This window comes from Antechinus flavipes, chromosome 5 (assembly GCF_016432865.1).
Source record: "Antechinus flavipes isolate AdamAnt ecotype Samford, QLD, Australia chromosome 5, AdamAnt_v2, whole genome shotgun sequence".
Taxonomy (NCBI): domain Eukaryota; kingdom Metazoa; phylum Chordata; class Mammalia; order Dasyuromorphia; family Dasyuridae; genus Antechinus; species Antechinus flavipes.
The window spans coordinates 8,346,969-8,489,326 of NC_067402.1; the positions used below are offsets into that span (position 1 = coordinate 8,346,969).

Genomic DNA, 142,358 nt, shown 5'->3' on the forward strand with positions numbered 1-142,358 from the left:
TTCAGTAACTACAGACAAAGCAGCTGAGTGCTCAAAGGGAGGTGCTCTCCCGGGAAGGGGACAAGATCGAGGAGGACCAGAAGGGAGCCAAGGCAGGGCTGGGAACTGATGATGGCAAAACCCCATCTCCCCACAGAAACTGGCGGCTGGTGCATCCTGGGGCACAGTGAGCTGGGGGCCTTCCAAACAAGGTTCTTGAGAGATTCCCTCTTTTTTTGTCCCCAAAGAGTGAGGTGGAAAATAAAAGGGAACAACCTTAGACTTGGGGGAAAGTTTCCTGACATCCCCAAGTGACGCCAGTGTCCCCAGAAGGTGAAGAGCAGGGGTTCAGCCTGGAGCTGGGTGAGGGCCCTCAAGCGCAGCGTTGGGGACCCGGAGCTCCTGCCCAGAGTAGGAGTGACCGGGCCCACAGAGACCTCCCTCAGGACAGGCCGGTGGCGTGTCCCGGCTTCCTCAGTGAGCCTTCCTGGTCTCAGGGCCTTATTTTTAGCTCCACGGGAGTGTAGAAGGAGGGCTTTTTGGTTGTTTTCTATAAGCCGGAGGAATTCCCTTTTCTCCCACGGGGAGAACACCAGGTTACTGCAGGAGTCCAGTTCACCGCGCCTTATTCTACCGCTTGGGCGAGGCTCACACCGGGCCCTGGGCGCCCGGAAGAAACAGCCGGGACAATTCCAGCTTTCACGTCGCCCCGGAGACGCTCCATCACCCTGACCCCAGCTCCGTCTTCTGAAGGCAGAGCCTCTGCTGTCCAAATGCCGGCCTTCCTTAAGAAAGTGTGGAAAGAGTGGAAGGCTTTTTGGGAAAGGCCTGGATACTTCCGACTTTCTTTCCATGCAAAGCATGAAGAGAAGTAGACTAAGCTTATGGCCTATTGATCTTGAGAATGGCCAAATGTTGGGTTTTATTCCGAAACAGTTTTCTCACCGGGCCTCGGGCTGTGCCCCATTTTCACGTTGGAAGGCTCCCGTGGCAGAATTATATGGCTGGCGTCGTTCCAATTTGCACATCTCAAAAATGGCCAAGTTTGCTCGAGGAGACAAGTGGATCAGAAGGAGTTGGGATTTCCTTAGGGCCAGAGACTCCCGGTGTGGAGAATCCATCCCATAGCACAAAAGGCGATGTGATTGTGATTTGGATTCCAGCCTTGTGTCAGGAGCTTGAGAGCGGGCTGACCCTGGGCCGGCCCACTGCTCTCTCCGACCTCTGATCCCCTTAAAGGAGCCGGTCTGAATGGCCTCTAAGGTCTTGCTAATTCGAGATCTAGGACTCAATGGTTCTGTAATGTGAGGGATGAGTAAAAGGATTGGACTAGAAGTTAGGGAGAGCCAGGTTCAAGGGCAGCCTTAGATGCTTCCAACTCTGGGCCCCTGGCAAAGTCAGTGACCCTCTCTGAGTTACCATTTCCCAGAGTCCTTGTAAGATTGAAATCACGTGATCTGTTCCCTTGTTCCCTCAGGGGCTTGGCCCGGGATCGCGGAGGGTCCCCCAGCGTGTGAACGTTCATATTGTGAATGGAGTGCCCGGGCCTGACACGCTGTCAGGTCACCGCTGCCAGGTTTTCCGGGCCCAGGAGGAGGATTTTGCTCCGAATCTCCCTGGCTGAGTTTGTCTTTTAGCGCTGGCGCTTCTGGTCTGTTATCTGCTTCTGACTGATGTCACCAGAGGCTCTGAACGTGTGAGCTGATCAATTATCAGGCAGAATCGGGGTCTGGGCCCGGGGGGTGGGGCTGGGGGGCTGCTGGACTCCTCCCGGCCCGGCCCAGCGAGCTTGCTCGCTCAAGGGGTCTTTGCCCATCCCCAGCCAGGTTTCCCATGAGCCCCTTGTAAAGCCTGGCCTTTGCTGCTGAAGGGGGAGGGGGCAGGGCTAAATATAGAGACCGCGGCGTACGTGCCCATTACTAAATCCCGGGTGACGGCGCCGGCTCCTCTCAGCTGCTCAGTCCGGGGGGCTCGGGGCTCGGGGCTCGTGGGCGACGTTCACCTCCACGCCAGCACGTTGGCCATGCTCCCGCCTCCTCTTGCCCCTGCCCTCCATCCCCCGGGGACCCGGAAACCTTTCAAGTCAGGATAATCACCCTCCTTCAGACCAGACAGGTGGGGAGCGGGGAGGAGCAGGCTGGGCGCTGGACTTCAAAAGGGACCGTCTGAGCAACAAGCGGGGGCGCAGTGCCGGGCACAGAGGCGCTCGGAGGCGGGGCTAGTGCCTGAGACACCTTGGGGTTGGGGGACTCACAGCTGGGCCAGCCCCTGGAGGCCATCTCACTCCTAGCTGGGAAAAAAAGCAGGGGGCGCAGGGGGCCCTTCCCCCCCACCCCTCTCACCCTGATCTGGAGCGGAAGCTGGTTCTCCGACTCCCAACTCGAGGCTGCCCTGTTTGGGGTCCGTCCCCGCAAATGGAGGTGATGAATCGGGCAGTTCAGGAAGCCCTCTTGAAATAATGGCTGCGAGAGCTGCCTTGCTCTGCGGGAAGTTCCCAAGCACCAGCCCTCACCTGAGGGACCCTTTCGTTTCCCGCCCACGGTCCGGGTGCAGAGGCTTCTCGGGCAGAGCCGGCTGAGGAGCCGGAACCCGAACCTTCGGGCCGCGGGGAGCAGGCGCCGGCCTGGGCAGCCCACGGGCATCCGTTTGGGAGCTGGGCCCTGTTGGCTCTGCAGCAGCTTCCCCCCCTCCCACTGCGCCCACAAGTGAAGTGTTTATGAGGGAACAGCCAGGGCTGCCAACAAAGAAAGCCCCGAACGGAGCCCAGGAGGCCCAACGTCCACCTCGCTCGCGGGCTCTGGAAATGGGGCTGCGTCATCCGGGCGCCGTGTGCCCGGTCGCGGTGCATCTGCCGGGGGCTCAGCGCCCTTTCTATTTCCAGTCTAATCTGGAATTAGGGAAGGATTAGCGTCCAGGCAGCGGCCATTAGTCAGCCCTCCGCTGACCTGACCTGCTGTTTATCAATTACATAAGGACAAGGAGCCATTGGCCGACATTCTCTGAGCTTTGCTTGTCCTTCTTGTGTTCTGGCTTAAAAGAGAGCTGCCCATTGGAGGCTGGAAAGAGCGAGCAGAAGGTCGTGCCAGGCGGAGGAACAGACTCGGTCAAAGTCCCGAGCGTGTGTGGGAAAACTGTTGCTAGGGGAGATGCGCTAAATATCATTGGGGAAAAAATCTCGTGAACATGAACTGAAAACCAATCTGGGGACGTTCTGCTGCGCGGGGCGGAGAGGGAGAAAGTACAGCAGGACCGTGACTGTGCTAGAGTTAACAACCCCCCAGCCAGCCAGTCTCTCCCCAAGCACCACGGGCCCTCTCTGGCCGGCCAGCCACTCCCCAAGCACCACGGGCCCTCTCTGGCCGGCCAGTCTCTCCCCAAGCACCACGGGCCCTCTCTGGCCGGCCAGTCTCTCCCCAAGCGTGAAAGAATGAGCTCCCACCTTGTCCCTAGAAAGCTCCCCACGTGCCAGGGCTGAGTGCTGAAGGCCTGATCCCCAGAAAGCCCCCCTCTGTGTGTCTGGGCTGAGTGCTGAAGGATGATTCTGGGGAAATGCATGACCCAGGGTCTGTCCCCTTCCTTCTCTTAAAAAAAAAAAATATATATATATATATATATATATATATATATATATATATATATATATATATATATGTGTGTGTGTGTGTGTGTGTGTGTGTGTGTGTGTGTGTGTGTGTGTGTGTATGTATGTATGTATGTATGTATGTATATAATTTTTATTTCTAGTTCCCCCCTCCACTCCCTCTCCCACCCACTGAGAGGGAAGAAATATGATCCCCGTTATGTATATGAAGTCATGCACAACGTTTGCACAATCTCTCGTGGGCCGGGCTGGAGCACGGTCCAGATTGCTCCAGTGACTGTCCTTTTGGAAGGGACGTAGAGAATGGCGGGGTTTCCGTAGCTCTGTGGGGGGCTGTGGATCCTACGGGAGAGCAATGGCTAGCTGACGTTTCCTGTGCTTGTGTGTGCCGTCCAAGTGTTTCTGCGTGTACGTGACCAGGCCCAAGCAGGTCCGCATGTACGCCTAGAACTGTCCCATTTGTGTCGCTCCATGTCCGGGTATACAAAATACAGTGTGTATAGTCTAACGTCTGTGTGTATTGTATCTAATATGGAACGTTTGTGTCCAGGGGGGCGACAACGTATCTTTTTAAATCCCTGAGAATCTGTGTGCCCCAAGAAGGGCTCAGAGTGGAGAGAGCTGACTTGAAGTTGGGGACCGCTGGGCTCTCGGATTGTGTCTGTGTAAGTCGCCCCATGGGTGGGCAAGTCGTGTCACCTCTCTGAGAACCTGTTCTGAGTTCACAGCGATCTTCATGCCTCTCTAAGTCCATTCATTAAGCGTTTATGACGTACCTACTGTGTAGAAAGCACTGTTGATTTGGAGTTCTTGACCTCGAGGAGGTTCGGTATTCTTTCCTCCTTTCCATCCTGCCTCAGCCTTCTAAGAAGTGGTCCCTCTTCTTCTTTTTGTGGTTTATTTTATTTACAAAAGAAAAAAAAAACGAAAAACAAAAGGAATAGGGAACAAAATGAAACAAAACGTCATCATGTGTCCAGCAGAACACCAGGGAGGAGTGAAAATATATAACAACAGAAGAACAAATCAAGAAAGAGTATATTTTAATAAAAGAAATTATATTTATGAGTGTCCATTTTATCTTTACTTCCTTGTAAATTATTTCTTTTTTTTCCTCTGCTGTGTACATTATTTACTTTATTCCTTTTCCTCCCTTTCATCTCCCCCATTTCCAAACAAGCTATAGTTAAAAGATACATTCATATATACTTTTGTAGATATATACATATACATATATACACATACATATGCCCACACACATGCATTTTCCTATCCCTGCTGACTTTGCTTTAATTCTGTTCCTAATTTGCCTTGCTATTACTTAACCTCTCCCCTCCATCCCATGGACCCCTCCCTTGTCTTCTTCCTTCATCCTTTGCTTCCTCATCCGTCCCTCCCTCCCTTACTTCTTTATAGATTTTGGAGGGTACTATACTTTTCATGGTATGTATGTAGTGTTGTCTATTGAACCCATTCCCCATATGAGTAGGTTTTTAGAACTATGACCCTCCTCCCCTCGAATGCCTCTGTGTCTATTCTTCCTCTGTACCTCATTTGGAAAACATAATTACTATTTTTACCTTAACTCTGCCCCAATCTTTCTTTTGAGCTGCCCTATTGTTGATATTAATCTTAAACATATGGTATTCATTTCCCATGTAAAATAAATAAATAAATAAACAACTTGTCCATGTTGAGTTCCTTGAGATTGATCTTTGATATTGGCTCTTATATGTTCATTTTCTTTTAAGTTCAGATTTGGTTGATAGATAATTCTGAAAATCTGTAAGTTTGTCAAATGTCCATTTTTTCTTGTTCAATATTATGGCTAATTTTGCCAGCTATGATATTTTTGGCTGCAGGCCTAATTCTTTTGATTGTTTGTAGATTTAGTTCCAAGACCTGCAGTCTTTTATTGTGATTGTTGAGAAGTCCCGTACAATTCTTATTTAAGCTCCAGCATACTTGAATTGTTTTTTCCTCGGCTCTTACAAAAGTTTCCCTTTAATCTGGGGGTTTCAAAATTTGGCAATAATATCCCTGTGTGTTTTCTACAAAGGATCTCAATGAGGTGGTGATTGGTATTTTTTTTTTCTATTTCTACTATTCCCTTGTGTTCTATCACTCCAGGACAATTGTCTTAAATTATTTCATACATTATTGTGTCAAGGTCCTTTTTTAGTGACAACTTTTAGGCAATCCAATTATTCTTATATTTTCTCTTCTTGAACTTTCTCCAGATCTGTCATTTTTAAAATAAGATGTTTCACAAATTCTGTTCCATTTTCTTACGCTTTATGATGTTTTGTTATTTCTTCATCTCTCATAGCTTCACTGGCTTCCCCTTGTCCAATTCTAAATTTCAAAGAGTTATTTTCATCTTTGAGACTCTATCTCCATTTTTTAGCTGGTTAACTTTCCCCTTTTCCCCATAATTGTCTTGCTTTTCTTGGGTGTTTTTTATTTTTATTTTTATTTATTTATTTATTTTTAGTTTTTCCTCAATGTCTTTCATTTGATTTTGAAATTCTTTTTTGAGTTCTTCTATAAATTCTCTCTGGGCAGGAGCCCTTTCACATTACTCTTTGGGGATAGAAGCTTTTTTTTTTTTCTTCAGTGTCCTTCTCTGAAGAAGCCCAGTCTCCCCTAAGTTTCTATGGTGGATTTCTTCTTTGCCAATTTTTTTTTTTTAATAAGAGGCATTAGTGTAAGCAGCTCTAATCCTGGGGTAGGGGTGCCTCTGGCTTCACCTCAGCTCTCCTCTCTGACCTAGAACCCTCAGCCAAGAGCTGCCCCCTCCAGCCAGTGTTCACAATCTGTAGTGTCCCTGTCCCCCTGCCTCTGCACTCCCAATGTGCTATTTCCTTCTTGCCCAGGGTCACACCTCTGCAGCCCAGCTGGGCTTGCTTCCTGATCAGCTGAGGTTCCCTCAATTTCCTGACTCAGACCCCAGTTCCACAAATCGTCTGGGAAGTGAAAGTTTCTGTGGTTCCTGCAGCCACACCCAGCTCACCCCAAGGCTTCCCACTTAGTGCTTCTCTGGAATACAATCAGGTTTATCCCAGCCCTGGGTCTTTCTTCAGATCCTGGGGTTGTTTCAGGAGGACCTCTATTTTGCCCCAAGTCTTCTTGATTTTTTCCCCACTTTATGTTTGTCCTGAGGGGAAAATTGGTGGGGAAAATCAGGAGACCTTGACATAAGAGACCTACACTCCCATCTTCCCAGAGTCCTCCCCCCAGGTAGTCCTTCTTAAGAGTCCTCCAGGATCTCAAATTCTGAATCCATTCTTCTTAAACCTTCCTTATGATCCCTAATCTCCCCTTACCCCTCATTCTTCCAGTCATTGCTATAACCTTGCTTCCCTGCCTTGAATCCAGCCTGAAGTAGCTCTACTAGTCATCATTTGCCCCTTTGAGTCCCTTGACTCCTCGCTTGGGGCTTTTGACCTTTGTCTTTGTATGGCTCATGGGCAGCCATTGCTCAGTTTTGGCCAATTTCTTTTTCTGTCTTTATTTTTGAGTGTTAAATGCTACTCTGGAAAGTCATCACAGTACTGACGGGGCATCTCAGGGAAAGAAGGGACCTCAGAGGCCATCTCATGCCTCCTGTACCTCAACAAATAGTCTGACTGCCACTAACCCTTGACCTCCTCTGGTTGTATCATCCGGCTGCCCACTCACCTCTTCTATTGGAGTGTCCCTTCTACCTTGGCTTCCTGACACCGCCCTCTCCTGCATCTCCTCCTACCTGTTCGGTGACTGCTTCTCAGTCTCCTTTGCTGGGTCATCACCATCATCATCATCATCATGGGTCATGATGGATCATCATCATCAACAACAAATGTAGCATTTATATAGTACCTTCTAGTTCCAAGTTAACAAATATTACATCATTTGTTTTTCAATAACAACCCTAAGAGGGAGATGTGATCATGATGCCCATTTTACAGTTGAAGAAACTGAGGCAGAGATAAAGGGAGTTATTCAAAGTCACAGTTAGTAAATATCTGAGGCTGGATTTGAACTCAGGGCCTGCCTGGCTCATAGCCTCACACTTTACCTATTGTGCCCCCTCACAGGAATGACCTCTCTGTACTCTCATTATCTATCCATCCACTGACATTTTTATGTACCTCCTGTGTACAAGACAAAAAGCAGACCGTCTTGTTCTCAAAGAGCTTAATTTTCAATGGTCTGCACTTGTCATTCATCTTGTGTGATTTTGAAATAAGGGGAAGTTTGGACAAAGCAGTTTTTGATAAAGCTTTGAGGATGGAAACTAGATTATAACCAAGTGAGGAGTGACTGTGGAAAGAGAAATCAGAATTCTTGGCTAGAGACTATTTTCTCTGAAAATGAACAGAAAGATGAAAAGGAACAGAAAGAAAGGATATTAATTGGATGGGGGAAAATAATGTTTAAATATTTTGTAAAACAAAAATTTTTAATATCCTTTTTAAAAATATTATTTACATAGTTCAATATGTTTCTCTTTTTATACCCTTCCAAAAACTCATATAATATATATGTGTATACACACACACACACACACACACACACACACACTATGAAAAATCCTAATGTTAAATGTATTCTAGCATACCCATGATCCTTCACGTCTGCAACAAACTGAGGGGTGGGAGTTGCTATCTGTTCATTTCTCTCCTTTGGGGTTGAGTTTAGTCATGTGCCTTCAGTATTTATTTTTCTGTTGTAGTTCTTGCTAGTTAAATAATTATAGCTCATGTGTATGTGCCTGTGTGTGTGTTTTCCTGCTCCTATTTACTCCACTTTGTATCAGTCATATAATTCTTTTTGCTTTTCTCTATTCGCCATGTTCCTCCTTTTTTACAATATGATAGGATGCCAGTACCCCAGACACCCCACTTTATTCAGCCATCCTCCGTTCACAGATCCCCACTTTTCTAGTTCTTTGCTGATACGCCAAGGATCAGGGGGTAGCTAGGGGTGCCAGAGTGCCAAGTCTGCAGTCAGGAAGATTCATTTTTCTGAATTAAATCTAGTCTCAGACACTCCCTGGCTGTGTAACCCTGGAAATGTCACTTCACCCAGTTTGACTTTGTTTCCCCACCTGTAAAATGGCAAAACATCTCATTATCTTTACCAAGAAAACCCCAAATGAGGTCAGAATCATAGTGAAATGACTTAGCAAGTTCCCTCTGAGACCTTGAACTTTGGAATCAAGTAAGAGATAAAGGTGGACTAGCCAAGACTGAGGGTTGATAGGGGATGTAGCAGAGATCCATCTCTCCATGGGGGCATCTGGCCACCTTTGTCTGAAGGCCTCCAGCCTCCTGAAAGCCGGCTGGTGTGCTGGAACTCTCAGGAAATTCTGAAATTTTCCAGGGACCACTTTCACATTAGGGATGGAGGGATGCTCCACATTTCTGCTGGAATCATGGTTTTGCTGATTCTCAGGACTTGAGAAATGTTGATAATGCAAATCAGTCTGAAACCTGTGCCCTGGACGTATTCCCCCTCCCAGCCACTTGTTAAACATCTACCAGCGGCTTCCTCTCCTGAGCCCTCTCACTCCCAGAACCTGATGGGCCTGAGCGGGCTCATCTGTAAAACCTTCCCCTCTCCTCACTTAGCTTCCCATCTATCAGATGGAGAGAGTGCTAGCCCCACCTCCCAGGGCTTTTGTGAGTCTCAAATGCACCCAAAGTGCTCTGCAAATGTTAGTGACCCGCAAAGTCTCTCTGATTATCATTATCCACAAGAGCTCTCTTGTAGGGGTGGGGGAGGGGGATTTCCGTGGCACCAGAAAGCCTGTTCTGACTTCCACAGGACCCTTTCAGCTCTGCCCCCCTCCCCCCCACCTGGCTGCTGCCTGGGCATTTTATCCTGTCAAGGTTGTGGCTCTTTCCCAAAGTGGGGCCTGGGAATTGAAGTGAGATTGTTGAATATCTCTCTCTCTCTCTCTCTCTCTCTCTCTCTCTCTCTCTCTCTCTCTCTCTCTCTCTCTTAGATGAAAAAGAGAAGTTTGAACCTACTGTTTTCAGGGATACACTGGTCCAGGGCCTCAATGACGCTGGCGATGACCTCGAGGCAGTAGCCAAGTTCCTGGACGCCACGGGCTCCAGGCTGGACTATCGCCGCTATGCAGACACCCTGTTTGACATCCTGGTGGCCGGCAGCATGCTAGGTGAGCCCCCCATTCTACAGCATCTTGGCCGTTCGCTGAGCACGGCGCTAAATGTTATGCTTCTTAGCAAGGGAGTGTAATGCTCCCTACTATCAGTAGTCCAAGGAACCAAGGCTGTGGGAGTGAGGAGACCTTGCTGTGAGTCGCCTTTCCAATCATCTCTTCAGGCCTTGATTTTTCCATTTTTTAAAATGAGTAGATTATCAGGACATTTCATGGGTTGTTGTGAGATTTTTGTAAACTGGAATTTAATTAGGAAAATATAATATATTATGCATAATATATATAAAACTGGAAATGGACATTTTTGGTGGTATAGAGATCAGAAAGCTTTGAGAGACATAATTTTGGAGTAATTTAATAATTTCATTAATAAAGCCAGCACATTTATTAGTAGAAGGATGGTCATTTGACCATCTCTCTTTGACCAAAGGGCAATCATGGTGGTGGGCTGAGAATTTACATATCCTTCAAAGAGGAGGCGTTCCCTCAGAGTGGAAATCAAGCCTGATTGGTTAACAATTCAGGAGACAAGAAATTTTACAGGGAGGGGCCTGTGGTCAAAATTTAGGACCATTCCCCAAGTTTGCACTGCTGGGGCAACAGGAGAAACAGATCCACTGATCCGAGTGCTTCAGATTAATAGAGTCAGAGAGAGAGAGAGCTGGATTACCATTGGAAAATCAAAGAGATTTTGTTGGGAAGGACGCCCGGCCTCCATTCTACCAGCATTGCTGCCTAATAGTGAGACGTGGAGCATATCCGCCTCTGTATCATTAATGAATCTCACCAAAAGGATCACAGCAAAGTGTTTTATGGGTATGTGTGACTACAACCTTAACCAGTGAGGAACAAGATCTGAGAACAAGTGTAAGAGGGGGTCTCAGAATGATACGCCTCTGTAGCATTAATGATATTACAGCCTTAACCAATGGGGAACAAGATCTGAGAACAGGAGTAAGAGGGGGTCTCAGAATGATACGCCTTTGTATCATTAATGGTATTACAACCTTAACCAATGAGGAACAAGATCTGAGAACAAGAGTAAGAGGGGGTCTCAGAATGATACGCCTCTGTAGCATTAATGATATTACAACCTTAACCAATGAGGAACAAGATCTGAGAACAAGAGTAAGAGGGGGTCTCAGAATGATACACCTCTGTAGCATTAATGATATTACAACCTTAACCAATGAGGAACAAGATCTGAGAACAGGAGTAAGAGGGGGTCTCAGAATGATACGCCTCTGTAGCATTAATGATATTACAACCTTAACCAATGGGGAACAAGATCTGAGAACAGGAGTAAGAGGGGGGCTCAGAATGATACGCCTCTGTAGCATTAATGATATTACAACCTTAACCAATGAGGAACAAGATCTGAGAACAAGAGTAAGAGGGGGTCTCAGAATGATACGCCTTTGTAGCATTAATGATATTACAACCTTAACCAATGAGGAACAAGATCTGAGAACAGGAGTAAGAGGGGGTCTCAGAATGATACGCCTCTGTAGCATTAATGATATTACAGCCTTAACCAATGAGGAACAAGATCTGAGAACAAGAGTAAGAGGGGGTCTCAGAATGATACGCCTCTGTAGCATTAATGATATTACAACCTTAACCAATGAGGAACAAGATCTGAGAAGAGGAGTAAGAGGGGGTCTCAGAATGATACGCCTTTGTAGCATTAATGATATTACAACCTTAACCAATGAGGAACAAGATCTGAGAACAGGAGTAAGAGGGGGTCTCAGAATGATACGCCTCTGTAGCATTAATGATATTACAGCCTTAACCAATGAGGAACAAGATCTGAGAACAAGAGTAAGAGGGGGTCTCAGAATGATACGCCTCTGTAGCATTAATGATATTACAACCTTAACCAATGAGGAACAAGATCTGAGAAGAGGAGTAAGAGGGGGTCTCAGAATGATACGCCTCTGTAGCATTAATGATATTACAACCTTAACCAATGAGGAACAAGATCTGAGAACAGGAGTAAGAGGGGGTCTCAGAATGATACGCCTCTGTAGCATTAATGATATTACAACCTTAACCAATGGGGAACAAGATCTGAGAACAGGAGTAAGAGGGGGTCTCAGAATGATACGCCTCTGTAGCATTAATGATATTACAACCTTAACCAATGAGGAACAAGATCTGAGAACAAGAGTAAGAGGGGGTCTCAGAATGATACACCTCTGTAGCATTAATGATATTACAACCTTAACCAATGAGGAACAAGATCTGAGAAGAGGAGTAAGAGGGGGTCTCAGAATGATACGCCTTTGTAGCATTAATGATATTACAACCTTAACCAATGAGGAACAAGATCTGAGAACAGGAGTAAGAGGGGGTCTCAGAATGATACGCCTCTGTAGCATTAATGATATTACAGCCTTAACCAATGAGGAACAAGATCTGAGAACAAGAGTAAGAGGGGGTCTCAGAATGATACGCCTCTGTATCATTAATGGTATTACAACCTTAACCAATGAGGAACAAGATCTGAGAACAGGAGTAAGAGGGGGTCTCAGAATGATACGCCTTTGTAGCATTAATGATATTACAACCTTAACCAATGAGGAACAAGATCTGAGAACAAGAGTAAGAGGGGGTCTCAGAATGATACGCCTTTGTAGCATTAATGATATTACAACCTTAACCAATGAGGAACGAGATCTGAGAACAGGAGTAAGAGGGGGTCTCAGAATGATACGCCTCTGTAGCATTAATGATATTACAACCTTAACCAATGAGGAACAAGATCTGAGAAGAGGAGTAAGAGGGGGTCTCAGAATGATACGCCTTTGTAGCATTAATGATATTACAACCTTAACCAATGAGGAACAAGATCTGAGAAGAGGAGTAAGAGGGGGTCTCAGAATGATACGCCTCTGTAGCATTAATGATATTACAACCTTAACCAATGAGGAACAAGATCTGAGAACAGGAGTAAGAGGGGGTCTCAGAATGATACGCCTCTGTAGCATTAATGATATTACAACCTTAACCAATGGGGAACAAGATCTGAGAACAGGAGTAAGAGGGGGTCTCAGAATGATACGCCTTTGTAGCATTAATGATATAACAACCTTAACCAATGGGGAACAAGATCTGAGAAGAGGAGTAAGAGGGGGTCTCAGAATGATACGCCTCTGTAGCATTAATGATATTACAACCTTAACCAATGAGGAACAAGATCTGAGAACAAGAGTAAGAGGGGGTCTCAGAATGATACGCCTTTGTAGCATTAATGATATTACAACCTTAACCAATGAGGAACAAGATCTGAGAACAAGAGTAAGAGGGGGTCTCAGAATGATACGCCTTTGTAGCATTAATGATATTACAACCTTAACCAATGAGGAACGAGATCTGAGAACAGGAGTAAGAGGGGGTCTCAGAATGATACGCCTCTGTAGCATTAATGATATTACAACCTTAACCAATGAGGAACAAGATCTGAGAAGAGGAGTAAGAGGGGGTCTCAGAATGATACGCCTTTGTAGCATTAATGATATTACAACCTTAACCAATGAGGAACAAGATCTGAGAAGAGGAGTAAGAGGGGGTCTCAGAATGATACGCCTCTGTAGCATTAATGATATTACAACCTTAACCAATGAGGAACAAGATCTGAGAACAGGAGTAAGAGGGGGTCTCAGAATGATACGCCTCTGTAGCATTAATGATATTACAACCTTAACCAATGGGGAACAAGATCTGAGAACAGGAGTAAGAGGGGGTCTCAGAATGATACGCCTTTGTAGCATTAATGATATAACAACCTTAACCAATGGGGAACAAGATCTGAGAAGAGGAGTAAGAGGGGGTCTCAGAATGATACGCCTCTGTAGCATTAATGATATTACAACCTTAACCAATGAGGAACAAGATCTGAGAACAAGAGTAAGAGGGGGTCTCAGAATGATACGCCTTTGTAGCATTAATGATATTACAACCTTAACCAATGAGGAACAAGATCTGAGAAGAGGAGTAAGAGGGGGTCTCAGAATGATACGCCTCTGTATCATTAATGATATTACAACCTTAACCAATGAGGAACAAGATCTGAGAAGAGGAGTAAGAGGGGGTCTCAGAATGATACGCCTCTGTAGCATTAATGATATTACAACCTTAACCAATGAGGAACAAGATCTGAGAAGAGGAGTAAGAGGGGGTCTCAGAATGATACGCCTTTGTAGCATTAATGATATTACAACCTTAACCAATGAGGAACAAGATCTGAGAAGAGGAGTAAGAGGGGGTCTCAGAATGATATGCCTCTGTAGCATTAATGATATTACAACCTTAACCAATGAGGAACAAGATCTGAGAACAGGAGTAAGAGGTATCATCAGAACCGAAGATGAGATGGAGAACGTCTGGGGAGAATGAGCGATGACAAGTGGTCAGCCCCAGAGTACCACTAGAATGTGTGCAGTGTCAGGGAAGAAGGAGGAAGACCTACAGCTCATTGGGACTTTGCTGTGTTGAGTTTATGGGAGGACTGGGACCAGATTCCCCCAAAAGAGGCAGGCCTAGATGGCCTGCAATCTGTATTATGTGTGTGTGTATGGGGAGGGGAGATCACAGGTGTGTGTGTGTGTGTACGAGCATGTGTACATGTGTGCACACACATTTGTGAATGAAGCTGCACGATGCAAAGAGCAGTAGTCATTTCTTGTTATAGCATTGTGGCGTAAGTCTCGGAGTTCAGAACATAATTTAAACTGCAGCCTTGCTGCTTACTGGACTTTCAGAGCATTAAAAAGTTTCCTCCTCAAGTCCTTCCTCCAGTGAGGATTTTCATGCTAATTTAGGAAGCCTAATTAAAGCTGCACATTCATTAGTGTCCCGACTAGCATCCATGGAAGAAAGGGTCCGCAGCGGGCCCGTGGGGCTGGCAGAGCTCACTCAGGTCACTCAGGGACCCCACTTGGTGCCCAAAAAGAGAAATGACTCTTTGTTCTTTGTTTGACAACGCCTGGCAAAATATGTATGTGCAGGAAGCCAGAAAGATGTCCGTCAAGTTGAAATTTGGCACTGAAAATAAGGCCAAAAAAGTTTTTAAAATAGAAACAAAAATCAAACCCAACTTCTCCATCTGTATGTGTGATCCAAAAAATGGAAACAAAAATCAAATCCAATTTCTCCGTCTCTATGATCATGGATCGACCTTCTACTTGTCTCAATGAATGAATAATGGCATTTATTAAGCATTTACTGTGTACCAAGCGTTGGGCCTGTAGTGATACAAAATCAGTCCCTGCCTTCGAGGGGCTTCTATCGTAATGGAAGTGACACGTCCATAATGATGACCTGGCCCCGGAGGATGGAGGGGAGGGAAGTGGGGGGGGGGGGGCAAGGCCTTTCCTGAAACAGTATTTGAGCTCATTGAATTAAGGTTCTCAGAGCAGGAGCTGGAAAGCTGGTGTGGTGGGACAGGGCAGAAAAGGAGTCAAAGAGACAGCAGGCTGGACAGATGGGTGGGCCCTTAGCTTGGGTGCACAGTGTGAGTTTGTCCCTCTTATTCACTGCTAAGGAGGCTTGGGCCCCAGTGGAACTGAGGCAGAGTGTGGACTCTGGGCTGGGTCTAAGGGTCTGAACTACAACTAGTGAGGAGGGTTTGATGTTCCCCCTACCCCAGGTCCAAAATGAAAGAGCTTATCCTCTGCCCTTCATTTCTGTGGATATCCATCTTGGATCAAAACTTCAGAACCAGCCCGTCACTGGGCCTTCGCCCAAGCTGTTCCCTGTGCCAGAAATGCTCTCCCTTCTTACCTCAACCTCTTGGAATCCCCCTATACACACACACACACACACACACACACACACACTCTCACACACAAACACACACACACACAAACACTCACACACACACACACACACTCTCACACACACACACACTCACACACACACACAAACACACACACACACACACTCACACACACACACACACAAACACTCACACACACACATTCTCTCACACACACAAACACACTCACACACTCTCTCTCACACACACAAACACTCACACACACACACACACTCACACACACACACACACACACACACATTCTCTCTCACACACACACACAAACACTCACATACACACACATACACAAACACACTCACACACACACAAACACACTCACACACACACACTCACACACACAGACACTCACACACACATACACACACACACACTCTCTCTCACACACACACACACACACACACTCACACACACACACTCACACACACACACACAAACACTCTCACACTCACTCACACACTCTCTCACACACACACAAACACACACCCCCCTCTCTTTATTTCTGTCTGTCCGTAGTGTTTCCTTGTCCGTGCCCATGTCCTCCCTTCCATCAGGCTCCAAGTCTCAGGGGCAGCAGCTGTTTCATTTTTGTCTCTGTGTTGCCTCTGACAGGCACAGGAGGTTCTTAATATAAAGTTTGCTCAGCTTACTTGAACTGAATCCATAAAAGCCCCAACTGGTACCTACTCCTGATTCCAGGACTAAAAATAGCAGAGCTGGGTGTGGGCCAGAAGGGGCCCGAGGGAGTCCGATCACATACTCTCAGGCCTGGAAATAGAATGGTGTCCGGGCATTTTATTAAAGGCCTATCACAGGATCGAGAAAGCAGGCCCAGAATGCGGTGGAAGGTCAAACCTGGAATGGGGTCCAAGAGCGGAGGCCCAGAAACCCTCTCTCCCTCCCTGCCCCCCTCCCTGCCCCTGGATCAGGTCAGAGAACAATAGGAGCATTCCTACAGCTGGGACATCCAAGGTGGGCACTTTGATTTCTGTCTCTGGTTAGTGGCTGATCTAGAGAGAAAGGCCCCAGAGCTTCCCCAAGGGAGCTCGGCCTCCACCTCCGCACCGTTAGGTCCCAGGCCCTAGAGATACAAACCCAAGGATGGATGGGGCTGCCCCAAGGAGCCTCCGTTCTGCAGGAAGAAAGCTCACCTTCACCGAAGAAGCGAATCGACCAAGTCTGCAGGGCAAGCACAGAGTAACTGGGGTTGGCAGCAGGCGCCAGCTCCCGGGGGCAGCGGGCAAAGCTTTGAGAAGGCGTTGGCAGCAAGGCCGAGACTTGCTCCAAGCCCAGGGCTCCAAATGGGAGGAAAGAGAAGGGAAGCACGTCTCAAGTGAGACCTGCACTGTCCCTGGAGCCAGGCAGGGTCCGGGAGCTGCTGCCTGAGTTCCCGTGCTCGCCTCAGAGGGTAGGACGAGAGGAGGAGGGGGGAGGCTGGGGAGGAGCCGGGGGACGGTCCCCTTTTCTCAGGACTGCTCAGCCCGGCCCCCATAGACCCCACAGTGGGACATGTGGACCAAGCTCGTGGAGCATTTGGGGCCCCCAACTCAATCCCAAGCCCCAGATGGGGAAGCAGGGCCCCCTGGGGGAAGGAGGGAGGTTGGTAGACTTCAAGCTTATAGTGTGGCAACCAAAAGCCTTCATGGCTGCCTGCACGAAGAAGGCTGGCAGCCCCGAAGCCCAGAGCGGGCAAGGTTTGGGACCAGAGAGCACCCCTGCTTTGCAGCGGCCCTGCGTGACTTGGGGAGGAGTCATGTCACCCCTCTGGACCTCAGTTTCCTCATCAGTAGAATGAGGCTATTGGATGATTCGTGCTCGAAGGGCTCTTCCAAGTCGCAATCCCACCTTCTGCAAGAGGCCTTTCTCGGTGCTTCCCTTCCAGTCAGGCCCGGTGGCTTCTCTGAGATCACTTCCATCAGCTCTGGCTAGGTCTTCGCTGTCCCTGGTGACTGGCCTGCTCTCTCACCCAGCAAAGGGAGCTCGATGAGGCCACGCGCCATATCGTTGCCTTTCGTGCATCCCCAGCACTTGGCACCGTGCCTGGCATACAGTAGGTGCTTAATAAATGAATCCTCACTGCCCGAGGCTACAGGATTCTAAGTCCTAAGCAGAGGACAGCCCACTCTCCTCTCCTCGTTCAGACCACTCCGGGGGTCGGCGTGATGTTTCATTCGAGCCTCTGCACTGATGGACGCTAATAAAATAGTGTTTAGTGGCGGGTGACCGGGTGAAGGGCCTTGGGCCCGGCCCAGAGGAGGATCAGCTCGGGAAGCTCTCGGATAAACGCCCTCGAGAAGCCTGCAAGGGGAATGTGATCTGACTGGCTTTGGCCGGCCTGGGCCCTGCCCTCCCAGGAGGTGAGCCCAGGCTGTTTGGCCCCTGAGGACAGAACCAGGAGCAGGCACAGGGCAAACCTCCCCAGGAGTCTCCTCCAGAGCCTTACGGGTTGCTTCAAGCACTCTCTGCTGCATCCGCCCTTGCTGTTCTGTCTTTGTGGGGGGCTCTGCCCCTAGCCTGAGATTCACCTGAACAGCTCAGCCACCTCAAAGCCTCCAAGGCCAAGGCATGACCAGGCCGCTTGATGGTACAGTGGGAGGAGCTTTGGACCTTCAAGCCTGCCTCAGATATTGGCTAGCGGCGTGAGCCTGAGCAAACCCTGGAATCAGCCTCAATTTCCTCATCTGTAAAATGGAGATAATAATAGCACCTACTTCCCAAGGTTACTGTGAGGATCAAATGAGATCATGCATGTAAAGAAACAATTGCAAACCTTCAAGTGCTATATAAATTCTAGCTACCATCATCATCATTACCATCACCATCATCATCATCATATCATTGATCACCATCATCACCATCATCATCACCATTGTCATTATCATCATCATCACTATCATCATCATCATCATCCTCATCATCACTATCACCATTAACAGATCATCATTATCATCATCATCACCATCACCATCATCACCATCATCATCATCATCATCATCCCCCCAATTAGTTAGCATCTCTCTTCCCAGCTCTTCCGTATGTTCTCATCATTGTTCATGTTGCTTCCCTTAGTAGAACAGAAGCCTCTTGAGAGCAAGAGTAGCTTTGGGTTTTACCTCACAGAGCTCCTTGTCCACAGTAAGTGCTTAATGTGTGCTCGTTGACTCTAATTGAATCCTGGCTGGGGATGTCACCTAGGGAATCCTTGTCCAGCTGCGCGTTGGACTGAACAATCTCTGCCCTCGCTCTGACTGAGCCAGGGATCCTGAATCGGGAGTGCTCCCTCCATCCCTGGCACCGCGTGGCTGCCCATGGCCCCAAATGCCCCGCTACTGCTCGGGGCACTCGCCTCCCAGGAGAGATGGAGCACTTAAGAGTCGTCTCCTTGGCGGGACTCCACCCAGCTCACACCCGCCTGCTGGCATTTGCTCCAGTTAGCTTCCATCTTTCCGGGTCACGGCTGATCTGTGAGCTGCATCTGAAGTCGTGTTTCTTTGGCCACGGCCATCACCCGCTGCTTCCTTAGGGGGTTCTTGTATCTGAACTCGGTCGGCGCTTATTTGTGTGCTCGTCCTTTCCCTTAGTGGGCCGGAAAGGCTTTGTGAGCAGGGATTGGCCATCCCCAATGCCCAGCCACATGGCAAGGGCCCCAAAGGATCGGGCTGGAAGTCAGCCACGTGGCTACCAATGGTCTCTCAGGATGGGTGACGTCTCAAGGGCTCCCTTTCACCCATTCTGGCAGGTTCAATTTGGGAGGATAAATTCTTGGACTCCCTCACCCCCCCTTCTCCAATTCCGGAAGGTACAGTCTGCCTGTGCTTTACGGTTCCCTGTGCACTGATGGGTCCTCTCTCTCTTTCTCTTCTCTTCTGTCTCTTTCTTTTCACTCTGTCTTTGTCTCCCTCTTCTCTCTTTTCTCTTCTCTCTTTTCTCTTCTCTCTTTTCTCTTCTATTTCTCTTCAGTCTTTTCTCTTTCTTCTCTCTTTTCTCTTCTCTCTTTTCTCTTCTCTTCTGTCTCTTTCTTTTCACTCTGTCTTTGTCTGTCTCCCTCTTCTCTCTTTTCTCTTCTCTTCTGTCTCTTTCTTTTCACTCTGTCTTTGTCTGTCTCCCTCTTCTCTCTTTCTCTGTTTCTCTCTCTTCTCATTCTATCTTCTCTCTGTTTCTCTTTCCCCCTTTCCCTCCATCTCGCTGTCTCTATATTTGGGTCTGTGTGTCTCAGTTCTTTCTGTCTCTGTCTGTCTCTCTTCTTCCCTCCATGTCTGTCTGTCTCTGTGTCTCTATTTCTGTCTTTATCTCTCAGTTCTGTCTCTGTCTCTCTCCCAACGTCCTTCCCTTCACCGCTCTGCCTGCCTATATTAACGTTTTTTCTCTGGACCTGAGATCCCCAACCCGCAGCCTCAGACTCGGGGAGGACGGCAGCCCCATCCTCCTGAGGCCTCCTCAGTGTCCGCAAGCGCTCTTCCACTGTTTCCTTGCATCAGTCGAATGAGGGAAAGGCGCCTGCCGCCCCCTCTCCAGCCCCATCACTGTCCCAGGGACATGGCCCTGGAGTAGTCAGTCTGCCTCGGACGGCTTTTCTTTTTGTGTGAGCACATCTCATCGGCCCTACCCTCTTGCCTCGATCCCATAAGTCCTCCGCTCCGGCTCCTAACGTACAGCTGTGTTTCTTTCAGCCCCTGGCGGGACCCGCATAGACGATGGGGACAAAACCAAGATGACCACCCACTGTGTGTTTTTTGCCGTCGAAGACCACGACGCCATCAGAAACTACGCTCAGGTCAGGCCCGGGGGAAAAACTGGGGATGGTCAATGTCTGGGGGGGGGAGGGGGGAGCCGAGACCCCTGGGAGGGCAGGGCAAAGAAAGCCTCCGCTGGCCGAGTCCCCGAGCGCTTCTCCGGGGGCCCTGCGTCCCCTTCCCCGGTGGGAGGCCAAGGAGTACTGGGCGGGGGTCCTGCTCGGTGAGTCAGTTTCTCCAGGGAGCCGCTGTGCCGTCCCCCGTTTCCTCACCTGCTCTATGAAGCAAGAGTGCGGCTGTTAGCCCGAGGCAGACGAGGCGGAAGGATTCCATAGCTGAGCATTTCGGGGCGGGGTTGGGTTCAAATTCTGCCTCCCTGCACTCTGGCTGTGTGACTAGGGAGGGGCGTTGGCAGGCCGTCATTCCATTTTAGATGGAGAAAGAGAGAGAGGGTGGGCTTTGTGTTTTTCTCAGTAACTGGGTGCCCAGCGAGGGCCTCACTTGCCAGGACTCGGTCCCCAGGGCTTTCCTCCATCCTTTCCTAGTGGCAGAAGGGGGTGGGCCACTGACCGTGGTCACTGCAGGAGATCCTCCTCCGTTTCTTTCTGGCATTGGGTGTGGAGGGTCTCAGGCCTCTCAGTGAACAGATGCCCGGCCTTCGGCCAGCCCAGCCGGCTCTCGGCTTCCCTTCCTCCTTTGTGGTCCGTCCTTTGTCATGATTCTTAGAACTTTCCCAACTAGGGACGCTGCTTCTGGTCAGTGTAGGGACAGTGAGAGCTTTCCTCTTTCCATTCCGCCTTGTCCGGGTCTTGGGGAAGTCAGTGGGATGAAGGTTCCACTTCCAAGTGGCAAAGCCTGGGCTCCGCGCTGCCGGCCTCGGCTGGGGCTTCACTTGGCATTCGATGCTCTCCTGCTTAGGGAAAAGGAGCCATTTCCCAGGCAAGGCTCTCATACGATATAATCTGTGAAGAACATAGTCATCTCCAGAAGAAGCCCGACTTCTCTGTGTGGCACAGTGGTTAGACCGCTGGGGCTGCAGTCAGAAATCCTGAGGTCCACTCTGACCTGAAACACTTTCTAGCTGAGAGTAAAATGGCTACAAAGGAGAAGGGCTGCTATATGATGAGGGCTGGGGCTTGTTCACTTGGGCTCCAGAAGGCAGGACTAAGGAGGGATGGGGGGGAAGATGCAGAAGCAGATGTCAAGTTGGGGAAACCAAGGCAAAGCAGTCATGGTCCTTGTCTCTGAGGAGGTTGCCCAGATGCTCTGAGACCTGAGACAGCTGCAGGTGGTGGGAGGGTCCAGGTGTGTGGAAAATTACTTCATCCCTGGACTTTGACCCCCCAGTGATGAGCCTCTCAAAGCCTCAGTTTCCCCATGGGGAAGGGGATGCTGCTGCTGTACTGTCCTAGACTGGTTATAGAGAAGGCTCTGACTTAAAGTGTGGGAGAAGCGACATGAAGGTCTTCTCCCTTCCGAGGCCTTTGAAATTCACGTGCTTCTGTCTAACATCATCGTTATCTTGCAGGTCTTCAACAAGCTCATTAGGCGATACAAATATTTGGAAAAGGCGTTTGAAGATGAAATTAAAAAGGTAATTTCTGATATAGAAATTGGTTCCCGTGAAAGCCCGGCCGCTGATCCAGGCTCCCGGGGTGTTTGTGCTTGAGTAGGGGGGTTTTCACTGCGACAGATCGCAGGGGTCCGAAGGCCCTTTCGTTTCCTCAGCCTGAGGAAGCCTGTCCGTCCACGCAGATCTGGGCCGTTTAGGAGTCAGTGGGTGCACGCGGTTTGGTCCTACAGCCGTAATCAGCAGAGCTGGGATCTGAGCCCCGCGCTCTAGTCGCTGCGCCGTCCTACCTCCACATCCAGCATGGATTCGGTCATTGCTATTGATCCCGCCCACAGAGTAGTTGGCTCTGAAGGGACGGCCGGGGAGCTCAGGCCTGGGCTTCAGAGAACTTCAGGTCTCAAGTCTTTTGGGTATCCAGATAATTACCAAGAAATATGGTTCCTTCCATGTCAAAGAAAGCCGGGGCCTGAGCAGGGTGTGGGTTAAGGGACGGGGCTTCCTCGGCCTAGCTGGACAGCGCGCCTCGTTTAGTTAGCGAGGGTGGTCCGAGTGGGAGGGGTCGTCTTGTTCTTGTTGTTAAGGGGAATTGGATGGAGGCGAGGCACAAGGGAACACGGGCGATGGAAGGAAGGAGCTCCATTTAGATCCCAGCTCTGCTGCTGAATTTCCTCTGTGGCGCAGGCACTTTGCACCTAATCTTCCTTTTCTGCAAAGTGAAGGGGTTCCCTCCAAACCCTGGAGGATTCCTCCAGCGAATCAGGCAGCCCAGAGGCTTTGATGCCATGGTGGTGTAACCCTCCAGGTGCAGAGCCCACTGAAAGCCTAAGCAGACACAGCCACTGAAAGCCTAAGGCAGACACACCCTCTGCTCCAAGGGGCACAGCCCCGGGGCTTGGCCCATGTGGCCATCGCCCCAGGCCTTCTCTCTGCTGACCCGTTGGTCTGATTGGAGGTTTCTCGGTTTGACCCACAGCTCCTCCTCTTCCTCAAAGCCTTCTCAGAAACGGAGCAGACCAAGCTGGCCATGCTCACGGGCATCCTGCTGGCCAATGGGACGCTGCCAGCCACCATCCTCACCAGCCTCTTCACTGACAGTATAGTCAAAGAAGGTAATTCCTCTCCTCATCGCCAGGAAGAAAAGGGAGTCACCAGGGACTCGGGCGCTGGGACAAATCTCGGCGTTTTGGCCCCGATCTGGGATTTCATTAATGTGTGAGAAATTCAAAAGCAAAAATTAAATGGTCCTTGGCTTCTGGGACCCTTCTCATTGAAGGAACATAAACAGGAAAAGGAGCCCCCTTGGGAACCAGTGCCGGCCCATAGCCTCATGCCCACAGCAGCTTCAGCTCTTCCCGAGACTCCTCCTTCCCCTCGGCCTTCTGGGCCCCAGGAGACCCAGCACTGACTGACACGGCTCAGCTCGGTTCCACAGAGATGCAGTCCCCGGAGCAGGGGACGACCCAGTCACTGCTTAGTGCCCAGGGCTCAGCAGAACCTGTGGGCACCTGGAGCGGGGGTCTCTGGGCCGGAGGCCGGCGGCACTTTCCCCAGGAATCGGCAGCGATCCCAGCCATGCTGTGCCAGACACACTGAGGACGTTAAAGCAAAGCTGGACAGAGAGGTCTGGCTCTCGTGGCTGGAAACGCTGGGCTCCAATGGACAGCAGGCCTTCGCTAAACTTCTGTCTGCCCCAGGTCCTCATTACTAAAGAGGTGGCTCAGTGGGCTTTGAGATTGTGCAGCTCCACACTGAGCGGGAGGACACAGACAAGAGGAAAGTGGTCCCTCCCCTGAAGGGGTGTGTGTGTGTGTGTGTGTGTGTGTGTGTGTGTGTGTGTGTGTGTGAAAGAGAGACAGAGAGGGCTGCCTTGTTCCTGTAGGTCCCAGTCACTGAGACCTTTGCTTTTGAGCTTCTGAAAGTCTCCTCTCATTTATACCTGGGGGTAATTTCAGGTGGCTGGGTTATGTCAGATTTGGTCTAAACTGTCCCCTTATTAAGGTCTTATGGAAAGCAGGTGGCAGAGTGACTGGGCCAAGCCACGCCGGTGCTCCCGGGCTCCATCCCTCTCCCCCCTTCTCCAAGGAGTGCCTCCGGTTCCTGCGCCCAGCCCCTCTCCCAGACTCAGGGCCCTCCCTCAGGAGGCCTTTTTTGGTCCTTCTCTCCCCACGCCCTCGGGGCTTTCCCCAAGTTCCCCTGAATATGTTCCCTCTGTATATGTCATACAGCCCCTTCCCAGTAACCTCCCTGCGGTCCGGCACTGGTTCACTTCTGTCCTTTTGTTCCTGCGTCCGGCATCTTCTCGGGACACGGTTCTTGGTACCCAGTTCTCGATACTCAGGTAGTGCTTGATAAACCAGTGGATTCTGGACACTCGGAGGAAGGCCTCTGCTTTCTCAGAGACTTTCCCTGCTGAAGCCAGACTGTGAGGCTTTGCCGGGTAGGGAGCAGGCCACCAGCCTGACCCGGGACGGCCCCCCTCTTTCTCACGGGTTTCCCTTTACGCTTTCTCAGGGATCGCGGCCTCCTTTGCGGTGAAGCTCTTTAAAGCCTGGATGGCCGAGAAAGATGCGAATTCTGTTACCTCTTCTTTGAGAAAAGCCAACTTGGACAAGAGGTTACTTGTAAGTACGGCGGGACTGTCCGCCTGGTGGAACCGTGGGAGGTGGGGGTCATGGGCTCACTCACCATGCTCAGCCCGGGAGATCCCAAAGGGCTTTCAGGAAGCCTCCCTATCGCTCATCCTTGACATATGTGGGGAAACTTGGGATTCATCATCCCACGCCATGAGCTTGGAGGAGTGGGCCAAGAGTGGAGCCCTACAGTGCTGTGTTCTTCAGCCGGGGGGACTAGCTTGTTTTAAGTCAAAGCCAGTGAAAATCGGAGGGAACCTGACGTAGAGAAAGGGTCTCCCTGGAGATGTGGACATGCTTGTTGAAATGTTGCCGGCATTTGGAGGAATCACAAACTCGTAGGAGTTTTCGGAAGAGCAATCTGGCCATAAGCATTAAAAGGCCTAAAAATCAGCTCTTGATTCTATTTCTGAGAATATAGCCTAAAAGTGTGATCAAAACCAATGAAAAACGAGAGCTATCGGTGTGCGATTTTCAAAACAGAATCATCCGTAATTGCCAAAAAATATATATTAAAAAACTAAAAACAACAGCAATTCCCAAGAGGAGATTGTCTGAATAAGTTGTGGCCCGCCACGTTAGTGCAATCTTAGCAGGAAATTAAACCCCCAAAGTCAGAGGAAAATAAAGAGCTATGGCACGAGTTCCCAGAGATATGGCAGAGCCGAACGGGCTCATGGAGGGGCACAGATGTCAATTCTAACAATAACTCTTTGAGAAAGAGAATCCTGAGAGAGACTTGGAGAGAACAATGGAAGAGGCAAAAAATTGGATGTACTGAATTTAATTGATTTGAGACAACATGCACACAATGAAGAAGAAGAAGAAGGAGAAGAAAGGAGTAAGAACTAATTTAATGAATTGTGCTGATAATACAGATTTCATGCATAAAATTTCCCAGTATCATTAAATATTATGATAATTAAATATAATAAATACCTCTGGAACCAGCAAGTACATAGAATTGTTCTGTGGCTCAATCCATCTTTATCCAAGTCACTCTCACGGATCATGAGGAGTCTCCCCAAGGATCTGCCCTCCCCTCTTCTCTCCTCTCTTCTCTGTCTGCAGTACATGATCGCCTCACCTCCCATAGGCTTAATAGCCGCTCTGTGCAGACGACTGTCCCATCTCTTTCTTTGACCCAAGCTGGATCTTGAATTCAGCCATCTTTTGGGCATCTTGACCCGGCTCTTCCATGGGCATCACTAACTCACAGGTCACAGACAGAGCTTCCTGCTCTCTCCCCTCCTCCACATTGGCCTTTTATTATCAGGATGAATAATGGGAGGCAGAGTGAAGGAAGCAGAATAAGCAGAATAAGGATTGAAAATAAAGCAGCGACTACAGGATGTGTACAATGGAGATTGTTGCCTCTATCCATGTTTGACTAAGTATGAGACATGGCAGGGAAGGATCCCAGCTCAGACGACAGCAATTCTGGCTGACGATCATACATGTATCTTTTATACCGGCTTTAGGAAACAAGTACAAGAGCTAGGAGTTCCCTAATAGGAGGGACTCCCATATGAAAAAATTCCTCCACCACAGCAGGTCGCTGCCTCATCTGTAATTTAGAGAATCACCAAGTGCCCTCAGCTTCCATGGGCTTAATGTGGTGAAGCAATGTATCCTCAGGCACAAAGAGCCACGATGTGTCCAAGGCTGGGCTGGAGGCCCAGGCTCTGAACTCTGGGCTAGTTATCTACCATACTACACTATCTCCTGTTGGGTGGTACAAATGAGAAATAATCAATGTTTATGAAATGAAGTCATTTGTAATCTTTTTGTTTTTCTTTTTGTTCTCTATATTAGAATACTTGCACTTGTCAAGGGAGATTTAGATAAAATTATACCTTTAAAAAATTCTGGAAGCATAGCCTAGAATTCTGGAATACTAGAAGAGCCAAAATCCAGCAGAGGGGAAGCCTGGCCTACAGAAAGCCCCTGGTGTGGGCCCCTCTGCTTTAGACCATCCTAACGGCATTCACAAGCAAAACTGGCTGAATGATGAGGGCTGTACGGTGGGCCAGGTTTGCCGGCATTTCGATGGCGAGCAATTCTCTTGGACCGCTTTTGTGTTTGGATTCGCGGCTCCCCTTGCTTATTCCTCCTGGTGACAGCCAACTTATTTTTTCTTCAGAAGAATGGAACAGAGATGGAACAAATAAAAGCTTTAAAAAATGAATTATTAACCTGTTATAAATCAACGTGCTTCTAATCACCTCTCCATGGAGGCATTTGACTTAAAGGACAGAGGGAATCTCACATCACCTTCTCAGTAACATTTCTTTTTGCAGTGCTGCTCTCTGATTTATCCCAGACAAGGTAGACCATTCTCATTTTCATTGTTAAGGTGTCTGCTTCCATACAATGAGAACCAACTACTCATTATAATGCTCCTTGGCTAACCTGGATGCAGTAAATCTTGTTGGACACAAAATACAAAGAACAAAGATTTGTTCTCAACCTGGTAAAAGATGGAAAGAGTTCCGGAGCTGGGGTCCGGGAAATGCAGCTTGAATCTTGGTTCTGGAATTTACTGCTTCCTCATTGGTAAATAAAGGAGGACGCCCAAGTGACCTCTAAGCAACTTGCCTTCCACCTCTAAGTTTCTGATCCTACAATGATGGAGTCCATTTGGACTTTTCTTTAGCTTTTCTTGTCTATTTACCTGTTGTGCTATGCCTCAGTTTCCCTGAATTATTATGCCCTGAATAGGGTTGTTTTAGCCCCACTCCTTTGTCCCTTGCCATTGAGACAAGTTGGAGAAGAGACTCTGAAATACCATTGAGTCATAAACTCCAGGTGCCTCATCACGATTCTTGCTGGGACAATTCCTCCTCTGTTTGAGTACTTCCCCTTGCCTCGCTGTCTATTGACCTCCATCCTGTCAGGACTAAGTTATGATCCTTCCCTGGAATTATGGCTTGTATCCTCGCCCCCTTACTCAGGCCATATATCCTGTGTAGCTAAAAAAAAAAAGTATTAAAGGCCTCTGCCTCAGTTGCTGAAGGCTAAATGCTTTGGACCACAGTCCCATTCACCCGGCTAGTCTTGGCTAGTCTTGGCTAGTCTCAATTCTCCACAATTAAACTGATTAAAACCAAGCCCTGTCTTGCCTCAGATTCTCCGGCATTAAATTGCTCCTTCCCTGCCAAGGGAAGGGCCAGTTTCATCCTTGTCTTTGTGTCTCTGCATCCAGCATATGCTAGATTGTTGTTTGTCCTTTGTTCTCGAAAAGGACCATGACATCGGGGAGGTGATGCTGTGACATGCAAGTACATGCAAGTAACTTGGGTTGAAGTGAGGGAGGGCCGTGCAAAGTCACCGGCCTCGCTTTCCCCTCCAGAGCCAGCTGGGTCCAGTGGCCAGAGAGAGATCGGGATGACTGGAGAGGGCCCCAGGTGCAAGCATGCTAGATGCTGTGGGCACTGTACCATCAATGAGCACTCATCGACTGGAGGAGGGACTCTACCCTGGGAAGGAGGCTTCCACTGGGGAGCAGATTCCTACACAGAAGCACCCATGGTACAGGGGATGCAACTTGAAGGCACAAGGGATCAGCTTTCAAGATATGTCAGGGGTAGGGAGGGTGCAAGGGCAAGTTCTGAAACTGTATTTTAAAAACCATAGAAAGTGTCATCAGAACAAGCCCAGGGAGAAGATACCAGCGACTCCCAAGCCCTAGATGTGCTTCCAATCTAGGCAAGCTCTTGGGGTCTCTGGATACCTTCCCGATATCCTGGATGACAACATGAACAGGATTTGGACTATGGCTTCCTACAGCTGTATGCCGGTAACAGAAAGATGCTAAAAATATCAGATCCAGCCCTATCAGCCCTATCAGCATTCGGAACCAAGTTGTTGAGGCAGGACAGGAGTCTGGCTTTTGCTGATTCCTAGGATTACGCTCCGTCCACCACAAGGTGCCATCTCTGTGTCCACAACTAGTCTGCAGCTGATCATCTCTAAGACAAGTCAAAGGGAGTGGGAGGAGACAGGGATTTTATCTTCTTTCCTCTGTCTTCCTCCCGGCAATCAGCTCCCAGGAGCTTCACTTTTCTGTCACGGGGCCGGCCCATTACAGGAATATCTGAGTAGGAACTGGCAGGCAGTTTTATCCAAGCCCATCCAGGAAGGACTGGGGACAAGCACTTCTTACATGACCTCTCGTTTGCATTCAGTTCACTCTGATTCATACCATCAACTGACTGACTGACTCAGTGAATGTGCTGAGAAATTGTTCTTAACTTGGTTTGTTCCTCATAAAACGTTGCCTCCTGATAAAGACATCAGGTGGAGAGCTTCTTATTAATTAAATTAACCGGGGCTATGGGGTAGCCCTCTAATCTCATCTGAGCGCAGCCTTCCCAAATTCTGTGGTTTGGGGGAGTTTCGTAGTTTTTAGAGCTCCTGGGCCCAAAGCAGCCTCTCTTCTCCCTCTTTTCCAGGAACTCTTTCCAGTTAACCGCCAGAACGTGGATCACTTTGCTAAATATTTCACCGAGGCAGGTCTGAAAGAGCTCTCTGATTTTCTCCGGGTCCAGCAATCCCTGGGTACTCGTAAGGAGCTCCAAAAAGAGCTTCAGGAGCGCCTCTCTCAGGAGTGCCCCATCAAAGAGGTGAGTGGCCAGGCTGGGGGCCCATGTGCCCGATGGGCTGAATCCGCCCTCGTGCTGCACATGGGGACTCCTGATCCGAGGGTGACAGACATGAACGGTGACATCCTACCTTCGCTTTAGAAAGAGCCAGATCAGGATGATCACTAAGAGACCCTCCTTTCGGAAGGACCTTCATTAATTAACCATCTTCTTCCAAGATCTTTCCTCTCTCAAGCTGTTTGTCCAATAGAACACCAGGGGGCATCACAGTGCAAGAGCCCAAGATGGGTCCCTTCAATTTGTCCAAGTTCAGTCGTACTTTAGGGTTGTTTCTGTATAAATGAGAGTAGCTATGTGTCTTATTCTCCGGGCTCTGCTCGCTTCATTCACTTGGTGTCTCATCAGTTCCCACGACTATTTTTCCCTGTATTTTCCTCAATCTCAAGGTCTTCATTTCTTTTAGCACAATAATATTCCTTTATATTTCTATATCACCATTTCTTTAGCTGGCCCCTCGCTTTACTATCAGGTCTTGTTTGTTTGTTTGTTTGTTTGTTTGTTTGTTTGTTTGTTTTTTTTTTTTTTTTTTTTTTTTTTTTTTACTTTTGCAAAAAGCCATATTGAGAATATCTTGGCATATTTGAGATCCTTGCCCTCACTGGGGTCAATGGCAGGACTGCTTTGTCCCAGGATACAGTGGGCCACAATTCCAAATTCTCCTCCAGAATGGTTAGTCCAATTCGCAGTTCAGTCACAGTATATTTATATTTTGACTTCTTCCAACACGTCCAGAGTGGATGAGCTGAACAAGCTCTGCTTGGGGGAGATGCCCATCTGGCGCAGAGCTGATGAGCTGGGACAAAGCCCCAGATGCCCCACCCTAGTTCCATTTCTCTCGGTGCACATAGCACGATTTCTCGTTGAGCAGTCCTTCTCAGGGAGCGCCGTAATTATCCCCACTCTGCTTCTGGGAAGTCTTTCTCCCAGCAGCTGCACGCGGGGCTGCCGGCCAGGACCCAGCACATTTATTTTGGGGCCCGATGGAGGCTTGCTCCCAGAACAGAACAATAGGGTTCCTTGCCTTCCGAGGCAGCGAGGGTGGAGAAGGACGATATGGAACGGTCTGGCCCCCCAAAGCCCCTGAGAGGCGAGGGACGTCTGGCAGGTGAGACGCGCCATCCCCGCCTTGCTCTGGCTCTGCTTCTCTCCCGTGGCAGATCGTGCTCTACGTCAAAGAGGAGATGAAGAGAAACGCTCTGGCGGAAACGGCCGTCGTCGGGCTCCTGTGGACGTGCGTCATGAACGCGGTCGAGTGGAATAAGAAAGAGGAGCTCGTGGCCGAGCAAGCCCTCAAGCACCTCAAGGTGAGGGGCGGCGAGGAGGGGGCCCTGGCTCCCTTCCCTATCCCGCCCCCAAGCCCTGTAGTCCGGGACTCCCCCGAAGGACCGTTGCTGCCCGCGGCCTCGGCTGCCTGGCTGACCCTCTGGTGCTCAGGCTTGTCTGCGCGCAGCGCGGCCTGGGTCCCCAAGCACGCTGGGAGGGCGGTGCCCCCGTTTCACAGATGAGAGAGCCGGGGCTTGCCAGGGCCCGCACCCAGGAGTGCCGGGGGATCCCGGGGCCGCGGAGCCGCCTGACGGTCTCTGTCCTTTCCAGCACTACGCGCCCCTCCTGGCCGCGTTCAGCTCCCAGGGCCAGTCGGAGCTGGTCCTGCTGCAGAAGGTGCAGGAGTACTGCTACGACAACATCCACTTCATGAAGGCCTTCCCCAAGATCGTGGTCCTCTTCTACAAAGGTGGGTGCTCCCGGGCCGGCGGCAGGAGAACCTCCCGGAGCAGGCGCCCGGGAGGGGGAGGGGAGGGTGTCGCGGCCCCGGGCTGCCACGTCCCGTGTCCCGTGACCCTTCCCAGACCACGAGGTTCGGGGTCCGAGGCTGGCCAGGCTTCCGCAGAAATGGCTCCTTCCGGGCGTTCCCACAGGCCAGTGCCCCGCGTGTCCGTCAGGCCGTGGTCACTGCCAAATGTCCTCGGGTGTCCAGCAGTTTGGGGGGGAGCAGCGCCCCAACTTTCCGTGTATGGGCTGGAAGGGGCTTCTCGCTGCTTTGTGGGGGAAGCAGAGGGACCGTGTCCTAGGAGCCCGAGGAGAAGGGCTAAGTGCTCTTCTGGGGCCATCGCGGGAAGAACCATTCTCAGATAAAGGGAGGGGCCACGGCAGGGGGCGCGGGGAGGGCCTTCTGGCCCTTTGTATCAGGTCATTGCCCAGCGGACGTTCCCCGCCCAGGACCCCAGGTCCCCAGCCCTGCGCTTCCCCTCCCGGGAGACGCCTCGGTCGGTCTGGGGGGATCGCACCTAGGACGCTGGGCCTGAACCCCGAAGGGGTCCTCATGTGGCAGGGAAACTGAGGTCCAGGAGACACTGCCCCGCCCCCCTTTTGGGAGAGCTCCCGCCCGTGGGACCCAGTAAGAACCCGAGCTCGCTTTACCTTGTGGCTGCAGCTTTGCTAAGGCTTCACCCAAAGCATCTCGTTTGGACGTCAGAGCAGCCCCAGGAGGGAGGCCCTGTTAGTGCCCTCCTTGTGCAGAGGAGGAAACTGAGGCAGACAGCGATGGTGTGGCTTGTGTCGCTGAGGGGCCGAGGCCTCCTGCAGCCTTCCCGCCCTTCCCCCCCACCTCTCACCACTCAGAGCTGCCTGGAGTCATCAAAGAGATCGATAAAAGTCAATGAAAAGGCAGCAGCGAGAGTGATAATAAAAGTAGCTAGAAATCAGGGGCGCTCTTCCTCGTGCATGTGCTGGCTCTTGGGATCCTCACAGCACCCTGGGGAGCAAGGTGCATTTATTCTTATTTTACAGGTGAGGAAACTGAGTCAGTCAGAAGTTAGGATGTTTCCAGAGTGAACATTTCTAAGTGTCTGAGGAGGGATTTGAACTCAAATCTTCCTGATTCCAAGTCCAACATTCTATTTATTGGGCCCCCAAGCTGCCGCCAGTGAAAGAATGAAAGAAGGGAGGGAGGGAGGGAGGAGAGAAGGAAAGGAATAGAGGGGAGGAGGAGGAAGGAAGAATGGAAGGAAAGAAAGAAGGAAGAGAGAGAGGGAGGGAGGAAGGAAAGAAGGGAGGGAGGGAGGAGGGATGAAGGGAGGGAGGGAGAGAGGAAGGAAGGAAAGAAGGGAGGAAGGAAGGAAAGAAGGGAGGGAGGGAGGAAGAAGGGATGAAGGGAGGGAGGGAAGGAAGGAGGGATGGAGGGAAGGAAAGAAGGAGGGAGGGAGAAAAGAAGAGGGAAGAAAGAAGGAGCACTACATGGAGAGTGGGTGGAGGGTTAATAGAGAGGATTGTCTGCATGCTTCCCTGTTCTGCTACCAGGTCGAGAACACTAAATAAAGGCCCGAGTTCAGTCCTTTGATCCTCTCTGGGGGATTTATAGCTTTCCATGGCAGAGGATGAAGGGCATGGAGGAACTGTCAGCTTCTACTCATACCTACAAGGACAAGAGGACAGAACCTGACAAATAGTCAAGTTTCCTGATTGGAGACAGGATCTGAACAGTCAGCCTCTGCTTCTTTGCCTCTCTCTGTCTCTGTCTCTCCATGCCTCCGTCTCTGTCTCTCTATCTCTGTCTGTTTCTCTCCGTCTCCATCTCTGTCTCTCTCTCTTTGTCTCTGTCTCTGTTTCTCTGTTTGTTTCCATCTCTGTCTCTCTCTTTGTCTCCATCTGTTTATCTTTGTCTCTGTCTGTCTCTGTCTCTCTCTGTGTGTCTTCATCTCTGTTTCTCTTTGTCTCTGTCTCTCCCTTCCTCCTTTCACCCTCTCCCTTTCTTTTTCTCTCAGGATATGATGAGAGGTGGGCTGCTAGAGTCTTTAGACCTTCTACGTGGTCTCTTCTGCTACTCTCTGTAAACCCCTTGCAGACAAAAGGATTATTTATCTTTGGTTTTATGTCTCCGGTGTCTAGCACACAATAGGCACTTAATAAATGCTTGTTGCTTGATGGATTGGTTACGGATGAACTCTAACTGTATACCCCATCACTACCACACGGGAGCTAAGCCTAAAGACAAGTTGGCAGTATAAGCCCCCCACAAATGTGTCTCTGGCCCTGCTGACACAGATCCGAGCCTGTGGCTTCTGCAAGCCCGCAGCTCTCCTGACTTTTCCCTGCCCACTGAGAATCCCTGCCATTTCCCAGGCCATCTTACAAACGAGAGATCTATTTTGCCACCCACATCTATAACGGTCGGACGTGGGCAGAGGGATAATGGCTCTGTTCCAGTCGTCTTGAAAGAACGTGGCTTCCTCTTCCAGACTTTGGTCTATACTCCTATTAAGAAAATCACCTCCCCCCTTCCTGTGGGTGTTCTGGGCATGGAGGTGATGCAGTGGAGTCTGGGCCTGGAGCCCAGAGGGAGCTTCCTGAGCTCAAATCGAGGCTCAGCCATTCCCTCACTATGTAACCCTGGGCAAGTCATGTCACCCTGTTTGCCTCAGTTTCCTCATCTGTATAAAATCCTGAACAAGGAAATGGCAAGCCACTGCAGCCTCTTTGTCAACCTTAAATTGGGTCACTGCTGGGAAAAGAGCATTCTGCATTTTGTTTTCTCTCATTTTTTTTTTCCCTTTTGGATCTGATTTTTCTTGGGCAGCAAGACAATTGTGGAAATATGTACAGAGGAATTGCACATGGTTAATATATATTAGATTACTTGCCCTCTTCCCCCAGGGATCTAGGTGTTTTCCTGAGCCAGGCTGATTCTCTTTGTTCGGGATGCATTTTGGTGATTCTGGTGCATCTCAGGAGACCCTGAAGATGTGCTCTGGGCAGCCCAGCACCGCCCTGCTGGACAGCTCCTCAGGCTCCTCTAGAGCCCAGGGATCCAAAACCAGTTGGGATCACCGAGGTCCATGGAGTTCAACCTCTTCGCAGCCCACCTGGGCTTCCTGAGCCCAGGGAGGCCCAATGAGCAACCCAGGACCACCCAGGCAGCATTTGAGTCCATTTCCTCTGATTGCCAAGTCCAACCAACAAGAAGTTGGATGCTTTTTGGTAAAAATATAAATATATATATATATATATTGCACATAATATGCGCATATATATATATAAAATCTCAAGAGTTAACAAGGAATATTAAGTGTTTTCAAGAGCTGTTTAGTTGGCTCTGATTTTTACATCCCCTTTTGCCATGGGATGATGCGAATAAAGCAGAGCCATAAGTATGAGGAGCTAGAACTAGATTGTTGGGAACCGCACTGGCTGGGGTGGGTGGGGAGGAAAGGAGTTAAAGGGAAAGTCTGTAGTAGAAAACCAAAAAATGATATTAACATTTAGTATAAATAAATAGACACTGAGGAAACACTGAGTCCTGGAAAGTTGGGGCAAAGTTGAGCCCCCCGGAAATTCCAGACCATACATTCTAGAGGAAGTGTGGAGTGTTTCAACTTTTGAGTTTCTCTTGTCTTGGGTTATCAGGATGTGAATTGTGTCTGGAAGTTCTTCCATCTGGCTTGGGGACTTTTTAATAAATGACCATCCCCTACAGAAACTATCTTATTCATGTGATTTTAATTACCTGTAATTTAAAAGAAAATCCCACAAACAACAAATCCTTTTCTATGTTCCAAGTAACTCAGCTCAAGCCCAAGTTGTGATTAGTTATCCCACTTTGTCAGATTGGATTACTGAACTGAGAACTTTGTGAGTGGCAGATGATAAAAATCTTTTCGTGAAATAATAGAGCTGTATGAAGGAATGAATTCTAATAATACTTCTTAGAGCTGAAAGAAAAGATGGCAATTGTTCCTTTGAGAAAGAAGCCGAGCTTTCTGTGCAACCTGTCCCTTGATTTGGATTTATTTTATTTTGAAGAACTAAATTTAGAAATAGGGAGACATTGTATTCTGCCCATTCTCTCACACACAAAGTTCTGTTTTTTATTACCTTCCCAGGTGTAGATTCATATATTTTCTCTCAAGTTGATAAATGGATCAGTTCAAGCTTATTAGTTTAAACTACTTTTTCTTTTAAATTATAGCTTTTTATTTTCAAAATGCATACATGGATACTTTTTGACATTCACTCCTACAAAATGCTGTGTTCTATTTTTTTCCCTCCCTTTAACCCCATATTCCAGTCGGCAGGTAATTTAATATATGTTAAACACGTTCAATTCCTCTATATATATTTCTACAATTATCATGCTGCACAAGAAAAAATCAGACCCAAAAGGGAAAAAATGAGAAAGAAAACAAAATGCAAGCAAAAAATACCCCAACAACAAGAGTGAAAATGCTATGTTGTGATCCACCCTCAGTTCCCACAGTCCTCTCTCTGCATGCAGATGGCTCTCCTCATCACACAATCATTGGAATTGGCCTGAATCACTTTGCTATTGAAAAGAACCACATCCATCAGAATTGATCATCATATAATCTTGCTGTTGCCATATATAACTATCTCCTGGTTCTGCTCATTTCACTTTAGGCTACTTTTTCAAACACTGTTATTCCCATGCTTCTGGGAAATGAAAAAAAAAAAAAACAAAAAACAAATCTTACCTTTGTAAATTCTAAACACCTATATAGAGGCTTCTAAAAGAGGTTTTGCACAAGCAATCAATTGGCAAGCATTGATCAAGTTCCTATCGTGTGCCGGGTGCCAAGCTAAATGCTTTCAAAGAAAGACCAAAATAAATTTCCCTCACAAACAACTTTAAAAAAAAAAAAGCCATTATTGTTGATTTATGTTGGTGTTTTGTGGGTCCAGCCAATGTGCCCGGATTTTATTAGTGGTACTTTTCAGCAAAATGTAGTTTCCCTGTTTTTACTTGTTTGCTTTTCAGTCTTTTGGTCATTTCTGACTCTTCATGACTGCACTTGGAGCTTTCTTCACAAAGATACTGGAGTGCTTTCCCATTTCCTTCTCCAGCTAATTTTTTAGATGAGGAAACTGAGGAAAATAGGGTGAAATGACTTATCCAGAGTCACACAGTTAAATGCCTAAGGTCATATTTGAATTCATGAATATGAATTTTCCTGACTCCAGGCCTGGCCCTCTCTCCACTGCACCATCTAACTGCCATGTTTATCTCTTCTAATTAAGGCTGTTTTTTACCATCTTTCTCTGAGATCGATGGCCTCTTGTATCTTTTTTTAAAAGATTCAAATGAAGCACAATAGATATGGTCACAGTACCTTGTTTTAACTCTGTGTGTGTCTCTCTGTTTCAACTGTGTTCTTTTTAAGCAGTATATTGTTGGGTTCTGCTTCCTAATCTATACCATTGTTGACTTCCATTTTCTAAGCAAGTCAAACCCATTCCTATTCTTAATCATGATTGTATATTTTGTTTTCCCCTCCCTCCTGTCTTCTTATGCTCTTTATTTCTTTCTCTTCCTCTCTTTCCTCCTTCCTTTCCTCCTTCCTTCCTTCCTTCCTTCTTTCCTTCTTTCTTTCCTTCCTTTTTTTTGTTTCCCACCCCCTCCTCTTAAAGGAGAAGATGGGGGTATAAGATGAGTGACTTCCTCATTCATACTCTAGATTTGCTGTAATCTGTTTCTATCCCCCAATTTTTTCTCTTTCCCTTGCTGAAAGTCCGAGATAATATTATGATTCTTTCTTTCCTTTTTTTTAACCCCTCTTCAAAAGCCATTCTCTTTACTTAGAGGTTTAATTTATTTGTTTAAAGCTAATGCCTCCCTTAATCTACCTTCTTTTTTATTTCCTCTGGACCCTTCTCTCCTGTCCTTCCTGTTTCCATGTTCTCTTTTCAGCTCTCTGTTCATTCTTTTCTCCTTTGACCAGGTTAGATGGGAACGAGATTCAAGTATCAATAACTTCTGTATCTTCTTCCTTGTCTTCACATCTGGGCACCTCAATTATGTGCAATCATTTTTTCTCTCCTTTCTCTCTTCTCTCCCACCCCTGCACTTCTTTTGTTCTTAATTTAAATTCACCCAAACCTAACAGAACCATTCCCAGGCTCCCTGTCTAGTCAGACTCTCTCTGTGACCCCTGATGAGCTTTATGAAAGTTCTGAAAGAATCATCTTTCCATATTAGAATTTAAACAGTTTGCCCTTATTTAATCCCTTGTGATTGCTTGCTCATGTTTACCTTTTTATATTTCCCCTGACTCCTATGTTTATATTTCAGTTTCTGCTCAGCTCCTTTGATCAAGAATAGATTTCCTCCCTTTCATAGAATATCCATTTTCCTCCTCTAAAATCATATTCTGTTTTTCTGTGTAAGCTATTCTTTCTTGTAAGACTAGATCTTTTGCCTTCTGGAAAATTGTATTCTGTGCTTTCTGCTTTTTAAGGGGTGGCTGCTAAGTCTTATGTGGTTCATATTGTCCTACAAGAAGATTTGTGTCTCCTCAAGACTTGCATTATTTCTTGGGGCAGCTAGATGGTGCAGTGGATAGAGCACCAGCCCTGAAGTCAGGAGGAGCTGAGTTCAAATCTGACCTCAGACACTTAACACTTCCTAGCTATGTGATCCTGGGCAAGTCACTTAACCCCAATTGTCTTAGGGGGAAAAAAGAAAAGAAAAAGACTTACATTATATCTTTCTGGCTTCTTAAATTATTTTCTTTGTTTAGAATCTCTGGATTTGGGCATAATATTCCTCAGAGCATTCATTGGGGGGTTTCTTTTCGAAGGTGTCCAATGGAGTGTTTCTTTTTTCTTTTCTTTTTGCACTTTTTGTTCTAAGAGATCTGAACAATTTCCTCTCAAGAAATCTTGAGATAATATATATAGGATTTTTTTTCTTGGTCATATTTTTATATAATTCAATGATTCTTAAATTATTGCTCTTTGATGTTTTTTTTGGGGGGGTCAGTTTTTGATAAGGTACCTTACTTTTTTTTTTCCCAATTTTTTTAGTCTTGTCACCTTTAAAAATATTTCTTAATACCTCATGGCATCATCAGTTGCTAATTAGTCAATTCTCAGAGAGAGATTTTCTTAGATGATGTTTTATACTTATTATTCCAAGCTTTTAATTCTCTTTGCAAATCTTTTTTCCCCACCATTCTCATTTATTTTATAATTTTCCCCTCTACTGTTCTTATTTGGTTTTTAAAACAATTTTAGCTTTAACAAAAACCACCCTTTTTCTTCTTCTCTTCCTGGAATTATGGTTGTACATTTTCTCAACCTGTATTTTCCTTTGAGACTCTGCTTGTAAATGTTTTGAAGTCGTTTCTCATTGATGTCATTGTTTTGAATTTTTGTCCTTGAGAATCCCTGTGACGTTAACTGTTTGTGGTGGGATGTACTTTTGGTTTCCTCATTCTTCCCGACCATTTCTTGCCTCAGAAAGAATATCGGTGCTGGACTCTGCTCACTTCTTGCAGGAATATTTGGGGTGAACTTTTGTCCTCTGCATTTTTTTTTTTTACTGCTTTCTGAGAGTTGGGTTATTCTGGGATCTCAGGGTGAGCTCTGGCTGGGAACCTGGGAACTTTCAGTGGCCCGACCTAAGACAGTCTCATCGTTGCCTTCTTGGTCTTAGTTCTGCAAGTTGTTGATCTGGTTTTACGTCTAGGTGTGTTGACTTGCTCCTGGCTGGAAGGTCTCGTTCGCCTCTGTTGGTCCAATGGCAGAACTGGAGATTTCCCTTTGGTCTGGGATTCTTACCCTTGTTCATTGGATCGTTGCAGGTTCCAGATAGACTTGGAGGAAGAAGGAAGAAAGGATGAAAACAAGAGCTTCCTGAGCCTTGCTGTTTGCTAGGCACTGCGTGGAGTGTAGGACATATAAGAAAAAGAAAGTCCTTGCCCTCAAAGCGCTTATGTTCTAGACAAGAGACAAAAGGGAGCTGAAAAGTGGGAGGGGGATAAAGGGAGCCAGCACAGGGACATGGCTTTGATGACTTGAAGCCCAAACAAGGCTGGAGGGGATGAGCCAGGTCTGGAGGTTCAGGGAGAACTTCCCAAATAGGGGGAGGGGGGGTTCTTACAGAGGGATATCCCAGAGGGAAAGACCTCAGAGGTGGATGTAGATTCCAGGAGGAACTGCCAGGAGGCAGGGTGGGTAGTGAGCCAGGCCTGGAGTTTAAGTCTGCCCTCAAGCACTCTCTGTGTGACCCTGGATAAGTCATTGAACCCTGTTTGCCTCAGTTTCCTCACGAGGGGAAGGAAGTGGCCAATTATGCCAGTATCTTTGTTGAGAAAACACCAAACAAGTCATGCAGAGTCAGACGTGACTGAACGACAAAAGTGAAAAATCAGAAACTGAACCTGAGTGGGGTGCCAGCCTTAGACTAGTTCCCTCAAGTGTCTGTGCCTCAGTTTCCTTGTCTTTAAGTGAAGGTTTGGGCTCTGTGTGACATCATGGGAAGAGAGTCAGGAGTCGGGGGGCTTGTATTGGAATCCTACCTCTGACGCTGATTTGCTGGTGACCGTGGAGGGGAGGGGGTATAACTCTGATCCTCAGTTGTGTCACCTATAAAATGGGGTAGTAATCCCTGGAATACCCACCTTCCAGGGCTGTTTGGAGTTATCAATCAAAAAGTGGCAAATACTCTTATTATTTCTGGAATTTTAAAGACTGATTTTGGGGGGGAATCTTGTCCATGATTTAGGGGGTTTGTCACCTGTTAAAATGGAAGGTCCCCTGGTTATGGCTTATAAAAAGCCGAGACAGTGGTAAGGGGAGGGGGAGTTCGGTCTCCCCGCTGGGCCCTGACCCCTTCGGGCGCGCTCTCCTTCACAGCCGACGTCCTAAGTGAAGAAGCCATCTTGAAGTGGTACAAGGAAGCCCACGTGGCCAAAGGCAAGAGCGTCTTTCTGGACCAGATGAAGAAGTTTGTCGAGTGGCTGCAGAATGCGGAGGAAGGTAGGAGCAGCCCTTTGTGGTGCAGGGCCCGCAGGCAGGAGCTAGAGGGGGGGGAGGGTTTGGTGGGTGCCTTGGTCTTCCCAGCAGGTCAGCCTCCCACCAAGGCTGCCTCTGACACCAAAGGGCTTCCCGCCTTCTCTACCCGGGTGTGACCTTTGCCCAGGGAGAACGAGGGTACCTGTAGACAGTCCTAGTCAGCAAGGACTCGAGGCCAGGAAAAAACTGCTTGTATGTGTGTGTTTATATATAGATATATGTTAATGTATATATGTTCATTTATATAATATGTATATACGGTATTTATATGTAAGCACATACACAAAAATGTATACTTACATATATGCACGTGCACATATAGACATTTATTTATTTTATTTCTGTGGAGAGCCACATCTCTTTATGTCAACCCACCCCTATAAGCCCAGCTCCTGGACACGCGACAGGCCCGTTCCCACTACACATATGATGGAGTCTGTACATGCAACAGGCCCGTTCCCACTACATGTATGACAGAGTCTGTACATGCAACAGGCCCGTTCCCACTACATGTATGACAGAGTCTGTACACATGACAGACCCCTTCCCTCTACACATATGAAGGAGTCCATACACACGACAGGCCCGATCCCACTACACACTGACTCGCTCCCTGTCGGCAGCAGACTTCAGCTGCCCCAGGACTGTTGTTGAGGCCGGATGCCCAGGGATTGGGGCTGGGGCACGAGACAGAGGGTGTTCAGTAATAATAATATTATTATTAGAAATAATCAAATAAATAACAAATAAAATATGATTCATAAAATTTTAAGCCGAAGTAAAACCATTAAAGTTGTCCGTGGATAACTGCGGGAACCCCAAGGAACAGCCGTTCTGGGGATACAAGGCGTTAGAGCCGGACGAACGGCGGGCACAGCCTGGCTCCGACAAGCCCTCAGGAAGCACTGACTGTGCGCCGGGACCCGGGCTCAGCCTTTCTCCTCATGTCGGCGCCGTGGGCAGCCCCCAGCCCAGGAAATGTAGAACAGGCCCGAGCCAACTCAGTCTCTGGGAAAGGCCTGGAGGCTGCTTGTTTCTCTCCTTCCCTCGGTGACACAAGGAGCCACGTTCAGAGCCCGTTCTCTTGTCTCCTCCCTCAGAGTCTGAATCGGAAGGGGAGGACAATTAGCGGCCGCGCTCCGGCTCTCCAGGCCGCCACCAGGGCCTCTTGGGGAACGCTGTCTCCTTCAGGAAACGAGCCTGGCTCCCGCGCCTGTCCGGCTGCCCTGGTGTAGAGGGGGTCCCACCCCACTAGGGAGGCCCTGCCCGCCTCCCCCAGCCCCCCTCAGACGAAGCCATCCAGCGGCCCGGCTTCCTCGGCTGTAGCCGCCCTTTCAGGTACCCGGCCAGGGGCTATCGCGGGCTCGGGTCTCTACTTCTGTATTTGCTTGTGTATGTGATCAGACAAAACCACTTTTTTAAATAAAAAAATAATAATAATAAATGGCTTTTTTAAAAATCAGCGGACCAGAGCGTTTGTTCTTCAGGTGGACAAGAGGCCTCTCGTCTCCTCTTCCTAACTCGGTCGCTTCTCCCCCTGGCTCCCGTTTCTGTGGCGCTTTAAGGTTTACGTCAGCGCTGTTTTTATCCCTGATTGGAGGGGACAGTCTGACTGAGGCCGTGGCTTCCAAGGAGGGCTTCCGGGCTGGGAAGCGTCCCCAGCCGGATCAGAACTCAGACTCGGGCTCCCTCGTCCGGCCTCCGTCCCCTTCTCCATCCCTGGGTCAAGCTGAGAGCGCTGGTTATGTCAGCACTCTGGAGAGAGCCATGGTAGGAGAAGGGACTTCCACTGGTAACTGGAACCATCCAGAAGCTACTCAGGTGGGGGCCTGGTTAATATAAAAGTCCTTCTGGGGAGACCTGCCAGGGATGGGGATCCTAAGTCACTAAGGATTCTGGGAAGAAATCTGCCGTCTTCCTTAGTGACTGAGGCCCCTTGCCGGTCAGTGAGCTCAAGCCCTGCCAGGCCAAAGAGATGCTATATGAGTATGAGGAGGATCCCCCGACTGAACCCCAAAGGGGCCCTTTGGGAATGGCACCATCACCCCAAGTTGCATGTTTTTATTCTCCTCCCCTCCCTCTGCCATTTACATGAGGAAATAGAAAATACCCATTTTCCTGCTAGGTGATTCTTCTCAAGAGGCAACTGTTCCCCACCAGAGTATTCCTGAAGCTCCAGTGGTTTGGGGAATTTAGTAAAAGTCCATCTCGAGTTCTGAAAAAACCCCAAGAAACCAAACAAACAGATCCGTTGCCTGTCCCTGTTGGTGTTGGGTCACTGGCGTCCCTTTTTTAGAAGGCCCCGATATACTTGGGCTTGGCCAGAGGCGGGAGGAAATCAATCTTAGGCCTTTCTTGAGGTGAAAGGGCATTCTTGCTTCAATAGGTCACACCCCCTGTATCACCTCCCTAATTTGCACCATTACTTTTGCTGACACATGAGACCCCACAGCCATTTCCTGATTGGATCCAGGAGAGTTGAGGGCCCTTGTGATGAGAGGGAATGGCCGAGGGCTGCCCGTGCTCATCCCCAGAACTGGGATCTGAGGGGGGAGCTTTCGCCGAGCCTGGCGGGTCCCTAATCCTCTTATTGCCCCTTCTCCACTCTGCTCCGCGCCCCTTCTTGATCAGAGCGTGGAGTCCGTGAGCAAGGGCGATCTGGCTGGCAGGTGTCCACCTACTCCAGCTCTTGGGACACAATCCCGGTTACCACGGACTAGAGCATCACCAGGAATATGTGCTCTGCTCAGAACACCCCAGACTTGGGTCAGGATCCCGCCTCAGATCGTGGCCGGGTGGTCCCGAACAAGTCATTTAAGCCTCTGCATCTCGTTTGTCATCTGGAAAATGAGAATGTCGGCTTCCGGGTCCTGGCTGTGAGTCCCTTGGTCTGTCCACCTTTGAACGGACAGAGGGAGGGATTCCCTTCTAGACGTCTCCAAGCCCAAGTAGGCAGCCGGGTTGGTTTTAGGAGAACCCGTTGGAAGCCGGTGGGAATCAGCCAAGGTCCCTTCCTGTTATTCCTGGGATTCTGCTCTGGCTCCAGAATCCTCAACATGGAACCCCGAGAAATGAGCATAGGAGACACTGAAGGGCCCTCCTTCCCAGCCCCCTCACTCACAGTATTTATTAAACCCTTGGGGAGCCAGCCCAGCACCGATTGCCTTAGTACCTGCGGGCCAGCGACGGCCCCGGGCCCAGACATGCAGCAGCACTGGGGGTGGCTGGTACGATCACCCAGGAGACTGGCATCTTCCCGGCCCCTGCCATGAGCCCTGCGAAGGCAGGCTAGACGAGACTGGGACAGAATACCCACCGGCCGTCCCAGCAGCAGTCTGGCCCCTGGAGGCTTTCTGAGCACCTCTCAGGCTCTGCCTCCCCAAGCAGGGCCAGTCAGCAGCTTTTCTGACCCTAGAAATGGCCATTTCTAAGTGATTTAAGCAGCCTAGTGATTCGATTAAATTCAGTAAACATTTATTAAACACCTACTATGTGCTTCACACTGGGGATGAGAAGATAAAACAAAAGGCCCTCCTTCAGGGAGCTCCCGTTCTAGTGGGGGAGGGAAGGGGAGGATATACATGTACAAGGTAAGTAAAGACAAAATATCCACGGTTACACAGAATAATTTTGAGAAAGTACCGGATATGAAGAAGGAGAGCTGGATGGGGGGGAGGTTGTGCCCAGGCAGGGGGTGCAGGGTTGTGTGAATGGGCAGCAGCTGGCCTGTGGGCCATTTTGATTGGAGCAGGATGCATGTGAAAAACATTAAGTAAAACTGGAGGCAGCGAGGGGGCTCAGTGGGTAGAACCCTAGAGCCTGAAGGACCCTCACTTCAAATCTGGCCTCAGACATTTATTAACCGTGTGATAAGTAATTTAATCCGTTCCTCATCTGCAAAATAGGCTGGAGAAGGAAATGGCGACCACTCCAGTGTCTGCCCAGAAAACCCGCCATGGGGTCACAGGGATGAGCCCCAAAGTTTCTCCCTCATCCTCAAGATTTGAGGTGGAAATCCACTTTTCAGTAGCTTCAACACTAGCCATTTTCCCAAGTAAAGATGTCCGGGGCCTCTTTTTCTGTTTTCTTAAACTAAGGGGCAGTCTTCCTCCCCTCTCAAGGACGTCCACACCCATCCCCGCCCCCTCCCTGGTCACACGGGCTGCTACCCCACGGCCAGTCCAGCCTCTAGTTATTCCTTCTCTGCCTCCACTCTCTCCTACGCCATCCTCCAGAGGGCTGCCATATTGATATTCCTGGGATAAAAACACGGCCTCCTGAGCCTGGCATTGAGCCTCCCCAGGAGGGCACGGCCCCCTTGCTGCTATTTCCCTTCCCAGTGGTGTTGTTGTGGGAGGAACTGAGGTAACCCTAATCCCGCTTCCTCACTCAAACATCCACCAACCTTATGGGTGAATTGTTTTATTCCCGTCAGCAAAAGTAGCTCGAGGTGGGTTTAGGCAAAGGCGGGTTGGAGCGCTTGATACCTCGGGGTGCCCCCAAACTCCTTTGGGCTTAAATGGTAAAATAAAGCACGTTACCCATTATTAGCTCCCACCTCCCTCTCCCGCCTCCTTTTAGTGGGTTTTGGTCCAGCCGTGACAGGACGGTCCATGGGTTCACTTGGCAGAGACGCTAGTGTTCCGTATTCCGGGCCCAGCGTTCCATCCACCGCTGCCCCTTGGGTTCCGAGGCTTGCTGCCGAAATCCCTGCTAAGAGACAGGAGAACAAGGGCATCCCTTGTCCCCACCTGACACCTGGGGGCCCTCCCCTGGGCGGGTTGGCTCGGGAGGCTCTCATCCTGTGGTCCAAGCTCCCACATCAAGTAACCGGCAGGGGAAGGTCTCCCCGCGCCCCTGAAATGCCCCAGAGTCACCCCTCCCGCCTCTCCTCCCACTGACCCTGTACACGCCGGGCGTCTGGGTTTCCGCCGAGGGGCTGCCCCGCAGTCCAGGGACCCCGAGCGCTTACTTTTCTGTCACACGCGAATGCCGCAGTAGCTCGCACGGATAGGGTGCGTCCGGGTGGGCAAGCATTATCTCGTCTGATCCTGGCAGGGAGCTCTGAAGTGAGCGCCGGTGTCATCCGCGTTTTACAGAGGAGGAAACTGAGGCAGCCGGGGACTCGCCACGTGCTCGAGGTCGCACAGTCAGTGACTGTCTGAGGCTGGATGTGAACTCAGGCCTTCCTGACTCCAGCTCCAGGTTTCTACCCACCAGTCGCACCTCTGTTCTCCCGGTTAGAGTCCTCACCTCCTCCCTTAGAATGAGAAGCAAAGAAGAAGAGAGAGGGAAAATACAGTCCCCAAACTACCTGACCCGTGGTGTTCCCCGCCCGCGGCCCCCAGCTCCGCAAGGAAGCCGCAGGAAGGGGGGGTGTGTGCTTCTATTTGGTTTTCCTTGGCTTCTTGTTGTTCTGCTCAGTAACGTTGCCCGAATCAGCAGAGGGGGCGCCCCTGGCTCCCCCTTTATGCTTCTGGGGAGGAGGAGCGAGGGAGGGACGAGGTGACGGGCCCTCGGACTATGGAACGATAATCAATGACAATAACGACAAACACGGCAGCCCGCGTCTGTGGAGCACCCCCCGGCTTAGCTTTTTTTTTGTTGTTGTTGTTTAATATTTTATTTTATTTTATTTAATAATAACTTTATATTGACAGAACCCATGCCTGGGTAATTTTTTTACAACATTATCCCTTGCACTCCTTTCTGTTCCGATTTTTCCCCTCCCTCCCTCCACCCCCTCCCCTAGATGGCAGAGCTTACCTTCTTAGAGCCTCCCTAACAGCTCGGGGGGAGGCTATTGTGTCCTTCCACTGCCGTGCCCTCGGCTCACACTCCCCCCGGGATCCCCTGGGGGGCGCCCACGTCCATCATCCCATCCCCTTTGGCGGATGTCGGCTCCTCGAGGATCTCAGGCACTGGGGGCCCGAGGCTGGGCTGGGAGATTGTGCACAAATCGCTTCTCACCCTCAGCTTCCCGGTCTGGGAGCGGTGGAGATTATTGGCGGGCTCAGCAGCCTCGGGCACTTGGAGCCTCGGGCACTTGGGTTTCCGTTTCCTCTTCTCCAAAAGGGAGAAGGTGGAGGCCCCGGGGTGTGGAACCCTGCTGCCCCTCTCCCCTCCCCCACCCATCCTCTTTGGAACGGAGGGGATGCTCTGGAGTCACGAGAGAAGCTCACGGGGGAGGGCAAGAGGGTCAGTGGGGAAACAGCGGGATGTGAACAGGAGAACAGCTACAAAAGTTGGAAAGGCCGGCTGAGTGCCGGGTCCCGAGCTGGGACTCTGAGCAGTGACAGTGCTTTGCCCCACCCCCCTCCGGCCTACAGAGAGGCAGCCGGGAGGAGGAGTCCGAGGGTCCGTGAGGGCCCGGGACCGGCCCCGAGGGGGGCAAGAGCTTTCCGGCCTCCTGGCCCGAGAGAGGGACCGTGTAGGCGGCAGCCACGGAGTCGGGGCCCCAGATGTGGCCGCGGGCGCCGTTCGCGCCCAACGGGCTTCTGGGGAACCGAATCCACGCTTGCTCGGAGAAGAGGAAAGTGAGTGTCGGGCTGCACAGCCCGTGGGCCCGCCTGCCAAGGGCCAGATGGCAGAGCCGCATTTAGAACCAACTTCCTTTTAACAAAGGATTCTAAAATTCTGCTGCTTTGTTCGTTTTGGAGCAAAAATAACAGGCGGAATGTCTGCCTTGGCTCAGTCGCTGTCCCCGCCCAATCCCAGCTCCCACTGGCTCTGAGGTGGGGTTCATGCGTCCACATGTGTGCGTATGTGTCTCTATATACTCACGCATGTACATATATGTGTCTGTGTTATGTATGTAGAGCTAACATTGATATGACGCGGCTATATCCCGGGCACTACGTTAAGAACCTTACAACTCTTGTCTCGCTTGACCTTCCCAACAGCTGTGGAAGGCGGGTGCTATTAATTATGCCCATTTTACAGATGAGGAAGGGAAGGCAAGAAGGGTTAAGCTACTTGCAAAGAGTCACACAACGAATGAGCGCACGAGGTAAGGTTTGCATTCAGGGCTTCCAGACTCCGTAGTGCTCAGCCCACCGCACTAGACAGCCGCCTCCACTTCCCGATGATGCGTCTTTGGCTGAACTACTGCATGTGTCAGGGCTCAGTTTGTTCCTCTGCTAAATGGGAACGTTCATAGATTTAGAGGTGACCCGGTCCAATCCCGTCGTTTCAGAAATGAGGAAACCAGACCAAAAGGCATCAGAATTGTATGAGCCCTTCAGGGCCGTCAGACCAGCCTTCTCTAGGACACACCCGGCAAATGGTCATCAAGACTTTATTTAGACATCTCCGAGGAGGGGGAGGGAGTCATCCCTCTTCTCCCTTATTGTGGGAGCTCCGTTTAGGGAATGTTTCTTTAGTTCCTGCCTAAATCTGCCTTTCTGCAGCTTCTCTCCATCACTTCTCATCCCACCTTCAGGGAACAAGAAGAAAAAGTCTAGTCCTTTGTGTATGTTGGGAGCCAGGATATCCTTCTCCAGACTAACCACTGTCAGGATCTTTAGCTAATCTATACATAATCACGATGTGGTGTGATCGTAAGACCCTTCGGGAAGCTGGCAGACAGCTAGCCCAGCCCCGGGTTCCGTGCTCGGAGCTCTTGGAGCGTAGCAGACAGGCTGAGGGGCAAGGACGCTCTTTCCTGGGGCATCATGGTCTCCAGGCATGGATGCCCATCAGAGAAGAGCAGTTCTGGGGGGAAGAGACAAACCATGTGAAGGGTATAACAAGGAGCGAGTAGGTGCCTAATCAATGCATATCGCCCATTACCTCCATGGGCAGTTCTCTGGTGGAGGGACTTGCGTTACACAGAATCACTCATTTCCTGGGTGAGGAAACCTTACAAAAACCACTCCACGTGGGTCTGCTTTTCCCCACCTCTTCGGCTAATTCTCATCCCAGGGAAGCTCCCGATGCTTTGGGGGACACTAGTTCTAAAAGGCTGCCTCGGGTTTCCTTTAGCCTGCGAAACCTTTGTCCCGGCACAAGACTCGCTGACTTTTGAAGGCAGCAGCTGGTCTGGCTGGAGCTAGGCCGGGCTGGCTCTTTATCCTGGAAACAGAAAGCTGCACAATGGGAACGAACACCCGATACTTCAGTGGTGAAAGGAAGACAAAGAACAATTCAGAACTCAAGATAGCGAATTAAAACTCCTCTCGAGGCCGGGCTCCAAAAGGAGACAAAACAAGCGAGGACTCAGGGAAAGAGGGCCAAGCTCGAGAGCTCTCCTTCTGCTGCTGAGAAATACGCCGGCCAAACAAGAGGGAACTTGGTGAGCCGGGAACACGGGAGGATACCACCACATGCTGATTTCCAGCCTTTCCTCCATGCTGGGGAAAGCCAATTAGCCGTAAACCAGGTTCTAACCCCCAGGTGCTAATGTCAACATCTCAGTTCTTGGAGTCGCTGAGCTTTCCTCCTTCCTCCTCCACACCGGGAGCCCATTAGTGTGAAGGAAAATCTGACGCGGACAGCCTCCTTCCATCCTGCACCATTGCCCGTCATCCCCCGCACCCATAAGCACTTGCTGTCAGTGATCCAGCTCTTCTGCGAGATCTGGCACTCGGGAAACACTAACGTCCAATTTTAAAAGTCAACAAGGAATCTTCTAAGAACTCATTGTTGCACAGAGGTGACCTCTGGCTCTCAAAGGGATGCAAGCAGAGCATTCATACTGGCAGCTTCTATTACCTGGCTCGGGCATCATCCTGGCATTTAAAGGTAACCTCTTCGAGAGTGGCCACTATTGTATTCTTCATGCTGTGTCACCAGTGTTTATTATAGTTCCCGGTATATAGTAGGTACTTAATAAATGCCTGGTGATTGATTGGCAACAGATGGTGTCTGCTCTCCAAGAACTTGATTGTCTCTTGACTATAAGAGAAATTCTTTTTTTTAATTAAAGATTTTTATTTTCAAAACATATGCACAGATAATTTGACAACATTAACCCTTGCACAACCTTGTGTTTCAGATTTTCTCCTCCCCCCCCCCATGGCAAGCAATCCAATATATGTTCAACATGTTAAAATATATCTTAAATCCAATATGTACAATCATATTTATACAATTGTCTTGCTGCACAAAAAAAAAAATCAGATCAAAAAAGAATGAGTAAGAAAACAAAATGTAAATGAACCACAACAAAAGGAGTGAGAATGCTATGCTGTGTTCCAAATTCAGTTCCCACAGTCCTCTCTTGGGTGTAGGTGGCTCTCTTCATCACAAGATCATTGGAACTGGTCTGAATGATCTCATTGTTGGAAAGAGCCACGTTCATCAGAATTGATCATTGTATAGTCTTGTTGTTGCCATGTATATAATAATCTCCAGTTTCTGCTCATTTCACCTTGCATCAATTCCTGCAAGTCTCTCCAGGCCTCTCTGACATCATCCTGTTGACCGTTTCTTATAGAACAATAATATTCCATAACATCACTTATTCCGTTCTCCAACTGATGGGCATCCACTCAGTTTCCAGTTTCTTGCCACTACAAAAAGGGCTGCCACAAACATTTTTGCACATGTGGGTCCCCTTCCTTCCTTTAAGATCTCTTTAGGATACAAGCCCAGTAGAAACACTGCTGGATCAAAGGGTACAGTTTGATAACTTTCTGAACATAGTTCCAAAGTGCTATGAGAGGAATTCTTTGGCTCTCCTCATGAAACACATAGAAGTTATAGATGGATTGTAATCAGCATCAGGGGAGAGGAATACTCTCACTAATGAGTTCACGGATAATAATGATTCTAATAGCCGGCATTTATGTGATGCCATAAAGTTGACAAAATATATATCATTTGTATTAATGAAAAATTCTCATTAAAGTATAAGTAGTGGCTTTGATTTATCTTCCTTCTGTCTAAAAACATCAGCACAATTAGCTGAGTAAGGGCAAGATTGAAAAAAAAAGAAGAATTTTATCTACAATTGAGAAAAAAATCAGAGCCAAGAAGATAATAAAAGTATCCTTTTCTCCCTAGAAGCTTGCAATGTGCCAGGGAATCAGATATAGAAATGAAGAGGAAGCCAGGAGACAGAATGGGTGGAGAATACTTAGAAGTGTTACACTGGTAATGTGATGTAGAATAGTGTGTTATGGGTAAAAGCTAGACACAGATAAGGTGCTCTAGGGAAATTTGAGGAAGAAGAGAACACTTTCGATTGGAGCACACTGAAGCTGAATGGTCCCAGAGGAGGTAACTCCTGGGATGAGCTGAAAGAAAGAAAAGGATTCCAAAAGGCAGAAATAAGGAAGGGCTGTCTCTCCTTGAGCAGATAACTTGTACAAGTGCATAGTGATAAGAGATGAAATAACAAAAACAGAAAACAGGGAATAGATGGAGGTGTATGTGAAGAGAAGTAAAACCTTCAAACACTTATTATGCACCTTGGGCATGCCAGGCACTGAGGAGTTATACACAAAGAAAATAGTTCCTGACTTCAAGGAGTTGACATTTTTTTAGAGATAAGAAAGAGACACACAGATGAGTATACATAAAATATATAAAAAGTAAATATAAAGCCATTCTGTGGCAGTCAATGTCACAGTCAATTTGGGGAAGGGAGAGAATCAAAGGCAAAATAATATAAATGAGGAACGTCACATAAAGCTGGATTGGAGCTGTGTTGTTGAAGACCTTAAAGGCGAAGCTAAGAACTTTGAATTCTCTTTTATAATACACAAGAAGATCCTAAATATTTTTGAGGAGGAGACCGATATGGACAGATATTTGAAAGGTTATTTTAGCAAATGTAGGAGATGATCATTTCTTTCTTTACAAATTGGAATGATGGAAATAATTTTAATTTCTACCAATAAAGAATTATTTGATGTGATCTTAGGGAGTAAGTGACCCTTCTGTGTTAAAAGTCCTGATGGATTTTGGGGAAAAAAGATTTCAAAGGATTCAGAGAAAGGAAAGATAGAATCCAGCAGTCTAATATTCCAAGGACAAAGTCAGCTTTAGAGAGATGGGAAACTCATAAGAATTAAATTCTGAAAACCCAGCAGCTTGATGGGCCAGTGAATAGAACATGGGCCCTGAAGTCAGGAAGACTTCAAATCTAGCCTCAGACACTTACTGCTTAGTAGTTGTATGACCCTGGGCAAGTCATAACCCCAGTTGCCTTGCCCAAAAAAAAAAAAAAATTGAAAACACAAAGATTTGAAAACAATTCCAATGAGGGGGAAAAGGAAGAATTATCTAAAGAAATTGATGTGGCTGCCCAAGCAGCTGCTCATTTAAAAAAAAAATTTTCTTTGCAGGGAAAATTACTTTTATATTTTTCAGTGTAAAAGTTCTTTCCAGAACAACAAAAAAAAAAAAATTTAAAAGCTTATTAGGAGCCTAAGCAAGAGATAATTAGGGAGCTCATAAGAGCACTTAATTAAATTTCATGAATTCAAATCACCAGGATTAGACACACTATATCTCAGGTATCATAAAAACTAAAGGGGGTAATTGCTAAGTTGCTGTCAGCCCTGTAAGAAATCACAGAGAAACGGTTTTCAGAAAAGGAAGAAAGCCAGCGAACTTAACTTTGCTTCCTGGTAATATTCTAGAACATATTCAAAGAAAAAGGTTGTGAGCATTCACTGAGGAGATATTGAGTTTCCTCTGCCAGTATTTCTGTTTCAATATTGGGCAATTAAAAAATGTGTTATGTAATCAATACAATACATTACCAGCCGTTCTGATGAAGAGGAATCCCCTTCCTTTCCTCAGGTTTTAGCAAAGCTCTTTGGGGTCATCAGTTATAGAACTCATCACCAACATCACCCTCTGTTCCTCAGCTGTCACCAGCCCCACAGCATTAACGACAGTTCTGACTCCATGTACCTTCCATTATGTAAACTCAACTTGAGCATAAATAAGAAATGCTCCAGTTATGTTAACTGTGTAATACTGTGCTCTCTCTGTCTCTACTCCTGTCCCTCGGCCTAGAGCTCCTGAGTCTCCTCTCCCTCCCCCATGAAAAAAAAAATCCTCCTAGTGAAAGCAGAAGAATGGATGCTGGGAAAATTCACCTCTACCACAATAAGACACTAACACAATGCCACAGTGTCCCTGGGTCTGGCTACCATCAATTCAAGGGCCTCATGAGGCCCTGGGACTCTCCTGGTTCTGTCCCACTCACCACATTCTTCCTCTTGGTTTTGGCCATTCCCCAGTGGCTGGCTCAGGTGTTCCTCCTCCTGCTCCCTCTTCTCTGTCCCCTAACTTTACATATTCAGCCACTTCCCCCCACGAGCTCTTGGCCCCCTTCCTGCTTCCCTCTTTTCCCCAAGTCCACGGGCAAATTCAAATTAGGAAAGGGCTGCAGAATGGTCTGTTTATGTAAAGAGAGAACTGCCTGGATCATTGCAGGGAAAAGTCAATAAAGCAATAATCCAACCATTTTATAAAGACGCACTAACAATGTAACAATGAAATAATTGTTCTCGGTCCCCTTATAAAACTGGGGGAGACAGGAAATTTGTGAATGTCTTGTTTCCAACACACACATACATACACACACACCCGAAATAGTTTCAGATGTATAGCCATTTATATAATATATACTAATTAACTAATTAGTTATTAATTATAACTAATTAACTAAAAGTATATAGACAATTTTCTTTTTCCTGAATATTTTATTCCTCTCAATTACATGTCAAACAATTCTTAATGTGCATTTTAAAAAGTTTTAAGTTCCAATTTCTATTCATTTTTACCTCCTCTCAGCAATTAGATTATATATGTGTAATCATATAAAATATTTCCACATTAGTCTTTTGCGGGAGAAAATGAAGGGAAGAAAGGAAGAGAAATGAAGAAAAAAAAGAAAAAAAGGATGGAAAGAACGAAGAAGGAAGAAAAGAAGGAAGGAAAAAGGAGAGAAAAGGAAGGAGAGGTGAAAGAAGAAGGAAGGAAGGAAGGAAGGAAGGAAGGAAGGAAGGAAGGAAGGAAGGAAGGAAGGAAGGAAGGAAGGAAGGAAGGAAGGAAGGAAGGAAGGAAGGAAGGAAGGAAAGAAAGTATGTTTCAATTTGTATTCAGATGCTTTCAGTCTTGATTTGGAAGCTGATAGCACTTTTTCCTCATTATTCTTTTGGGATCATCTTGGATTATTGTAATGCTGAGAATGCCATTCAGTTGGTCATCATACAATACTGATGTTACTGTGTACATGGTTCTGGTTCTGCTCTCTTCATTCAGCACCACTTCCTGAAGTCTTTCCAGATTTTTCTGAAATCATCTTGCCATTTCTTATAGCACAAAAATATTCCATTACAATAAATCTAACAGCTTGCCCAGGCATTCCCCAATAGATAAGGGATCACCTCAATGTCTAATTCCCAGCCAACATAATAAGAGCTTCGGTAATTATATTTTTTTACAAATAGGTTCTTTTATCTTTTTAATATATATACATATATGTATATATATGTATATATGTATATCTTTAGGATAAAGATCTAGTAGTGGTATCAAAGGGGATGTACAGCTTTATGGTCTTTTGGGCAGTTTCAAATTGCTCTCCACCTACAGGGCATTAGTGTCCCAGTTTTCCCACACTCCCTCCAATCCTCCCACATTTACCATTTTCCTTTTCTGTCCTATTAACTAATCTGACAGCTGTGAGGTGGTACTTCAGAGTTATTTTAATATGCATTTCTCTAATCAGTAGTGATTTAAGGATTTTTCCCCCTGAGGCAATTGGGCTAAGTGAATTGCCCAAGGTCACACAGCTAGGACAGGTTAAGTGTCTGAGACCAGATCTTCCGGATCTGACTTCAGGGCTGTGCTCTATCCACTGCACCACCTAGCTGGATTTAAGGCATTTTATATGACTATAAATAGTTCCGATATCTTTGTTTGAAACTTGCTCAAAAAAACAATTTTCAAGGAAGAAATCCAAGCTATTAACAATAAAGAGGACTTCAAAGCTCTTATATTTAGATCAATGCAAATTAAATGTAAATTCTATTCTCACACTTATCCTATTGGTAATACTGGCCAAAAAAGGGAAACGACCAATGTAGAGGAGCTGAGAGAAAATAGCACATTAGGTCATTTTAGTGGAGATATGAGTTGACACAGTCATTAAGGAAGTTATGTGAAGTTATGGCTAGAAAGTCACTTAATTGGCACATGCTTTGACCCAGTAATGGCCCATCACTAGGTCTATACTTACCGTTCCACTCAGGGATAGGTTATAGGTACCTGGAAAGTGATTGTTAAATTGTCTAGTCAGTAAATACTACAAAAAGGGCTTGATTTATTGTTTTTATTGATTAAATTTAAGAAAGCAATAGGAAAATTGCAATAGTATTTTATTTTCCAAATACATGTAAAGGTTGTTTTTCATATTCATTTTTGTTAGACTTTATGTTTCAATTTTTTTCTCCCTCCTCAAGACAGCCAGCAATCTGACATAGGTTAAACATGTGATATCCTCTTAAACATATTTCCATATGTATCATGTTGTACGAGAAAAATCAGACCAAAAGAGAAAAAAAAAACAGGAAAAAGAAAAAGCAAATAAACAAGTAAAAATATTATTCTTTGATCCACATTCATTCTCCATAGTTCCCTCTTTGGATGCAAACAGAATTTTCCATCCCAAGTCTACTGGAATTAAGACATACTTTTATTATTATTATTATTTTTGCTGAGGCAATTGGCGTCAAATGACTTACCTAGGGTCACACAGGATGTGTTAAGTATCTGAGGTCAGATTTGAACTCATCTTCTCTAGACTTCAGAACTGGTACTTTGACATACATTAAAAAAAATACATAAGAACAGGAATTTGTTTTATTGACTTTGTGTGTTTATTATTAGGACTTTGTTACTTCTGTTTCTTTTTTTTTTTCTTCTTTCTCTCTTTCTCAGTGGGGGTAGGCAGAGTTGTATGATAGGGGAAATATAGGTTTTTTAATTGAAAAAATAAATTAAAAAAACAAACCTCTTGCCTAAGTTCTGAGGTCACTTGCAATTTGCTAGAACTATAAAGTTTGGGAAAGACTCGGCAGGATCCTTCAATCCCTTCTCTTTGACACATCTGCTGCATCATTTACATATTGAGTCTCCAATGAGAAAGTGCTTTGAGGGCAAAGATTGTTTTTGCCTTTTCTTGTATCCTCTATCCTTCGCACTTGATTAATGCTTGTTAACTGACTGATGGATGTTTTCATCCACTTTCTCTGAGCCCTGCCTGAGCATTGTGTGAATACTGATGTCCTGTACGTCTCTCTTTTTAAATTGCTGATGGTCCGAAAGCTCCCTCTCCATTACCCAGTGATCCCACCGCCCTACAGCTAGGTCTTCTGGGAATTTCTCCCAATGAGTGCTCAGGCATCTGAACTTCACACATGACGCTGGATGTTGTCTTGGAGAAGAGTCTCATCAACCACGCCCAATTTAAAAGGAAATATAGTCCCTCACAAATTAGGACCCTTTGAGTTTTTTTTTTTTAATTTGCATAAAAACATTTATTTTTAAATTCAATCTGTCCTAGCACATAAAGGCCAAATGGATCTTATGCTGGTGCAGAAAACCACTGAGGGTTATTGAAATGTGACAAGCTAAACGGATCAAAGCAAGGGATTTTTCGGATTCATTTTCTGTTAACTGTGGAGATCACTTTGAGCAGAGGAGAGCCAAGGAAGGGAAGGGAACAGCAGTCATTTCCCCTGAGGCAGAAATGTACCAGCTGGAGTGAATTTGATGCTCGTTTTCCTTTCAGCCTTTGCTCCACAATGAGCCCCCGCTGTGGTTTGTTTTACATGGTCTTTAGCCGCCTTTTGAAATGCAACTAGTCTCCTCAGGCAGGACTGGGATGCTCTTTGCCCTGATCTGCTTCTCAGAAAGGTCTTGGATAGCTTTCCGTTCTCCTCCCGCTAGATGGCACATCTAAGATACAGGCTACGCTGGAAGGCTTTGCCTTCAGGACCTTGGCTGGCGCTTGGGCTGAAATTCTCTCGCCTTTCCTACTGGGTTAAGGACCAAACCTCAGGACCTCTCATACAGTGACCTCCTGTCATTGCATTAATATTCTGGCGTGATGGAGAGGGGCTTCAAGGAGCAGGGGGATACGGCAACGTTGCCACCCTTGGCGGATGGCATCAGCTGGCTATTTCTGAAGTCACTCAGTAACTGCCTGCCCTCCTGTGTGGGCACAGCCAGAGTGGAATGAAGGGCTTTATGCAAAATTCAACATGTTTTAAGAGCTGCACCGTTTCTAAAAACAGCTGTTAATGAGTTATTGCAAATGGCTCTGGCATCCAAGCATTCAGAATCCAGTTAGTTATCCTCCAGCCTCTCCTTCAGTTATGCATTTTTAATTCCTCCAGAAATAGCAGTGTTGCTTCTGGAGATGGGATAGCAAGTGTGAAGCTTGGCTCACTATGTATACCAGGTGATATCATTTTCAAAACGGAGGGAAAACCCAGCAACTTCAAATTATCTCCCTGATAATATATTAGTTATATAACTATATAATAGTATAATATGTAACTATATAATAGTTACATATTATATTATACTATGCTATATTATATATAAGATAATATCAGTTTCATAATCTATATTTTGTAGCTGTAGGCAAGTCACACAAAATCTTTCTGGGCCTCAGTTTTCTCATTAGGAAAAGGAAGCAGAAGGAACATGGACCACATACAGCACAGGGTTGTTTTGAGCCACTAATGTATCTCATAATATTAAAGGACGAGAAAGGACCTTGGAAGACACCCAGGTTAAGCTCATTTTACAGATGAGGAAACTGAGGCACAAGGTAGTAAATAGCAGAGGTAGGATTTGAATTCCAGTTCTTTGGTTCCAGTTCTCCCCCCCTCCTTTTTTTTTTTCTAATGTACCATCTGATCTCTGTCGTATATTACATGACCACTGTTTGGAAAAGCTCATTGTCAGCCCTGGAGTGCTATAGAAACGTCATCGCTGATGATGGCAATGATTGGCCAGAACTAAAAAGGTAGATAACCAGCCACTGTCTCTAGAAATCCTAAGGAGAGATGTAGCAGCCGCCATTGAATTGCCTTCAGCATGAGAGACTGCTCTATATTTTACATTTAGAGACAAAGCCAGAGGAAGCATGGGACCTGAATAATTAGCACATCACGTCGACAGGGTTTGCAAATGAGAACAGGTGCAAATGCATAAACCAGCCCCTGAAATAGGACTGTTAGGGAAGGTGTGGGGCTGGAGGGCACCCAGTGAAGCCGGCTAAGCTGCTTCTGTTTAGGAGAGTGGGGAAGCATCTGGGAGGGATGGATTCATGGAGAGAGTGGAACGTTTCAGACGGAATGGCCTGTGGGATATCTCACTGTAAAGGTCTGAGTGAAAAGCTGAAGTTGGGGAATTATGGTTAGCAATCACCAGCAGGGTGGAGGAGTGGATCATGGCTAGCCTTGAAGCCACATTCAAATTTGGGTTCCAACAGTGATTAGCAATGCATGCTGGTTATTTTATTAATGCAACAGACATTTTTAAGAATGTTTTTAATTTTTTTTTCCTTAATGACATGCAAAACCCATTCAGCATTCATTATTTATGATGATTTTAAATTCTGAATTCCTTCCTTTCCCTCCCTCCCTCCTCCTTGAGAAGGCAAGGATTTTGATAGATTATACATGTGCAATCATATTATACGAAACATTTCCATATTAGTCATTTGGTCAAACAGACTTCCTTCCCCCTCCCTCTGCCAAAAAAAAAAAAAAAGGAACATAAAATATAAAGTAAAAACTAGGATGCATTCAGACTCCATCAGCTCTTTCTCTGCAGGTGGGAAATATTTTTCATCTTAGTCTTTCAAAATTGTATTGTGGGAAACAGCTAGGTGGTGCAGTGGTTAGAGCACCAGCCCTGAAGTCAAGAAAACCTAAATTCAAACCTGCTCTCAGATGCTTAACACTTCCCAGCTGTGAGACACTAATTGCCTGGGGGAAAAAAAGAAAAGAAGAAGAATTGTCTTAGATCATTATATTGCTGAGAATAACTAAATGATTCACAGCTGATCATAAAACAATATTGCCCTTATTCTTAACAATGTTTTTCTGGTTCTGCTCATTTCACTTTGCAACAAACATTTATCAAGTTCCTAAGCTGGTCAGTGTGTAGAAACTGGAGACATAAAGATAAGGAACTTCGATTTCCTCATCTGTAAAATGGCGATAATAATCCTTGGAGTGTCTACTTTGGAGGACCATTATTGAGGAAAGCATATTGAAAAGCTAAAGGTGACTTACAAGTGTAGATTGATGTCTTTTCCATAGAGTTTGCTCATAAATAGAAATTAATATTGTAAGCAAAAATAACCACATGAAAGTCTTAAATTAAAAAGAAATTCTCTAAATTGAATGGCTTCCTATTTTAATTTCTACAATAATTTATTGAGCAGAAGAGTTAGACGAAATCAACAGCCACAGTGAAACCATTAAAAGATTGGGATTCTTCTGAATAATTAATACGAAAAGGTTGTCAGAAGGAACGGCTGAGGATAAGGATGGCATTACTGGCCAACTGAGGCTCATAAAAAAAAGAACAACGTTATGGGAACCCTACGCTCGTCTTTCCAGATGAAAACATATCACATGTCACCAATCCCAATGGATTCAGTCCATTTCTTAATGAAAGGTGCAAAACTTCCTGCCACTGGCTGGGCTTCCCGGGGTCCTGCTGCTCTGGTCTCTGCTGTTGCAGCTCAAAGGATATTTCCCCCCTGGGTGGGCAGCTAGGACTCTAGGAACTCACTGGCAGCTTCGAAGGGGAAGAGTAATGACCAATTAGCTAATTAGAATTTCAAAGGGAAAGGAAGTTGAGGGATAACCTGGCAAGAGATAGGGACTGGATCTAAGATTCATTAGCACAGAAAAGGCCTGGATGAAGAAACTCCCCATACAAATGCAGATCAGCTCTTTCCCAGCAATTTAAGTCTAATTGCATTGAACACAGGGAGATAAAGCATTTATTACTTGCTTACTTCGTGGCAGGTTCAGAGTAGTGAGAGTTTGTGTGTCAAGGGTGACCTTGCCAGTGTGACTCCAAGCTGGGACTTGAAGCCAAGACTAGCTCTTACATGGCCCTTCCACCCACTAGCTCAGCCTTTCTGTTGTGGGAGAGAGATTTCTTTAGAAAACAAGAGATTTATTTGAACTTTGTCTTGGTAGACAACAAGCCCCTCCCTTGAGGTGATCAGTTGCCAAGAGCCCGAGGCTATCAGGCACCTTAGAATTTCCCCTTCCTCCTCCATTGGGATTATGTAAACTCCCTTTTAGAATATCTAAGAAGGGTTTAGGGAGGAAGGTCCTCCCTGAAGGGAGCCGCGGGCTCATCTGCATTGCCTACTTCCCCAGTGCCTGCCCGGGTGCTAACAGCCTTAAAGGTGAGGATTACAACAGAGAAACTTGACTAAACCTTTCACTTAATCCTCAGAGAATTGCAGCTAAAGCTTTCCTTGAGCCCACAAGGACATAGAGACAAACCAGAATTACCAGAGGCCCCCTGAGCCCTTGAACATTGTAGGTTGGAAGGTAATTGAGAAGTAAAGTGGAAAAGGTGGAAGGGTTCTTGGTCTGGAGTCCTGACACCTGGTCTAACCTTTGCTGCAGTGCTGGGTCATGTGTCTGGCCCCTCATCTGTTCCCATTTCTTTTTTGGAGGGTGATGGGAATGATGTGATTCCTCTGATTTAGGGAAATCCCAGTGTGGAATCTCCTTCCATTGCTGCCCATTGGGCATTGTGTCTGTGGCCACTGTCTTAGAGTTATCTGGAGCAATAGGAGATCAGGCTGTCTCTTCCCCATCTGCAAAGTGGGAATAATAATAATAATCATAACTCCAACCACTGGCAGAGTCTCTGCCATATAAAAAGCACTTAATAAATGCTTGTGGATCGACTCTGACTTACAAGAGAGCTCTCTGCAAAGCTCAAGTTGTACAGAAGTGAGAAAGGCTACTATCAAGCTTTTACATCTTTAAATATTCTCCTGGGGCTTTGGATTCTGTTTTCTCAATTGACTGAAGGACTGTGGGAAAAGCTTGCCATCTGACTTGGGTCCAAATCTAGATCTTCAACGTCCTTCCTTTCCAGTTTTTTTTTACACCTTCCTCCCCAACATGTCCTCTTTGGACTAGTGAGCCAGCTCTCTTGGCTGTTCCATGGACAAAACCCTCCATCTCCAAACTCTGAGCATTTCTAGGTCTGGAACACCCTCCCTTCAGCTCTCTGACTACTGATCTTCCTTTAAGTCCCACCTCAAGTCCTCTCTCCTGTGGCAAACTTACCCAGCCTCCCTCATTTCAGAGCCTCCCCTCCGTGTATTATTTCTTATTTATCCTATAGATAAATCAGCTTGTTTTGTGGATATTTGTTTGCCAGTTGTCTCCCCAAGTAGATTATAAGCTCTTGAGGGCAGGAACTCTGTTTTGCCTTTTATATCTCTATCCAACACTTAGCCCAATATCTGGCATATAGTAGACACTTAATAAATGTTTATTGCTTAATGGATTAATCTTGGTTTTGTGTCTTAGAACTCATCTGATATTGGACAAGCCATTTAGGCTCTCTGGATGTCAGGTTCTTATCCAAATTAGAATCCAGATACGGTCTAGAGCAGCGTTTCTTCAACTTTTTCCATTCAGGACTCTTTTTTTGCCAAGAAAACTTTATTTGATTCAGATATGTAAATACGTAAAATAATCATGCAAATCAAACATTTACGATTAATAAATCAGAGTTTCATGGCCCCCACATTCAGTTATGCTTGAGTAATCAGCTTGAGTCATTTTGTGGAATAAGACAGTGAAGAATATAGGATTTTGTTCTAGACTAACATTTCCTTAGAAATAATAACCCCGTATGGGGTTCTGAACTACAGTTTAAGAAACTGAGGTCTGGAGGAGCTCTAAGGTTTTATTCTCTTCTTATTCTATGATCCTAATGAACTAGGCAGGTCAAACATGATGGGGGAAACTGATGCTCAGAACAACAAAGGACATTGGGCAGGGTGTGTGTGTGTGTGTGTGTGTGTGTGTGTGTGTGTGTGTGTGTGTGTGTGAGTCCTAGCACCACCTGAATTCTGACTCCTTATGGTCATTTTAAGGTTCAGTGTTGAACGAATAATATAGTTCTTCCTGCCAAGGATTAATGTTTGCAAAGAAACAGCTCCTAGCTCGGTACTTAATAACTGCTTCTTGATAATAAGAATCTAGCTTTTCTTAGGATCATAGATTCATAGGTTTTGAACAAAAAGGGACTCTGAAGATCGTTAAATCAGACCCTTAATTTACAGAAGTGGGGAGAAATGAAGAGCACTCCCAGGCATGTGGTCTGGTAGTCAGAGTGTTGGAGCAGACTTTCGGGAAGCCTGTGTCCACATCTACCATCCGTGTGGTGCCGGGGAACTCACTCCTTAAGCCACAGAAGAGGAATCAGGAGATTGTTGACCTGCCGTGGGCTGTGGTGAGAAGAAGGGAGATGACCCATGGAAATCGGCTTGTAACTCTGAGCCGCCCTTCCCAATTGGCAAAGCCACAATTTGAACTCAGGCTTTTCTGATGCTAAATATAGCCCTCAGTGCTCTGTATCACTGCATTCTCTCTTCAGACAGCTGACTGTGCAGGGAAAGAAAATGTTCTAGCAAATGCAATCAGTCCATGTCATTCATTAGCTGATAAAACTGTGACTCTAGACCTGGTGATGGGGCGTGTCTGCCTGTCCTCCTGGATGTCTGCTTACCACCGGGAGGGGCCTGACAGTTCCTTCTAAGACAAGACCATCTCCTGACCCAAGCCGCTCTGGGTGGAGAAGGACTTCTGTCTGGGAAGCCTTTGGCCCCTTTCCCCAGATAACAGAGCCAGTGTAAAGCAGTAGAGCTAAAAAGGCAAAGGTTAGTCTGCCTCCAGGGCAGAGAGATAACCCAACTCTCAGCTAACTCTTCAGCTTGAGGAGTTGTTTTGTGGAATGAGACACAGAAGAAGACACAGGATTTTGTCCTAAGCTAAAATTTCCCATAGAAACAATACTTAATTCTGTCATCAATCAATGAATAAGAAATAGCATAATTCATCCATCAATGACTATGTTGACAATGTGAAATCTTATACGTTGGTTTTAATGAATGGAGAGCAGCTAGATGTTCCAGTGGACAGACTAGAATTTAGAATCAGGAAGCTCAAGGCTCAGATCCCGTCTCAGCCACTAACTAATTTTGTGACCCTTAAATTCTCTGACTCAGTTTCTTCACCTGTGAAATATGGATAGTAATAGACCTGACATGCCCAGAGTTGTTGTGAGGATTAAACATTTAAGGTGGTGCTGTTCAGCCATTTTTCAGTTGTGTCCATCTCTTGGTTTTCTTGGCAAAGATACCGGAGTGATTTCCCATTTCCTTCCTCAGTTCATTTTACAGATGATGAAAGGGAAGTGAACAGGATGAAATGACTTGCCCAGGTTCACACAGCTAGTATGTGTCTTAGGCAGGATTTAAAATCAAGTCCTCCTTACTAGAAGCTCTATCACTGTCTCTATCTACTAGAGGCTTCCAGTCAGCTCTATGTCCTTCAACATCTAGCTGTCCCGTCCTCATTTTAAGTGTTTGCAGAAAAACTGGAAACTGAGTGGATGCCCAACAGTTGGAGAACTCTACCCATTCATCTGTTTGTGTGAGTGTTGGAGAATGAATAAGTTATGGTATGCGAATGTTATGGAATATTATTGTTCTATAGGAAATGATCAGCAGGAGGATTTCAGAGAGACTTGGAGAGACTTACAGGAATTGAGGCTGAGTGAAATGAGCAGAACCAGATCATTACACACAACAACAGCAAGATTATGGGATGATCAATTCTGATGGACGGGGCTCTTTTCAATTCTGAGGTGATTCAGGCCAGTTCTACTGATCTTGTGATGATGAGAGTATTTACGTGTAGAGAGAGCTCTGTAGGAACTGAATTTGGATCACAACATAGTATTTTCACTTCTTTTGTTGTTGTTTGCTTAAATTTTATTTCCTTTCTCACTTTTTTCCTTTTTGATTTGATTTTTCTTGTGCAGCAAGATAATTGTCTAAATATGTATGCTTATATTGGAGCTACATATATTTTTACCATGTTTAAAAAAGTTATTAAATTGCCTTATGTTGAGCAAATAAAAAGTGCTTTGTAAACATTAAATTTAATTACTATAATATGATGATGATAATTACAAGTATGAGCAACAACAAATAAATACGTTTGAGAGGGGCTGAGATCCATATTTGTTTTGTTCTGTCACAAGGGAAATCGAATCTGGGACTCTCTTTTGCCAGTTAAGGCCCTAGATAAACCAGTTCACTCTCTCTCTCTCTCCAATTCTATTACCGGAGCTTCAGCCCCAAACCCTGCAGTCTTTTCTTTATAACCTCTTTGGAAGAGCTGGTTTCTCAACCTGGACTTTGAAGAACAATCAATTGAATAAGGTAGAATAATAAATATAGTTTGAAAACAACTCCAGAGCTATGTAGTCCAAAGATGTAATTTTACAGAAGAGAAAACAGATGGAGAAATTAATTGTCCATTAAAATGTCCAGCCATTTTGAATGCAATAGGCCCATTTTGTAGACTCAGGTTGAAGTGGATTTGGAAGTTGCTTTCCACCAATCAAGAGTATGCTAGCTTTCTTCAAGGATTTGGAGGGTGGTCCTCTAAAAAGAGAATTCTTTTGTTCTGCTTGACTCCAAAGGACATTACCAGAAGCCAAGGGCAGACAGTGAAAACTTTTTCTTTTTAGAAAAAATTTTTAGAGGGTGACATCTCATAACAGGTCATCAGGAGTGTGACAATGAAACAGACAGTGAAAAGGTAGAGGATTTGGCTCGATGTAGGGGAAGACTTTCTAATCAGAGTCACTCCTGAACAGATGAAGTAGCTTTGGGAATGGCCATTTCCTAAAAATCTGGAGATCATAAAGTGGGGGTGTTATTGAGGGGACTCTAGTAAGGCAGGGTGCTTATTATAGGATCCATGAACTTTGAAAACATATTTTTTAATAGCTGTACTGCAATATAATAGATTTTCTTTGTAAGTCTATTACTTATTCATTTAAAAACATGATCTTATGAAGACTTCCATATATTGTACCATATTGGTAAGGGGGTCCATGAAATACAAAAAGGTGAGCATCCTACTATATGGGCTAGGTCAGGTGACAATGCTTCCAACTCGGAGTCCGATGCTCTAACACAGAGCTTCTAGATTTATACTTGATGGTGCTGAGAGGCAAAGGTGAATGTAATGATTTGGAGATCAAGGAAAGATAACTTTTGGGTTGTCTTTACTATAATCCAGGTTTCATTTTTCTCCTCGAAAATGGAAGGGAACATATTTTCTCCAATATCATGTAAATCCCTTTGTTTGAAAAAAAAAATTATTTTTTTTTCTTTACACAGTATAATATCCTCCACCAATTTTCAAATGGTCAGTGGATTAAACTAATCTCTCTCTCTCTCTCTCTTTCTTCTTCTTCTTCTTCTTCTTCTTCTTCTTCTTCTTCTTCTTCTTCTTCTTCTTCTTCTTCTTCTTCTTCTTCTTCTTCTTCTTCTTCTTCTTCTTCTTCTTCTTCTTCTTCTTCTTCTTCTTCTTCTTCTTCTTCTTCTTTCTCCCTTCCTCCCCACCCCCTTCTGAAACACAGAATTTGATCCTGGGGAGTATTTTCAAATGTAACTTCTTCAAAAAATGAGAATATATTGTATTAAATAATGTAATAAAGCTTATGAACTGTAAGATTTTTTTTCTTCCAATTTTCTCAAACAATGGCACACACACACAAACCAGGGTCCCCCCCCAAAGTTACTACCCCTTGTTCTAGGTACTCTTTGGGTCTAGATTTTGAAAACTATTGCTCATAAGTCCTCACTAATGCACTTTACCTTTAATATTAAGTAGATGAAATTATCTTAAAGCAAAGGCATTTCCTGATGTTATCTTAAGAATAACATTAACAAAATTATTCCTTCTCCCCCCAATTACCCGCAGTGAATTCCCCTACTACAAAACAACGTCAGAGAAGAGTGAACACATACCTCGAGTGCTGTAGTTAAAAGTGTACTTAGGACCACATATGACCCAGGCAGCTACCACTGGTATTGCTTGGCTCCAGTGTTCTTTCCTTTATCATGATTTTTTCATACTGCCCTCTCTGAGTCATGCAGCTTATCTGGGTTCTTTGTTTCTATTCCTCTCTGCAGCCAAGATTGGATCTCTTCTCTACTGCCGGAAGTCTCACTCTTCAGAACTGTCTCCTGCCTTGACAAATTTTTTAGAGTGTGACATGTCATAACAGGTCACCAGGAGAGTGACAAAGCTTGTCCTAACCAGTGACTAACTGTCTCCTAATTCCACTAGTTTGGATGGAGGAATTTAGAGTTAGTCTATAATATAAAATCTACTAGCAAAGTACATGGTCAGAATATCCCTCTATGTCTGTCTCATAAGCATGTCAAACTCAAAATGTCTTCAGCAGAATTCATGATGTTGCCCTTTAAGCTGGTCCTCCTTCCTACCCTCTCTGTTTTAGCAGAGGGCAGCTTTGTCCCAGTTTCAGGATTTTGGTTTCAATCTTGGCTTTTCCATTTCCCCCCACAGAGCCAAAAGGATGCCAAGTCTTGTCCATTCTACCTCCTCAATATCACTTGCTTCTGTAAACTTCACGTGGCTCACCCTCTCAGCTGAAGCTTATTACTAAGGATAAGTCAACATGTTGGAAACTGAAAGGGGGACAGAGGAATGAGAGCTAAAGGTTATGGGTAGGAAAAACTTGGGGATATAATCTTTCTAAGCATTATGGAATCGGTTCCCATGGGTTTTCATGTCCAACTGTTAGCTGCAGTTAAGAGAGCCATCGGGGTGTGGTATTATTCACATGAATAAATGAGTTAAGTGATAAGGCTACAAACCCAAATCAAGACTGTCCCATTTAGAATAGGGGACAAATACATAGAGAGGAGTGTTAGCCCAGGGAGCGTGCTTTAGTCTAATACGTTGAAGAGAGATGGTGGGAATTGTCCAGGATTTTCAAGAAGCCATGGCTCTTAGTTCTTAGAGCAAGCGGTAGAGTCGCAAAGATTGGGGTTCAGTTTCAACGACTGACACACACTGGGCATGTGACTGTGGGCATCTCCCATTAACTCCAGGCCATTCATTTTCTAAGTAAATCCCAGAGATGTGGGGATCTGCCTCATTGGAGCGAGTGGTGCATCCCATGTGTGAAAAAGCTACACTTCTAGTCCTAGAGCTAAAATAAGTATTATATAATTGAGAACATATTACATATATATGTATGTATGTTTATTATGCTACTATAAAGCTGGAATTCTTTGCTAGAAATATTCAGTTTTCTTTTCTTTGAAGAAGGACCTTGCAATTTTCAATTTATGGTTATTTTATGCCATGAGATACCCACCTGTGGGACTTACCTCACAGGGTCCTTGGGAAGCTTACATGTGGATTATAAAGTGCTTTGTGGAACTCAAAGCACCATTTTTTTTCTTTACAAAGCCAGCTATTATTTAGTTTAATTCAGTTTAATTTCTCCAGCCCATTAACCTGGATCCTTCCTCCCATAGATCATAATCATCTTCACCTCATTCAGAAAAGCACTCCTCACGTATACAGTGACCTCCAGTGCCTTGCAGCCATTGGGCTGACCTCAGCCATCACCTTCCCTCCCTGATTCTGCCATGTCCTTTTACCAGGATGGTTTTTCCTGGCACTTTTTTGTATGCTAGTGGCTAGTGAGAACAGACTCCTAATCAAACCTATCACATACATCTCCTCATGGTCACGAGTGATTGGTCTTTTCAGAGACTTGTACATAGATTGGCAGCCCCAGAGCCTGGAGGGAAAAGCAGAGCTTTTTTTTTTTTTTTTTTTTTTTTTCCCCAGAAGCATCCTGGGATCATTGAAAGTGCCCGGTTATTTCCTAAAGGCCAGATTGCCTGAAACACAGCGGCTGGGTGCATTTCTGTCTCAGAGCAGCCCCAGAAGTATCAAGAGGAAAAATCCAATGTCACACTGCTGGGTAAAAGCGACCTCTTCCAGCCTCATTTGTAGCCATGAGACAGCAGCTGCTGTAATAACACTGGGACTCAAACTCTATTAGATTAAGCGGCCAAAAAGCCCTTCTAGACCAACTTTCCAGCATTGTGATTGTAACAGGGGAAGGCCGAGGTGGAAGAAGACATGCTCTGCATTTTATTGCAAAAGGTGCAGGCACAAAAAAAGGGGAGGGGCAGAGAAAACAGACTAAGGGGGGGGCTACTGGGAAGAGAACCAGCCCGAGGCAGTTGAGCATTTTGTGTCTCATTACTGGCTTCACACTCCCTCCATCCTGCTTTCCTCCATTGGAGAAAGGCCTCAGACAGACCATCACAAAGCAAAGTTTTCAAGGCTGCTTTCTTTGTTTGCCATGGCAACGGAGGAGGAGCAGAGAAGCGAGATGTACAGCTCAGGAAAAAGAACCACCCCTTGGATGTGTTTTAATAGAAATCATCTTGCCCGAAGCATCTCCATAGTCTGTGTTAAAAAGCTATTTTAAACAATGCCAACAAGCTATTGGATTTTTGCAACTTTACTCGCATCCTCTGTTGGTCCCAAGACAAGTCCAGTCCTGGGACAAAGTGGCAGAGGCGAGTTTCAGTGACTCAGTGGGCACCAAATCCACCTATTCAACTCAGTGACATTTCTGACGTCCTGGTCACCTATATGCCAGACTGAGTGAGAAAATCAAAACAAAAATGACAGTCCCTACCTTCTAGGAGTTTACGTACACTCCACTGGGGTCTGCAACATGTAATGAAATAATAGGAAGTCATTTCAAGAGGGAGCAATGGGAATTCTGGGGCTCGGGAAGGAGGGGGTCCCATTTTCCTGAATTGGGGAATCATTCTATATGTGGAGATTGAAGGTGGAGTGCTGGATAGGAGACAGCAGGCAAGTCTGACTCAATGGAGAATGAGGGAGTCATAGAGGTGGGAGGGTTAGGGTCAGGGGTGTGTGTGTGTGTGTGTGTGTGTGTGTGTGCACTTCCATGTGCATTCAAATTATGAAGGCTATTAAACTCTGTAATGAGGACTGTCAGCTCCTCAAGGTCAGGGTTAGTCTCTGTCTTGGTAGTTTCAGTCTGACTAAGTAGTGTCCCGCACACAGTAGGTGCTTAACAAAAACTTGCTGTTATTGTTGTAATCCTAGCGGCCAGTGGGAGCCACTGAGGATTTTAGTGCAGGGGATTTGGGGTATTTTACATAAACGTGAATCATAAATGGACACTTTAGATTTTCTGTTCCCAAGATACAAAGAAGACTACAGCCGTTGAAAATGAAAACTTAGCAGGATAAAGATAAATGAAGGGGTGGCCGAGGGGCAAAAAGGAGGCGTAAAATGGGTGGGAAAGGGATCAGGAAAGACGGCCTGGGAAAGGACAGAGGATGAAAGGAAGACAATGGCAGGAAACAGGGGAAGAGGCGCTTTTAGAGCGGGTTGGCACTCTGTAGAGCAAGCAGGTCAGCGATGTTCAGGGCTGAGAGACGATCCTCAGTTACCTGCCCTGGAAATCGCCAACGGGACGCTACGTCCAGGGTGGCAGTTTGGGAGCCAGTGACCTGACCTAGAAGGCACAAGCCCCGGGTTCGAGCCTGCTTCCTCGCCCTGGGGATCTCGACACTGCGGGACTAAGCCCGTTTCTTCATCTGCTCCCGGGGATCGAAATAGTCCCAGAACTGGGCGTTGGGAGGACGGTGCTTTGCCCATAAATGGGTCATTCATAAGAGGATGCTTGCTCCCCCTCCCCCCCCTACCTTCGCCCTCCCCACTCCCGCCAGGTCCCCTGGACGCTCTTCCTGGCAGAGTCCACGCTCGGCCAGGTCCGGGGACAGCGAGAAGCCTTGGGGTCGGGGGCCCGGCCCGGCCCGGGGAGCTGCTCTGAGTGCAGCGCTGTCTCTCCCCGGGGAAGGCCAGCGGCTGGCTTGGGGCCCGGGCCCCCCTCCCCCTCGGCCAGGAACACGGGTGCGGGAGCCGCGGAGCTTCAGCCCGGCTGCCACCATCTGCCTCCGCCCACGGTCCCAGAACTGATGCAATCGGTACAGGAACCGACGCCCGGGCTCCCAATGGGGCTCCCCCGCGTTCTTGGGGTCGGAGCCTCCGGACCCACGCGCTCAGAGAAGCGGGAGGAGCCTCCGGGGAGGCCGCCCGGCTTTCCAGGGCTTTGCCTCTTCTCCAGTTTGCAGAGAACGCCTTAGTTGGAGTTCAGATCCCGGGGTCGCGTGCCGGGAACAGCCAGTCCCCCTTCCAGGGGGCACGGGCCGGCTGCTGTGTGACGCCCCCTGCGCGGCCTCGCGTGTCCGTGCCCCTGAGACTCAGTTCCCCCGCCTGTAATTTCAGGCTAATCCCACGATCCGGCTCTGGGTTCTCGGCGCCGGCCCCCCCCCCCCGCCCATCTCTGCCTTCCCTGTCCCGGCAGCCTGCGGTGCCCCCGCGCCCCCAAGCCGAGGACCGAGCCAGGGGCTCCAGAAGCCAGAGCCTACGTTGGAATGGTCGCGAGATCGCAGCTTGGGGGCCTGGGAGGCCGCCCCCCTCATTTGACAAAGGAGGAAACTGAGGCCCAGAGGGGCCGGCGATCCCTCCGCGGCCCGGCCGGTTCCGCGACCCCAGCGGGGCTCCGGCCTCTTGCCGCCCCGCCCCCTCCACCTGCCAACGTGGTGTCTGTCTCCCCCGCCCCCAGCCCGCCTGCACGCAGCCCTCTCTCCTTCTCCCCTCCCCAGCGGCGGCGCATACATTTGCATATTTTACCTTTGTTCCCGGGCAGCGGCCTATCAGCGCGCGCGGCCCGGCCGGGGCGGGGCCTCGGGCACTGCGGCGGCGGCGGCGGCGGCCCGAGCCCTGGGAGCGCGGCCGGCGCGGGCTGGGCTGGGTGAGGCAGGGCTGCGCCGCGGGAGGCCGAGGTGTGGGCGGGGGCGGCGGGGCGCTGCAGCCAGCCCCGGACACGGACCGACCGACGGACTGCCGGACCCACCGCCGCTGCTCGGCCCCCGCTTCCTAGAGCCGAGCCCCGGAGGGCGGAGGAAGGGGCGCGGCTGCCCGTGCCCGTGCCCGGGGGCTGCCCGGCCGGCTCGCTGCGCTCTCCCCTGGCCTCGCTTCCTGCCCGCCCCCCAAGATGGTGTGCGGCGGCTTCGCCTGCTCCCGGAGCTGCCTGTGCGCCCTCAACCTGCTCTACACGGTGAGTGTGCGGCCGCGGGCGCGGGCACCTGCTGCCGCCCGCGGCCCCGCCCGGCCTCCCCCTTGCCCCCAGCCCGGCCCCGCCGGCCTCCCCCTCGCCCCCAGCCCGGCCCGAGCGGCCTCCCCCCTCGCCCCCAGCCCGGCCCGGGCGGCCTCCCCCCTCGCCCCCAGCCCGGCCCGCCCGGCCTCCCCCTCGCCCCCAGCCCGGCCCGAGCGGCCTCCCTCCTCGCCCCCAGCCCGGCCCGCCCGGCCTCCCCCCTCGCCCCCAGCCCGGCCCGCCCGGCCTCCCCCCTTCCCCCCCAGCCCGGCCCGCCCGGCCTCTCCCTCGCCCCCAGCCCCTGCACTGGCCTCCGGGCAGCCCGCCCCACGCCGGCATCCCTTTGGAGGACTCCCACCCGGGGCGGCCTCCGGCCTTCCCAGCCGCCCTCCGCCACCCCCGGTCCCCCGGCTCTGCCGCCCGTCCCGGATCCCTCGGGCCGCGCTCGATTGGGCAGAGGGTGGGCTGGGAGTCCAGCCCGGCTCGGGGCGTCGGGGGGCGAGGGCGGCGGGGGCTGGGCCCCAGCGTGCAACCAAGAGCCCCGCTGCTGGCCGGCGGTCCCCCGGAGGCCAGCGGGCGGCCCTGCGGCAGGATGTCCGTGGGGGCTGCCCAAGTTTCCTCCGCTTTTGTTGTTTTTTCCTAAACGATTGTTTCCCCAGGGCCGCCGCTTAATGTCTTTCCCAGTTCCTGCTAGCCAGAAGCAGCGCTCCATTTTAAGCCGGGGTCTCTCCGGGCGCGTCCCCACCCAAGTGAGCTTCCCCATCACACGCATCGTTCTTATTTTCTAGGCTTGGTTCGGAGGCCTTCCCCCAGAATTCCCCCAGAATTTGACTGCGTTCGCGGAGGGGCTCTGATTTTGGGGCCCTCCCTGCTGAGCAGGGCTCCCAGCACATAGTGGGCGCTTAGGGATGCTGAGGAGGGACTCCGGAGGCATCCGACGGCTCATTGGTTGAACCAAACCGAATTCAATTGGGTAGCTGGAATGGGGGTCTTGGGAGTGGGGGGCAGCCGTGGAGGAAGAAGCTGATGAGGCAGGATACCTTCCCCCCAAATGGGGACTATTCCTCCACAGCCTCTTCTCCACCTCTTCCCTTGCCCCTGCTCCTACCCCGCAAAGGTCCCCGGCAGACTGGGAGTTAAGTAGGAGCCAGGCCAGCTGTGGCTAGCTTATGTTACAGGCCTTGGAACGGAAAGTTAGCCCCGTCTTCTCCTCGGGAGATCGTTTTACGGGAATTGTTGTGCGTGCTCGCTTGTACACGACCACGTCTGAGGTCTTAGGGCAAACAAGGGGTGAGAGGAACCTTTCCCACCCTTGGCAAGCCCGGAGGGCTTGGATGCCGATCCCAAGAACAGAGCAGAGACCCCAAGCTCCAGCTGGCTGCACCCTGGCCTTGTCGGGGGCAGGTGTCTGGTAAATTCCTACTGTGTGCCTGGCCCAGCGTGCGGGGATCAGATTAGTGTAACTGGAGAGCTGCGTCATGTGTGTTCTTCCCTCCAAATCCACCTTTGAGTCCTGCTTATCAGGGTAGTTGGCTATTAAGGCAGGGCTAACCAGCTCCCTGGGAACTCTATAGTCACCTGGACTGTTGGCCTGGGCAGATTCCACGGTGGCTTCTTGGGGCTCTGAGTTCTAATCCTCTCATTGATACCAACCCCATGGCAAATGACTTCATGGCCCAGCCTTATCCCCCAGGGCCTGCCTGGCAGTCCTGGGCATTGAGATCCAGGAACTTGTTTGGAGAAACAACTACCAGTTTCAGGTCGCTTCTGGCTACCTTCGGGCCACTGGATGGGAAGGGAAAGGGGGCAGGAGGAAAGATGGCACTTGGAAAGGGCCAGCTTGCTTCTGCGCACTGACAGCCAGCTGTGCTGACAGGACAGTGACTTGGTTTAGATCTTGGAGGGCTTCCTGTACAGTTGTGGGGTATGGGGGAAAAGAGGATGTCTGAGCACCTCAGTGCTGATCCTTCCAGTTATTGCCTGGGAAACCTCGCCGAGTTCTCCTCATCTATGAAATGAGCTGGGATACACTGACATTTAATCTCCCTAGTGCCCAGTCTGTGCTGTTGGGAGTTATACAATGAAACAGCCGGACCCTTCAGTCCAATCCATTGAACACAGACTGTGTGTTTGTGCTGGGTCAGAACAAATATAACAAACAAGAGAGCACAAACATCCCCGCCATCCAGGATAAAACTTCTTAAGAAAGGCGAATAAAATCTTGTTTGGTTATTTGCCCAGGTGATCACGGAACAATCAGAGCCGAAGGGACCTCAGTGAGCAGCCTGGAGTAAGCTGTAGCTCTTATACAGGATTCGGACAAAGGGTCCAGAGTTCAGTAAATAGCCTCCCAAAGTAGATAGTGACCAGAAAAGGTTAAGAGCCTTGTTCTATCCTGACAGATACGCATCTAGTCTTTTCTTGGACAGCTGCAAGGAGGGGAGCCTATCATATCTTTGGAATAATGATCCCTCAAAAGTTTCCCTTGTCAACAAGCCTAAAATTCTCTCCTGCTTGGCTTTCTCACGTCCCTCCACACTTATTCTCCAGTAACTTCCAGAGCTTATTCCAAGGGGATTGCTGCTCCCTAGCTCCATTTAACCAACTTTAATAGGATGGATGATCGAGAGCCAGTGAGCCAGACCATATCTGGCCTTGGCTCGAGTGGTTTGTCATTTCCCATAAGCACAGAACTGAGATGTTATTTATTTAGACCAGTGCTGCTGGGGAATGAGGGGAGTGGTCGAGGGATTGGCTGGATATTTTCAGGTGAGCACTGGTAGAAAATCAAAAGCGAGAGAAGGGGACTGAGTTTTGGCCCAGAAGGACAAGTATCTCACTTGTATTTGGGCTTACTGTTTCCTCAATGCTCTGGAAAGTCACCTCCTAAAATGAATGGCTAATTGCCATGGCGAGCCTCTGGCTTTGATCCTGTTTTGTTTTTTTTTTTTTTTTAAATCCTTTGAAATGAATATACCAGGACAGATGTGGCTATAAGTGGTCAGGGTCACAATTATCAGCAATGGCAGCAATAACTAATAACAATAACCATAACATATGAAAGTAAGGTTATTTTTAAGAGATGTTGTGCCTGATGTGATCTCTTAGTTGGGTGGAAGGAAGATTTCCTAAATGCAGAGCCTTAACCGAAGATGTTGGGTAGGGGATTAGGTGTGGCCCATACCCATCACCCTCTCTGCCCTGGGAGCTGTCCTGATGCTGAGCCTGGACACAAAGGATGATCCCAATACATTGTCTGTCACAAACACAAAAGGCAGCCCTCTATCCACATTACAGAGCATTACATGTTAAAAGAGAGAGAGAGAGAGAGAGAGAGATGGAGATGGACAGCAACTTGTCTTAATTTCATTTCCATTTTGACTGCATTGAAAAAGATTCAAGAAGAGTAAGATGAATAAAAATAATTGTGCATGCGGTGAGAAGAATGAGATCATCATAGTTGATGTTTATGTAGGGCAAGTTTTTTTTTTTTTTAACTTGGATTCTATGAAAAAAATATATATATAAAGCACAATGTCTGGTACATTCAGGCACTACATAAATGCATATTCCTTTCCTTCCCTTCCAATTTCAATATGATTGGTCTCTGCTATTCTCTGTATTTTATGCATTTATATTCTGAGAAGGGGTTCATAGCCTTCACCAAAGAGTCTTGGTTAGAGAGAGGGAACTCCTTTTTCTCCTCTTCTTCTTCTTCCTCCTCTCTTTCCCACCCTTCATTTTCCCTCTCCTCACCTCTCCTCTCTCATGCACATACAAGTTAAGCTTTGCTTTAAGTTTCACCAAACACTTTCCACAGGATTATCCGTTTTGAGTTTGAAGGGACTTGAGAGGCGTCTAATGTAGTCCTAATTTTACACATGACATAATTGAAGCCCATAAGGCTTTCAGGCTCACCTAAGATCACAGCAGGCTTACCTAAGGTTTACCTAATAAACATCAGAAGGGGGTCCCAGGATGGCCTTTGATCCTCACAGCAAGTCGCTGGGTAGCATTATTAATAGCCTCCTTTAATAGACCAGGAAACTGACTTGAGAAAGGCTCAGTGACTTGCTTAGAGTCACACAGTTCTTATCTAATCTTATCAGAATTTGAACTCAGGCTTTCCTGATTCCCAGTGCCATCACTGCTCATCACTCCATCTCACCTCTTAGAAGAGAGTCAGAAGCTATGGTGTATGAATATAATGGAATATTATTGTTCTATAAGAAATGATGAGCGGGCTGATTTCAGAAAAGCCTGAAATGACTTAGATGAATTGATGATCAGTGCAGTGAGCAGAACCAAAAGAACATTGTACACAGTAACAACAAAATTCTGTGATCAACTGAGATGGACTTAGCTTTTTTCAACAGTGAGGTGATTCAAGGCAATTCCAATATTGATTTGTGATGGAGAGCCATCTGCATCCACAGGAAGGATTATGGGGATTGAATATGGGTCGAATCATAGTTTTTTTCATCTTTTTGTTGTTATTGTTTGTTTGTTTGTTAATTTTTTTTCTTTCTCATGTTTTTTCTTCCCTTTTGAGTTGATTTTTTCCTTGCACAGTGTGATAAATGTGGAAATATGTTTAGAGGAATTGCACATGTTTAATGTATTGCTTTCTGCCTTGGGAAGGGGGGAAGGGGAGGAAGAGGGACAAAAATCTGGAACACAGAGTATTTTGCAAAGGTGAATACTGAAAACTCTTTGTATTTTTTTGGAAAAACAAAATACTATTAGAAGTGAGTCAGAGTATACCTGGGTCCCCTGGGTCAGGACAGACTGAACTTTCTGCTGACAAGACTTCAATCAGGATCAGTGACGTCAGAGCCAGTATGATCACCAGAGCCCCAGGGAGAAGGTTTTCCCTCACCCCGTTGGATGTGCTTGTTCCCGGAGGAGGCCTGGCAAGGGTCAGGATCTTTTATTTATGGCACTTGGGCCCGCCTCCTCCTTTGTAGTTCTCAGCAGCATTCTGGAGAGTCAGGATAGTATGCCGAATGATTGTAAGGAGAGGGGGAGGAGGGAGGGAGCTTTAATTCCTTCATCCGCCTTCTGGACCAGAAGATTCCTTTTTTATGCTTCTGGGCATCCAACTTCTAGAGAAAAGAAAACCCTTGAGTTTGAGGGGAGAGCTAGAAACTGAGGGCCCAGCTGGAGACAAGATTGCTGATATCACTTTTGGAGTAACTGAAATGGGTCTGATGCTTTCAGAGGCATTTCATTAAAGTGGAAATAAAAAAAAAATCAGCCCTTGGAAAAGCAGGTGGGCAGATCCTACAATAGATTAGTTCAAGAAAGTGGGTCCTGCCAATCATGTGACCCTCCATTCTTGATTTATAGAGGAGGAAACTAAGGAACCGATGGTGTTCCCAATCACTGGGTCATGGAGTAAGTATCAGAGCTGAGATCTGAATTCTGGCTCTTTGGTTTCTGAATCTCTCCTGCTCTTGACCCTCAGGTGTTCCACCAGTGAGCCTCTCTCCTGGATGACTAAAGTATTTCTATAAGATATTTTCATTTGCTTTATAAAATCCATCCAGGTAATATTATGTTGTGCCAGGCACTTGGTAGAATATTGGGGTTAAGCCACCGAGCAATTGATAAACAATATTTCTCAATCTAAACCAAGAGTTTAGAGTTCAGATCTTTTATCTTTGGAGCTAAACTTTTTTTAATTAATTAATTTATTTATTATGGCTTTTTATATACAAAACAAATACATGGGTAATTTTGCAACATTGACCCTTACAAAACCTTCTGTTCTAATTTTTTCCCTCCTTCTCTCCACCTCCTCCCCTAGCTGGCAGGTAGTCCCATACATGTTAAAGTATATGTTAAATACAATATATGTATACATATTTATACAGTTATCTTGTTGCACTAGAAAGATCGGATTTAGAAAGAAGATTAAAAATAACTTGAGAAGAAAAAAAACAAAAATGCAAGCAGTCCACACTCATTTCCCAGTGTTCTTTCTCTGGGTATAGCTGGTTCTGTCCATCACAGATCAATTGGAACTGATTTGGATCCTCTCATGGTTGAAGGGATCCACGTCTATCAGAATTGATCATCATGTAGTATTGTTGCTGAAGTGTATAATGATCTCCTGATTCTGTAGAGTGAAACTTCTTACACTTTTTCCACTGATAACTCCTTTTTGCCCAAGAAATTTTTATTTTGTACATAGTTGTATTAAATAGGTAGACAAATCAAATATTTACTGATAATAAATCATGAAGAAATTTATTTTAAATATTTTATTTTAAGAAATTTATTTTAAAATAATTCTTTGCTATGCATATAATTGTACCATTTATTAAAGATGAAAGCAAATATGTATAAATGAAATGGATGCACTTGGTTATTTTTACATGAAGAATTAAAACTTGGTAGAATATTTGGTATTTTTTTTTTACTGTTGCCACAGTTTAAGAAGCTTTGCTTTAGACTCAGGGACTTTGGGGCCGAGAGCATTTTCCCCCAGAGCATAGAGCTACGAGGGGAAAATGCTCTCGGCCCCAAAGTCCCTGAGTCAGCGTGGGACCCTGCTAGGTTTTCTCTGGGCCAATATCCACACAGTAACAGCTGGTGGGAATAGGTATCATCCTGAGATACAGCACAGGCTTCTTGAGTTTATCAAAGCAATATGACTGTTTATTCTGTTCTAAACACGAGCTTGAACTTTCTAGGTTGGTAAACAATAACAAGTTGAGGGTCAAATTTCAGAAACAGAACACCTCACGGTATGAGCAGAGGCCATCTGTCCGAGAAGCCAGTCCAAGGAGCTAACTCAGAACTCTTTCTTCTTAAATTTTCCCTTTATCATTTGGAAGCCTCACTCTGGGGCAGCCTTTGAGAAAATAGGGAGTCTGAGGTTAGAAGTACCAATGTGGGTAGTTGAGACCTGACCGAACAACCAAGGGTGATCATCTATCATTACTCCCCAAGAAATGGGGGGAGATTGTTTTTAGAGGGATCATTTTAAGAGTCCCATCTGCAGCTTTATTTTTTTAAAAAATTAGTGATAGCTTTTTATTTTCAAAATACATGCAAAGATAGTTTTCAACATTCCCCTTTACAAAACTTGTGTTCCAAATTTTTCTCTCTCCCTTTCTTCCACCCTCCTCCCCTAGACAGCAAGTAATCCAATGTATCTTAAACATGTGCAGTTCTTCTGAACATATTCCCACATTTATCAAGCTACACAAGAAAAATCAGATCAAAAAGGAAAAAAAATCAAGCAAATAGCAACAAAAAGAGGTGAAAATACTTTGTTGTGATCCACACTCAGTCCCCACAGTCCTCTCTCTGGATGCAGATGGCTCTCTTCATCACAAGTCTATTGGACTTGGTCTGAAATACTAGAGGGATCATTTTTATAGGAAATTCCACACTGATAGGGATAATCATGAGATAATTTTCAGAGAGAATTTTGAAAATGTAAGATGATATGCAGTCACAGCTTTGAAAAAGATAGGGGAATAACAATTCTTTTCTCCCTGCCTCACAAAACAGAGGTAAAATATGAGGTGGAGAATCATGGTAGCCATTTAAAATAATTTAATGTTTAAAAATGTTTTAGAACAGCAAACTTAAAAAAAAAATACTGTCTTTATTTAGTTCATAGGACCACAGCTGGAGACTTGGCAAGTTATTTTTTTTTTTTGAGAGGGGGACAATTTAATCATTTTATTAACAAGGCCATTATTATTAAAAAGAACAGTCATTTGACCATCTCTTTTTCAAAGACAGATACTTTATTAAGGATTTCTTGGGACTTATAAGTAGAGACAATGTAAAAGGGGAAAAAAAAAAAAGATGACAAAATGACTTAATGAAATCAAAAGGAACAATCCCCTTTGATAACATTGACAAAATCAAAGAGGACATTACTCTTTGATATGTAGACCTTACAGATAAAAGACACAAAGGAAAAAGTAAATGCTCTCTTCCTCTAGGTATATCTGATGCAGTGCTGTGGCTCTGGTCTATTCTTCTCCAGCTCGGGTCACTTGTAGGAGTTTCCTAAACAATTGATCTCAAAACAATTTATTTTTGGCAAAAAATTTGGAGAGAGCATGGAATCTAACCTGAGATTTAGAGAAGTAAAGGGACTAGCTTAAGATCACTCAATTATGGAGTTGCAAAACCAGGTTTTGAACCCAGTTTTTTTGGTTCTCACTCCAGTATTCCTTCTGTTATCCTAAGTCCCAAGTGATCCAAGTTGATGACTTACAATGACGACTCAGAAACTGAAGGAGGTGGAGAGGTATCTGACTGGAGGCGGGGACATGAATGCCTTTTCCCATCTCTGCTTTCATTACATGACCGAGTATAGAGAGCTTCCTCCCATTCAGCAAATATCCAAGTGCTTTCTGTGTGGATCACAACAAAGACATATGCAGTTCAGCACCTGCCTTCAAAGAACACAGAGCTTCATCTGGCTCTCTCCCGATTGGTTGGGGGAACCAGAATGAGATGCACTGTGTGCTTGTTGATTTCAGTTCTGATTTCAGTGTCAAGAAGACCCGGATTCAAATCTGGCTTCGGGCACTTAGTAGCTTTGGGGCTCTCGACACAGGAACGGACCTCAGTTTTATCACTGGCAAATTGGCCAAAGAGCTGGCCAGACCGTGTGTGTTGACAAATACACAACGATAAAGTATAGCTTTTGTTAAATGCCTGCTGTGTGCCTGGCACGGGGTCTCTGCCCTTGGTCGGCATTGGGTTATAACGGAGCAGGGTCCTTTGCTGCAAATCTAGCACAGCACAGCACGGCTCTCTCCACGGCACTTGGATGTTTAAAGGGCCAGCTCTGTCCCAAACTCCCAGTTGAACCCTGTGCCATCAATTACACCTGATGATGTCATCGGCCCTCTTCGTGGGTCAACAACAATGACTCTCCTGGAGCAAGAAAACGATCCGGGCTCATTGACCTTCAAGGCTCCTTCCCAGTCCAGAGTTCTGCCACTGCCTTGATTGAGTGGGCTCTGGAGACCAGAGTCTCTGCAGGCTTTTCAGCAGGAGGGAGAGTGCCAGGAGCAGAGTTCTACATTAGGAAGATTAATCTGGCATCTCTATAATAGCTTAATGCTTTGACTTCCTTTGTCCTAGCCTGTTGATAAAAAAATCAGGGCAAGACTTCAGGGAGGCAAGGAGACAGCAACAGAAGTGGCTTCTCGTAGGATGGAGTGCATTGGGGAACGGGGCTGCATCTGGCTTCTGGGCTCCGTTCCCGGGTTTGATCCCTTTGGGGGAGGGGAGCCAGTGATGCTCCCCCAGCCCCCCTCCTAGCCTTGGTTAATAAATTAAAACAAAATGTTAAGCACCGGAAAACCTGTTTTTCAGAATTATCTATGGGCACCCTCAGAGGCCAAGGCAGGACACTGAGTCACATTTGTAATTATTGCCATCATTTGGGCATTTAACAAAACATTCCCAAAGAGCAGGATTTTAATTAGACTTTTCTCCAAGTAATCCATCAGCGAGTATTCATTCAGCATTTATTCTGTACCAGATTCTGTGCTCGGGCAATGCAAAGGCACCAGGAAATACATCCTGCCCCCACGGAGATTACATTCTAGGAGGGGAGGGAAGGACAACAAGTACCCAGCACGTCCAGGGAGCCGACCGGCTCATCCGAAAGGCTCTCCGAGTCCTTAGCCTCTTTTCAGCAAGTAGGCAGAGCCTGAAGAACATGAATCTTAAAGTGGCAGGGAATAGCGAGGGAGGCGGGAGGGCCTAAGAAGAATAAGTGATCCAGGAAGAATGACCGGACTGGAACATCCTCCCTAGCTTGGCCATCAGGAGTTGGGGGAAGGTGACTAGTGGGTGTCACGGTTAGAGGGAGAGGCTCAGCTTTGAGATCGAGGGGCTAGGCTGGATAATCTAGCAGGGGTCCTCAAACTACGGCCCGTGGGCCAGATGCCATAGCTGAGGACGTTTATCCTCCTCACCCAGGGCTATGAAGTTTCTTTATTTAAAGGCCCACAAAACAAAGTTTTTGTCTTTACTAGAGTCCGGCCCTCCAACAGTCTGAGGGACAGTGAACTGGACCCCTATTTTAAAAGTTTGAGGACCCCTGCTTTAGATTCTAAAGGATACAAGTCTTCTTCTGTGCTTCATCCCAGGGTGGACAGGAACTGAGTCCTTGAGGGCTTTGCTAGAGAGCTCTGGTTCTGACAGGTCCCACCAAGCTGGAAGGGCTTCAAGGAGAGGGCTGGGAAAGTCCACCAGCCAGGCTTGCCAGCTTTGCCCTGGCCTCTGCTGCAGGTGGATGGCAGATGGTAACAGCTTTGGGATATGGGAAATATTTTATTTTTTAGAAAAAAAAAATTAGGATTCCTAATAATGCCAGTTGCACAAATCACCTCCTTTGGCCAAGTGAGGTAAGTGCTATTGGTATTACTGTCTCTATTTTAGTAAGAAGGAGAAAAACTCCAAGAGATCAAGCCATTTGTCCCAGATCACAGACCCCATAAGTGTGGATTTGAATCAGGTGCTCCTCAATTTGAGCATTCCTTCTCTAGTAGAAAGCTACCATTATGAAGATAATTGGCCAGGGCCCCATAATCTGAAACCAGGAAAATGAGGTTGTGTATGAGAGAGAGAGACAGAGACAGAGACAGAGAGAGACAGAGACAGAAAGTGTGTGTGTGTAAGTGTGAGTATGAAAATACCTAATATATTAAATAGGAGACAGGTGATGGCTCAGTGGATAGAACACTAAGCCTGGCGTCAAGAAGAGCTGAGTTCAAATGTGGACTCATACACTTACTAGCTTTGGAACTCTGGGCAAGTCATCTAACCTGGGTTGCCTTGAAGGCAGCTGGGAAGAACTCTGGCTCTATAATCAGGAAGATTTAAGTTCAGATCTGGACTCAAACTCTGGCCATGTGACCTTGGGCAAGTCAATCTGTTTGCTTCAATTTCCTCATACATTGAATAGGGATGATGAGAGCACCGATGGGAACCATGAGCACAGTGCCTGGTACTTAGACAGCAGATAAATACTATTCTCTTTCCCCTTCCCCTTAACTAGGAGATGAAGTGGGTCTCTAAGATAATGGTTATGACCAATCATTCACTCCTGTGAAAATAGATTTGAAAACCGTGGCCATGGCCCAGTGCCCCAGGAACCCCGGAGTAAGAGACCTTCTCCTTGTCCTTCTGCCACCCTTCCCCCGGCCAGTTAAATCCTCAGAGTGACAAGTTGAGAGGCTGACACCTTGGTCGGGCTTTATGTTAAATGCTCACTGATCCTTGGCTTGGGATCAGCGCTAATGGTGATATGTCTTGGTCCAAAAGCTCTTGATTTGTAGACCATTGAATATCCTGCAGATTAATTAAAAATGAGTGCAGGTGCTCTCCTGGGGCATGTGCTGAGTAAGCCTGGAAAATCTCTGACCAGATGACATTAAAAAAAAAAAAAAAGCTTGCTGCCATTTTGAATTTCAAACATGTGAGCAATGCAGCTGGTTGTCTGTTTTTTAGCTTTCAACTGAGGTTGCTCTTGAGAGGCAGTATAGCCCAGTGAACAGTGACAGGGAAAACCTGGGTTCAAATCCTGCTTCTGGTCTGCAGTAGCTGGGAGCCTCCTGAACCTTGCCCCCTCTCTGGGCTCCAACTTCCTCATTTGTAAAACTGAGATAATGTTTCCATCAGTAGCTACTTTGCAGCCTTGTTGAAAGGCTCAGTGGGTAGCTAGGAAAGGCATGGAGACATTTTAAAAGACCATATGATAAATGTTAGTTGTTATCTTCTGCTCCAACAATCTGGGATTTCATGAGGGCAGAGAACTTGGGATGGGGCAGCTCCCTCCACCGATTCTCAAAGCCCCAGACAGGCCTAATCAGACACGCTGAGCTCAGCCAGTAATTGGATCCTGGGCTTCTTCTGGTCCCCAGTCTGGTCTTCTTTGGCCGGAATGAGATTGGCCAGTGTGTTTACTTATTTATTCAGTGCCAATCATGTTTCAGGCACGGTGATGTCTGTAAAACACTTAGTAGGTCTTGAAGTGCTCTGGATGTTCGCTCTGTATTCATCGGAATGGTTTGTTTTCTGGAGGCTGGCCAGCCTTTGATCTGGCTCTTCTGAGCTGGGGGAGGGGTCAGGGAAGGTGGGGTCGCCCTCGAAGAGCAGCTGTTCCATTTGGGCAAAGGCTGGGTTTATTGTCACTGCCAGCATGGCTGTCTGGACCTGGCTGCGGAAGCAGCCCAGAAGGATGGTCATCCCGGCCCACTGACCAGTAACTGATGGTTTGCACAGTCCCTGGATTTTTAGGAAGGGCTGAAAGGTGTGGTTCCTTTCTGAATCTTCACCAGAATTCTGCCCGGGCATACGTCCCTGGACAAAGCCTTGAAGACCCAGGGGCAAGTAGGAAGGAGACAGCTGTTGGTGGTATTTTCTGGAAAATTGCCATTTGATTGGTTTATTTTGGGCCCCATCATTAGTTAATGTATTGAAAAACCATATTTTTATTTTTCTTATTTTCAACAATATTTTATCTTTCCAAATACATGTCAAAGGTAGTTTTCAACCTTCGTGTCCAAATTTTTCTCCCTCCTTCTCTCCCTTATTTCCTCCCTTTCCAAGATAGTAAGCAATCCAATATAGGCTAAACACGTGCAATTCTTTTTAACATATTTCCATATTTACCATGTTGTGCAAGAAAAATCAGACCAAAGGGAGAGAGAAACCACGAGAAAGAAAAACAAGCAAACAAAAAGGTGAAAATCCTCTGCTTTGATCCCCATTTAGTGTCCATAGTTCTCTCTCTGGATGCAGATGACATCTTCCATCCCAAGTCTATTGGAATTGTCTTGGATCACTACATTGTTGAGAAGATCCACATCGGTCACGGTTGATCATCACATAATCTTCTTATTACCGTGTACAATGTTCTCTTGGTTCTGCCCACTTTACTCATATCTCTCCAAAGACTTGTGCTTTTACATGACTTATATTTCCCATTAAGATCCTCATTCAGGGACCTTTTAGAACAACAACCAAAAAAAAAAAAAAAAAAAAAGAGGAAGGGAAAAAATTTAGCAGAACTAATCAACACATTGAAAAGTGTGATGTTAGATATGAGGCTCAACACCTATAGTCTCACAATCTCTAAATGAAATCGGGTTCAGTCATATATGACTGAAACAATTGATCAATAATAATAAGTAGAAAGGCCCTTTTGGCTCTGAAACCTCCGATCCTAGATCCCGTGACTTCTCCCACCTTTTGAGTCTCTACTTTATGTTTTCCTGAATTTTTATTTCAAACGAGACAATTTTAAAACACTTGGCACAGCGTCTGACGTATAATAAATGCTACAGAAATGTTAGTGAATATCTTCATCATCGTCGTCGATATTGTTATTTTCTCATGGGCCCACGTGCTTCTCTTTGCCCTTGTGGGCTTGTTTGAGAGGAAATAAAGTACTCTCTATAGACTTTTTAGCCTTGTTGATTCTTCATCTAAGTCCTTTTCATCTCTGAGTTTATATCGTTGACTTCTCTTTGTTTCCAAAAGAAAACAGGAAAGGTTGTCGCTTCCTGCTTCATGGAGACATGCCGAAATACAAGCGAACAGACCTATAATCTGTTTTATTAGAATTTCTTCTGAAGGAAGGAAGCCATTCACCAGAGATCTAAATTTACTTTCAATTAAAATTGATTTCATAAGGGAAATGTTGTCATTGAACTAAGGTGACCTTTTGTTCTTTGTCTGGCGGGAACTTGTGGCTTTAGGTTGAAGAACTGAGCTTTTCAATTATGAAATTAGAATAGGCTTGGCTCAGCTGATTTCTATTTTAAACAGTAGTCAGGAGGACTCAGTGCGGTCCATTTATTTTCCCCGGTAAGGACAAATGAGACCTTACTCATCTTTTACAGGCAGAAAGAGATGAAGTCAAAATTTCGAGGAGACACTGGTGAAGCTCCTCATTCTTAAAATGGTGAGACTTTGCTGGGGCTGAATTGAGAACATTAGCATCCTAATCCATATCATCCCAATCCATAAAGTAAGACTATGTTACAGAAACTCTTTTCAACATTAACTTTTTTAAAAAATAGACATTTTGGAAACTTTAACCATCGTGATTATTACGTGCTTGGTCCCCTGGCAATAGGGCAGGACTACATAGGAAGACGTTCCGGAATCATTTGCCTGTTGTTATTGTTGTTAAGTCATGTTCAACTCTTAGTGACCCCCTTTGGAGTTTTCCATTTTCCTCTCCAGCTCATTTTACAGACGAGTAAACTAAGGTAAAGAGGGTAAAGTGATTTTACCCAGGATCACGGAGCTAGTAAGTGCCTGAAGCCAGATTTGAACTTCCTGACTCCATGAATAGCACTCTATCCACTGTATGACCCAGCTGCCCCTTATCATTTACCCTATTATTGCCCCAATTCAGAACACCCGGGCAGTGATGGGCTTGGAGAATTGTCTTTTCTTTTTGCCTATTAATAACCTGTGACGTTTGTGTAACTTTTAAAAATTTATAGAGGCAGCGTGGATTCGTGATTAAAAAGCTGCCTTTGAAGCCAGGAAGGCCAAGTTCTAGCCCCATTTCTGCAATATACTGGCTGTATGACATTAGACAAGTCCTTTAACTGCTCAGTGCTGTAGTCAGCAAAGATCCTAAGTTGCAGAGAAGGCATTGATCTTCATTGGCAGGAGGAGGAAACTGAGGCGCAGAAGTTGACTACCTTGTGATGGTTACATAATCAGTAACTGTCAAGGAGTCTTGGAGTTAGAGCCAGAGAAGCCTCAGAGGAGCCCATAAATGAATGAAAAGGTAGCTGTCAAGTATTTTATTATGCAAACAGAAAAGCAAAATGGGCCCTGCCCTCCAGTAATCTCATTCTAATTAGGGGAAGCCACACAGAGAAGGGGTCAGCTGCAGGGTGGATGGCAAGGCCCCAGAGCCCATTGCCAGGTTGTATGACAGTGCCCGAAGGCTTTTTCAGATGAAGAAACCAACTCCGGAAGAGGAGAAGTCAGAGTAAGTGTTAGGGAAGGGATTCAAACTCCCTTCTCCCTTCTTCAAATGCAGTGGCATTTTGAAACATGGCTTTTCTGACTCTTAGTTTATGGTGTTTTTCTCATTGCAACACGATGGCCAATCAATGAGCCTTTCTTACCTCCTACTCTGATACCTGGGACTTTCTGTTCTGCCATATTCTTTCCCATTTCTATGCTCTTACTGTTTCCCTCCCTTGGGTGTCCTTGTTGTCACTGCCTTTGAGGATCCAAGAAGCATTTCTCATATTCCTAGCACCCCATCTTAGAAGTCCTTGGGATGAACTTCTCCCTAGAAACAACATCAAAATTATGCTCTGATATGGTCTGGAAATGACACTCAGGGCCATACTTTAAATGGGGTGGCAATAGTAAAATAACCTAAGAATAAATTTATTTTCATACCAACAAAGTACTGATTATCATCTCTTCCCCTCTCCTTCCCTCCCCTCCCTTCTTCTCCTCTCTCCCCGCCATTTTGAAGTTGTCGTCGTCGTTGTTTTTAATATAATGAAGTAAACATTTCAAAACACTGATTGGAAAGTAAAGTTTCAGAACACACGCAGTTTCAAAAATCAAAGACTGCTTCTACCAGGCTACCCCATCAGCAGAAAGCCCAAGGATGAAGTGTTGAGGATGTTAACAAGGTAATGAGAGATTGGGCTAGCCCTCTTTTAATGTGTTCTCCAGTCATATTCGCTTTCTTGGATTCTCTATCACACCATTGATTCATTATATTCACAGCTCACTGAACCTTCCAGGTTACCCCCCCCACACACACACACACCCCAATAGAGTAGATAAATCTCTGCCATTTTATACTTGGGAAATTGACTTTTTGAACTTAACTGAAAGAAGTGAAAATTTACTTTTTCTCCATTTCATTGCTAGATTTGACCCATTGCCATGTCTTCTCAACACCTTTTGGGATCCAGATGTTGTCATTTTGTATACTAGCTATTCATCCAGCTTAGCGTCATCCAAAGATCTGATATACATACGGTCTATGTCTTTATACAAGTCATTGATAAAATCATTTTGCAATGATTTTGATTCTATCATATGAGTTTTAATGATCTCAGATTTGAAATGTGGTGATCTGAGGGTAGTGACTAGAAGCATTAAGAACTGGATTTGAATCTCATCTCTGATGTTTACTAGCTGAGTGACTCTGAACAAACTACTTAATCTTTCAGTACCTTGAACTCCTGGTTTTTTCTTATGGTTCAGAGACAAGTAGCCATCTGAAGGGAACTCCCACACTAGGAGTATTTCAGTGTTTAATACAGTAAGAACTGAGTTCAAATCTGCCCCCAAGAACATAGTAGCTGTGTGACTGTAATCTCTGTTTGCCTAAATCTCCTGGAGAAGAAAATGGCAAATCATTACTTTTTTTCTTTTTTTTCTTTTTGCCTTGAAAACTCTCTGGACAGACAGTATTAGTGTGCTGTGTTCCATGGGTCATTCAGAGCATGACTGACAACTGGACAGCAGCAAACAGTGTAGTAGAAATGCACTCGTGCTCCTCTCTGTACCAGTTACCCCAAAGGGTCAAAGTTTTTTCCTTCTCTGAAGGAGCTTTCAATCTAGTTGTAAGAGTTGCAAAGTCTCTGAAAGAACAAGGAACAATAAGATAATATCACAAGGAAAGTGTGACCCGAGTGCCCCATGCTTCAGGGAAGAAGTCTACTAGGACCACTGATAGCCGGAGCAGTCAGGAAAGCTGGGCGGATTTCTGCTGGGCCTTGAAAAGCATAAGTGGGATTTGATTGGTTCAGCAGACTATATGTAGGAGTTGTGCAAAGGCAAAGATGAGAGTGGCTGGTTTGTATAATGGTGAGGAGGCTTGTCTGATTAGCATGGAGGATCAGTGTTAGAAGGTAATCGGATTGGATGAGGGTAGATAGTTTATGAAGGAGGTTGGTATCGTACTTGGTAACATGGGATGGAGTGATGGAGCGCCTTCTCTACCAGTTTGAGGAGTTTACATTCAGGTCTGTAGTAAGCAGGAGCCATTTTTTTTTAAACAGAGAATAGACATGGTACCCTAGTCATGTCTATGACTAGGCAAGACTGGCAGCTGCCAGTTCAGAGTCCATAGGACTTACCCTGTGGCCATCTGTGGGAAGGAGCACCCATATTGATGTGGTCATAGATGTTTATGGACTCATTGCTCACGAGAAGGTAGTTGTATAATATTTCTAGTTTTCTGACCCAGACAATAGTTTCTAAAAACTGTCATAGAAAGATTTTTCTGTCACCCTGGGAGATCAGATCATATTAGTTTTTGTAAGATTCCTGCTGTACATTAAATTCAAAAGAAAAAAGATCATGATGATAAACCTGCAGTTGCTTTGGCCTGGGTTTTGAGACCAGCAGTCTCACTGTTGGAAATACCCTGAATATAGACCATTGTCAGCTCATTGGGCTAGGAATAAAGGCTGATATTTCAAGAAATACCAGCTATAACTATTATAATATGACATACTGATGGAAGCTCCTTTTCAATCCTTCCTTATTGGTGCATTCAAGCTCCTCTATCTTCTGTGGCTCAGCCAAGAAATGGTTCTATTTGGGACCCTTCACCCTTGATTCCTTAGAGATCAGTGGAACAATGTGGAGAGAAGGAAAGACTGCTTCAGAGTCATTCCAGAGTAGTTGTCTCTTCTCTGATGGCCTTGGAATAAGAAAGGAGAAACATCCTCAGAAGCAGTGCCTGTGGACAGTGGGTGACCCAGCCCAAGTTTCTGTGCCTATCAGTGAGTTTTTCAAGAAGTCTCTGCTCCTTTCCCCCCAAAAAAAAGGTGGCTTTCCATCTATGTTTGTTTGATACCAGATGGTTAGGAAGGCCAGAGTGTAGTAACTGCCTTCCTTTGCCCCTGATTTTGGTGATTTTTTTCTTTGCCTGTTTATGAGAAACACAAAGAAACTTGAAAACCCTGAGTTGCTGATATGCTAAGGCTGGATGCCGCGTCTAGCTTTCATGCTAGTAAATATTCAAAAACAATTTTCTTTTCCCTTCAGTATTTAAGAGAACTGGGATTGTGGTTGTGGAGGTGGATCCCCCTGCCATACAGCTCACAACCCCTCTACTGCAGGCGCAAATCTATTTAGTTAAATTATAATCATTGTCTAAGTAAGTCGGTTTAAAATATAATCCAACAAATGGGATAATTTTAGAAACAAACCACATTATATATAGAAGGTTTTTCTGTTCCTAAACCAAAGTGGCAATGAGATGAAAAGAGCACAATGTACCTAAAATTTGCCTCAATTTAAATTTTCCCTGAGTTTTTGCTCCTCCCTAAGATAAAAGCCAGTTGTTTGCCATCTATGCACATAGTATATCCATCTATACATAGGTACATATATATGGGTGTGGATATCACACATTTCAAATGGTTTCTTTCAGATGCTATCTTCTTTTTCAAGAGGTCTTCTCCAAATCAGAATTGATCTGGTCATTCTCTTCCTAACGTGGAATCACTTTGCATTGACCATGCACACATTCTCCCTGTTCTTTCTCTGTGTATTGGTGATGTCCCAGTGGAGAATGTACACTCCCTGCCTCGAGGGGCTGCTTTGTGTCCTCAGCTCTTTTGCCTGCCACGTATTAGGCACTGACAAGTGCTTGTTGAATTGGATGCTTCTATAAATATGTCATCTCCAGACTTTCGTCAGCAGCCATTCTATTTAAAAGCCTTGGGTACTTCTTTCCGGTGTCTCTCAAACTCTGCCTCTCATTGTCATCTTATCCCACTCACATTTTCCAAACCCATTCTTGAGTTCTAGAGAATGGCTCTGAATGACTTACAGTTTTGTAGTCCCTGGATATGTTTGGGGGTCTCCACGGTTCTTTGCCCATTCTCCCTGCTCAGCCCCACTGCTGCTGATCCGTCCCAAGGCTTGTGAAAATGGTAAGGGGTGGTCTTCTGCAGAGAGCTCTCCGAGCCAGGCTGACTTCCCATCAGTATTTGGTAGTGGATTCCTCAGCTCAGAACTGGTGGAAACACAATTAACATGCATTAATTACTTTTTTTTTCTGATTTGTTTTATTTTAGTTCGGCTTTCAATTTCCGGTTAGATTTTATGTTCCAATTTTTCTCTCTCTCCTTCCTTCCCTCTCTCCAAGAAAACAAGCAATCTGATATAATTTATACCTATCCAATACTTTTCAACATATTTCTATGTTTGTCTTGTGTAAGAAAAATCAGACCAAAAGTGGGGGAAAACTCCACAAGACAGAAAAAAGCAAGCAAACAAAAAAAGGTGAAAATACTATACTTCGATCCACAAATGGGATGACATTTTCCACCACAAATCTTTTGAAATAGTCTTCCACCACAGAACATGCATTAAATATAAAGAGCAACTTTATATCTTTTCTCTTTTCTCATCATTTATCAAAGTCTGCTTGATTTGGAATGTACTATCTTTGACCGAAGCAAAAATCTTGTCAGATGGTGAATTGCGAATGTGGTGGAATCCAGAGAAGCCTTGGGCCGGCAGGAGCTGCAGAGCCTGGATTTGGATCTCAGTTCTGCCATTGAGAGCTGGAAAGCCTCTGCAGAATCATCAAATCCAACCCTACCATCTTCTAGATGAGGAAACTGAGACCTAGCTAGGTTAAGTGACTAAGATAGAAGTGGTAGAGCTGAGATTCGAATTCAAGGCCTCTGATCCCAGCTGTTCCACCCTTATTGTGTGCCATTGGACAAATCACTTATTCACTACCGGCCTCCGTTTCCTTCTCTACAAATTAAAAGGATTGGATGGTCCTCTTTAGCCCTCGATCTGTGATGACCTTGTTTGCCTCCGTACTTAGAGATAGATTTTGCCAGATATTAACCATTTCCAATAAAAATTTTTTTTCCAGATGTAAGCTCTTTGAGGGCAGAGATTGTTTGATTTTTATCTTTGTATTTCTAACCTTGCAGGAAACGTTGTATATCTAAATAGATCTCATTTCTTCTTCCTTTTTTTTTTTTTTTTTTTTTTTGCAGCTGGTTAGCCTGTTGCTGATTGGGATCGCTGCTTGGGGAATTGGCTTTGGCCTGATCTCTAGCCTCCGAGTTGTTGGCGTGGTCATTGCCGTTGGCATTTTCCTCTTCCTGATCGCACTGGTGGGACTGATTGGTGCCGTGAAGCATCACCAGGTGTTGCTGTTCTTTGTATCCTTTGGGGATGATGTGGAGTTGGGGGAGGGAGGATTGTTTTGGTTTTTTGCTTTTCCATCTTCTTTACAGCCTTCATTTGCTATTAACTACTTACTTAATAGGATTAATCAATTATGTAGTTTTAGAATTGTGATTTCATTGGTATCCTGGGGCAGGAAATCTATCTGTTGATGCTAATCTCCAACTCTTCGGCAAGCATTTGGTCTGAGAGAATTGACTGAGAACACTGAGGGGGTATGGGACTTTCCCATAATTACTCAGCTAGTATCTATCAAAATCTATCAATTTGAAATCAGATTTTTCTGACTCCCGGCTGTCACTTTGCCTTTCACAGTAGAAAGTATTTTTTCTAAAATTATTATTCAAGTCTTAAACTAGTGAAGGTCAAGTAATGCAAGAGTATTTACATCCATTGAAGAATCCCTGCTGCAGTTCTTCATTGCAGCCTGGGGAGTGGATCTGGGACTCTGGAAGTCTCTGTTATGTCCCACCGACCCCAAGGAAAAGCTTTATGTATGGGCCCACTGGTTGATTGTCTAAAGGCATTCTGGGAAAGGATGGATTTCGAGCCAGAAGACTCAAGTTACAATTCCAGTTCAGTCCCTTTTGATCTCTATGACTGAACAATTCAATTTAATTCAATTCAGCAGACACTCATTAAGCCACTTCACCTCTGTGGGCCTGTTCCTCATCTATCAAATTAAGGGAATTGGACTAGATAAATCCAAGGCAGCTTCTGGTTCTAAACCTTTGCTCCTATGTTCTGCTACCCAAGGATCAGCTTGTCTCAATTCGGGGAAGTTAGTTGGTCTCTATGTAATAATCTTTGGCTACAACAGGCTCTTTCAGACTATCAACTAAGTTAAATGTGTCTTAGCCTCTGTTGGTAAAGAGAATTTCCACATTAGCCAGATGGCAGGTGCTTCAAGTACTAAAAGTTCAGCAGAGAGGAAGCTTTTTGGGCAGGAAATGTGGTGTCTGTTTTTTGTGGCTTCAGTGCCCACGTAGGGCTTGGCACAGAGTCAGCACTTAATTTGCACTTGTTGATTGGGTCCCATGTGAGAATCCTTTTCTTCTCTCTGGATGTGACCCAGGCTGCCCAGTGCTGTGTCACTTGATCAATATTTGCTCACGGGTATTATCCACCGAGGCAGAGGTGAACAATGGGAATTGGCCACTTTCTCTCAGAGTACAGGAACTCGGCAGCATATGGCTTGCTCACTTCCCGGGTGTGGGCTGTATTTTGCTCTTGAGAGATGGAGAGACTAGGAACCTAGAATATACTTAGTCACTGGCTGAATACCTCCCTGATCTTCCCAAAATGCTCAATGAAGACATTTCTTGAGCACTCATTATACACTTGCTTCCATACCCTGCTCAAATAATTCAATGTGATAAGCATTTATTAAGCACCTACTATGTGCTTGTCACCATGCTTAGTGTTGGGGGATACAAAGAGAAAAAGGAATAGTGACTTTTCACAGGAGGGTTTACATTATATATGGAAAGTTTGTATTCCATTCAGCCACTATTGGCAGTATGATGGTGGGTGATTTAGGGAAGAGTCTGAAAGGAAAGTTAGTTTATTTTAATAAAGCTGATTGTGTTAAAAAAAAAAGATTGTTTTATCCCTATAGGGATTATCTACTTTATGGTTTATTTTAATCCTAAGCTTCTTTTCCTCCATCACCCAGCATTATCTTGCACCTCTGGTCCTTGATATTATGAAGTATCTGATTGAAATTCACAAAAAATGGTAGATTTAGCATAAGCAAAGTGGTGAGGAAAGGAAATCTGCTGCCCCCTAAGTCAGCAAAGAATACCCATTAAGACCTGGGATAAAGTCTCTTTGATTTTGCCTTGTGGTATCCTTGGGGTTTTCTTTTCAAAAGTCTGGATGCTGAATTTAAAGATGAGATAGTTAAAATAGCTGCTGAAAAACGTATTATGTGCATCCTTTGGGAGCCTGGATATAGAATTGAGAAGGTTTAAAAACCATCTCCTTTCACCCCATTCCTCTCAACCATGGGGAATGGAAACCCGACATTGACTGGCTTGTGTTCTTCCTCCAAGCAAAACTCTAAGTCCCAGGAGTAAACATGGAACCGAATGTCCTTAGGATTCTCCATCTGGGGTTACTGGCTCGTTGCTGGAAGGAGCCCCAGGATTGCTCTAATGAGTCTATCTCTTTCACCTATTTATGCTGAAACTCATTGGATTTTGTAGCTTAGTTCAGGAGGAAGCAAAGGCTGCTTCGGGTGCAGCACGGTGGGACCATTTCAATGGCTGGACCTCCTTGACCTAACCTGGTTTTCCCCCCTTCCTCCAGAGTACAAGGTGGCTGGGCTTTCCTCATCTCCTGCTGCCAGCTCTGCCTCCCTCTGGAAATGAATCCTTGGGGTTCCTTGGTGTTCATTCCCCAGGGCAATTGCTGGTTTTCCCTCAGGAGAATCTAAGTTCTTTGAGGACAAGGATATTTTGTCTTCTTCTTTTCTATATCTCCATAGTGAGCGGAATGGGTTTTTGCTGAATTAAATGGGCTTTTCTAAGATTTGAATATCGGTAAGAGCCAGTATGGCACAGTGGGCAGAGCACACCAGCCTTGAAGGCTAATGTCCTGCACCGGATGCCCACAAGTGTGGGACTCTGGGAGCATCTCTGGCCGTCTCAGGAACTCTCTAAGCTGATTGGAGAACTGCCCTCTGACCTTCCCACCCCATGAGCAGTCTGAGTATTTAGGGCAGCAGGAACCAGTGTGAACGGCAGCCAGGCCTGGGCACAAGACCTGCCTCAGACACGTGCCAGCCTGAGATTCTGGACAAGTCTCCAGGCCGTAAGATGCCGGCCCGCCTTAGTGAGGGAAGTGTTCTCGCTCACTTGGGAATTCCCAACACCCACGAAATCATGCATTCAGAGCCTCTTCTTCAGTGTCTTCACAACCACAGAGAGGGTGTGCATTTATGTGTGTGTAGCTTATAGTTGTAAACATACTATGTAAGCATATTATAGCGCATGTACTATTGGCTTAAAAATTCTCATTTTATGCTATAATAGAAGCAGTTCTTTGGTTTTCTTAATGCTTCAGTGTCTGCCCTGTAGGGCCCAGCCTTCTCGTATGTTCTGGAAATGTGATCCCAAGGGGTTCTGCACCCCGGCCACATCTCCGCCTGGAAGGGTCAGCACCTTGGACAGGGTTTGTCTTTGATCACCAAGGCTGCACACAAGTTTCCTTCACTCCTCTCCCAGTACATGATCATTCTCTTACTGGTCTTCATCATCCAGTTTTCGGTGTCCTGTGCTTGCTTAGCCCTGAACCAGGAACAGCAGGTAAGGAGACCCATCGTCCCCATCTGTACACCGGGATGTGAGCTTAAAGAAAAGTGGGGGAAGTCATGGGATGTAACAGCATCTCTCTGGCTTGGACTTTTCCCCTCTTTCCGTCATCCCAAAATTACATCTTTCCAGTGTTTTCTTCCATGGCCTCCCTCCTTTTTCTTCACCAAGATGCCCTGAGGCTTTGGTTAGGAATATTTGCAGTATTGTTTTAGTGACAGTTTTTTAAAATTATTATTATTATTTTCACAGTACCTGCTTGTTGGAGGGAGAATTGAAAGCTGGAAAAAGTTACCCTTTTGTTAAAAATAGACCTTTGTTAAAGGTCTATTTCTCAGAATAATGTTCTCTCCCATTTTTTACATCTTTAAAAATTTCCATTATTATTATTATTATAGCTTTTTCTTTATAAAACATATGCATGGGCAACATTGACCTTTGCAAAACGTTCTGTTCTAAAATTTCCCCTCCTTCTCCCTACCCCTCCCCGCCCCCATTTTTTACATTTAAGGAGAAAAGTTTTCCTGGTCCCAGGATCAGAAAACTGGTCTTGGAGTCAGGTTCCTGTCCCACCCTGAATGCTAGAATTCACACGGTCGTGTGACCCTCGTCAAGTCCCCTTGTCCCTTAGTGTTCCAGGCAAGTCTCTGCAGCTACAAATTGCAGACTGTGTTCCAGTAAAAGTTTCTTGACCTGGAAAATTCCCTATCTGAATGAAATCTCCGGTCCACTCCCCCTCCTATCCCTGTGAACGATTTGAAGAGGCAGTGCGGCCTTCGTATCAGGAAGGGCTGGATTCAAGTCCCACCTTTGACACATGGGATGCAGAACTCTGACCCCTGGACAAGTCAGCGAATGACTCAGATCCCAGCGAGCTCAGGGCTACGAGCTGCACAACCATTTGCTTGGGCAGAGGGAGTTATTAAGTTCTAAGAAGCTTTAGTCTCAGATTCAGAAGCTTCCTTTCCTTCAGAAACACGCAGAGACAGACCCATGCAGAGAATGGGCAGAAGCTGCCCCTCTCTCTTGGCACAGGAGCAGTTCTCCTGGAACCCCTTCCCATCCCTTTGAAAGAAGTTAGTGCAGAAAGGCTCCCAGGGAAGGAAGCCCCAGCCCAGCTGCAGAGCCCGGCTCTCTCTTCTTCCCCCCTTCCTTGGGTCACTGACGTTTCCGAGTTGGCTCCTGCCTTGTAGGACCCCCCGCCCCCTTAAAATGTGGATGTTCCATGTGCTTTCCAGGGCCAGCTTCTGGAGGTGGGATGGAACAACACGGCCAGCGCCCGGAATGACATCCAGAGAAATCTGAACTGCTGTGGCTTCCGGAGCTTTAACCCGAACGACACCTGCCTTGCCGTAAGTTCTCCAGTCGGGTTAATTTTGCTAAAACTGTCCAAGCCACCGAGTTGGACGAGTCTTGATGGGCTTGGAAAAGTAGGATTATCTGTACTGAGATGAAGGCCAGAAGCTGCCGCTGTCTCCCTCCCTGGGGGGATACTTCCCTTTTGTCCGTGCTCCCAGGACAGTCAGGGGCTCCCGTGTCCAATCTCCGGCACCTGACAACCGATGAGACGCTAGGAATAGATATTTGGGATCAGGCAGCTTCCCATCTCTAGGGTGTAGGAAGCACTTTGCATTTGGGGGTATATGGACCTGGGTTTGAATATCAATCAGTTCTTGCTACTTGTGTGACTCTGGGAACGACTTTCTTTGAGTGAATTAAACTAGATCTAGGGAAGTACTAGATTTGAAGTCCTAAGTCCTGAGTTCAAATTCTGCAATTTATTACCTATATAACTTTGGAAAGATTATCTACCCTCTGTAAGTACCTCAGTTCCCTTATCTACAAAATTAAGCAACCTCTAAGGCCCTTGTCAACTGTGAATTTTATGGCCACTCCATTTTTGTATGGATTTGGACTTTCTGGTCCACTGCCTAAGAATTCAGGGCAGTGAGGTGTTCTGGGAAGGCAGTGATATAGCCCCTTTACATTGAGAATGGTGGAAGGAGATTTGTTTTACCAGAGTCTAGTTCTATTATAACTATTATAAATTATACTATACTAAGCAGGAAGCATTGCTCATGAGTTCATTTTGAGGGGAATGTTCCTCTCCATTATATTCTTCCCCACGTTAGAAGATTCTCCTTTCCTGGGAAGGGGCTAGAAGCATTTGACAACTTTTCTCTCTCTGTCCCCCCAAGTCTGAACTTGAACGCTTTTGAAAGCCTGGTAGGATGTCCAGGGACCTGGTGCTTCTGTTCAGTGGGCGTTATTAAGAACTTAAGGCAATGCAAAGTCTTTCCTTGGAGATTTTTGGGTTTTAAATCAACCTCATAGGTACTAAGTGGAGAGATGTAGCTTGATAAGTCTGAATGAATAAGCTCTGGGAGTTTTAGATGAACACAAGTTTAATTTGAGTCAACAGCCTGCTGGGACAGCTGGGAAAGCCAGTGACCTTAGACTGTGTAAAAAGAGGCATGAAGGTCAGAATCACGAAGGTGATTTTATCCCTTTATTTCCTGCCCTGGTCAGGCTGGGTCAGGAGTCCTGTATTCTGTGCCGATCCCCACATTTTTGTGGTGGTTGTTGTTGGTCAGTCTCTCCAGTCGTATCCAACTCCTTGTGACCCCATTTGGAGTTTTCTTGGCAGAGATGCTAGAGTGGTTTGCCATTTTCCTTCTTCAGCTCATTTTATAGATGAGAAAACTGAGGCAGTTGGTTTAAGTGACTTGCACATTTAGGAAGCGTCTAAGGTTGAATTTGTACTCAGATCTTCCTAATGTCAAGCCCAGTACTCTATCCACTGTGCTATCCAGCTGCCCACCACATATTAGGAAGGACAATGGGAAGCTCAAGAACATCCAGAGGGTGATGATCACAAGGACAAAGGCCTAGAGTCCAAACAAATGAAGCTGAGATAACAAGAAAAATGGCGGTTTCTTCTACATGATAGGAACCCCTAGGAGATGCATGAGAACAGTCTTCAAACATTTGGGAAACTGCCCCTTGGAAGGGGATTCGATATTTCCTGCCCAGCTCCAGAAGAACCCTCTGGGGTCATGGAGAGAAATGGCTGATGGGTAGATTTAAATTCAGTCAATGCAAGGGAAATTCTAGATGATTAATCCAAAAGCAGAGATGGACTGCTCTTGGGAAGTAGTGAGCCCATGGTCACTGAAGGTCTTTAAGCAAAGATTGGAGGACCACAAGTAGGGAATATTTTCTAGGGGATTCTTGCCAAGGTGGCCACTGGACTGCACTTTCAGGGGCTCAGATTTAGGACTGATGATTTTTTGGAAGTCCTCAAGTTGGACCCCTTCATGTTATAGATGGGGAAACCAAGGACTGGGATTCAAACAGATTTTTTTCAAGGTAATAAGCATCAAAGACATAGTGATGGTGTTGGAGGAAGCATCGTGGAAACTTTGTGCTGAACCCTGAGCATAAATGAGTGCAGAGAGCGAAGCAGAGGATAGCACAGGTGCCATTTTGCAGGAAGGGATTGTTTCTTCCCTGTTAGAACCCTGAGTTTAATGGTAGGATCAAGGTTGAAGTCAAGGTCCCGGAGCTCAGGCCCCAGCCCTACCCAGGAGAGAGGATGTTCACTTACATGGGGACCTCCTAAATATGCATTGTTCTCTACAGAGCTGCTTTAAAAACAGCCACCATTGCTCTCCCTGTGCTCCAATCATCGAAGAATATGCTGGAGAGGTGCTGCGCTTCGTAGGTGGAATCGGTCTCTTCTTTAGTTTCACAGAGGTAAGTCATTTGAGACCGCCATGTAGGAAAGTGCTAGCCCATCTGGGAAATTCTAGGCACAAAATGTAATCAAGGGGCTGAATTCATTGCTTCAAGGATGGTGATTCTGTCGGTCATTCAGTCAACAACCATTTATTAAATGCAGGTCCCGTGGGTACAAAACAAACAAAAATAAATAAAAGTAAAACAGACAAAACTAAAAGAGACTTCACCTTCACAGGTTATGCGTTCTAGGAAATAAAAGTAAAAGATATAAAACTAAGAGACCTCATCTTCACAGATTATGCGTTCTAGGAAATAAAAGTAAAACAGACAAAACTAAAAAAGGCCCCATCCTTACAGATTATGCATTCTAGGAAATAAAAGTAAAATAGACAAAACTAAAAGAGACGTCATCCTCATAGATTATACATTCTAAGAAATAAAAATAAAACAGACAAAACTAAAAGAGACCCCATCCTCACAGATTATACGTTCTAGGAAATAAAAGTAAAAAGCTACAAAACTAAAAGAGACCCCATCCTCACAGATTATGTGTTCTAGGAAATAAAAGTAAAGCAGACAAAACTAAAAGAGACCTCATCCTCACAGATGATACGTTCTAGGAAATAAAAGTAAAACAGACAAAACTAAAAGAGACCCCATCCTCACAGATTATACGTTCTAGGAAATAAAAGTAAAACAGACAAAACTAAAAGAGACCCCATCCTCACAGATTATGCGTTCTAGGAAATAAAAGTAAAACAGACAAAACTAAAAGAGGCCCCATCCTCACAGATTATACATTTTAGGAAAAAAAAGTAAAAGATACAAAACTAAAAGAGACCCCATCCTCACAGATTATACATTCTAAGAAATAAAAATAAAACAGACAAAACTAAAAGAGGCCCCATCCTCACAGATTATGCGTTCTAGAGAAAAAAAAGTAAAAGATACACAACTAAAAGAGACCTCATCCTCACAGATTATATATTCTAAGAAATAAAAATAAAACAGACAAAACTAAAAGAGGCTCCATCCTCACAGATTATGCGTTCTAGGAAAAAAAAAGTAAAAGATACAAAACTAAAAGAGACCTCATCCTCACAGATTATACATTCTAAGAAATAAAAATAAAACAGACAAGACTAAAAGAGACCCCATCCTCACAGATTATGTGTTCTAGGAAATAAAAGTAAAATAGACAAAACTAAAAGAGACCTCATCCTCATAGATTATACGTTCTAAGAAATAAAAATAAAACAGACAAGACTAAAAGAGACCCCATCCTCACAGATTATACGTTCTAGGAAATAAAAGTAAAAGCTATAAAACTAAAAGAGACCCCATCCTCACAGATTATGTGTTCTAGGAAATAAAAGTAAAGCAGACAAAACTAAAAGAGACCTCATCCTCACAGATTATACATTCTAGGGAAAAAAAAAAGTAAAAGATACAAAACTACAAGAGACCCTATCCTCACAGATTATACGTTCTAGGAAATAAAAGTAAAACAGACAAAACTAAATGAGACCCTATCCTCACAGATTATACATTCTAGGAAATAAAAGTAAAACAGACAAAACTAAACGAGACCTCAGGAACAACATGTGATTGTATGTGTATACAAAATAAGTAATATAAATATAATTTTGGGGGGTAAAGGTACTTGCAGCTAGCCCTCTACCACCAGGAAGCTGTTGTCATGGTGACTTCCTCTGAATGGCCATCTGCAATGTGCATTGATGTAGCCCAGCTCTCCCTGAAGCCTTCATGGAGGAGCAGCAGTATGCTGGAGGACACTCTCCCTGTCAGCTTTTCTCTCTTGTCCCGGTTTTATTCTCAATAGGCTTCTTCATTATTATGTAATGGGAGCCTTGTGCTCCATAGGTCAAGGATTTGTCAGTCATTTCTGTCCTGATTCCCTATGGGACAGTCGGGTGCCTCGTAGCAAGCCATCACTGGATCCACAAGTCAATTCCCAGCCAGCGGTTTAGTCCCTGCAACCTGCACAAAATTTGGATGGGAGAAGGGGTATCTACAGTCCCATCAGCTACCCAGAAACAATTAGATTCCATTTAAATAAAAAAAAATTCAATAAATGAGTTTAAATTTCTGTAAACAGTAGAAAGTTCCCAGCAGTAATGAAAGAGAATCCAGAAGATACAGCGTCCAGTTGTGCACAGTTCTAGAGTAAAAAATAGCGAGGTATTTATTTTTCTAGCCTGTCACTTTTCTTACCCCCCACTAGGCTGCTTCCAGTCCCTCCTTGAAGTTTTTTAGAAGCTGTTCCTAGGGAACGCCGTAGCTGACAGGGTCTATACCAACAGGAATTGTTCCAAGTCTAGACCCAGCGATGGTACCTGAGGACCCACCTAGACAACTGGGTTTTGGGATTGAGCTCAACCCCATGGGGGTCTCAGGGTTGTATTCCTTGGTAATAGCATCTTTCCACTACATCTTGGGGATGTCGTCTGAGTGGGCGGAAGAGTGACCCCAGATGAAATCACGGCTGCTTAAATTATTGGCCCGTGAGTTTCTTCTGATATCAGTTGACAAGCACGTATAGAGTGCCAGACACTATGCTAAGACAAAATATAGTCCCTGCTTTCTAATCTAATGGATTCCAAATTGTACTTGTTGATTGCCCTGAGAGAGTCTTTAAAATCAGCACAAGAAGTTGGAATATTTTTTAGTGACTTGAAAGCATAGTTTGATGTCCCTGTAACCTTATCCACGCGCCTTCTCCTGCCAATGTGGGATCCATCCGTGTTTGTTCATCCTGCGCAGTTTTTGTTTACGACCATCCATAAATCTTTCACATGAAGTCCATCCGATGTTTTCGGGACCTTCACCTCAGTTCTTTGACACGGCTGCAGACTGCGGCCTTCCTGGCTAACCCTCATTCTTGCTCTGCGATGGGGTTGTTTTTTTTTTTTTTTTCCAAACATACAAATCTCAGGTGACACTCTTTATACCAATTTTTGTAATTTGAAACTATGTACTAGTTATTTTGGGTTTTGTTTTTAATCGGGCTTTGGTGAACCATGGAAAGAATTACAAGGCACAGTTAAAAAGGGACTGACTTTTTCAATATAATAGTGATTTTCCCACCACCAGCCCTGCCCCACCAGACAAGGCAGGAGATATTTTATTTAGTCTTTGAAGCAGCAAATTCTCTTTTTTTTTTTTTTGAGGGTTACCTTTGTTTCTCCATTTGTTTAACTAGATTCTTAAAAGATCATTGACACTCTCATCTCTTGTAGGCTGCCTTCTTCAGCCATCCAGGGCATTCAGCATTTTTTCTAGCGTTCTTCAGGTGTCTTTTCTTTAAATAAATAAATGAATAAATATTCAATAAAGTTAAGAGATGAGATCAGTCCCTTTGGTACCAGTCATTCGAGGAGCCTGATTTTCGGATTCACAGCCCAAAGTCTAGCGTTTTATTTACTTTGCCTGAAAATAACCCACATCTGTTTGTTTTCTGCAGATCTTGGGAGTTTGGCTGACCTACCGATACCGGAACCAAAAAGACCCTCGGGCCAACCCGAGTGCCTTCCTTTGATGGGCGGTCAAGGCTGATCTCCCGCATGGTCCCTTCCTTCTTCCTTCCTGTTACATAGAAGTTAAGCTAGTTGTCCTTTTCGTTAATTAAGTGAACTTTCTCTTTTAAAATGACACGATAGAAGGGAGAACTATCTGTTTTTGTTTGTAGCTAGCCCACTCAGCCCATCTTCCCCCGCGCCTCTGTTGGAACACCTCCTTCTGAATGACGTCATTCCCTCTTGCAGCCGTGCTGCCAGTCTGTGCCAGTGCCCCGATGCCTTTCTTAGCCTTTGTACACATAGAGAAAACTTCCGTGGCGTTCTTGTTGTCGTCCACCTTGTGACCAACGCCTCTCTGCCTCCTGGGTAGCACTGGTTATTGAGAAGGGACGGAACTGGAGAAAGATGGGGATTTGATCTGTAACTGATTCTTTTCGTTTCGATGAGTTTACGGAAGGGACTCCCCTGCTCCACTCTCCCCCGTTCTCAATATCCTTTTCTTTTTCTTAAGAGAAACTTTGTGTGGAGTAAAATTCAGTTAATTAAAGTGTTGATTCAGGTTTTGTCATCTTACTTTAGGACACAATTGCTGTTATATAGAAGTAGAAATGTGGTTTGGAAAAGTGGTAGGGAAATGACTCATCCTGAGACCTGTACAGGTGGGCGACTTCTAGATATCCCCCCCCACCTCCATGTGATCGATAGGTGATCAATCCCAAATGCATCCGTTCTGATTCTCTTTTCACAACAACGAATCCAGGCTCAAATTCTTCTATTTTTACAAAAATCAAAGCAATCATAATATCCCATGGGGTGACAGCACGGTGACCGTGACGCCGGCCGGCCTCCCTCCCCCTGAGAAGTCCGCGGTGATTGTCCGGGGAAGCTTTCCGACACAAGCATCTTGGAATGTGATTGTCATGATTTCCGGTTTGAATAGAACTGTAGCTATGTCATTTATTTAAAAAAAAATAAAAGATGGAAAACCTTTGTGTGCGGGGGTGTGTGGGGGTTAAAGGGAGAAGAAAGAAAGACTTCATGTGTGGGCTGGGTCCCACAGAGCTGGTTTAGCCCTCCGTGGATTTCTTAGAACAAGGTTCTGCCCATTTGGTGAGGATTCAGTCAAGGAGATCCGACTTGTTGGTGATGGATCGGCCGGCAGATTGGAGAAGGCCTCGATAGCCTGGTAGGCTGAATAGCAATTATTGTCCAAATTAACCCCCACTCTAACTATCCTTAACCTCACTATCTATATCACAGCCACTCTAACCACATTTCTAATCCTCAACTTCTCAAACATGACCAAAATCAAATCCCTCGGCGGCCTGTGAAATAAATCGGCACCAACAACCATCCTCCTCCTCCTTACACTCCTTTCCCTCGGAGGCTTGCCCCTCTCACCGGCTTTATGCCCAAATGACTCATCCTACAAGAACTGATTGCCCTTGGCGATAATCACACTTTTACACTTGATTTACACTTACAAAATTGCAATTTTACACGTGAATCTGTGTGGGTCCTTCCATGCCTTGATTTGCAGATAAATTCTCCTTACGGGCCAGGACTTAGGTTGGCGCCCTCTCCTTTGGGCACGTTCTCCAGGAGATTTGGGAAAACGCAAACGTTTCTTTAGCCAGGCTCTAGTGAGACACAGCCAGCCAGCCAATAGCCGCTGCCCTCGAGGAGCTGACGTTCTCTGGGGGCCGTAAAACTTCCTCAATAAATAGTACGGGAAAATGAGGGGAACGGGAGCTAGCACTAACCCAGGGGGAGGGGACAGGGGAAGGGAGAAGGGAAGGCTCCTCGGAAGTGGGCACAGGGAGGAAGGCAGGCAGGGATTCTGAGAGAATAAGAGTTGTGATACAGCCACGGGAGACACTTCGTGGGAAGGAATTGGGGTGAGTGATGGGGACTGTGAAAGAGGGATATAAAAGAAGGCTGGGGAGGTGGGCAGAAGCCAGGATTCTCTTAAATGTCTCAATCCCTCCTTTTTGGGCGTTCCCTCCACAACACAGATTGCAACCCCTCGTCTACACCTTCTATAAATTCATTAGAGGGGCTCAGGTGATTTTTCTGGAGGCCTCCCTCAGAGGGACGAGGCTCTTTCTCCACACATTGCAAGGCTACATTGGAACAGTCTGGCTCTTAATAATAATAATAATAATAGTAAGTTATTATTGTTATTAGCTTCTGAAGGCATAAAGAATTAGTTTCATCTTAGAGATGTTCTTTTTTATTTAAATAATGTAAATTTGTAAAGTTTTGCTTTTGGAAATATCAATGACAGCTTCCAATTTTTTCCCTCCTTTCCTCTAGTTGTATCTTACCAACAGCCCCTTCCCCGTAACAAACAATTGAGCTTCGTTAATCAATTAAGACCTTCCTGGACAGGGTCTACGTTATTTGAGTCCTATCAGGAACCACCTTTCTGCTAAGAGATAGGAGGTTTGCTTTGACTTTTGGATCTCTGCATTGACCAGAATTTTGTTGTCTTTCAATGCAATTTTCTTTCCCTTTCCTTTTCCTCTCCTTGCTCCCGAATCTTTCTCTATAACAACCCCTCCTCTCCGTCTTGTTCAGGGTGGTGATTATTCCCCACTCTCCAAGGTCTGAGGCTCTCCCCATTAAGGATTCTCAGAGTTGGAATTGGTTAGAACCTACAGGTCATTCATTGTATCTGGTCTTAGTCAGGAGCTGAGTGACCCTAGGCAGGTCACGTAGCCTAGAAGCCCCTGTTGTGTATGTACAAAGTGAAAGATCTCTGCTTGGTGGCTCTAAACTCTCCCTGGCTCTAGACTGATGATACCAGGACTTCTTGTTTTATAGAAAAAGTGGAGGAGTAAAGTGACTTTTCCAAGGTCACAGAGAAGGCAAATGACAGAGCCATGATTTGAACCCAGTGCTCTTTCCGTTGTGCTCCCAGTGCTCCTATCCTTGCCAGCTGAGCTGTTTTCTGGGGCACCTCTGGTCCTCTGGGCCGGTCCCGTTGGGACAGCCCAGCCCAGGTGGGCTTCTCAGGGCTATGAATGGGCCGGAGTTTGTGCGTCCTGGGGAGGACACACAAGCTGCTGGGCCTGTAGGCCTGAGCCTACTCTTCCAGTCCCACAGGGCCCTCAGAGCAGGTTGGCCATTGGGGGTTTCCCTGGGCCAGTGGGGTTTCCCTGCCCTTTCGGACGGACCTCTTGGCCCCTTTTCTGACAAAAAGGCTGCTGCTCTTCCTGGGGATGCGCTATTGTGTGGCCCTTACAGAGCCATTTAGTCCGTCCAGAGCTATCTTGTAAAAGCCGCTCGGACCTTTGCCCACTCCCCGACCCGCCCTAAGTGAGGTTCACAGCTCATGTTAGCTGGCACTCTGGGTGGCCGGGGACCTAACATTCAGGATGTCACCTGAGTCTCTTGGAAAGCAGGTGCCATGTTATCCTCCTTTTTACAGATGAGGAAACTGAGGCTCAAGTAAAGGAGCTGCCTGGGTCACCCAGCGAGCAGAGAGGAGGCGGGGGCCTTCTGGCCGCTGTGTCCCTCTGCACCCAGTCCCACAGACCAGGAGCCTTAGCAGCTCTGGTGTCAAAAACACGATTCGGGCAGAAAATCTGCCCCCGGGAGAGAGAGCTCCCCAGGCAGGGCTTTTAGCTCGGGCCCTGGCTCTGAAAGTGGCTCTCGCAAGGCCGAGGGCCGGGTCCCGGAGCCTGAGGCTGCCTGCGCAGCTGGGCCGGCCACGGGGACTGGCCAGGGATGTCACAGGCTGGAGGAAGCGCTGCCCTGGGCAGCTCCTGGAGCCTCTCCCAGCCTGCCAGGGTTTGCTTACCCCTGTTAAACTCGGTTTATTTGCCTCTGAATCAGGGCAGGGACGTTTATCCTGTTTGAGCAGGAAGTTAAAAGACGCAGGAGCTGGCTGGCAAAATCCAGGGTTTGGGCAGGGAGGTGACTGAGCTTTCCAGGTGAGGGAGCAGAAGCCCACAGAGGAGGGCCCTTGGGGCCGGACACCGCCAGGACCTCGGCCTTGCCCTCCGCTGCCAGGCTGAGAGGGCCGCACGCTGGCCTCCCGGTGGCAACCACTGTGCTCCTGGCAAAGCCAACAGAACACAGCTTGTCTGAGGCGCCTGGAGGGGGGCACTGCTGGCAGAAATGGGGGAAACTTTGGGCTCTGTGATCGGGGGCTGGGCTCGGCATCGAGGCCCCCCCCAGATGAGCTGACCCTTAGCAAGTCGGAACCTCTCAGAGCCTCGGTTTTCTCCCCTGTAAAATGGGGATATCATAGCATTCCTCCTACAGGCTTGAGAGAATCAAATAAGTTGACAGACATAAAGTTCTTTGCAAACTATTATATGGAGACCACTTTGCTGCTGCTGTTCACTGGATGCGTTTGGAGGGAAATGCTCCCCTGTGACAATTGTTCCCTCCACTCTGAGAGATGATATGATTGTGATGATGAGAAAGGGCCGGGCTGATCTGTTCCTCTCACCTCGGTGAGCCCTCAGACTTCCTCGAACAACACCCCAAGCTCGACTGTCATGGAGCATCCAGTGCTGACTGGACTCCTCTGTCTGCCATCTTCCCTCTTATTTCTGGAGTTCTGAGCAACCATTAACAACAAGTAACGGACCTCTATTTAACCCTTTTATTTTTGCAAAGCAAGTTACATTGGCTACTTCCCTTAGTTCTCATATGCCATCATATCCCCATTTTGCAGAGGGGGAAACTGAGGCTCCATGAGGATGAAGGAAGAAAAGAACCCGGGTTAATCCTAGTTCCCAGGCCAGCACTCTCTCCATTTCACACACATCTCTCCCCTTCGGCCCACAGACCGGACATGAAACGTTGGAAGGGTTTGGGATGGAAGCGTCCCGAAGCTGTTACCCATTTCCCTGCCTTCCTCAAAAGAGCCCGATGACCACAAACGAGCCTTCCCCACCTTGAGTCACTGTTGTGATGATTACCCAGAGTCCCGAGGAGGGGAGGCTGTTTGTTGCCATAGCAAAGGGCCCCAGATGCCTTTACGAGGCCGCTCTGTCCCTCCCCTTTGACCCGTCCCTGGCTGCTGCTGCACATTCCGGACTCTCCGGTGTGCGGTTTCTGATCTCCTAGGGTCTGACCGACCGGAAATTCAGGTTTGTTAGACTGTGTAAAGCAGAAGCCATTAGGCCGAGGGGCCGCCTTTTGATTAAGATGTTTGTGTTTTAGAGTCTGAAAAAAGTGCCTCGGGGAGAGTGAGACATTCGTGTCTTGCCTGTTGCGGTTGGTCCTGTCCCAAGGGGCCTCTGGCCTAAATTCTGTCGCCCACTCACTAATAGATGGGAAGATAGGACCTAGAGCTAGAAGTCTCCGAGCAGTTGAGACCAGTTCTTCCTCGTGGAGATGCTGTGGCCTGTGCTGGCCTAAGGTCACAAGGGAAAGGCAGAGACATCCCTTTTGGGTGTTTGGTGGTTTTGACCAGAATGTTATAAAGCAAGGAAGAAACCAGACTGAAATCCAGGCTCTGCCACCTGCACGTCCTAATACAAGAAATCTGTTCTATTATTGGTCAACAAATAAGTGGATGGATAGATGGATGGATGGATGGACTGACAGACAGATAGATAGATAGACAGATGGATAGATAGACAGATAGATAGATAGATAGACAGATAGATGATAGATAAATGGACACATGGACTGGCAGACAGAATGATGGATAAACATATAGACAGATGAACAGGTAGATAGATAGACATTTAGATGGACAGGTGGATAGACTTATAGACAGATGAACAAGCAGATTGACAGATAAAATAGATGAGTTGATAGATATATAGATAGAGAAGCTTGAACTAGTCCATTCTAGCTCATCTTTCTGAGCGTGAGGGTGTTGACTCAAAGCCCCATCCTAAAATTCTCCGATTTGGTTACATCCGGACACTTTTGGTGAGGAGTGGCCAGAAAGCCCCATCTGATAGCAGAAAAAACCGAGACAACTTACGGGTTCCTGGCTTTGTTATCTCAGTACCCTTTCCTAAAATCTGGGCAGGAGATCTTTCATCCTGGTTTACTCATCCCCTTCGGAGAGAGGGGAATTTTCCCACTAACCCCTTTGCCTTGGAATTATCCTACTTTGGATGTTCTGAGGGATGCTTGGTCTAAGGGCCTTGGAATAGTCACCAAGGATTCCTGGCCTTCAGGAGAGGGTCAAGAGGCTGTTCGTGGGGAGCTTTGCAGAGGGCAGGAAGGAGGTGCCCTCCAAAAATAGCACATTGGGCTCTCTCAAGGGTCTCTCTGCAGATGTTCCCAATATTGGGCTCTGCTCTCCTCTCTTTCCTGTGCCTGCCCATCAGTGGCCAACACAACGTGTTATGTGAGGAAGAGGCTTTGGATACTTCTGGATACCATTTTCTTTGGTTCTTGCCGTATCAGGGTAGATTTCTTGCTGAACATCAAATAGAAAGAACATTGCATTTCAGGTCAAATTCAATCAGTCAACAAGCATTTCAAATTAAAAACGAATAATTAAGGTTGAAGCTAGAGAGGCTTTGTGAGGAAGCTTTTGTGGGCCCAGGGCTGGGGGCCATCCAGTTTATGTCATGGTGCTGCCTGCCCTTCCTGCTCCCCACCTGGTGACCTCAGCTACCCATCCTCTCTGAGCCTCAGTTTACTCATCTCTAGAAGAGGGAGTTTCCCAATGCATGTTCCAGCTCTCAATTTATTATCTTATCTGTATTTTTTCTTTTAACTATAAACTTGGTAACTATCAAAACTAATAAACATTTAAACACAGATACCAGAACTTTCTTTATTTTAACATGAAACCCAAAACTCCCATTACAAATCATCTATTTGGCTCTGGAAGGCCTTCAGCAGTCACCCAATCCAATCCCCCCATTTTATAGATAAAGAACTGAGGCCCTTAAGGGAGAAGTGACTTGTAGGTGGGATTTGAATCTAGAACCTCTTGAAGCTGCTTGGAGGTCTCCAATGATGGGGAATCCTTGCACCCAAAGGCAGCCCATTCCGCTTTGAGACAGCTCCAATTGTAGGAAGGTTTTGTATTATTTTGTTTTCTGACATCCGGCCTAGACGTGCTTCTCACCCACTATTCCTGATTCAGTCCCTTTGGGGCCAAACACGACAAATATAATCCCTCTTTTACACGAAAGCTCTTTAAATATTTGGGTCAGCCACAATGACCTCCTTAGCTTTCTTTTCACTAAGCTAAACATCCCTTCAACCAATACTTCTTAGCCCTGCATTTATTTCAGTTCTATTTTAGAAACCCCTCTCCAGACCCTCCCTCACTTATCAATATCTTTTCTAAAATGTGTGACTGAGGTCTGAAGACATATATAACTTAATGTGCTCTAACTGGGGCATGGGACAGAAGGCCCACCACCACCTTGTTCCTAGACAATGGGGATTCCTTGTGTAGCTTAATGATGCAATAAATAGCGTTGGACTTGGAGTAAGAAAAATTGGAGGTCAAATCCTTTTCAAACAGTAGATGGGAGGTCTTGGCAAGTCACTTGACTTTTCTGAACCTCAATTTCCTTATCTATCCAATGGGGAGGTAGAGAAATACATATCTCCCAGGATTGAAGTGAAGATCACATGCACTAATATAGCTAAAGCACTTTGGCAAATTAAAGAACCACAGAAATTTTCAATATTTTTCCTAAAACTTCCTTTTTGGATGCTCCATCATACTGTTGACCCAAATGTCCTTTATTCTATTCCTCCATATTCAAACATATGGTCCTGAGAGCTGAAATCCTATTTACATAAACAAGGTCACCAGGTCCGGTTTATATTTGGGTCCAACTTATCATTTTCTCTGCCTTTTGGGACCCATGATGCTTCAGTGGCTCTTGTGTTTTTACCGTGACCCATGTCTAAGTTGGCATAGCACTGTCAATGCATGTGATTTATCATTGTGGGAACTCCCACCCTGCCCATCACAAGCTGATGAGGATTTTATAGTTCTACAGAATTGTCCAGGATCACCCAAGTGGCCAGTACCAAAAGGAGTTTTTCAATTAAGGTTTGAGCATCTTCCATCCCAACATGCTCTTTTATATGAAGCAGGATTCATACTCAATGTGACCTGATTATGGGAGTAATCTATGCATTTCAAGTGAGAAATCAGCCTTTCAAGAATGACACCTTAAACACTCAAAAAAAAGAGAGATTTATTTAAAAAAATAATCATGGCTTACTGTTATAGAATATTCTTTCTTTTTTTTCCCCAACTAATGCATTTAACACCAAGAACAAAAAGCTGTAGCAACAGTGAGCCATCATCTAATTCTGTACATAGACCAGTTTTTCTGTTTCTCAACAAGAATCTGCCTGATCTCTTCAAAGCTCCAGAATTTAAGTCTGGACAGCAAGACAATAGAAGGGCAGATCTTTTCTTTACAATTCAGTCTTTAGTAACTTCAGGGCTTTCTTCATGTTGTCAAGCACTAAAGAGAAAAAGAGAAAAACAAGAGATGAAGGAGGGAGAAGGTGGCGATACTTAATAGCCAATAAAGAAATGCTGGTGTATTTGGAAAAATAAGGAAATTTTGTGGACTGCAGTGTCAAGGACTGGACTGAAAGAGAAAATACTTGATAAAGTCAGCTAAGGGGCAGAGTCACCAAAAATCCATTTGAATTGGTAAATTCTCTCTGGTTCTCTAATAACAAAACTTAGTTCCAATGGCAGAAAATGTTTCCGGCCAATTTAGAATTCATCTTTCCAATATGGTGACAAAGCCAAAATAAAACACTCAAAATGGGGACTGGGCACGTTAGAAAGAAATGGAAGTTGTTAGTGGGATTTTAATGAGTGTTCCTTGATGTCACTCACTGATAGACAGTCAGTCCCCATTATTTTTACTCTGTGGACATTTCAGGAGATAATCTGGTTTGGTGCCCCACAAATACTCATTGGATACAATCTTTCCCACTAGCCATGGAAGTTAGCCTGGATTGTTTTTGGAAGAAATCAGACTCATTTCTCTCAATCTATGTTCTTAGATGATATTTTCTCAGTGGAACATTTCACTTTGTGTCAGTTCATATAAAAACATACAAAATATGATTAGACAATGTTTTCCCCCAAAGTGTTATACTGGCATTTGAATGTCTCTTCAAGATCAAAAATACCATAATGCTCCATTTTACCTAAATGTAAAGAGACAGAGAAAATTTTACACTGATCAGGCCACAACAGAAAAAACTGAAGGGCAGGAAGGCTCAGGAGAAATGGCTTTGCCTTCTTTGATTTATCTGGAAATCTATTTACATGTCAGAGGAAGATGTGAGTAGGATTTCTTCACCATAGCTTTCTCATAACTCCCTTGTTTTTTTTGTTTTTTGTTTTTTGTTTTTATTTTGGTTTTGTTTTGTTTTGTTTTTAAGGTAAAGGTCCCAAAATATCTTTTAGAGAAAGCATAAGTTACCTATCAGGGGTTAACTAGCACAACAAATTTTCTAATCCTACATCAGGAAGTTCTCCGGAGCCAGGGCCTTCAAATTACAGCAGAGAGAAGTAAAGTTATAAATCTAAAGACAGTCTCCCTGGCTTTGGAGGACTTCTATTTTAGCCACAAAACTTGGTTTCTCCATAACAGTAAGTATTTTGGAAACATCTGAATAAGGAATCGGAGACTATAAGAGATCCAAGAGAATATTCTGTATCCTACAGCTCCTAAGGAAGGTCCCTCTCTATCCCCCCACAGTGTTTCCTAGCTTCTCCTTGCCCAGCTCCTGCTAGCTACATTGTCTCTCTTCCCTTCTCCTTTGTAATACATACGCAGTGGAGCATCAGCAGGTTCATAAGCGTAGAGTCGGTTGGAGTATCTGCCAGTAATGTCGGCTCTAACTGTCAAGGATGGGTCTGTAGAGGAAAACAAAAGCCCCATCAGTTCCCAAGAAGCCCCTGTTATGGGAAGAAGCCTAAACAACCACGGCCTATGAAAAGGACCATGACTGGGGAGATCATTCTGGATCAAACACTCTTCATCAGGGCTAGCCTTCCTCCTCTGGAAGGCGGATACTAGGACCAGTTAAGGAGAGTTGCCTGGAAGGGTTAACTGAAAGCTGCTACAGAGTCATTGGAAGCACTTAATTAGCATCTGGAGTTCTCTTCTGAGAATTGTGTCCAGTCTGTCTCCAATAGCTGCCCGGGGGGGGGGGGGAGATGGGGTTTCTGGGCTTGGTATGACTTTGTGCCCCTTAAACTCAAGGCTCACTTTTGTTAGTGAGAATAAGGGAAAGGGGAGGGGTTGGGAAGGATGAGCAACGTCACGTTTCTGGGCCACATTATTCTCCATCATCTGTGTTGTACTTATCCCAGGACTGAATATTTCAGCAAGGATGCAACGCCCAGAAGTGAAAAACAGGGTCCGGGACCTACCCACAAACATGATCCGAGGGACATATTGGCCATCAGGGGACAAGTGCTTGTCAGTGGTTTCATACTGTAAATGAAAAAAGGATAATTAGTGTTCTAGGTCACTTTCTCCCAATTAACGAGTGTTAAACATTACCAGATGCCTATTATGAGGCCGGTAGTACAGTAGTTTATGGCCTATGAACCATGAAATGCCATGCCATTCCCGTAAGCAGTGTACAGTCTAGCAAGAGAGGCTCGTGCCTGGAAAAGTTTGTGTTGTTTGTGTACAACTCCCCATATAATGGGCCTTAGTGTGCAGGATAGTCAAGCCAGCCAAGAGAAAGGGAGGAAACCTGCCATGGTAATTTCTAACTCGGGGAGTTTGGGCAAAATGCTCTAGGTTTCAATTTTCTCCTCTCTAAAATGATGGCATTAAATCTTCCAGTTCTAGATTTCTGATCCCTCACTTTCTTTTTTTTTTTCTTCTCTCCCTCTCCCTCCCTCTTCCCTCCTTCCTCCCTCCCTCCCTCCCTCCCTTCTTTCCTTCCTTCCTTCCTTCCTTCCTTCCTTCCTTCCTTCCTTCCTTCCTTCCTTCCTTCCTTCCTTCTTTCCTTCCTTCCTTCCTTCCTTCCTTTCTGTCTTCCTAGAAGTTATGTTAAAAATTGTTATGGATTTAGTGAATAAAAAAGTTTATTTTAAATGACTTTAAAAGTATAATGTAACAGGGAAAGATAATAGAGAAGGTAATTTCTATTACCCTCTCCCTATAATATATATATAATAGGATATAATTCCTAAACAATAGGAATTATATCTCATAAGTGATAGCATCATACCCAGAGAATCACCTCAGATAGAATTAGGTCAAAAACAAGTTCAAGTGAGAAGGTCACCAGGGCCCCTGTGGGACAGTGCAAGAGACCCAACAGGGAAAGGCCATTTCTTAGGGGAAGAGACAAGGGCTACAAGGGTTCTTCTCGACTGGGAAGTAGTTCAAAACTCATTAAGAATGTTTCCTTTTGTTGTTTCAGTAACATGGTGATAAGCCAGTGTTTGATATGGGTGGGTAGTTCCTAGATAACCTAATAAGGCTAACTAATTAGAACAGGTGATGTCATGGAAAGTCTGATATTTAACATATGAGAATATGTATTCCAATTACATACACACATACACATACACACAGATACAAATATATGGACATATAAACCTAAAAATATGCCCCCCAAAATCTTGAAGCCATTTTCAATTTGAATAATTTCAGATGTCTAAATACTATAAACTTACAAAAATGATTATTTGAAAGTTTAATTTACATTTCTCTCACTTGGGTTTGTTAGTTTTTAATACTAAAATGTTCATTTGAATAAGAGGGAGTGTCCTTTTAGTGTGTAAAACATTATGTGCCAGTGTCTGGATGACATTTTCTCAAACTGGGGCATCGGGAGAGATATTCCTTCCTGGTTACCTCAGTTGCCTGATCTCTCTCCATTAGACTTTTTTTTTTTTTTTAATGAAGTTCATGTTAAAATTTAGTGTAGTGATTACATAAAAACTTTTGGATGATCTTGAATGCCTATAATCCCAGATTTAATCCTTCATTTCTCTGAGAAAGATTCAAAAGAGCTCAAAAATGAATTGACGAGATGTTTAACACAAAACAGTAGTTAAGGATTTTAGTACCATCTATATTTTCAAAATGTAAATAATGAGCCTTTTAAGCACACACCCACATACACACAGAGTCCTGTTTCCAGCAGCCCATCTGAAGTGCCCGCAAGCCATTTAGGGAAATCAAAGATGGACTGGAAAAATCTGACAAATGCAAGATCTTACTGCCCATCAAAAGCAAAATCAAGGAAGTTTAACTTACAATTAAATTGAGAAGAACAAATTTGTCTGCCAGTTTCTGGATCTCATTACTTTCTGCAAACACTTTCTTCAAAGCTGCAATAAAAGGACTGATTTTTTAAGTTTCCAGAACCAGAGCTACATGTCTGTAGCCCAAACCCCTTTGTACACTTATGAGCAGTGACGACCAAATAAACTATGGAAAATTTCTGACTTATTCTTCTGGGGCTTTTGAGGTGGCCGGAATCTGAGACCGAATTAAGCCCTTCATTCATCAGTGTGGGAGCTAGGGGTCTCTGCCCGGGTTAAGCTGACCACTCAGCTCTTTCTACACAGCCCAGCTAAAGCAATAGCACAGCAGAGTCTACACTTGGCGTGGTTCATGCTCCGGGAGTTGCCAGAAACATATGGAAGGAAGCTTTGAAGTCACTTATAATTATTTTATAACAATGGCAGTTACCCCCCCTCCCCTTTATTGGCTATACCTTGACTGTGTGGGCATTCTTCCAAGTGGTGGATAATCATCAAGGGCTTGTTGCTAGAACAGAGAGAGGAAGGGGGAGAAAGAAGGAGGCGGGAGGAAGAGAGAGAGAAAAAGAGAGAGACAGAGACAGACACACAGAGACAGAGAGACAGAGACAGAGACAGACAGAGAGAGAGAAAGAGGGAAAGAACAAAGACAGAGAGACAAAGAGGGGGTGAAAGAGATAGTGATGGCCAGAGACAAACAAGACAAAGACAGAGGAAAGAGAGAAAGGAGAGAAGGAGAGAGAGACAGGGAGGGAAAGAAAGGGAGGAGGAAAGAGGATAGACAATTAGTTGCTATTCATTTTCCACAAATGTATTTTTAATCTAAAATATTCTTCAAAAATGGAGAGTGCTTTATGGAGAGATCAAGTGACACTAGATGGTGCTGGTGAGACTTTTTTTAAAGGACAAAAAAGGATCATGGTAGCTGTGAGGTAGCCAGCTCTCTGCTCCTTTCATATGAGTCAATCCATTTCCCACCCTGCTCCTCCTGCCCAGCTCCTAGCTGCCCCCTCCTCCTGAACGCCTTCTCCCCTGCCCTTCCTCCCCTTGGGACCTTCAGAGCTCAGCCTAATTGCTGCTTTCTCCAATAAGATTTTCCTTATTCTCCCCAGTGTCAGCAATGTCCCCTCCCCAGAATGGCGTGGGATTGACGGTTTGTGTACTTTTAATTGACTTCTCTGGGCACATGTTCCTCCCCTCAGTGGAACATAAGCTTAAGGAGGGCAGGGACTATTTCTGGTTCAGTCCCTGGCACACAGTAGGGCTCACAAAGGGCTTGGTTTTTTACCTGGTCTTCGCTTTGTATAGGGCTTCTTCGTATGTCTGTGTCCAGAAAAGTTTATCGCCCCAGCCTGGAGGGAGATTGAGAGAGAGTTAGCAGCCTGCTGGGAGGCCAGCCTGAAAGTCATGGGGCAGGGCTGGCGAAGCTTCGAGACAGATCTGGACATGTGAGGTTCAAGAAAGGGTTTGGTCTCTGCAAACAAAGCCCAGGAGGACCACATGACAAAATTCAGCTGCCGGGACATTGATGTCAGCACCTGCAAGGGAGGACCAATTGGAACCCAACGGGGCAGCAATGGCGATGGAAAGCTCCACGAAAACCTGAGAGTTCCTACCTCTAGAGAGGGTCTGGGGCAGCTTGGGATGAGTCTCTTCCTTCTTTGCCCCCGCCTTGGGTGTGATCTCTTTGGCCAGTGTGTGAGAGATGGCTACCAGGAGCAGGAAGGCGGACACTGAGATCTTCTCCATGGCTAATGCTGAGGATGAAGAAGAGGAAAGAAAGGTGACTGACCTTCCGAAATCTCAGATCGAGACCCAAAGAGGAGCACAAAGTGGGCTTTGGTGGCTCTCCTTTGCTGGTCGGCTCTGCTGAGAACATGGATTTTCTCCCGGTTAATGATCTCAGGCACTGAACTCTCTGGCCATAAGTGTCTTGACAGGATCCTCAGAGAATTTGTTTTCATTGAACTTTTTAAAATATGCCATTGATCCTGATCTATGATAATTGTCTAAAACCTCTGCCCTTCTGTTCTTCTTGATGCTGTGTGACCGTAGCAGTTTATTTTCCTCAGTTTCCCCATCTGTAATAATTCCCAAAGTAGCTATCTCATCAGGTGTTATGAGGAACGTGCTTCCCACAATTCCATTACAGGACTCTGTTGTCATGAGTTATCTCACCATTATTTTTATAATCAATGCTTCTATTTCCATAAGCACCAGCACTTCTTCCATGTCACCCCCACCTCTCATCCTTGTCATTAATATCCCCACTGGGATCCTTGTCCCCACCACTGTCATTCTCATAATCTTCTTCCTTCACTTTTTTCCTTTGTTTTTCATCCATCAGGGTTATGGATGCTAAGGAGATAGATGCTTTCATTTAGAGATGGCCCGCTCTATTACTTCCATCCTATTGAATGCAGAAACATGCTTTTTTAAAATCACCAAATATGTATAAACAGTCATACAGAAATCCAGACAAAACCATTCCCTATTCCAAGGAGCTGAAATTCTAGGAGAGGGACATAACATACACAGATAGGGAGAGAGCAGAAAAACAGTTGGGAATGAGAGAGGGAGAGAGACAGAAAGACAGAGACACATACAGAGAAAGTGAGAGAGAGAGACAGAGATACAGAGACAGAGAGAAAGAAAAGAGGGAGGGAAAAGGGAGAGAGAAGGACAGACAGGGGAGGCCTGAAGGATATGGCCCTTGAGCTGACCATCATAAATTCTGTTTCTATTCTGTGGTGCAATGACACAGACCAAAGGTTTCATCTGAAATGGTCAGATTTTCTGCTTCATAGGGCTGGCAGCAGTCCAGCTTTCTTAATTATAGTCTAGAACATTTCAGATTTTGTTTATAAGAAATGCTGGACTCCCTACTTACAGGGGTCCTCAAACTATGGCCCGTGGGCCAGATGCGGCAGCTGAGGACGTTTATCCCCCTCCCCCAGGGCTATGAGGTTTCTTTATATAAAGGCCCACAAAAAAAAGTTTTTGTTTTTACTATAGTCCAGGCCTCCAACAGTCTGAGGGACAGTGAACTGGCCCCCTAGTTAAAAAGTTTGAGGACCCCTGCTAGAATATCAGCAAACATCCATGAATAATCAGCTAAATGGTAAGGAAGGTAGCTAAGTGAATCTGTGAGGAATCAGGTACAGGTTGGGGTGGGGGGAGATCCTGCTGTTCTAGAAGCCTCAGAGATATAATAAAACCTTGATCTTGTATTGGTCCTTTAAAGTTTACTTTGCTCACATCAGTAAAACTTTAGTATCTGCTCTTGAATTGATTTTTCCAGGGAAGCTCTGATGGACAGAATCCTAGGTAATACAATCCACACTGTGAAGGATCCTCTTCTCCAATCAGATTTCGTATTTGGTTATATTTTGCCAAAGCGGCTGTCCAAAATATGGTTTGTTTTTGTATAGATAGTCTTTATGTGGTTTTATTTTTAAATAAAATGATACCAAATGCAAACTGACTCATAATCCCTCTCTGTTGGGGAAACAGTTGACCAGTTTCCTCCAAAAAGGGCACTTACTGCATCACAGGCAGTATTCGACTTTTTATTGATTTGTTAGTAAAGTTTCACAGCACGCACACACACACACACACACGCACACACACGTATGTGTGTACAAATGTATGTGTATGTATACACTTGCTAGTTGTGTGACCTTTTTTCTATTCTTTGCTGTAAGAGAGCAGGAGAGTGATCGAATTGGAAACGAAAACGTATAAAACAAATTCTCCATTTTCAAAAAAGAAAACAATGGTTCATTTAAGAAGCGTACAGGATTATCTGCGATCAGAAACTGAGCATGAGAGAGTTCTGCCAGCTGATGCTGCCCCAAGATTCAACCTCCACGTTTAGGACCCTCACAAGCTCTGCCCATCTGCCACCTTTGGGCAATTTTGCAATGACTTCTCCATGCATCTGAGCAAGTTCACAGCTGTGCCCCTGAACATTGGAAGCTTTGGGTGGGAAATGTTCTGTGTCCTTCAGAGATCAGAGTGGGCAGAGCTGGCCTTGAGCTCAGGCCCCTGCGCTTGATTTTTCACTATATCATTGCCCTTCTCCCTCCTAAAAGTGTCCCCTCCTACAGCAAAGCATAAAGAAAAGGGAGAAGGAAATGAAGAGCAAAACTTAGAAGCACATAATTGTCTCTGCTATGGCACCACCTTTGCCAAAAAAAGGGAGAAATACTGTTTTTCTGCCTCCTCTCTTCAGGGAGGGATCATTTTAAATCACAAACACCATAGATCTCTTATTCACTTACACAGGAAAGGAAAGCCGCGTTCTCCAGTTCCTGGGCTGAGGGAGACAGAGATGCTCAGAAATCTCTTTCCCTTCACCTCACCGAGATGCTCAAGGACCCTGAGTTCCACGAACTTTCTGGGGGCCTTGTGGGGGTAGAGTTGGGAAAGCGCTGATGCTGGAGGAAGACCAATGTTCAAATTTGGCTCCAGACACTTGCTAGCTATATGACTTATTCTGTTTGCCTCCATTTACTCAACTGGAAAATGGGGATAATAATAGCACCTTCCTCCCAGGGCTGTTGTGAGGCTCAAATAAGATAATAGTGCTTGGCCCAGAGTAGGCTCTCAGGAAATTCTTGCTCCCTCTCCCTCCCCTTTTCTGGAAGCTTCACTCAGAGAAGTGTGATGGATAAGCGCTGCTCTGTCCTAGGTTGTTGAGTCCCTTCAATCGAGTTGGACTCTTCATGAGCCCATTTGGAGCTCATCTCTCAGATGGAAAACTGAGGCAAAGAGGGATCACACACTCGTTAAGTATCTGGGCTTGGATTTGATTTTAGGAGGAGTCTTCCTGACTCCAGACCGGGCACTCTACCCACTGGGCCACCCAGCTGCCCCTGGTCAGGGACATAAATACAAAGCATGCTCTCTGATCTGATTTCTCTGGGCACACTTCCTCCTCCCAAGACACTTTCTGAGCTCTCCAACGCTGGGACCTGAAAGAAACAAGCTTGGCAAGCTTCCTGCAAGGGCATTCTTACGGCTGGCAACGCCTTCTGAAAACATTGCTGTGTATGGCCACGGGCACCTGTCGCTATGCACTCACGGCGCACACACCCCACGCAGGGATGCCCTCGGAGCAGCGGGATGCCCTCGCCCTCTTGGGAGTGGTCCTTGTGGAGCATTTCTGCTGAAGTGCCCCCGCTTGCCTCCTGCCCCCCTGTGCCAGGGGCTGACAAACGCCAGAGTCCAACAAGACTGTTGGCAGGAAACAGTGCACCCCCTAAATCGGGCACAGCTTGTGACCAGAACGGAAACCCCCAAGTTTTTATCAACACTGGCTTGGTATCAGATCAATGCATTTAAAAAGCAAAGGAGGAATGAGACTCACATGGAAACCTGTCTGGCCTCCAAGACTCCTCTGGACAACTAAGGATGTTTGGGTTCAATCAGGTGGAAAGAGTGACTGGGGGGCGTCCTTTGTGGCCCCCAGCCTCCCTGGAAGGTCCTGTGCAGAGCCTGGCTCTTAACCCCTCTCCCTTCTCCGAGGAGCCTCCCTTCCTGCGGGTGCCTCTGTCTCCCCCCAGGCCAGGACTCTTACCTGCTGCTCCTCCCACTCGCACTTGCCAGAAGAGCCAGGAACCTGTTCCAAAGTCCTGTGGCCAAGTGTGCTCAGAGTCTCTATTTATGCACCTGAGCCAGCCCATCCCACCCACCAGCCGGATTTACATAGGGCTGACTGGGAACCAACTCCTCGCGCCCCCAAATGGGGCCAGTGGCGCGCCCCCCTTACTGACCCACGCAGAGAACCTCGGCTGGCTCGGGCGTGTTTTGGGGTATCCGTCCGTGGGCATTTCCGGGGGGCTGGGGGGAGCTGGGCAGGTGCCAAGTCCAGGTAATCTTAAATCAGGTCCGTGCACTTGCCCGAAGGCTGATCTGTCCCTATGTGATTGGACAGACCCGGGGCCCGGCTGTGGCTGCAGTGGGCGGCTTATTCCCCCTTGGGCAGATTTCTTTTGTTATATTTTGAAAAAGGAGCCAGGGATCCTGAGGTTCTTGCTTTGCTGATGCAGCTTTGGGTGCGCAATCCCTGGACAAATAAACGGTTCCACCGTCCCAGACCGTTTCTCTGGCAGCAGAAACCTGTGAGCCGCACAGCCCGGAAAGCCCCAGCCCGAGGCTGGCCTGAGCCCTGGCGGTGCGCGCTGTCTGGAAGCGCTGCTTTCCACTAGCTTGGGGCCTGCTCACCAGCTTGTCCGTTTGTCCTTCCTGAACCTTGCTCCCGATTTTGCCCGTCACCCCCTTCTCTGCACCTACACAGCCCTGCCCCACTCAGCCTCCTTGTCATCTGGACCTCATTGTCCCCCCCTGTTTCCTGTATCCCTCCATAACCCTTCCTTCTCCCAATGGCCAAATTAAGATCCCAAAGCCACAGACCTGACCTGTCACCCACCCTTCCCCTTACTTATAAATCTCCCAGGGCTCCCTATTGCCTCCAGCATGAGACACATGATTTTTACCCAGGGCTTTTATAATCTCTCTTCCACATCCCTTTGGGGTCTTAATATAAAGACTGAAAACTGGATCTTCGAGGCACTTCTTTTTTGTCGTTCAGGCATATCTTACTCTTCATTGCCCAGAGATACTAGACTGCTTTGTCATTTCCTTTTCCAGCTCATCTTTCTTTCTTTCTTTCTTTCTTTCTTTCTTTCTTTCTTTCTTTCTTTCTTTCTTTCTTTCTTTCTTTCTTTCTTTCTTTCTTTCTTTCTTTCTTCTTTCTTTCTTTCTTTCTTTCTTCTTCCTTCCTTCCTTCCTTCCTTCCTTCCTTCCTTCCTTCCTTCCTTCCTTCCTTCCTTCCTTCCTTCCTTCGCCATTGGGGTTAAGTAACTTGCCTAGGGTCCCACAGCTAGGAAGTATTAAGTGTCTGAGATCAAATTTGAACGCAGGGCCTCCTGACTTCAGAGCTGGTGCTCTAACCACTGCACCACCTAGCTGCCCCACCAGCTCATTTTTCAAAGGAGGAAACTGAGGCTGACAGGGCAAAGCGAATTGCCCACCATCACACAGCTGGGAAGGCCATATCTGAACTCAGGAAAGCCCTTTCAGACTATGCTCCTTCACTTGTTCTCTGCTCTCCTTAAATCAGCAGCTAGGGATTGGCTGCATGTAACATCCCATATCCCAATGGCAGCGGCCCTTGCACTCTGGGATGCTGCTTCCCTTCTTCACTTTCTCTTCTAACTCTCACTTCCTTCAATTCCCATTCCAACACAATCTCCCATAGAGACTCTTCTAGATCTCCCCAATTGCTCTCTGTGACTGCATAATTCTGTGTTCAGATATCTACGTAAGGGTCACACATTGGCAGGAGTGCCAGGGAGCTCAGTGGATAGAGCATCGGCTCTGGAGTCAGGAAGTGTGGAGTTCAAATTCAGCCTCAGACCTCCTCATGATGTTCTGTGACTCTGGGCAAGTTGCTCAATCTGTTTGCCTCAGTTTCCTCATTTATAACATGAATGTAATTCTACTCCTAACCTCCCAGGGTTTATTGTGAACTACTATAAATGTTATGATTCTCAGAGAAATGTAAGATTTTATTTTACTTTTATTATTGATATTATCAATATATGAAACCATCCCTGAGTTCCTGCTATGAATCCTGCTTGGTCACCATACATAATTTTTATAATACATTATTGTAATCTTTAGCTTGTATTTTATTTAGGATTTTTGCATCCTTATTCATTAATGACATTGGTCTATAAATTTCTATATTTTTATCCATTTATTCTTCCTGGTTTAGGTATCAGTGTCTTATTTGTTTCCTAAGAGGAGTTTGGTAGGACCCCCTATCCTCCCACACACATTTCTTTGTCTATTTTTCTAAATAATTTGTTTGTTATTAGAATTGACTGATCTTTAAAAATGTGATAGAATTCCATTGTAAATCTGTCTGTTCTATTTCCTCTTTTACTAATCTAGGCAATTTATATTTTTGTAAATATTCTTCTATTTTACTTAAATTGTTAAATTTATTGGTGTATAATTGGCTAAAACTCCTTGTAATTGCTTTAATTATATTTTTCATTAATGGTATATTCACCATTTTCATTCTTAATACTACTGATTTAGTTTTCTTCTCTCTCCTTTTATTATATTTTAAAATTTAAAATCAGCCATTTATTTATCTATCCATTTATTTATTCATTTACTCATTCATTTGTTTATTTGTTTATTGCTGAGACAATTGGGGTTAAGTGACTTGCCCAGGGTCACATAGCTAACACACAGTGTTAAGTATTGAGATCAAATTTGTACTCAGGTCCTCCTGACTTCAGGGATGGTGCTCTATCTACTGCACCACCTAGCTTCCCCTTCTCTCTCTTTTTAAATGAAATTTACCACTGGTTTATCTATTTTGTTGGGTTTTTTCCCCATAAAATCTCTTTTTCTATTTATTAATTCAGTGCTGCTGCTGTTTTTTATCTTATTAATCTTGCCAGGTCAAAGTGTCTGAATTTGAACTCAAATGTTCCTCTCTCCAGGCAAAAAGAATCCCAGAGTGAAAGGTTATCTCTTGTTCAACTCAGAGAGATTTTCCTCATTTCTCCTCAGGATGCTCGTGGGAGTAAGGGATAGAGATGGGGCTTTTGCTGGTTAATTTCCAATTCTGTGTAAACGAACCTCCTCATGTCCTTGGATGGAGGCTTTTAATGAAAGCTTAAGCTGGTGGAGGGACAGGTGAGGGGCAGGTGAGAAAAGAGAAGGGAGCTCCACTTCAAGAGGACAAATGATTATAAATTTGATCTTCATCTGTTTTGTGGTAAAAACGAGCCTGTCACACAAGGGATGTTTCTAATCAAGCACCTTTTTATTATTAGTGATGTCCACAAATCTTTCCTTTAAGCAGAGAAGAGGCACAAAAGCCCCACCGATAAAACGCTCTCAGTCACAGAGGCTAAAGCTGGGAGCTCTCTCAGTGGCCGCGAAACCCAATCTATTCCCCAAAGGAGTCCCCGCCATGATTGTGCCTTTTGTGAGGATCTGATGGCAAAGATTGCCTGCAGTGGGCCCCACACTGAGAGCCTCCAGCCTCTCAGTTCCCAGGTACTATCACCTAGCCCACATCTCTCCGTATTCTCTGTGCAAATACAATGAAAGACCTCATCAAGCCCCATTCTGTGCCTGTCCCCCGCCACTTCTCTACCAAGAGGAGGGAAGTGTTCCAGGCATCTCTAATAAAAGGCAGTGGAGATGGGAGGCAAGGCTTAAGTGGAGTCAGAAAGTCCTGGGTTCAAATCCTACACTATGGGCTGTGTCCTTACTTGCCCTGGGCTTCAGCTTCCTCCCCAGGACCACAAACCTTGCTCTAGAAAGGTTCTGGTTTGTCTTGTAAGAGGCAGGGAGATGGGATCCCCAATCCCCGATCCTGTTCACATATCAATAGACAATTAGACAATAAACATTTATAAAGTGCCTACTATGGGGCCAGGTGTGTGCTAAGCACTGTTTATGTTAACATAAAAGGCTGGTGCCCTGGGCAAGGACCCTTTCGTTTTTATCCCTTTCCAGTGCCCAGCCCCGAGCTGGGTAAGCACTTTAGTTGACTTCTTGGCTAAAATCCCACCTTCTACCAAAACAAACAAACAACCAATAAATACAAAATAGAATAAACAAATCAAAAAACAAAACAAAACAAAAAACGACTCACCCCTTTTAACCTAAAACTAGTTTCCCCCCTTTGTTATTTATGTTCCACTTAGCCTATATTTATCTTATTGGTACAGAGCTGTTTATATTTTATTTTCCCTTTAGACGGTGAACTTCCTTCAAATCAGGGATTGTTTTTTGGCTTCCCTTGCATTCCCACATCTCTAGTTAGGTGCCAGATAGTAGGTGCTTAATCAACGTTTGTTGACAGACTGACTGACAATTTAATAAATGCTCGTTGATACCAATTGAATTTAATTGATGGTAGAAATCCCAGTTTCATTGATTTCCTTTTTGATTTTGTGGTCGAGAAATCCAATAGCATCTGCTGCTCAGTCTGATCTCCACGGACATCCTATTTTATTCCAGTTTTTCTGGGAGAAAAGGTGAGGGGTGGGTGGGAAAGAGACACCCTCTTCTATCAGAGAGCACTGTTGGCTAGAGGCTTCCCAGTGATTCATCCAGCAATAGCTCTGTCCCTCCCCTATTTTCTTCAGTTCTAAGTCAGCCCAGAAAGCAAACAATGGAGGTATTTCCTTTCCTGCTCCCTTAACTCCTCGTCATCCTTCCAGGATTGTAGTTTTGCAATGGGCCCCATATAGGAATTCACAAATCTCCTGAAAACACTCTGATCCCTAGGAAGCTGTTATAGCAGATGCTCCATGGAAGCCGTAATGTTAGAAGGGTTTCTGGATTACAGCTGAACCAGTTTTCCACTACCCCCATTCCTCACAACCAAATAAAAGGCTCTCCCAGGGCCGGTAACTCTATCTGCTAATTACTGAGCATGTTCCACCCTCAGAAAGGGAGGATGGATTTCTTAGTTGGATTGGATTCTGGGTATTCGACACCTGGCCCCAGAACTTTCCTACTAAGGAGGAGAAAAGTTTTTTTCTTACTCCTCCACCACCCTTCTCCCCCAAATCACTCCAACTTTCTTATTTGAATCTGGTTAGAAACAGAAAGGCAATGATTAATAGCTACTAGCTTTCCTGTGGATATAGGAAAATGCATTTTTAAAAATCTCACCTGCACATTGATTCCTTTCTTCTTAAATATATTCTCCACACAGTTGCCATATTATATTCATATATATATATATATATATATATATATATATAAACACAGATCTAGCCATGTCACTTTCTGTCCAGGGCTTCCTATAGCTAAGAATACAAACCCAAATCCTCATCTAGGAGGTCATTTTGACCTCTTCACACTCATCCTTTTGGGCTTATTTTTATCACTTCCTTCATCAACTCGCTACAGCAATCAGACCAGCCCCTTAGCATGGAGGATCCCCGAGAGTGAAGATCATGTTTCTGGCTTTTTATGGCCCTGGTCCTTAGCATAGTGCTCTGCATCTCCCTCTCCTTCTCTCTGTCTCTCTCTCTCCCCCTCCTTTTGTTTTCTTTTTCTCCTTTCTTCTCTCCCCCTCACCTCTCTCTTTTCACTTCTGCATCATAGAGTTCTTAGCCCCTTTCTCCCTTCTTTCTTCTCTCATCTGATGATCAGTACTGTCTCCCTCATGAAATTACTACCAAATGAAGGGATTATAAATTTTAGAAACATCCTCCTTTTGCATAACATAAGCCATTGGAGTATGACCTCCTAGCGGGCTGCGTCAGGGAGATGCTTGCCCAGCATTACAGTCTCATGATCTTATTAGTTGTTCAATTCCCACCTGAAACTGCTGGTCCCTTAGGCTGCTTATTCTGCACAGTGAAGCATGATCAGCTCAGTCTTCTTCCCAATTTCCTCCATCCTGTTTCCACCTCACGTCTCCTAGCCTCCTAGTGAATACTGATTTAGCACCTCTGATTGGTCCGTGGGGAAAATAAATGAAACATCCTGGACACACACACACACACACACACACACACAGAGAGAGAGCGAGAGAGAGAGAGAGAGAGAGAGAGAGAGAGAGAGAGAGAGAGAGAGACAGACAGACAGAGAAAGAGAGAGAGAGAGAGAAAGAGAGAGAGACAGAGACAGAGACAGAGACAGAGACAGAGAGAGACGGAGAGACAGAGAGAAGAGAGACAGAGACAGAGACAGAGACATAGAGAGAGAAAGAGAGAGAGAGAGAGACAGAGACAGAGACAGAGACATAGAGAGAGACAGAGAGAAAGAGAGACAGAGACAGAGACAGAGAGAGAGAGAGAGAGAGAGAAGAGAGACAGAGACAGAGAGAAAGAGAGACAGAGACAGAGACAGAGAGAGACGAGAGACAGAGAGAAAGAGAGAGAGAGAGACAGAGACATAGAGAGAGAGAGAGAGAGAGAGAGAGAGACAGAGACAGAGAGACAGAGACAGAGAGACAGAGACAGAGAGAGAGAGAGAGATGATTTTAGCTGGCTTGTGGAGCTGAGCCTCAAGACACACACTCAGCAATATGGTGGAAGGTGTTTTACTTCTGAGAAATTGTCCCCTTCCCAACATACATAAACCAAGAGTAAACTGATCCTGCTCCTGGAGGCAAAATAACAGGATTCTGCCTTTTAGCAGAAGTGTCCTCTTTTTGAACAACATAAGTCAGTGAAATCTGGCCCCTTCATCCTCTCCTTCCCTACCTTTGTTGACTAACAGCAGTGTGTCCTGATGTAAGGCAAGCCAGACATAGCGCATGGAATTATTTAATATTTATTCTGGAACAATAGAAGTAAGAAACCATGAACTTGAATAAAGTTACCATAGCCTAGTGTATACAAACACACACACACACATACACACACACACACAACACACACACACACACACACTGAAAGCCAGAAGGCACCTCAGAGCTCAGCTGGTCCCTGTTTCTCATTTTATAGTTGAGGTTAGTGACTCTCCCACTGAATCGTACGATCTCTCTGACATTTCAGTGCTTGAAATTGCCGCCACTTTGAATTGAACTAAGGGTAGAGAATATGACAACAGGAAGGATGCCCAGTGTCGAAAGTGCCTCTGGGCCCAATATCACATGATTGTTAAGATTTCTTTCCACTCTCAGAATTCTCATCCTACTGGGGGCCGATCACTTAATCTCTCTGAGTCTCATTAATTTTTTTGCCTTTAAAATGAAGGTTTTTGAACCTGATTTTTAAGTTTCTCCCTTCTCTAGATCTTATAAATCCTGGATAAAGACACTAATCTCTGATACTTTGCACATTTCTTTGGAAAAAAAAAAACTGTACCTCTCCATGCACCTTCTGGAATGGTTTGACTTCAGCAATCAAGGAACGCCCAATTATTGACTGGTTTCCCAGGAAATGTCCCTCATCGGGCTGGAGGGGCCTGGGCACCTGTTTCCACTTGTTTAATGCCAGGATATAGGGCTGTTGGTAAACCTCTTCTCCCTCTCACGGAGGAAAGAGACAGTAGTGAAAGAGCCACAGGTTGTCATCCCTCCAGAGCCTATACAGAGGCATTGCTTTCCGCTTATTATCCAAATTATCAAGAGCTGAGGATAGTGGGTTGTAGACACACTGTTGGAAAGGAACTGAAAGAGGAAGTGGGACACTTCTGCACATACCCCCCCCATTTACTGTCTCTGGTAACCCTCTTCTCTGGCCACTTGGCCACAGCTCCTGTGACTAATCTACTCTCTACTGATTATTTCCAACATATCCTGCCTACACTACATTCACATAGACTTTTGTCGACACCAGTAGATTTCCATTAAGTAAAGACTTTAATTTGTTTTGCTTTGTCTTTCTTTGGGTCGCAGAGCTAAGCATGAGATGTGGTATATAGTAGGAGCTTAATAAATGCTGTTCACTAATTATCCTGTCATCACATTCAAACAGGAATTCCCTTCTCCCAAAGCAGCTGCTGGGTCCACTTCGATGACTGGAAACTCAGGAAATGAGCAGCACGATTCCTCCAATTTGGTCATTTCAGGTGAATTTAGTGCGACAAGTATTTCTGTGAATGTTGACTAGCTGTGGGCTATGGCTTCATCAGTCCCCAGATAAATAACTTTGAAGATCACCCAGTGGTCTGTGGAAAGCTGTGCTACAGGCCTTAGCGGGTTGTTTCCTGCCATGATATGGAATTACACTGGAGAGAGGAAGTAAAGGATGCCCTTAAAGAACTCTCACATCCCAAAAGGAGGGAAGCACCAAACAAAGGCAAAGGATGGGCAGCTGGGCGTGCTGGAGACATCCATGGGACGGTGAAGACCTAAGGAAGGTCCTTGGTGTCCTAGGTGGACAACGTGATTTAATGCAGTGCATTAGTGAGGGTCGAACAAATGGGGGGTGTCTGATCTGTACCCCAGAATGGAATGTGCACATCAAAGAGAATGCTGAATCGCTAAACGCTTGCCAGTGTGAGAGGCTAAAAGCCCCTGGGGCTCGTGGGGGCTCTTCAGTGAATCAGGGGTTTCCTCTGATCAGTGCAGAGTGTATTTCATCTGCATCTCTTTAGACAGCATCATTTTTGCTTTGTATCACTGAGTTTGTTTCCGAAATTTTCCTCATTGATAACAAGGCAAATTATCATCATCTCCCTCATTTCTCCTCTTCCTTTCTTCCTCTTTCTTCTTCTCCTCCTCCTTCTCCTCCTCCTCCTCCTCCTCCTCCTCCTCCTCCTCCTCCTCCTCCTCCTCCTTCTCTTCCTCCTCCTCCTCCTCCTCCTCCTCCTCCTTCTCTTCCTCCTCCTCCTCCTCCTCTCCTCCTCCTTCTCCTCCTCCTCCTCCTCCTCCTCCTCCTCCTCCTCCTCCTCCTCCTCCTCCTCCTTCTTCTTCTTCTTTTCCTTTTTTCTTCTTTTTCTTCTTCTTTTCCTTCTCCTCAATCTTATTTTTTCCTTTTTCCTTCTCCTTCTCCTTATGTTTTCCTCCTCCTCTTTCTCTTCCTATTCCTCCTCTTCCCCCTCCCCTCTTCCCCCTCCCTACTACTTCTCCTCCTTTCCTCTCCTCCTTTTACCTCCTCCTCCTCCTTCCATTCAGGACTTTATACCTTTTACAACTGTCATTTTGGAATGGAAGGTGATAGTCAATTATTATTCTTTCTTGGATCCCATTCATGAGAGTTCACAAGACTGTTGGACTGCTTGGCATTCCTTCTGTTTGTTCAGGCCGGTGATTACCATCCTCCAAAATATGGCCAATCAAGGGCTTTCTCCTTATGTGAGGAATATTCTAAATTTGGAGACGTTTACAAAAAAAGGCCCTAGGACAACTGAACCTTTGTCTTCTGGGGGGTCTTCAGATGTCACTCAGGAGTTGAAACATTTCTGTTCCTTCATTAGTCCCCTTTCTAGCAAAGGCCTCTGGGAAATGAGATTCTTGCTCAGTGCTCACCTTTGTATTACTCTGAAGATTTCTCTCTTGGTTAGAAGGAATCTGATTAAAATCTAACTCGGAAATATTTTTCAAATGAACAAAATACTATAAAACAAACAACAGCAATGCATTTTTGCAAGATTCACTTCAATTGTCCCCTTCCATTTGTAATCTTGCTCTGTGTGTGTGTGTGTGTGTGTGACTGGATCAGAATAGTAAGCATGAGTTTCTTTGGCCCATTACCATAAGTCCCATTTGTCAATGATGTTGCTCATCAGTTACCTATCAGCCTCTAGGTGATGGAAAGCCCTTTTCTGTGGATACAGGACTGGAGTCTGTCACTTCCTTACAAGGCTGGGCAGCAACAATCTGCATCTGCCGTTTCCAAGCTCCAAGATTTAAGACATATTTTCATTTCTAAAAGGATGATGGAAAAATAAATTGTAGCTTCCAGTTGTTTGGGGGAAACCTTGAGCTTACCCTGATGTTATTGCTCTTTTGAAATCCCCCTGTCCCATTTGCCACAGTGGACGTTGTGTATACTTCCCAAAGCCTTAGCACCTGGCCTGGGCAAGGCTCTGGGTAATCCTCACATCAACAATAACCTGTCAAGGACTGAACATGAATGGACTTATCTAGGACCTGCTTCCTCGCCCCACATGGGAAAGGCAGAAACTTGCCAGTGTCATGGTCAGCCAGACACAGTTACTTATTAAATGGCAACCAGGTGTGGGTCACTGGAGATAAAAAGAGAGAAACGTGAGTCTCTGTCCTCAAAGAGCTTACAGTGTGGAGGTGGTTCACCGGGTCTCCTTGGGAAAGAGGGAAAGCTGGCAGATGATGGAGAAGTCCCTTTACCGGGGACTGTATTCAGAATCCTCAGACCATTGTTTTAGCAAAAGAAGGCAGTAGGATCAAAGGTTTGAAGTTTGCTGTAGGGTAAAGCTGTCCTTGGGCTGTTTGGGGTTTATAACCCTCCAAAAGCCACAGGAACTAGATGAAAATGTGATTGGGAAAAAAGCAACAAAATAAATAAAAATACTATAAAATATAGATAATATGGTGTTTTAAAACTAAATTTCCTATTGGAGTTTGTTTTAGAGTCAAACTGCCATAAAAGACATGAAGGAACATCCCTTATTTTACAGGTGGGGAAACTGAGGCACAGGGAAGTGACTCTCCCAAGCCACACAAGTGGCAGAAGTGAAATTTGCATCCATTTCTCTTTCTCATGGGACCGGGCAAGACAAGAAGACATCGTGAGCCCCATTATAACATCCCCCTCTTTCACTCCCATCTAGGCACCTAAATTCATATTTTAACACTCTGAGGACCTGCCATTTTGTTGGCTTGTGTACTTCATCTCTAGCATGTCTGGGGCCCTTCTCCCTCTTGGGAGAGCCGGGGTTGGCAGCTATGGTTCCTGGGGTGCTCCTTATCACTCAGCCCAACTGGTGAGGATCTCCTCCAAAGCCGGTGAGCCTGGTCCTTGGATAGTGGATACGGACTCTCCCTAAGGCTTACCCTGAAGTTTAGGGGTCCCTTTGAGAGCTAGCTCCTTTGGCGCAGGCTTGGGGGACACAGAAGTATCCCCCCCACACCTTAGTCTGGACCGACACATACAATGGCCCAGACTTTCTCCTCTATGTTCTGAAGGAGACAAGATCCCCACCTGGACCTTCTTCTTCCTCAGCTCTCCCAGAGTAACCCTGGCCAAAAAGAGGCGTCAGAGACGGGAACAGCTGAAATCCAGGCGGGCTAAGGGCCCACTTCCGACTCCAGCTTAAACGCTGAGGTGTCCCAAAGTCTCACGTCTTCTCGGTCAACTAAGCTGAGGATTTTTTCCTCCTTTTGTTCCGGTCCAGTGCAAATATTTGCCTATTGGGAAATCTACAACTCCCTCTGGTCCTGTACCAGCCATCTGCTGAGAAAGGACCCACGCCCACCTGCAGGGAGACGGATCTGGGGGAGTATCCTGTTTCTTCAGGCACCCCATTCAGGACAACTCATGTTAAGTGCTTGGATTTGTTTGAGTGGCAGGCCCAAGGTTAAGACTGATAAAGTCCCAAAAGGGAAGTGGAACTTGCTGGGAGCCATAAAGCTCATGCTGAGATTCAGGGGAAATCTTCCACACAGACTGGGAGAGTGGGAGGGATGTCAGCCTACTGAGGGTCAAAGGAAGGGGAGCAGGAAAGTACCCCTCACATCCTCTCAGGCTTTTCATGGGTTCTACAACTAAGGAAACTGAGGCCCAAAGAGGACCCCTGAGGCACAAAATTGCCTGGACAGGGATTGAAGTTATATCCGGAGACTGGAGATTTAGAGCAGAAAGCTGCCTTAGAGATCACTTTCCCTTGCAGAGGAGGAAACAGATCCAGAAATGCATCATATCCTTTATTTTCTAAACATCTGATTCCAAAGTCATTGATCTTTTCAGGAGGCCACCCCATGCTCCTCTAGGATCTTAAGGGACATCTAAAGGGGACAGAAAACATTTGCCCCTGACTGTGTTCCACTGAGACCACTGAGAACAGTGGTTCGAGCCAATCCCTAAGCAGAGATGGGAGAGGGAGATGTTTCCGGCGTCTCGTGGAGAGGCTACTCCTGGCCAGCACTGGCACCGAGTGCCCCGGAATTGCCGGCTCTCCCACCCTTAGCAGGGAGCTCCTGGAATCCAGAAAGTTAATCTGTGTGGGAAGGGAGAGGCCCATTGTTTCCACCTGAACCTTCTGAATTTTCTTTTAAAGCAACAGTCCACAGACTGCCAGGTCTGCCCTTTGACTGTGGATCCAACCTTCTGGAGTGACTGCCTCCCTCGAGACTGGGTCTGCAGAGTTCAGAATGGCTTCAGACTCTTAGAGCTGTGTGACTCTGGGCAAGTCACTCAATCTTGTTCAACTCAGGTCCTCATCTGTAAAATGACCTGGAGAAGGAAATGGCAAAGCACTCAGCGTCTTTGCCAAGAAAACCCAGAGAGGGTCATGAAGAGTCAGACACGAGTGAACAATAGTCCTTGCTCTTCTCCAGAAAAGACCCTCAACGGAAACACCATCTCTTTCTTGGACGTGGGGACTTTTAAAACAAGGATGCTTGATAGATGTGGAAATATGTTTAGAGAATTGCATATGGTTAACCTATATTGGATTACTTGCTTCTCTAGGGAAGGGGACAGAGAGGAAGAAAAATTTGGAACACAAAGTTTTGCAAGGGTGAATGTTGAAAAATAAATTTTGTATTTTGTAAAATAAAATTTGAATTTTGAAATGAAATGAAAAATTGAAAAATAAAAAGCTAATATAATTTATAAATAATAATAATAATATATAATGTTATGTGCAATATAATATATTATAAATAAATATGTTATATATATATATAAATTATAATATTATAATAAACCAAAATAAACCAAAGATGCTTAGTTCTTAAGCCAACAGGACTCGTTATTCCACAGGCTGATCCGAAATGCACTGCCTCTAAAAGGCTGCTCCAGAGGATCATTGTATTTCATACTTGGAAGGGGGATCCAGAAATGCAGATCCCCTGAAGTGCGCTGCTCATTTGGGGCACTTTGTTTTACATGTTGCTTTGATGAGAAGGGCTCCAAACCACTTTGGCAAGCCAGAGTTCTGGTTTGAACTTGAGAAGACAGCCCAGTAACAGGGCTAAGGTATTCTCTCAGCTTGGGCAGGCAATCACAGTGGGGTGTATGGATGTGCATGGAAGGCAGAAACTAGTCTTCACGGTTGTCAGGCTCTGTGATTATGAAGTGGATAAAGATCGATAAAGCACTGATTAAAAGCCTGCTATGTTGCAGATACTGAGCTAGATCGGAGGGATAGAAATAGAAGCCCCCCCAAAGGAAGTTCCTGTTCCCCAAAAGCTTACATTCTAAGGTGGGAAGAAAACTCAAAGGAGAGTTGGAAAAGAGGGAAGGGGGAAAGGGGAGTCAAGGTCAAAGGTATCTGCAAGGGCTGAGCCAGGCTTCAGTGAGCATGGCTGAGGGGGGATTGCCCACAAATGGAGGGTCTCCACAGCCCTCAGAGATCACAAGTAGACCTGCCAAAACAACGGCACTAACAAAGGCGGTTTCAGTTCATTAAGAAAAGCATTATATCCAAAGAAGACGATATCCATACTGTTCTAGGTCTAGAGTAGTCAACTGGACACTGGAGTTTAGGACAGACATTAATATACTCAAAAGGGAGAACTGGCTTGTTCCAGGATTCTCAGAGTGGAGAAGTGGGGCTAAGAGATCATAGTAGTTAGGCAGGATGGGAGAAGGGGGAAGGCATCAGGAAGGGGCACCTGATAGGCCAGCATATGGCCTAAGAATTGTGACTGCAAAATAAGGTTGGACTTTTCAGTGTAACAAAGAGCAAATTCGCTTGAACACTAATTCTTAGTGTTCCTCCCACCCATTTTACAACATCTGGTTTTCCTCCCTTCCTTCCTTCCTTCTTTCCTTTCTTTCTTTCTTTCTTTTTTTTTTTTTTTGACATGAATTAAGAAAAGCAAAAAACTGTGGAAATTTGGGCTCTCTTTTTTAATCACACATTTTGTGCCCACAAAATACCTCCCAAATGGTGAAAATCTTTTATTTTAAACACTATTGTTTTAAAAAGCTTGATTGGAAGGATTAACAAAAGGTCTCCATCCTCCCCCTCAAGCATCCCTTCAACAACCCTCTGAGAAATGACTGCCCAGTCACTGTTCCAAAGCATCCAGGGAGGGAAGACCCATTCCCTTCCACTTCGGGACAATTTTAATTCTTGGAAAGTCTTTCTTATAAAACAAACAAATGTGCAGCTTCCACACATTGCCCTTGGCCTTTCTCTGGGTCAAGCAAACAGGTCTAATCTCTCCTCAGTGGAACAGTCCTTCGGATACTTGAAGTGGGCCCTCAGGTCTCTCCAGAGTCTCTCTTTTTCACAGGGCTGAGGTTTTCCTTCCCCTGGATGCTCTCCAGCTCCTTAATGTCTTGCCTAAAATGGGACTCCTAAACCCCAACACAACCTCTAGCAGAGTACGGTGGGACTCTCCTCATGTTGTACAATGTCTTTCAAGCAGCCAAATGCTTCATGAGCTTTCTAGTTAAATGTGATGTCACCTTGTTGACTCATGTTGAGCTTACAATCCACTCAACCCCTCAGGGATCTTTACCAAGATTATTATCTACACATGTTCACCTGAATTTTTCTTGTGACACTGGCTTTAAAAACCCAAATGTAAGATGATGTCTATAGACTTCTGTCTTATTAGGTTTAGCCCAATGGTCTAGGTTTTCAATGGCTTCTTGCTAACTGTATCACCAACATGATAGTTTCTCTTCCATTCCAGTTTGTGTTATAGATTACAACACATATATATTTACTCAACTTCTTCTCAATGGCTCCATTCAAGTCACTGGTCAAATAGGGAAGCAGTCGGAGGGGCCCTGGCTACCCCTGGGAGGAATGGCCAGGGAGGAAAGTTTGGGACAGAGAAGTCAGGGAGAATTGTGAAGATGAAAGGCCTCTGAAGTCCCTACTAGTTAAACATCAACCGTCCTCTGGTTAGCAACCAGGACTGCCACAGGGTATGCCCCTGGGGCGTCATTCTCCCAGAAATCTTCCTCCAAAACGACTTTGATCTTTATGTTAATTATTTCAAGTTATCATCTTGAGAATAGAGTTGACACACAGCCATTAATGATGCTTGGAGATTGGGAGCTTAGATTAAAAAAAAAACCATTTATTTCCTATCCATACACCATTATGAGTGCTCCGTCATCAGACCTGACACCTGATACTTGAACACTAAAACTCTGCAAGGAGCTAACCTGCCGCTGCATCATTTACAGTGAGTTACATCTTAAAGGCAGAATTTGAATCCAAGTTTTCCTGACTTCAAAGCTGGTTCGTGGTGCCCTACATTTCGCTGCTTTCCCTATGCTGTTTAAACTATAAATTTCAATTAGGTTCAGGGAATGCCTGTTAAGTAAATGCTAAGGGAGAAAAGCGTGTGATTCTAATGTTTTGGGAGCTGGGGCGAAAATGAGCATTGCCTGTGGCTGCCTAACTGGGATCGTCTACTCTTCACTTTCAGATAATTTCACATTATAAAGAAATCCAAGTTAGTTTAGTGCTGTCCAAGGTTCCAAGTAGGGGCTGGACTGTGGTTGGTGTTTTATGGGTCAATGTTTTTTGGGCCTGCCATCAGTAGCTCTACTCCCCATCATCAGACTCCCAAGCTCTTCTCTGTCAAATTAAATGTATGACTTTGCATTTTGCAGCCCCAAGACTTGACACTAGCCTGCTTCAGGTGTCACCTTCTCACTTCTCAAGTCTCAACTTTCAAAATATTGGAAGGCAGAGAGACCCTCCCCCACGTCCCTGTGGGCTGGTACTGTGGTGACCCCAGTAGGCACTAGTCAGAGAGCTAATGAATATGCTTTAAAGCCGAGAGGGTTTCCGTGTCCTTCTCCCTTAGGCTTCCTGTGTCTCTTCCACCACCATCTATAACTCCTTTTGGATGAGTCGTAAGGCTTTCTTCATGTTTTCTATCACTGAAAGAAAAGCAAGGAAAGGTTGGACTTCTAACAAAATGAAATATGCATATTGTTTGTTTCAGCTCCCATGTATACAGACCTATCGACTTAAATAATTTGTGAACAGAGTCGGCTAAGAGAGGGAAAATAACAAAAGTACGTTATGTAAGTTCAAGGGTTTGAAATATCATCAAAGGAATCGGGACAATTTGAATATTGTTCTCAAAAGAGTAGGTTCTTCATGGAATAGATCCTTCAGGCCATCAAGATGGATATGAGTTGTTCAAGCCATGTTCTCAGCAAAAGGAGCTGAAGTCAAACTTTTAGCCCAACTTCCCATTAGATGTCCATCTATCAGGATTGATTTCCACTGGTCGGGGCATTTCCTTTCCAAAAAAAAAATTAAGGCTTTCATGCCCTCCATATTTTTTTTTTGATTACAAAGAAAAACCAGACTATTGATTTATTGATTATTAGCTAGCCTAATTAATAAATTGATCATTCAGAAAAATAAAAGATGGATATGGGTGCCAATTTTTGCAGTTCCTTAAAGCATCATTCTAGTAGTAGTCAATGGAACTGTCACCAATGTGTGGGAATACTTTATCCAAGGTGTTTTCTAATGCCTCCCTGAGAATAACCCCCCCACTCCCTTACTTGCCTCTTCTCTACCCACTGCTTCATCCCAGGGGCTGAAGGATCTCATTGTTCACCAGACAAGCCATCGGCTTTGGGGTCAGACTATTTGGGGGATGGGCTAACCTTCCAACTCCATTGTACTTGATCAGAATGAGCCATCCTCCTCACCCCCATCCCTTCCCCCTAAGTGCCAGACTCTGGTAGGCAATAGTCTTTTTTCTAGGTGTGATATCATGTTAGAGACCCATGTAATTTGGATGAGGGATTATCTCATCTCCTAATCAGTGGAAATTTTAAAATTATCAAGAAATCACTCTTTCCCCCAAATCTCAAGGGAGTCTGGGGCAGATACTTACACACTGGCAAATCTTGGGGTTCATATGTGTAGAGTCTATTAGAGTACCTCCCGGTGATGTCAGCTCTGACTGTTAAAGAGGGATCTACTCCAAAGAAATAAATGTATTATTACTTAAGTAATGTAATTACAAAAATACTCAGGACATTGGTCTGGAGGAATGAACTGATTTTCCAGTAGAAAAGGGCAGGGATTGCTCCATATTGGTTTTTGTATAGCTAACACAAACCAGTGCCTAGAATACAGTGGACACTCAATAAATGCTGTTGGACTGAATAATCTTTCAGTTGCAGAAATATCTCACAGGATGAGAAAGTGGTAAAGGTAATGTGCCATTAATATTAGAGATGTCCAACACTGGAGGGCAATAGGCTGTAGGTGGTCCACAAGACCTCAGATGGCAGCCAGAAGCAGTAATTCCCAATGTAACTGGGGAATATCTATCAAAATAAATAAAATACAATAAAACAGAGATAATATTAATATAGAGTTTTCTAAGTCAACATGCTGCCCCTCGGGGATCCTTCGTATAGTTAGTGATTCCTAAATTTTACAGTTTAACTCTACTAATTTTTATTATCGGAAGGAATGACCCAATTAGAGTTCATAGGGCTGGAAAGGATCCCAGAGAACATTTGGCTGATTCCCATCATCTTGCATATGAGAGAAGTGAGACCCAGACTCTATTTACATTTAACTAAGGAAATATAAGTGAGAGACAAATGAGCTATTTTGAGATGGATGAAGTTGATATCTTTCCACTGGAGACAGAAATATACTTGAATTAGAGCTTTTTGGGGGGAACAGAAGCAGTACTTTAGAAATCTTACTTTGAAACAAGGATGCATTTGAAGTTTACTCATGTGCATATATGGATACCTACCCACAAACATGATTCGGGGCACGTACTGCCCATCAGGTGACAGGTTCTTGTCTGTAGTTTCATGCTGGAGGGAAGAGAAGAAATTTGGACAGATTAAAAAAGAATCTTTCTTTACTTTTTCTTTGCACAACTAATTGTTAAAATAGCATAAGTTAATCAGATTAATTTATAAATTATATATATATAAATTCATAATAAAATAAATAATAATATATTTAATTCATAAATTAATTCAGCTTTTGGCTGAAAATAAAATACACTAAATTAATTGCAATTTCCCCATCTGACAGATGAAAACCACAACTAGTCTATGATAAATTTGCCTGAGAAATAAAAATAATAATTTAGTGACTAGCCCAGAATCATACAATTGGATAGATCAGAGATAGGACCTGAATCTGTCAGCTCTCTATTTTCCGAGCTCCACTGACTCTATGATTTCATATATCATAAAAAAACCAAATATAAGCATAAAAGCAAAACTCACCAGTGGAACTTCCCATTGGAAATAAATCTAGCATGTGGATTTCACCTACCATAAGGTTGAGCATGACAAAGCTAGTCCGAGCCATTTCCTGGATTTCATCACTGTTGGCAAAGGCTTTCTTTAAGGCTGAAAGGGCAAAAGAACTTGATTTTGATAAATATCAATCTTGGGCAGCTCCTGTTCCTCAAAATCCTATTTGATAAGCATGGTCATTTGAATTTGTATCTTGGAAGGATATACAGGTCAGACCCCTACCATCCACTTTCTCCTATTTCCTCTTTTATTTTATTTTATTTTTTTTTTTTTGCTTCTGTCTCCCAACACGTTATTTTAGTGCCAGCTATAAAAATAGGATGATCTCTTATTTACAAATCTGTAGCTTCATAATTTCCTGCCACAGTGGACCAAAAGTTGAGTATTTTAAGTGGACTCATTTTAGATTTTGATTATTATTTCATTTGTTTCTCTTTTATCCCCTCCACTCTTGCTATGAATGAGAGTATTCACTATCAACATGGGGAGTGGAGGCTGGTGACAATTGCTGTGTGTTCTTTAACCAGAGTAGAGCAGTGTGATACAAGGTTTGCCTTTTCCATCCCTGGTTTTGAGTACACTTTTTTCCCTGAGGCAATGGGGCTTAAGTGGCTTGCCCAGGGTCACACAGCTAGGAAGTGTGAGATCAGATTTGAATTCAGGTCCTCCTGACTTCAGGGCTGGTGCTCTATCCACTGCACCATCCAGCTACATCAATACTAGATTTTTTAGAATTTTAATGGGAGTTTTGCTCCTTTATTTGTGAAAGCTCCCAAGGTGTGAGATCCCTAACATTACCTTGGCAATACTGGCAATCCTCCAGATGATGAATGACCATCAGGGGCTTGTTACTAAACAAACAAACAAATAAAAAAATACAAGTAGCTTCCAGTTAAGGCAAATACTTACTTTTGGCCGAAGAGAAGCACAATGAAAAATTGTAGAGTCAAATTTAATTTTAAGATTTAGTTAATTGCTATACCAGTATAATGTAATCCCCTTAAGGAAAAGGACTTTTAGTTTTGATCTTGAGTTCCCAGTGTCCAGCAGAGCATTTAACACATAGTAGATGCTTAGTAAATATTTATTTGATTTAAGTGACCTGAAAAATAATCTGATTTGCTGAACAAAATCAATGAACTCTAATTTTGATTTTTAGATTAATTGTTATATTCTCTTTAGAGATAGCCAGGATAATTTTTCGAGATACTCATTTCTCCAAAGATTACCTCAATTTTTGTGGAGAATTTTAGGAATAAGAAAGGTTTTAGTCTTTTCCAAAGAGATAGTTAAAGTGATTCTTAAAAAAAAATCAATCAATCATCCAATCAGTAAGTACTTATTAAGCACCTACTAGGTTACAGGTACTATACTAAGGACTGGAAATACAAATCCAGCAGTGAAACATTCCTCACGCTCAAGGAACTCATATTGTCAAAGAAGATGACATGTACACATGTAAATATATACATAAGCACATAAATATGTACACAAATATAGAACACGGAGGCAACACAGCTAAAGGGGAGGTAGTTAGGGAGGGAGGGCACCAGCAACTGTGTGGAAACAAAAATGGATTAATGAAGAAAATGGCACTTGAGCTTGGTCGTGAAGGAATTGAAAGTTCTTATGTATCAGAGAGAATGGATTCCAGTCATGGAGGATTATCCTGCTAAGGGAAAAATGCAGATATGAGAGATGAAGTTCCCTGTGAGAGCAACAGAATGAAGACCAGTTTCTCTGGATTTGGTGGAGAAAAATGAGAAGGAATTGTTAGAACCTGCTCTTTCAGATTGAGATTCCGTTCAGTCAAATTTCTGCTTGCAGTTACATGAGGGATATTCGCTTGGTGACTCCTTTATCTTTTCATTTCTGCTAAAGAAATGGAAAAAATACAATTGTTTCACTTCTATGTAGGCTACACAATCTCTAAGATACCCCTCAGTTTTCCATCTTTGGGACCTACAAGTTCTTCGTGAAAACATGAGTGGCCAAACTGAAACAATGCAACAGGCTGGTCCAGGGCTGGTTGCTAGTTCCCTTGAGGGATTTGATTTCGATTGCTTGGACCTGTAGGACTTATAAAGACCAACAGGTGGGAGCTGCAAGGAGGCAGATTTTGACTCATTACAAGGGAAAACTTCCCAGAATCACGGAACCTCCAAGCGGGAAGGGATGATGGAGATCTCTAGTCTGAGTTTAAGTCATCGGTGCTCCCCCTCTCATGCAATCCCAAGAAGAGCCCCATCCTCCAAGCTTTGGTTGGAGATCTCACTGAGTGAGAATGCACACCTCCCAAGGGAAGCACCTTCCCCTTCTGAAAAACCATTTCTTAGGACTCTACTGGACTCTTCCTCATAATCCCTATTCTCATATATCCTCTAGGGGCCAACACACCAAGGCTAATCCCCCTTTCTCTTAGAAGGTTTTAGAGTACACATCATGGAGATTAGGGATGTACTGCCCCAGCAATCTGGAAAATCCATATAATCCATGGAAACATTTTTGGCCTTCTCTTATACCAGAAAAATCTGAATTATTATGGTATTAAATGGTAAAACATGCTCATATATAATACTGCACATATATGTATTTCTAAACTTTTTCTGTGCTATCTGCTGGCCTTTGCATGTCATTTGCCATTTCTGCAGAACTCCCCCCAAATTCTGATTTAATTTCTCATACCAACCTATGATATATCAAAACCACAATGGAGAAAGTTGTGATATGAAAGGGAAAAAAATAATTTATAATAGCTATTCTACCCCTTCCCCAGCCTTACAACAAACCTTCTTTTCTTTTTCTTTATTTTTTATTAAACTTTTTTATTTACAAAACATATGAATGGGTAATTTTTTAGCATTGACTCTTTCAAAACTTTGTTCCAAAATTTTCCCTCCTTCCCCCCAACCCTCTCCCTAAGATGGCAGGTAGTCTAATAAATTGAACCTTATTTTTTTCAGATTAAACATCCCTAGTTCCTTTGACTCCTTCTTTTATGGTGTGAGCTAGAGGCTCTTCATTATCCTACTTACCCTTTCCTGGTCTTTTTGCATTTTATTAGCATCCTTTTAAAAATATGGTTTTCCCAATTGATCACAATACACTATGTTGTTGGACCAGGGCAAAATACACTGCCACCATAGGTTCCTTCTTCCTAGGGCTAATGCCTCTCTGAAGGCAAACTATTAGCTTTTGTTGGCTGCCATGTCTTACCATTGACTCATATTGAGTTTGGAAGCCACGAATATCCTTCCCCTTCTTTGTGACCCTCCCCCCAGATCCTTTCTCTCCCTCTTACATGCTATTAAGGCACAGCTCCCAAAATTATACCTGGGAATTTGATTTCTTGGACCAAGTTTTAAGATTTTCCATTTTTATCCCTAACAATTAAAATGAAATGGGCTGACTTGAGAGTTCCCTTTATTGTAACTAAGGGGGTTTCTGGGAGAGACTTTTGGGGTAGTCTGCAGTGAGGATTAATGTTTCAAGCAGAAATTGGGCTAGACCTCTGAGGATGGGTGGGCTAATAAATGTTTAACAGTTGCATTTTTGTGTTTAATTTGCATTCTTAACATTTTCTGTATCACTTTTTAAAGTCTAGACAATCAACCCAACATCGAATCAAGATCTTGAATCTTGACAATTTACGAAGTGTAAATGCTCACCATGAAAATCTAACAAAAGTCTAGTTGGAATTGGCTTCCAGCACAACTGATTCCCGAGGTTCCTTCCCATTTTTTTGTAGCCACTTTTAAAAAAATCTGTCATTTAACTCCAATTAGAAAATGAATACAAATGCCTTAGACTTCTCTTGCACATTATACCTTGATGAGCATCAGATTTTTGTGAAAACAGTAAAATTGCCTTTTGGTACTAATTAGATATGTGAGGAGCACACAGTAACTCAGAGGGGATAGGTTCTGCTTTGAGAAACTGTTTCTGAAAGGTAGAGGGACATTGAGTGATAGAACTAAAATTTTTTTAGTGACAGAATCCAGAATTCTCATTTTATAGATGAAGAAACATAGGGCTGGAGCAGTGAGGTGACTTCCCCAGAATCCCAGTGAGAAGTCAGGGCTTCAGGGTATCTGACTCTCAGCCATGAATTACTCCTGTGACCTTTTGGTCCTGTTTATCACGTTCCATCATTTGAGCAAAAATAATTTATTAAGCACCTACTGTGTACCTTGAACATTGAAAATATAAAGATCAAACTGAAACTCTCCCTTCTCTCAAGAGAGACCAATTCCATCAGGAAAGACAGTATTCCTGGTCTCTCTTTGCTCCTCTCTGTCTCTTTTCTTTTTCTCCCACATTTCTGTCTGTCACACACCCATACCCATATCTCCATTCGCACATTCTGTCCCCATTCCTCTGTTTTTCTTCCTCCTTTCTTTCTCTTCTCTTTTTTTCCTTTTCTGTCTCTTTCCCTTTTAATCTTTCCTTCCTTTTTCCTTCTTCTGTCTCACATAATATCTCAAAAGCACTTTAGAACGAGTTCTTTACCTCTTCTTGGCTTGGAAGAGCCCCTCTTCGTAAGTCTGTACCCAAGTGATGTCATCGCCCCATCCTGAAGCAGAAACAGAAAATGCATCTGACAAGCAGTTACTGTGAAATAATAATGATAATAAGAACAGGTTGTATTTATGCAGTATTTTATGGCCACACACACACACACACACACACACACACACACAGATTTCCTTTCATTCTTCAGGCAGTGGGATATGGCGATCTTAATATTTGAGGCAAAAGATTTGGGTTGATTTTGCTTTTATTTGGTCCCAAACAAAATGCTTCTCTGCTCTGAGCTTCAGTTTGTTCATCTACAAAATGGGGATAAATAAAGCACTGTTTATCCACAGGTGTATTTCAACCTTAAAAGGAAAGAGAACTGTGAATGACTAACAAACGCATCAGGGAAGGAGGTGGCCACCGTATTCTTGCACCAGGCTGTGTGACCTGGGGAAGTCCCTCACTTCTGGCCTGTCCCACATCTATACAATGGGGAGCTTAACCTCCATCATTTCTGAGTTGTCTTCTCACTCCTCTGGCCAGCAGTCCCTCATTTTCAAGGTGAAAGTGAGTTGTCCACACAGTTGGAAGGGGCTGATC

General features: G+C 45.4%; 4 protein-coding genes and 1 long non-coding RNA gene across 7 annotated transcripts in view; 2 read left to right on the plus strand and 3 right to left on the minus strand.

The window, feature by feature from the left end:
* Positions 1-4,257: 4,257 nt before the first annotated feature.
* Positions 4,258-41,459, plus strand: BZW2 (basic leucine zipper and W2 domains 2). Its single transcript, XM_051962311.1, has 11 exons — positions 4,258-4,261; positions 9,573-9,749; positions 20,262-20,365; positions 21,853-21,918; positions 22,871-23,006; positions 24,409-24,518; positions 28,982-29,152; positions 30,349-30,495; positions 30,785-30,923; positions 39,839-39,961; positions 41,098-41,459. The coding sequence occupies exons 1-11, from the start codon at positions 4,258-4,260 to the stop codon at positions 41,124-41,126; spliced, it is 1,206 nt and encodes a 401-aa protein (XP_051818271.1). The 3' UTR covers positions 41,127-41,459.
* Positions 41,460-43,456: 1,997 nt separating this feature from the next.
* On the minus strand, positions 43,457-47,289 carry LOC127563957 (uncharacterized). 2 transcript variants are annotated; one of them, XR_007954159.1, is made up of 3 exons: positions 45,764-47,289; positions 44,970-45,257; positions 43,457-44,710 (listed from the first exon to the last, which is right to left on the minus strand). It is a non-coding gene; the product is annotated as an uncharacterized LOC127563957 (long non-coding RNA). The 2 variants fall into 2 exon arrangements; XR_007954158.1 differs by lacking the exon at positions 45,764-47,289 and having other exon boundaries at positions 44,970-45,679.
* Positions 47,290-69,962: 22,673 nt separating this feature from the next.
* TSPAN13 (tetraspanin 13) lies at positions 69,963-102,119 on the plus strand. The gene is made up of 6 exons (XM_051963621.1): positions 69,963-70,276; positions 90,343-90,510; positions 93,763-93,843; positions 95,088-95,201; positions 97,492-97,605; positions 101,075-102,119. The coding sequence occupies exons 1-6, from the start codon at positions 70,214-70,216 to the stop codon at positions 101,147-101,149; spliced, it is 615 nt and encodes a 204-aa protein (XP_051819581.1). The 5' UTR covers positions 69,963-70,213; the 3' UTR covers positions 101,150-102,119.
* Positions 102,120-109,262: 7,143 nt separating this feature from the next.
* Positions 109,263-119,038, minus strand: AGR2 (anterior gradient 2, protein disulphide isomerase family member). 2 transcript variants are annotated; one of them, XM_052001484.1, is made up of 8 exons: positions 118,937-119,038; positions 114,972-115,112; positions 114,644-114,707; positions 113,811-113,863; positions 113,348-113,421; positions 111,496-111,559; positions 110,893-110,976; positions 109,263-109,558 (listed from the first exon to the last, which is right to left on the minus strand). In XM_052001484.1, exons 2-8 carry the CDS (start codon positions 115,102-115,104, stop codon positions 109,509-109,511), a joined length of 522 nt encoding a protein of 173 aa, XP_051857444.1. In that variant the 5' UTR covers positions 115,105-115,112; positions 118,937-119,038; the 3' UTR covers positions 109,263-109,508. The 2 variants fall into 2 exon arrangements, with proteins under 2 accessions (XP_051857444.1, XP_051857446.1); XM_052001486.1 differs by lacking the exon at positions 118,937-119,038 and adding an exon at positions 118,727-118,750.
* Positions 119,039-134,811: 15,773 nt separating this feature from the next.
* The window catches only part of AGR3 (anterior gradient 3, protein disulphide isomerase family member), an 8,129-nt gene continuing 582 nt past the window's right edge, over positions 134,812-142,358 (minus strand). The window contains exons 2-7 of the mRNA XM_051962806.1: positions 141,750-141,813; positions 138,039-138,091; positions 137,257-137,333; positions 136,721-136,784; positions 135,839-135,922; positions 134,812-134,861 (exon numbers count right to left, since the gene is read on the minus strand). Of these exons, the coding sequence (XP_051818766.1) occupies positions 134,812-134,861; positions 135,839-135,922; positions 136,721-136,784; positions 137,257-137,333; positions 138,039-138,091; positions 141,750-141,813 (392 nt within the window). The remainder of the gene's footprint in view (positions 134,862-135,838; positions 135,923-136,720; positions 136,785-137,256; positions 137,334-138,038; positions 138,092-141,749; positions 141,814-142,358) is intronic.

Bases quoted from the DNA above. Each gene is read 5' to 3' on its own strand.
- BZW2 (XM_051962311.1), top strand. The intron at 21,919-22,870 runs GTAATTTCTGAT...TTTGACCCACAG, and splicing joins TTGAAGATGAAATTAAAAAG to CTCCTCCTCTTCCTCAAAGC. The intron at 29,153-30,348 runs GTGAGTGGCCAG...CTCCCGTGGCAG, and splicing joins AGGAGTGCCCCATCAAAGAG to ATCGTGCTCTACGTCAAAGA.
- AGR2 (XM_052001484.1), bottom strand. From the start codon at position 115,104: ATGGAGAAGATCTCAGTGTCCGCCTTCCTGCTCCTGGTAGCCATCTCT. The intron at 111,560-113,347 runs GTAAGTTAAACT...TTTCATTTACAG, and splicing joins TTGTTCTTCTCAATTTAATT to TATGAAACCACTGACAAGCA. The intron at 110,977-111,495 runs GTAGGTCCCGGA...TTTCCTCTACAG, and splicing joins CCCTCGGATCATGTTTGTGG to ACCCATCCTTGACAGTTAGA.
- TSPAN13 (XM_051963621.1), top strand. From the start codon at position 70,214: ATGGTGTGCGGCGGCTTCGCCTGCTCCCGGAGCTGCCTGTGCGCCCTC. The intron at 90,511-93,762 runs GTATCCTTTGGG...CTCCTCTCCCAG, and splicing joins ACCAGGTGTTGCTGTTCTTT to TACATGATCATTCTCTTACT. The intron at 97,606-101,074 runs GTAAGTCATTTG...TGTTTTCTGCAG, and splicing joins TCTTCTTTAGTTTCACAGAG to ATCTTGGGAGTTTGGCTGAC.